Source organism: Trichosurus vulpecula, chromosome 8 (genome assembly GCF_011100635.1).
Source record: "Trichosurus vulpecula isolate mTriVul1 chromosome 8, mTriVul1.pri, whole genome shotgun sequence".
Lineage (NCBI taxonomy): Eukaryota > Metazoa > Chordata > Mammalia > Diprotodontia > Phalangeridae > Trichosurus > Trichosurus vulpecula.
The window spans coordinates 52,566,367-52,710,052 of NC_050580.1; the positions used below are offsets into that span (position 1 = coordinate 52,566,367).

Consider the following 143,686-nt stretch of genomic DNA (forward strand, 5'->3'; position numbering starts at 1 on the left):
ATATTAGGAGGAAACTGCAGAAATTGGCAATGGGACCCCAAACACCTCAGGTCCAATTGCTGGAGACGGCCTTTGGAGTTTTCAACAATAGAGACCTGGTTGCAGCAGAGGAAAGAAAAAGCAGGGAAAGAGCTAGAGACAGAGAACATGCTCTATTCTTGGCTGCTGCCATGGCCAGGAAAAGACCCAAGGAGTGCCCTTCCAGGGGGTGCCCTTGGAGGAAGCCTGGCAGTGTGGACTGTGGGGAAACCTGCTTTTGATGCCACAAGGAGGGTCACCAGTCCAAGGAGTGGCCCTCTAGGGCGGCCTCCTGGAGGAAGCCTCCAGGATCCAGGCCTCCAGGACCATGCCCAGCATGTAACCAGGAGGGACATTGGAGGAAGGATTGTCCCCAAGGTTGGAAAAGTGGTACAGCCTCCTCCCAGTACCCTGTCCTCCAGTCTTCTCAAGACTCGGAAAGAGGGGAAAGTCTGGGGTTTGGCAGTGCTCCCACTTTCTCCACCTCTCTTGCAGAGCCCTGGGCAAAATCGAGGCTGAAGGTAAGATTACCCACTTTATCACGGCCATGTTCTCTTGTTTTAACTAATTGCTCTGGCCCTACAGGCTCCTCAACCCATCGGGTCAAGGGCATCAAGGATCTGTTGTTTGAACACTCCTTCTCTGGCCCTGCCCCCTTGTTGGGAAGGGACCTGATGGTGAAATTGGGAAGCCAATTTTCTCTAGTTAAACCTCACAACTCCGTTTTCCCTCTGTTTACCAGATCTCCCCATGTTTCCACAGAGGTATGGGAGAGGGTTGAGCCAATTGTTTGGGATCAGGGAGTTCTAAGTGATACTGAGGCCAAACAGCATTGCAAAGCCGTACCAGCTTTTTCTTTTTAAGTTCTGCAGAGCAGCTAGATTTTTCCCAATTTCTCAAAAGACAACCTAAAGGTGAACTTGCAGGAATTGAAACAGTTTGACCCATTTCAGGCGTTTGGGCTGGAAATTCCTTCCTCCTTAGTAAAGGAGAAGTTAGGAGTAAGTGTAGAGAGACAAACAAAATAAAACAAGACAAAAAAGCCCACGAGAACATACCTGCTGGAGTTTCCCAATTCCCTAGTGCGAAGAGAATTGAAATAATCTGGCATATGCTTCTGGATGGGGCATCTGTCCATGTCCTCCATGCTTCAGAAACCATGCCTAGGTCCATGGCCTCCAATATAGCCACTGGACCGAGAACCACCTGAGAGCGTCAGGCTGAGTACAACAAGACAGCCTCCTAGCTGTCTGACCTACTGGGACCTGCTCGCTTCAGAAGCCATGCTTAGGTTCATGGCCTCCAATATAACCACTGGACCAAGAACCACCTGAGAGCGTCAGGCTGAACAAGACAGCCTCCTAGCTGTCCGGCCCACTGGGACCTGCTGAGGTCAGGCCCGAGAAGCACCTCCAAAATGCTTGGAGAGCGAGGGGGGTGGGGGTTGGAAGAGGAGGAGGCTTACCTTCAAGTCCTTGGCTGGAAAGGAACTTGAGATTAGCAGTGCTTCCCGGTCAGGGAACCATAATGAAGAGGTTTTGGGGTGAGGGGTGCTCGACACCCCAAAGTACCAACACACCGGGTCATGCCGAAAGAATTTGACTCAAGCTTTCTCAGCCAAGGGAAAAGACAAAGTTTATTAAGAGTTAGCCAAATAGGCCTGCCCCAAGAGATCCCACCCCTTGCGACGCCTGTAAGGAAAGCAGGCCAGATCAATCTGAGCTAGATTGGATCTGACCCCCTTCATGGAGGCAAGATGGAGATTATATACACCAAGATTGTGGGAGGGATTGAGGGGTGGTCTGGGGTGACCAGAGGAGGGGTCTAGGGAGGGACTTGAGGAGGAGTCTAAGGAGGAGCTTGAAGGGACTGGGATGAGGTCAGACTCCAGGGTGGGAAATAGCTGAAGGCTACATGGAAATGACAGACAATAAAGGGCTAGGGTAACAGAGCTAGGGTATAGATATTTTGATCAGGATTAAGGGTGGGAAACAGCTGGACAATAGAGGGCTGGGCAAGGTAGGTATTTGGGCCTGATGGTTATAGCCTCAGGCCAAGGCCAGGTCAAGTGGGAAGATTCAAGGAGAATTCAAGGGTTCAAGGGGTTCCCAGAGACTGTGCCCTCATCAACCCCATTTGGGGTTTTCTTGGTAAAGATACTGGAGTGATTTGCCATTTTCTTCTCCAGTTCATTTTGCAGATGAGGAAGCTGAGGCAAAGTGAAGTGACTTGCCCAGGGTCACAAAGCTAGTAAGTCTCTGAGGCCAGACTTGAACTCACCAAGATGAGTCTTCCAAGCTTCAGGCCCTAGTGCTTGGGGCTGAAGGTACTCTACCAAGTGTACAAGGAATGAAGGAATGATAAAAGGTTATCTGTTTTGATAAAAAGGGATTGCAGAATTCTACGGGGAGTTTCACCTGGCCTTCATGGGGTTTGTACTCCAAGGTGTGGGTGGTACTTGGTTACTCCCAGGGCTCAGGAACAAGAAGGGACTTGCAGGGAGCCAGAGTACCGGAAGGGTAGCTCTTTACCTCCTCCTCACTGCCAGAGTTGAGAAGGTTACCTTATGGCAGTGGAAGAAGTGGGAGGTTATCTCTGGGTGAAGCAAGACCCACTGAAACCTAGTGATTTGTTATGGCACCTTCAGCCCCAAGGACTGGGAATGTAGGTGAAAGCAAGATGGGAGTATAGGACACCTGGAATAGTAAGCCAATTGTGAGAAACACAGTTTTGGGGATCACTGGACTTCCCCAAATTGTACTTTCCCAAATTGTGAGAATACACGGCTTTGGGGATCATTGGACTTCCTAGACAGGGCCAAAGTCCTGAGGAAGAACCCTGTGATAATCCCTAGGGAAGGCTGTACAGATCACAAGACTACCAGAGGAAGACCAAGTGGTAGCTACCCCTTAATCTGTGGGGATCACAGGGCCTCCTAGGGGTCAGACCCTAAGGAAGACCCCAGTGATGGCCCCTTAGGGCAGCAGTAAGATCACAAGGCTCCCAAGACAGGGCCAGAAGTCCCAAGTGATGTCCCCTTAAGAAGGCTGTGTAGACCACAGGGTTCCCCAAGGGAATCCAGAGTGGTAGCCCTCTTAACACCGCAGTGGGGATCACTGGACACCCAAGACAAAATCCAGGACTAAGCCCCCCAAGCTTCCGCTGCCTATTGCTTCCCTTAACTTGACCTTAGGAAAATCCATGTAATTTACCCATTCATAACTAAAGAACTCAGGATCAGAGTGGGCAAAGGAAGGCATTTTATTACAGCCCTCCAGAGAGCTGGTGTAGCGCTCATGGGAACACTCACACTGATACAGCTGCAGGAGCAGGGGTAACCATTTCCTCCACTCCTGCTAGAGTTATGGTTAGTTTACAATCTTTGTTTTTTACATAGTTTTCCTAGGTTATACAGTTTATACAGGTTAGGATAATAAGGATATAGAAGCAAAAGTAAAGTTAATTAGATTTTCCTTGTCTTAGTTTAGGATTAAACTATATTCTTTTACTTCCCCTACTTTCCCTCTTTAACATATGCAAATTATGCAAATCAGTAGGCCTGGATTCTTGACCAAGACCAGACCCTAAATAAGCTTGAACTGGTTCAAGTGGGTTTGGCCTCTCTAATTCCCCAGACTGCCTTCTCAAAAAGCATGCACATGCATATAAGCCTCTGACCTCTCACCTGACGGATCTTGAGGCCTGGTCCCCGCTAAAGCTGGGGTGGGGGAGGGTGGGGAAGTACACCTTTAGTTCTGTGGAAACAAAACTCCTCCTCCCATTTCTTACACCAATTTAGATAAGATCAGAAATGAGATTTCAGGTAGATAAGCAGCTGCCGGTAGCTCTTCCTGAGAGCCAAAAAAGGGACAGCCACAGAGACAATCACCATAAGTTAATGTTCCATAATCTAAAACATCTCTACAAAGGAATCAAATTATTTCCTCTGGCCTCTGTTATTTAAACACAGCTAGATCAACATTTTTTTTATTCGAGGCTCTATTCCAGGTCCTAGGGATACAAAAACCAAAGTGAAAAGTTGGTCCCTGCCCTCAAGGAGTGAGCTTATAGTCAGTCTGAGCACTACAACCTAGATTGGGGTAAATAAATGCAAAGAAATTTCAGGAGGAAGAGTTTGTGTCGGGGGAGTAAGGATGGATGGGGAAACACCCGTGTAAGACGTCTCATGAGCCTTGAAGGAAACTAGGAATTGGGAGAGGTGGAGAGTAGGCACAAGGGACAGCCTAGGCAGAAGCATGAGATGGGAGGAGGGAGGCTAGATTGAAGTTAACAGCAACCAGGCCAGTTTGATTAGAATGTGGAGTTCACTAAGGAGCATGTAACCCACATGGGACCAGACTGTGAAGCCACCCTGAGGAGTTTGCATTTTAACCTTGAGGAAGGAGAGAGCCACTGAAGATTCTTGAGGTGACATGGGCAGACCTGTGTTTTTGATTAGGCAGCAGTGTGGAAGCTGGATTTGAGAGGGGAGAGGTTGGAAGAAGGGAGGCCAAATAGGAGGAAGGATACAGCTATTGTCAGGGTAAGAAGCCATGATGAAATAAGCCACAAGGAGGTCATATGATGGGACAGATGGGAGATGTGGAGATGAAGCCACTAGACTAGGCAACTGATGGGCTGTAGAGGAGAGGTGAGACCTCAGGATGATTCTGGGGTTTCGAATCTGGGTGACTGGAAGGATGATAGTGCTAATAAGGTTTTTAAAAATGTATTTTCTTGGGATCTCCATAACAAAAAACTTTTTTTAAAGTGTACAATATGCAGGCATGATCATAATGTCTTCTAATGTAACATTTTTCCTTTTGAACAATTAGAATAGTTTTCCTTTTTTACTCAAAGCCATGGGGTTTTAGTCTGTTTATAACAAGTTGTAGCAATATCCCTTAATCATAGCTGGAAGGGACCTCAGAGGCCAGTCAGTTGAGAAGCAGTTATCAAGTATTTACTGTCTGCCAGACATTGGAGCCCAGGGTTTAAAAAACAAAACAATAAAACAACACCAAAAATCCAATCCCCACCTCCCCCATTTTCTACTTTCCAGGAATTTGCATTCTGTCAGATGACCTTGGCTAAGTCATTTCCTTTCTCTTCTTTAGTCCAGTGGTTGGACTCGATGGTAATTAAGGCCTCTTCCAGTTCTCAAGTTCAATATTTAACAAGAAAACAAAACTGCATTTTCAGTGTTTCTACCCAAGACTCTTCTAAAGTCTCATCCCTCTAGAATTCCTTTCTTTGGCTTCTCTTTTGGGCTGTCTCTAGTGCCTGGTGGATGGTCTTGAACGTTTCAAAAGCTGTTCTTAAAGTTGGTGCTCATATGTGTAAGGGGTGGGGCATTCTTAGTTTTAGAAACTGAGGCCCAGATCAGGGAAGAGTCTAAATGACAGGGATTACAAAGGAGATGAATGGTGACAATTCTTTTTTTATTTTTTATTTAAAATTTTTTTTGGGGGGTGGCAGTTGGGTTAAGTGACTTGCTTAGGGTCACACAGCTAGGAAACGTCTGAAGGATGTGACAATTCAAAGAGCCATCAGTAATGTCAAGTTAATATAATAATAGCTAACATTATATAGCTCTTTAAGATTTGCAATATCCAAAAGGTATCCAGAGTCACACTGGGTTATTATGGCTGTCAGGAGACTCACTACACAGGGACTTTCTATTTTCGAGGTTCTGCTGGTAAATGTTTAACAACTGGCTCTACGAAAAATGTCAGGACACACTTTCACATCATTAACCTTTTATCCATCGATTCCTTAAGCCTAGACAATCAGCGAACAATAAATCAGGCCATGGTTTGTAGGGTGCTGATTTCCAAGGTACAGATACTCAACTGCTCCTTTCTCTCACTACCTGGCAAAGCTCGTAATTATTTCAACAAAAGGCCCGCAGGTGTGTTTTTAAGAGAGCAGTGGAGCTGGAAGGGACAAGGAAACCCAGCTGAGGTCCTGCGCTCCCCTTCCCCTGCCCCAGGCACTTCTATATATTCTAATTTGTGTTATGGTCTTTAGCCATATCTCCTCTGCTGGGTTATACACCGTCCATCATCCTAGCTCAGAGCCTCATTACGGCCCCTGCGGTGATGTAAAGGATGCACTCTGACAAGCATGGTGGGGGCTATCATTTAGTCACTCCAGCACCGTTATTAAGTATCTCCCGCCTACTCTATGCAGTCGCTACAGTAGAAAGGACCCCGAAGTCAGGGAGCTTGGGTTCGAATCGCATCTGTGATGGTTCACCTGTAAACGAGGGCCCCTGAGGGCCCTTGCAGCCTAGCTCCAGGATCCTCTGATTATCCTCACGCCCAACCAAGAGCCTAGCACATAGCTCGGATTTAATAAATGCTTGTTGGAGTGAGTTCACCTTGAACTTTTCTGTCCCCAGGAGCGCGTCCCAGTAGGTGGAGGGTGCAATTCCCACGCTTGGCCACCAGATGGCGACTTAGCATTTTCTCGGTTCTCGGGGCGGGTGGGGGCGCTCTGTCTCCGGCTTCCCTGCGCGGCCGTCAGCGTCGCCTTCCGAGCATGCGCGGCGCTGGCAGCCCTGGGCCTGAGCGATTAGCTAGTACTCGGCGGGTCCATGGAGCCACTTCCGGGCTGGGAGCGGGCGCGAGCTGCGGCGGCGGCGGGAGGGGGAGGGGGAAGAGGGAGGAGGCGGAGCAGTCTCGGCTCCAATCTCGGGAGCCCCGGCGGTCCGAGTCGGGCCTCGGAAGGAGGCGAGAGGGAGCCCGCTGCAGGGTAAGGAGAGGGGAGAGGGAGGGGGCTGAGGCGAGCTCGCCGGGAGGGGTCATCTGGGGGTACCTCCTGAGGTCGGAGGTCCCAGCTCTCAAGGAGTGGGGGAGTCGCTCTGCGGGGTCGGGGTTCCTCTGATTTGGGGGTCCCTCCGGGAGGTCGGAGGTCCCAGCTCTGAAGGGTCTGGGTCCTTTTGGTTTGGGGATCCCTCCAGGAGGTCGGAGGTCCCAGTTCTCAAGGGGTGGGGGAGTCGCTTTGAGGGATCGGGGTTCCTCTGGTTTAGGGGTTCCTCCGGGAGGTCGGAGGTCCCAGCTCTGAAGGGTCTGGGTCCTTTTGGTTTGGGGGCTCTTCCGGGAGGTCGGAGGTCCCGGTTCTCAAGGGGTGGGGGAGTCGCTCTGAGGGATCGGAGTTCCTCTGGTTTGGGGGTCCCTCCGGGAGGTCGGAGGTCCTACCTCTGAAGGGTCTGGGTCTTTTTGGTTTGGAGGTCCCTCCGGGAGATCGGAGGTCCCAGCTCTCAAGGGGTAGGGGAGTTGCTTTGAGGGATCGGGGTTCTTCTGGTTTAGGGGTCCCTCCGGGAGGTCGGAGGTCCCACCTCTGAAGGGTCTGGGTCCTTTTGGTTCGGGAGTCCTTCCGGGAGGTCGGAGGTCCCAGCTCTCAAGGAGTGGGGGAGTCGCTCTGAGGGATCGGGGTTCCTCTGGTTTGGGAGTCCCTCCAGGATGTCGGAGGTCTCAGCTCTGAAGGGTTCGAGGGTCTCTCTGAGGGATCTGGGTCGTCCTGGTTTTGGGGTCCCTCCGGGAGGTCGTGGGTCCCAACTTTTAGGGTTTGGGGGAGTTCTCTGAAAGGTCAGGGGTCTTTCTGGTTTGGGGATCCATCTAAGATTCTTCAGGTTTGGGGGTTCCTCTGGGGAGTTGGAGGTCCTCCCTGAGGGCTTAAGGGTCCTTGATCGGAAGTCCCACCAAAGGTCGGGATTCTTTGCATAGGGTCCCTTGAGTGGTTACGGCGGAGCGGACTCTGAGGGGGATTGGACGCACCTGGTTCTGAGTGGGCTCAAGGTTCGGAGGGGTGTCCCTCCAAGGACTCCCTGGGGGACCTGGAGGGTCTCTGGGGGACCAATCTCATCCTCGAAGGTTGGGGTGGGTCTCAAATGGGTGAGGTTCCTTTCAGGGCACTGAGTGGAGTGCAGTGGGACCCTCATCCAAGCCTCAGCAGGGACCCCGATCTACGGGGTGTGGGGGTGTTCAGAGATGGATCAGATCCAGGTTTGGATTGGGGCAGAATAAAGGTTGGTGTTTAGTGGGAGAAAGTCGAATTGAGGGTGACAACCCCCCCCCTCCACCCCCGCCGTGTGAAATTGAGTCGTAGTGTAGTGAGAAAACTGATCCCTGAAATTGGCCTGGGGTGTACAGTTTGGGAGGGATCTTGTGGGTGGAGCCTGAGGGAGCCCGCTCCTGATTCGCTCAACGGAGGCGGGGCCCTACGCCGAGTCCCTAGGAGTGAAACCTGAGCTTTCAAAGGAAGAAGCGAAATCTTTTTTGACTGCTCCGGGCTGAGACTGATGGTGTTCATCATTAGCCGTGCAATTAAACCACTTGGTTACTTTTTCTTTTTCTTTTTTTTTTTTTTAAACAGCAAGAAGGCACTGACGGAAGGGCAGGTGGAGGAGGAAGATGTTTGACTGGGACCTCCTAAAGATGGTGAGTCTTTTCCAGATGCAGTTTTTTCGTGACTGAAATGGAAATTTGCAAATTTGCAGCATGAATCAGGACACTTGGGTTTGTAGTTGCCGCCTCTGGTGTCTTTTTCAGGGACAGGAGAGCATTTAGACCTCCTTTCCTTATGGCGTAAGATAAATCTAGAGGATCAAGGGTCATGGGGAGAGAGACAGACAGACAGAGACAGAGAGAGAACCAGAGCAGGAGAACGTTTTGGATTCCTGTTTGTTACTTTCCTTTCTCTTTGTTCCTGGTTTAGGTGTAGGGAGCTTTTAGCCTCTTTGCTGTGCTTTTGTTGAATAGATTTCTTCCTTATTGCCTCTTTATTCTAACCACTGTTTTTGTTTCTGGATTTCTTTTTTACTTCACTGGCTGCATAGAATTGGTTGTCATCATTGGGAAATGGACAGGATCTAGTCCTGAGATTTTCCTTCCGTGAATGATTATTTCCTCCAGTAGCAAAACAAGTCAATAGATGAAGGCAAACTGGTAAACAGATCTGGATTGTAGTTGGGGAATGTGGGTGATTTTAGTAATGCTGTGATTTGTGTTTAGGCTTGGCCTCTTCACAGATCCTGTTTAAGACTTTGGGTACCAATAATGATCGTAGTGAAGTTTTGGGTGTTTTCTGTAGGTCTTATCAGTAGACACATATACATGTACATATGCACACATGTATCATTATACACAGGTAGCTATATATATACACATATGAATACACACAGATATGTAGGTACATATATGTTTTTGCTGTAGGTTTGGGGATGTCTTTGTTTTTTTTTAAAGAGTCTAAGCTGTAGAAACTTTTTTTTTCCTCTTCTGTAGCTAAACTAGAAAAGATCTGATTTAACACTGTCTCCTCCCCACTTGATTTTCATGCCTTCTCTCTACTTCTCCACCCAGTAAATTCTTGTGTGTAAGATACAGCTGAGTGCCATGTACATGAATGGACTTATTACTTCATGGATTCTTAGGTTCTGTTTTGTAATCTAATCAGTATTAATTACTTTCAGAATACTGACTCTTTAGAAGGATTGTCAGCCAGAGTTGGTTTGGAAATGATAGGTGATTATTCTCTGTTTCTCCAGCACTGCATAATGTTGCTTGTGTTTTGGGAGTGGAAATATTTGACCAGTTGTCCTGGTGTGGATTCACATAGGCGTATCTGAAAAATAGCACAATTATTTACATGAGACAGTCTCTGGAAACAATCAGCTGTTCTTTTCTTGTGTTCTTGTGTAAGGTGCAATGATAGAGAATCCATTGCTAGCCCCAAGTGCAGCGTGTTTTCAGATGGCGCAGTTGTCAGAATCCTGTGCTTGGTTCACTTTAAGAGCCTGATTACGTGTGTGTGTGTGTGTGTGTGTGTGTGTGTGTGTGTGTGTGTGTATGTGTGTTTCTCTGCCTTTAGGTGAGCAGCAAAGAAGTACAAGATGTGGTTCTTACCTTCTGGGAGTGTATGGAAGCTGTAAGTTTGTGGGGAAAAATTGTTAGACTAAGTGCTGTAGGTAATCGGGGCGCTTCATAGAGGTGGAAGCCGATCTGGGCCTTGAACACATGGCCTTTGTTCTCAAGTAACTTAGACTCTTAAGTGTTTGAGAAGCAAAGATAAAATACCCTGAGCTTAGGGGAGGAGGTGAAGACTTACTCCTCTCTGGAGGGTGTGGGGGCACCTGAAGGGACCTTAAAGGATAGAGGAGATTTTGAGGGGCAGAGATTGGCTAGTTGTGGTACACCTGTGCTGAGGGCCAGGCCCAGGGATGGGAAAGGATGGGATGGGTTTGGGGGGGGCATATGGCAAGGGTCTAGTTTGACTGCAGCATAACATTAGTCTAGAAAAGTGGTTCAAAGCCCGATTGTGAAGGTCCTTGAATGCTGGGCTAATGATATTCCACTTTCTATGGGAGGTGACAAGGAGCCATATAAAGGCTCCTTGACTAGGATGGTAAGATCTGAGCAGAAAGAGTTACTGGCTGTGGAGTCTGGCTACCTTGTCTCTGACACCATCTGCATGATCTGGGACAGGTCCCTTCCCTTTCTTCACGGCGGCAGCTCCTCATCTATAAAAGCAAGTCTGGCTTGATGACCTCTGAGCTCCCTTACACCTCTTGATCTGTGGTAATCTGTTGAGCGCTGTGTAGATATCATTATGGTTTCATTAAGTGACATCTAGTAAGGTTCAGAGGCAGACTTGAACCCAGGTCTTACTGACTTCACATGCATCCCTCAGGCCAAGCTGCCTCTGAAAAGCGCTGTCCCTTAGGAAGAGGCAGGAGAGCCCTCCCTGGAGGATGATTGGAGTTGGGGGAGAGTCTAGGTGAGGGGAGTAGTTAATAAGGTTGCAGTAGCATGAGATGTATTTTTGGAAGTGGTCCATATGGAAATTTGTTTTGCTTGAATATGTGTGATTGTTGTAAGCTTTTTGTTTATCCTTCCCCCTTGCCCCCCTCCCCCAGCGGTGGGGGGAAATGGAAGGAGAGCAAATAAAATGCTTGTTAATGGAAAAGAAGTGAACTTAAAAAATAAGGTATTGCAATAGTCTATAGCCCTTGTTCATGCCACTTATAATATATGGTTTTATTATTGTAGCTGTTTTTCCCACATGCACTTACGTCTTATCTGTCCCACTAGACCATAAGCTCCTGGAGGGCCAGAAGCATGTCTTAGGTTTCTTTGTAGCTCCTGATGCCCTCAGCACAGGACCAGACACAGGGTGAGGACTCTTGATGGGAAAGATCACAGAAGAGGACAGAAAGGACAGAGATGGAACTAGCTAGCCCTTGGAATCTACGAGGCCTTACAGAATGTTGCTTGGTTGCATTGGCTTTCATTCAGAGGAGGGCAGGTAGTCTGCTTTCTAGCAGCCTGTCCACATGGCAGGCTGGCAACCATCCTCTTTGTTTCCTCATGTGCTAACACTGAGGTCCAGGAGTGTGGCACTGTGTTGGTGGTTGGCAAGCATTTTCGGTTTTAAAGAGAAAGGGGCTTCATTAATACATTCATTCATGGGAATTTCTGTCTTCCCAGCCTGGGTCATTAGCTGAATCAGGATCAACAAATTGGAACTGGAGAGGAAAGGCTGCCCTAAGCTAGGGTGGTGGTTCTCCAAGTGGGGTCTTTGAGGACAAAATTGTTTTAAAATAATGCCAAGAGATTATTTGCCTATTTAAATACTCCTCTGTTTTCCAACTGTATATTTTTGTGAGGCAAATTTTTCTTTAACTAAAACACCATATGATATTAGTGAGAACTTATGTAGCGCTGCTAGGTGGTGCAGTGGATAGAGTTCCAGGCCTGGCACTGAGTTCAAATGTGGCCTCAGACACTTACTAGCTGTGTGACTGTGGGCAAGTCACTGTGTATGTCAGCCTCCTCATCTGTAAAATGAACTGGAGAAGGGAAAGGCAAACCACTCCAGTGTCTCTGCTGAGAAAACCTCAAATGGGGCCTTGACTGAAAAGACTGAACAACAAAATATAGTGCTTCATAAATATTATCTCATTTTATCTTTGCAGCAGTCCTGTGAGGGAGCTGCTATTATTATCTCATTTTTCAGATGAGGAAACTGAGGCAGACAGAAGTTAGTGACTTGCCCAGAGTCACACATGTAGTAAATGTCTGAGATCAGATTTTGAGTTCAGACCTTCCTGACTTCAGATCGAATTCAAAAGCAGATATGAGAATCCAGCTGTCTTTTATTAAACCAGATATTAAAGAGATTTGCAAAAATGCATAAGATGATGCCACTGTTCTTACTAAAAATTTTTTCTTTAGAGAAATATAGCTATTTTTCATAAAAAATTTCTGTTAGTGTGTAATGGATTAAAAATTTATCAGTTAAATTTCTCATACAGAAATATTGATATAATTAGGATTGTGCTGGAGCAAGTTCTAAACTGATTGAAAGCCACAGATCAGGGCTTTATTTGTCTTTTTGTTGATTGGACTTAAGAAGGTGATGATAATAATCGAAATTAGACTAAAGAATGTGTGTGCATACATCCTCTTCTCCCCAGAGAGCCCAGTTGTTAAACCTTTAGTAGCACATCCCTGTATTGCTCTATAAACATGCTTATAAACTATAATCTCAGCTCGTGGAGTGCAGCAGGAGGCTCCGGGAGTGAAGTCATCACCAGCCTGGGGCCCTGGGGACCCTAGGAAGCTAATGATAGTGGTAACAACAATGATGCTCCAAGATCTGCACAGCGCTTTACATCTGCTTTCTCCTTTAAGCCTCACTCCCCCTCATATGCCCCACAGAAGCAAAAGAAGAAGGGTGTAAAGAGGGCCTGAGATGAAAAAGTTGGAGAAGTGCCAGACTTGGACTCAGGATTCCTAACATTTCCTTGGGAAGGTTATTTCTCTGGAGTCTTGGATCAGGAGGCGGGCGTGGTGGTGGCACTTTGATTTGGGGATAGGGAGGAGGCTGACTGTAGGGGCCCTCCAGCAGTGGCCTGGCTCTTTTGTTACTGGAAACAATCTCAGATTTCAGAGAAAGTGCTTCTACCCTTGAATTCTACAGATCAAACCTTGACTTTTGTGATCTGCTGGCTGGGGCCCTCTGCTCTAGACAGAACAATTGTGGGCTGTAAATAGGAAAAACTCAGTTGTTTCTAGAATTGAGATTTACATTGTTAACCTACATAGGAGGTGTAAAAACTTAGGTGACCAGATTTCTGATCATTTTCTGCTGGAACCTCAATTAACAACAGTTTCTGCCATTATTATGCAAATGTAGGGCCAGAAGTGGGGAGGGAGGCTGTGTGGTAGAGCTGAGTCAAAATTGATAATGCAGGACCAAATGTAATAGAGAACATGAGTAGGTATTCTTCAGCTCTGACAATATTCCAAGTAGGAAATAACCAAGTTATTCGTCCCGAATAACACAGAGTAAATATGAGAGCTAAACTTTTACCTGAGATCCTCAGACTCCAAGTCTAGTGCCTGAGCCACACTAGCCTCTTGTGAGAGTTTACTGAGCTCATCAGACCAAAGACAGTTGTTATTTAGAATGATATTGCCTGTAGATTAGTCTTTTTTGACCTGGGCTTGTTATTCAGGAGATAGTGCTTTGTTGGGCTTTCTTCAGAAGAATACTTTCTTGAGAAACTGGTTACTTATCTTGGCCTAGTAACATCATTGGATAGGCTTTTTGATCTTGATTTCTGGGCTCAAAGTCTCGCTTCTAAAGCCTGAGTTTTGTTGACTTTTTTTTCTTTTAAGGAAGTCACTCTTTCCCAGCTCTTCTACAGGGTAGATAAGCCATGGTGGCAAATAGCAGGCCTGGGAATGGTGGCTGACAGGTAGGCAGAGATGTAGACTTAGGTTCTGTGCAAAGCAGAATGGATTGCCTCGTGTCTTCACGTGAAGGCTGGTGAACCACTTGTTGGGTATGTTGTAGTGGGAATTTGTATACAGGCACAGGTTGAGCCCAGTGGCCCCTGAAGCCCGAGTTTCTCTCTGTGAACACTCAGTTTTTGATACTCGGTACCTCGTCAATGTCCTCAGTTGTCTCTCCTGCCTGGAGGACTAGAGGCTACAGCAGTAAACTCCAAGCAAAGCCTTCTTTATGGAGAGCTCTGGACTTTCAGAACTTTCCAGGGAACTCAGTTCTCCATTAGTTGCTCAGCTTGGTTCTGGCTCCATAGAACATCATCCTCCCCCCACCCAACCCCCTCTTCCGTCTGCCTTTTGTGTGTTGTCTTCCCCCATTACATTGTAAGCTCCTTGAGGGCAGAGACTATCTTCTTGTATCCCTCGCTTAGCACAGTGTATGGCACATAGTAGATACTTAATAGATGTTTATTGAATTGAATCTGTAGACACTGAAAAATCAGTTCTGTAATTATTTGGATGAGACTTATTCAAGATGGTGGGAAGGGTCCCCAGAAGGTAGAGCCTCTTACAAGTCTATATTTGAATGTATGTTCTAGGTAGGCAGCTGTGCTTGATGGTATTGTCTCCATCTAATGGGAGCATTGGGAAGAAAATAATGCAGTCATTTTCCGAGAGGTTTTGATAATAGGTGGAAGCAGAAATGTATTCCCAAAACAGAATTATATATAAATAATTTGTACAGCAGTAGTGTATTCTCAAAACAAAATATTTTTGGCTTTGTAATACACTGGGAGTTTTTGCAAAATTTGCCTTCCTAATTGTGTTTTGTCTAGTCTCATGTTATATATGGGTTGTACTCCCTCAGAATATACTAATTGAAAGTGGGCAAGTCAGGCTGGGATTAAACATTTGCCCCAGGGAGTTGATTTTCATGTATATAAGTCCAAATGCCAAAGTATATAAACATATAAATTGGATAAACATATAAATAGCAATATACATGGAACTTCAGGGTAGAGTGGAATAAAATCATAAAATATTATGGCAAGTAAACAAATTAATTGGGAGAGAAGAGAAGGGTGCAGGTGAGGGTAATTTATTGGAATTAGCTTAGCAAATATTTGTTATCCCCCTTTCTATGTCTAAGGTATTGCCCTGAGCTTAGGGAATACATCCTCTGGGAGCTTATCTTGTGGTCAGGGTATAGGACATTTATTTCCAGAGAAGTGACTGGGCTGGGGCCTAGTTAGTTTGGAAAGCCTGTAAGAAGGATGTCATCTTTGAGGACAATACTGAAGGTGAGAGATATGGTTGGAAGAAAGGGAAATGGTTCCTTTTGATAAAAAGATCCTGAGGTCATAGATTTAATGTTGGGAGAGACTTTAGAGCAGAAGTTTCCAAACTTATTACTCAGCACCTCCCTAGAAATCTACTTTTTCTAACCTTTTAATGGTTTTTTAAAAAATTTGTGTCATCTAAAAATTAAAAAAAAAAATCACACTTCTTAAAGTTAATAATTTATTGTAAATTTGTGGGTTTTTTCCTGCATTGAAATTTTGATGAGGCAATATTGCATCATGCAGCCGTATAACACTGTATTGTAAACAAGTTATTACATGCACAAATTTCTACCAATTCGTGCTGGAATTCCCGACAGTGCACCATGTGCTCACCTGCCAACACTTGCTTGTTAAGACCTGTTGGTGGACTTGACCTCCATGGGTTATGACTTACATTTTGTGTGTTTATTTGGAAAATAATGTAACCACTGTGACTTGAACTCTGTTGCACAGCAGATGAAACACGTACGAATGGTTTTTCAAAATTTTCTTATCTTTTTTTCTCTCCTTATGGTTCCACTGCCCCCTTATTTTTATTCAATGCCCCCAAGTGCATCTGAGGCTACTACCACCCTGCTGGATTGTCCAGCTCCCCCCAGAGGGCAATATCATCCACTTTGGGAGTCTGTGCAGAGGCCATCTGCTCCAGCCTTGTTTTATACATGATGAAACTGAGGCTCATACAGGTGAGATAATTTGCCTAGGGTCCTAAGCTGGATTTGAACTTGGGTCTCTTTCGCTCCAAGCCCAGTACTCCATCTATTAGGGTGGGCTGCATTAAGAGAATTCTGTTGAGAATTCTTGCTTCAGGCGTGGAAAGGTTGCTGAGTGTTATTCTCTAGGACTATAGTATCATTGGAAGGGGCCTCAGACTGCCTTCTTTCAACCTCTTATCCATGCAGAAATATCTTGTTGAACATCCTGGGGAGGTCACTTGTAGTCACTCTTTGAGTATTTCCAGTGATGAGAAGTTGCTACACTAATGACCCTGTCCCACTACTGGATGACCCTTAATCGTTAGATTAGATGTTATGTCCTGTTGTGGTTAGGTGAGATTTCTATCCATCACAGTTTTACAGTAGTTTGGCATGAGGGTAGATGACTTAGTGAGATGGCCTTGTATAAAAGAACAACACAGCATTGTGTCTTCTTATTGGTCTCCTCTTCCTCCATCTCTTCCTCATTTGCCTCCTAGTTAAGACTTTTTTCCTTCTGGGAAGGAGAACTTCACTAGGACTGTGTCCAATGCAACCTTTATGAGTTTTTTTTTCTTGCAATTAGAGAAAAACATAAGAATAATTTCATTAAAATTTTTAAAGCTGGATCAACTTTAATTCTGAAGTGAGATTCCAGAAAGATTTGCTTCTAATGTATGGCAGCAGCTTGTGAAGAGTGATACTTGGGCTTGGGCTTTCTAGAACCTGGCTATCAGTGAAGACTTTGAGAAAATTTTGACTTGTATACTACAGTGTCCTTCACTAAAGTCCTGATGCTGTACCATGACATGGAGGTGACCCTGGGTTCTCTGAGCCATGCTGGCGTAGTGCAAGGGCTACCAGGTATACCATCTGACGGCCTGCCTCACAGGTCTGGAGAGGCTGGATACCTCATGAAGACTGGCCCGCTCCTAGGAAAGGCTGGCATATACGCTTTGCCATCAGCATCCTTAAAGCATGGAAGACATGACCTCAGAGCAGATCAGAATGGTTGCCAACTCTAGGTTGGATCCCTTCCCTCTCATGGCTCACAAAGAGACTTCGTCCCCTGGGAAATTCTTGGGCCATATCAGCTTTTGGTCAAGACACTTTTACTCTTCTAAGTTTATCTTAGAGATAGCAACAATTGATAGCACTCAGGTGGGGACAGATTGATGACTCTACTCTTAGAATGTACCCTAGAAGGTGAGTTCAGAGTTCAATTCCTATTTTTCGGCTGTTGATCTTAGGACAAAAATCATCTCTTGAAGGGCCCTGGGAATCTGAGGGTCCAGGCTGCTACAGGTATGCTCAGTCCTGGGAAGAGATGGTTGTTTGGAGAATTTTTTTAAAAAAGCATTTATTTGAGCTTATTTGTTTGCTTTCCTCTTGTCGAAAGTAATTTTGGCAAAGCAACTTAAAAGGAATAGACTTTTTGAGACAGTAATTAATTGTTTAGGTAGCACTAGATCTGTGAGAAGATTTAGGCAAAAGGAAGTATTCACTTTCAATTTGTAAGCACCACTTTCTTGGGCTTGTGCCTTGTCTGGATGTGCCGAGGGCAGGGGAGAAGGGCATCCAGGGGGCTCTTATATCTCATTCCTCTAGATGACTTGAAGGTCTCTGGGGTTTACCTAGTAGAAGTGATTCTGGTGCTGGTCTGTTTTTTTTAATCTGTGGCTCTCATTTATAGGCTGAAACATTCTGGACTTGATTTAGTACTTCTGCTTTTGAAGCAAGTAAGAGGGCACGATACTGGCAACTCTTCTAGAATCACTACAGTTACAGAAAGCCCAGGCGCGTGTTGTCATCTGAGTTATGGCCCTGGGAAGAAGGACAGCATCTGTTTCTCAGTGTTTGGCAGACACTACCTTACTAGTCATTGCTTTGAACTAGGACCTGTCCCCAGGCTTGGTGACATTACCTTCTCTGTGTGTCTCTCTACACCTCCTGTATTTTTTCCCCCTTCATTCTCCATTTCCATAGGGTAGAATATAGGAGCAGTGATATAAGCAGCAGAGAGGCAGGTCTAGGATAATACAAGGATAATTTTGCCAACGTTTTGAGCTATCCCAAAGCTCCCTCTGGAGTTTAGTGGGGAATTAAGTAGAAGGAATGCTTGTTACAGGTTTAGCCAGGTGACCTATGAAGCCCCTTCCTCTTCTGAGATTCTGTGAAACCAATGGAAATCCTTGCTGTGAAGATACTGGTAGAGTTGCACCAGCCTAACTCAGAAGTTTGTGACAGGCGGAGCAGCGTTTTGCACCCATCCATCCATTCTGCGTAGACATTCTGTGTGTTTGCTCCAGAGGCTTGTCAGGGTCAAGCTTCATTGAGCTTCTTTGGTTTCTCCTTAGTATTATTGCAGTTCACTTTAACCAAATCTCTGAACTGTTGGGGAGGAGCTCTTGTTCATGCGTGGGTTAGCCTCGGTGACCTCTGTTTCAGAGGGTCCTTTCACTTCGAGACTGTGATCCTCTTGTTTTTGCAAAGCTCCACTGGGGGAAGGCCCTGCTCCATTCTGAAGGAGACAGAGAGGAGGAGCAATGCAGGCCTTCTTGTTCCAGTTAACTCTCTGGATGACAACCTAGTTATTGGATTGCACTGACTCCGTGGATTTCCATCTATTTGCTGATATTTGAGGGCTGCTTATCCAGTTCTACTGAAACCCGGTCATGGCTTTCTTGTTCTGAGCATACATAGGAGTAGGAGTGAGATTTATTTGCTCACTCATGAAGATAACAGCAAAAATCACTAGCAAGGCAAGCTTATAGATCAGTTTTTAGAAATAGCTTCTTTAATCAATAACTCTTTTTATGGAATACTGAAGTAGATGATTGACCCCGAAGCTCTGGGCCCATTTCTGACCTTTATTTGGAGCAGGGCAGGCAGTCTTTGAGCGTCTGGTGTTTCTCAGAGCTTTTTGCACCTCTGGCTCATTTTACAATCTTTATATGAGAAGCTTTTATCCTTAAAAGGCTTTGGGTCAGCCAGATTTTAGGAGATCAGACTTGAGTGAGGCCTTTGTTCCTGATCTGGGTGGAGCTTTATCTGGAGGATCATAGGCGAGGTAGATCCAGAAGGATTGTATTCTTTGCCTTTATTTTGTAATATAGAAGCTCCATTAACATCCTCTGTCGACCCCCCTCTCTCCTCTTTCCCATAGAAAACCTGGCCTTGTTTTGATAGAGTGGAACTCCTCCTTTGAAGGCTGTGTTACAATAGCACTTTTTTTATCCTGATCGAAAGCCTTGCATCTCCTTAGGGATGGGGTTTGTTTTTTTCATTTAAGAGTGACCTATAGGTGGGCAGACTGCATAGAGTTACATTCTAGAGGACTGAACTTTGGGATTGGAAGGAAAGGCTTGTAACGGTGAAGGTCAGCCAAAGATCTAGGATTGGGAGGAAGTCAAAGTGCCCAATGAAAGTCCACTTTCCTCTGGATTGGACTGTACGCAAACCATGACTTTTCATAGAAAATCACCGGAAATGTGAACTTTATAGCCTTCCTTTTCAGGATGTTTTCAATTCTTGCCATCCCCAGAAACAGTAAAACTTCTGAGGGAAATTTTGTAAAGGGTTTCAGTGTTTGGAAAAGCTAATTCATTTTCAGTCTTAGAAATACCTAGTCATGTCTAAGAGCTGAGAGACTGGGGAAAAGAAGAGTTGGATCATTTCTTCCCCACAAGAGACGTGTTGGGGTTCATTCTATCGTATTTTTTCCCTTTATGTGGGAAAGGCCTGTGAAATGTAGTAATTCAAATAATTGTTTTAGCCCAGATCTTGTAAATGGATCTCAGATAACCCTTGCAGTTTTTACAAAATTCACTTAACCTTGATTGATTTTCTTGGCCATTTAATTAATAAATAGGAGCACTTGGCAACTTTATTAGGTATTAGTTTGCATTGTGCTTACCTTTTTTGCACAGTGGTTTTTAGGTTTGTACCTTTTCATTGAAGTAACAAATATGTTAATTGAGCTTCTATATTACAAAGCCTAGTACTATTTGAGGCTTCTTTCCTGAGGAGTGAATGGGTATCTACTTCCCAACCTTTCATATAGTTAAGGCTCTTCATTTTTATTCCTCTTTGTTAGTCTTTTCAGTATTCTTTTAGTATTCTTTCCTCTTCAGTCCCTTGGCAATATAGGCAGAATATAAAGTATGTATAGTTAATTTGTGACAATGGGAGCTGTAGTGACGACTGCAGTATTTCTGGGTTAAAGGGAAGTGATATCCAGAGAAAATGGGGGAGCATTTGAGAGCCACTGGCCTAGCATTACCCACTGGCAGATGGGGAAATGAATGGCAGGGCAAGGTGTGGGTGCTTAAAAGCAAAGCCTCCTTTCCCCTTCCCACCTGTTACGCAGTTCTGGAGGATCTCATTCCCAGCTCTGTCTTTTCTTTCTGAGAGCAGGGATGGTCCTTTGGGGAAATCCGTTTTTCTGATTGTTTTTTGTTCATCCTTGCCAGGAAGATAGTTAGTTGCAGGTGGGTTTTCATTTTCTTTTGTTTTAAGGGTTTTTCCCCCCATTGGGATTGGTTGGGGTGGGGGAGGGGAAAGAGAGTTAGTTATATAGGGTGGTTTTATCTTGGGTACTTTTCATACTGTTTTGTGAACGTGGACGTGAGTTTCCGTGTTGCCACAATGATTGACTTAGTGAAGAGAGCCTTACTTGATTATCAGAGTTCTCAACACACAGCAGGCACTTAATAAAGGTGCCCTGATCCATGACTGACAATAAATGTCTTCCTATTGTCTGTGATTAGGAGAAAGAGCATAGATTGCCAGCCTTTCCTTCTAAGACTTGGTTCCCTCTGGTCGATGAAGGTCATTCAAGATGGAGGGAAGGGAGGAATTCACTAGTCTTGGTCATTATAAATCTAGTGCCTTTTGAGGTATCCAAAAAAGTGTGTGTTTTTCTTACTAGTTTTATATTTGGATTTTGAAGCTACAGAGTTTTGTGACTTGATGAAAAGCCCTTCCTTTGGCTCTCTATTCTTCTAGGGTCACAGAGGAGAAAGACAAGACTCTTAGCTCTCTGTCTGTTGTCCTGAAAAATCTGTCACTTTGTTATGTAACTTCTCCCTTAACTTGAAATTTATTTCTTATTAAGCCATGTAGTTTTCATTAGCTTGTCTTGATCAGTCTTGCAGACCATTTCTCAGAGCAGTCTGTGAGAAGCTGGGTGGAACACGTTTCTATCTTCCACGGTATCCTAGGCTGCAAAGCCAGAGTTTCCAGCTCTTCTTGAAATGCCCTTGGGACCTGTATTGTGCAATAGGGATAGAGGAGAAGAAAGGGAGAAGCAGAGGAGAGCAAAACCTATTCCCTGATCACACAATTTCAGGGTGCGAAGTTTTGATCTTCGGTAATATCTTGCTAAAGATTAGGTATGAATTGTAAGCTATCAGTGGACTTTTATGCATGTAATGCTGATAAATCAGGATTGGCACTGACTTTGTATTTCTCTATATAAGCTCAGTGAACTTGGTGCCCCACCTGAATGGCAGGCCAACCAGTCCATTGCTAAGATTCAGAGGGTCACAGAAAAACTGGATTAATCATCTACCTTTGAAATAATACCACACTCACTGTTGCTGCTGTCCGTTTCTAACAAGGATATTGGCCTTCGGTTACCTTCTTTCTTCCTCAACTTGCTCCTAATCGTGTTGTTGCAGTCCCAGTTCTGGCATGTGATTTTCCAGCTGAAAAAGATGAAGTCTTCTGGAGAAATTGTATGCTGTGGACTGGTCTTAGAGAAGTTCCTTCTAAGGGTGAAAAACTTTGGCATCTGACTTTGTATTGATTCCAGGAGAGGGACCCATGTCATGTACAGGGAATATGGGAACCTGTTCACTGCTGGTGCTGTCACTCAGGGCTACTGAGATATGGGGGCCCATCACTGGGCCTGGGCCTACTCTATCCAGATCGTGAAAGTGGAAGAAATTCTTGTTAGCAAGTGCCACTGGCCTGAAGTCAAGCAGTTTCATTCCTCCCCTCTGCCCCATGGAGTTTGGCATTGCCATCACAAATCACATTTCACTACCAACATGCCCAGCATGTTCTTCTAAATGCAGAAACAGGGTACATTTTTTATTTGCTTTATTCAAATAAATATCTCATTTGGAAAAAAAAAAGTTATTTTCCCTTCAGATGTATCAAACCTTCCCTGATTCCTATAAAGACCTTCTCTGTTAGACTTTATATTGTGTATTGTTTTACATCTTTCTAATTCACACAATCACACTTAACTAAATCTTTTTAAATGATGAAACAAATGTTTATTAAATGCCTACTGCACAGCAAAGCACTATGTTGGGTGTTGCAAGAGATAAAAATTTTGAGAAAACAGATTCTCTCATTCACAGATGGGATAAGCCACAAACTCAGACAACCATAATATAATTCAACTCAAGCTTTCTCAGCCAAGGGAAAAGACAAAGTTTATTAAGAGTTAGCCAAATAGGCCTGCCCCAAGAGATCCCACCCCTTGTGACACCTGTAAGGAAAGCAGGCCAGATCAATCTGAGCTAGATTGGATCTGACCACCTTCATGGAGGCAAGATGGAGATTATATACACCAAGATTGTGGGAGGGATTGAGGGGTGGTCTGGGGTGACCAGAGGAGGGGTCTAGGGAGGGACTTGAGGAGGAGTCTAAGGAGGAGCTTGAAGGGACTGGGATGAGGTCAGACTCCAGGGTGGGAAATAGCTGAAGGCTACATGGAAATTAAACCCAACATAGTGCTTTGCTGTGCAGTAGGCATTTAATAAACATTTGTTTCATCATTTAAAAAGATTTAGTTAAGTGTGATTTTAATAAATTCAGAGGCTAAAAATTGTTTCTTTTGGGACTCACCTCTAGAGAGGAGAAGTGACTTAACAGGGGTCATAGAAGCTATTCCAGGGGTGGGGAACCTGCCACATGTGGCCCTCTAAGCCCTTGAGTATGGCCCTTTGACTTAATCCAAACTTCACAGAACAAAACCACTTAATTAAAGGATTTATTCTGTAAAACTTGGACTCAGTCAAAAGGTCATGCCCAAAGACTAGAAGGCCACATGTCGCCTCAAGGATACAGGTTCCCCACCTCTGAGTTGCTATTCAGTAATATTTGCAGGATTTGAACCCATGTCTTGTGTATACTGAGGGGATTACCTTATGTGGAAATGGTCCTGTTTCAGGTGGTCTCTGGAAAGAGCTTCAGTAAACTTTCAGTGAAAGAGCCCTCTGCTTTTCTAGTACCACCATTAGCTAAGCATTGAGAGACAAGTCACTGGTATGCTGTCAGCTAGGGGGTGAATTCCTTTACCTTGGTCCTATAGGGCCCCCTCCTGCTCCTTCAGTGACAGTAGCTAAGACTTAACACAGTTTCTAGACTGTATGTAAACATGGTTAGAAGTCGATACTCTGAATGTGAGACCCTGGTAATCGGTAGTGGAGGAGCTGAGTCATGCCAGTGTTGGCGTTCCCATCATAGAAGAACCTAGAAGACTGAGATGGTGCTCAGGTCATTTGGGCGAGAGTAAGTGGATTTGGTTTTATCATGCATCTGAGGGCAACAAGAAACATCATTTCATGGGATGCCTGGTCATCTTGATTTGCAGTGCATGTGATGAGCATTTGCAAAAAGAGACCGTCATGAAGAGCACTTGCAGGGTTGGGAAGGAAGACACATTCTGCCAAGAGGCAGTGGAAGGAGCACTGACCTTTGGAGGCAAAGGCCGGCGGTCAGATTCTAGCTCTGCCGCCCTGGTTTGTAGCTTGTAATTGGCCTCAGGCAAATGATATAACTTGCCTTGGCCTTAGTGTCCCTGTGGTAACAATGAAGGAGTTGGTACTGACCTCACTGGCTTCTTTCCATTCTAAGTCTATGATATATTTGTATGGCTGATCATTTCACAGAAGCCACCTTCAGAGTATCTCTCCTGAGCACCACCTTCTTGGAGCACGTGTTCATACAGATGTACCATTGACATCTCCACATGTGCAAGCCAGAACTTGTTCTCTTCCTTTCTATACTCTCCCTCCACCAGATTTCTTTCTGTTGAGAGCTGCCATCCTTCCAGTCACCCAGCCTGGAAGTGATAGGATGTCAGCGCCTTTAAAACATGCTCTGTTTTGTTTTGTCTTCATATCTCTAGGGCCTAGCACAGTGCACACAGTAAGTGCTTAATAAATGTTTGAGTTGAGGTAAAATGCTCCATTTTCCCCTCTTGTACCAGTGTCCAATGAGTTGCCAAGTTTGAATGATTTTGTCTTTACAGCATTCTTCTCTTGAAGCTTTTCTCCACTCATACAGCCCATCCTAGTGTTTTAGCCTGTCATGCCGCTCACCTGAACTGTTTACAAAGCCTCTGCCCTCTCTGCCTCTGTTTCCCATGTCTCCAGGCCTTCCTCCCCACAGCTGTAATTCCATCAGTGTGAGGAACTCCTGCTTGAAGACTCCCTTCACTCCCACCACCGTTGGCAAGCTAGTCTTAGAGGGCTGAATGGAGCATTGATAGGCTGAGAGACTTTCTAATATATGTTAGAGTCTCAGGCTGACTTTTCTGACTCTACTCCATGGCTGTCCCTCGACTGACCGTGCCATGCTGTCCCTCATCAAGGCCTTGGTATTCCTAAAGGGTCTCTCCATGTCCTCCGCTGCCCACCAGTCTTCTCTTCCCTATTAGGGGCTAGGATCAGCTACAGATTACTGTACGTGGCATTTGAAGCACTTCGTAATCTGGCTCTCGTCTCCCTTTTTCATCTTAATATTTCCTCATTTTATGAGGTCTGCCCTTCTGTCCCTCCATCCCTCTGCCCCTGTCTCGTCACACTGCCCCCAACCTCACATCTGCCCTGCCTGCTGCTTTCTTATAGCTCACCCTTGTGCCTGGAAGGTACCTTTGTGTTCCTCATCCTCCTGGTGGCCTTTTGGAACCCATGGTTTCCTTCAGAGCACAGCTCAGGTACCGCCTCTTTTCCAACTCTTTCTTGGTTTCTCCCAGTTATTCCTGCTTTCTTCATCCTCACTTTGTGGTGGACTTCTTTATCTGTGTTCCTGCAGTGTCTGCCCTCTGCCCTGACCCTGCATACCCCCTGAGGGCAGGCACTAGTTCATTTGTCTTTGTCCCTCTCCCACACAGCACTTTTCCTGTTGTTGGATTGAATTGGATTGTGTATTCTGCCTCTTCTGTTTGTTGGCAAGGGCCAGCCTTGTGTCCCTCATTACACAGAAGGAAAATGAGCTCTAGAGGAGTTGGGGTGACTCCCTGATGTGTCCTAGGACATCACTTGACTGTGGCAGGATAAACTCTGAGTGTTTATACTTAGGCTGAACTAAATGGGAATCACTTCAGGGTAGGGAGTTATAAATGCATGTGTACATGGTAAAGAATGTATTGCTTTAAGCTAGAAGGTATGGGAAAAAAGGTAATTATTAATATGTGATGTTTTCTTGTCTCTTGCCTTCCTTATCTACATTCCTGTCTGTAAGTTATGGCATAACTGTGTCGTTTAAGCTTGTCACACAGAGCATCGTAGAGCCAGTCTTCCTATTTCTTATTATACAAATTGCCCCCACCTGCATAGTTTTTGCTAGTTAAGGTAAAGTCATTCAGGAACTTGAAAACAGAGAAGGTAACTCTTGGGTTGCCTGTGGTTTAAAAGGGGTTAAAAGATTCCTCAAGGCTGGGTTACATCAGGATTCTCCCTGGGAGTTTTGTGTACACCCAGAGCTCTGAAGAACAGCCTCCTCCATCCCTGCAATGAGACTGTGGCCCACAGAGCCCAATAACATGTAACCTGAGCAGCTTCTTCATCCCCCAGGACTAAGGCTGCTTGTTTATGCTAAATTGGCACTGGCAGTGATATTCACTATCAATAAGCCCAAGATTTGGACCTGAGTGTGAGATGGACGTTGTGGTCACTGACTTATTGTGTGACCACAGGCAAGTCACTTTTTTCTGGGCCCAAATTTCCTCTGAAAATTGAGGGATTTAGACTGGTGAATTGTATGGTCCTAATAAGGTTCTGTGGCTAGTAGGAGACATAGGCTCTTGAAACAGCTATTTGCCGAGTTATATTACATTTTGAGTTTTCAGATTGGGGGCTGTTGGCCCATGAGGTTTCTTTTCTGTCTCTTACTTGTGGGCTGTGAAGAATTAGAGGTTGTCTTTGTGATTCAGTTGAAAGAGTATTAGATTTGGAGTCAAGAGTTGGGGGCGTGAGGACCAGCCTTTACCATGTAACTAACCCTGGGCTAATCATTTAATCTCTCTGAATCTTTTCATCGATGTCTTTCTATAACTGTGGAGCATATTTTATTGATAAAACTGAGTTTATCTGGGAAAAAAATGATGAGTTTTGGATTTTGAGTTCCTTGTGTATTTGAATACCCAAGCATTTTGATTTATTTTTCTCCAGCTGAAATGTTTATTATTCCCCGCTATCTGTCCTTATTGTTGGAGAATGATGGTTGGTAACTAGGTAGAAACCACGATCTTCAGGATGAATTCTCTTTGAATGACTTTCCCTCTCTCTCAGTCAAAAATTTGACTTCTTAGACCTAGACTTTCCCACCAGTCTGCTAGGACTTTTTGGATGATAGATCCTATTAAAGCACGGACCTCTGGCACCTGCCGTTGCTTCAGTGGTTTTGTTGGGTGACAGCAATATTGTGGCCCTGAGGAATGGCCCAGGATAGACATCAGTCTCCAGAGGAGCTGCTGTGTTTCTATAGCGTCCTATAGAGAATGCCTGCTAACTATGCCATCCTTTGCTAGAGCCCTCAAACAAAATAAAGCCATTTTTCCCCTTCTGTCTTACAAGTTTGAAAAGCACTTGTTCTGATTCCTTCTTTGAGTGGTGGTGATTCAAAATGCTACAGATCTTATTCTCTCATCCTCAATCTCCCTTTGAGGAATATTGTTGCGGCCATTCAGAAATGCTGCCATTGCCGCTGTGGCAACAGCATTTGTGTGACTTAGCTGTACCTGTTGCCGTGTGTGGTAGTGTGATGCTTGTTGTTTCTGTGTCATGTACAGGAAGGGTTCTCATGGCAGAGAGGGATTTGGCTTGTTCTGCTTGGCCCTGGAGGGCAAGCTGAGGATCGAGGAGAATCTCCTTCTGTGTAATGGGAGAGTGGATGGCAAAGAGTCAGATTGCTATTGTTTTAAAGAAGAGCTTTTAATTCCTAGGATCTGAGGTTTTGGCACTGGAATAGGCTTGGAGATTATCTAGTCTGACACCCCAACAAGCTGTTCCCAAGGGGAATCGCTGTCTCAAAAGGAAGTGACTTTCCTCTCACTGGAAGTAGGTGAGCAGAGACCATTAGTTGAGTATGTTATAGAGAAAGTTCTTGCTCAAGGTTCAGCCGGAGGGCCCTTGAAGTTCTTCCTAACTCTGATATTCGCTGTTGGTCATGGCCTTTCCCCTCTGTCACTTGTAGGCCAGTTAGGCAGCTAAGACACAGTCACATTGTTATACCAAGAGCGAGTGAGACATGCCACAGAGTATAAGTTTTAAATGGAGAATTTATTAGCCGGCGTCCATTCGGGGTTCAACCCAAATCAGAATGACCCTGAGTTGGGGTGAAGATGTAGTATTTATAGAAAATACAGGGTGCAGTGGTTAATTATCTCTTGAAATTTACATGCCAGGTCACAAGGTGGTCCGGGGGTACAAGAACAAGATCAAAGATTCTGACAGGTTATCGTAAAGTGGGATAATCTTATCTATTGACATTCCTTGGAGGAGTCACAGAGCCCCAGGGACATTTGCTAAACCGAAAGGTCTGAGTCCACTCTTTATTATGCAAACTGGGGTTTTAGTTAGGGGCTGGGGGCAGGGTTCTCCTTGATTTCTCCAGTATCACAACACGAAGTAGTCACTGACAGGGAAGAGCTAAGACTAGCAAGCCTCAGTGACTGGATTGTCCTTCTATCTCAGCCTCTTCCTTTAAGATTCCACTCAGGTGCTAAGGGACATTCTTTAAATTCTTAGCCCTTAGTTTACTCTCCCTCCTTCAGTTACCTTGTATTTATTTTTGTGTGTACATGTTTAGTTCTCATTTTGTGGGAAGTGTATTTCCTGAGGAAAAGAATTAGGATAGTAGGCCAGTCTGGCTGGAATCAAAGGTTTTTTTTTTTTTTTTTTTGGAGTGGGGAAGGCAGGGCAATTGGGGTTAAGTGACTTGCCCAAGGTCACACAGCTAGTAAGTGTGTCAAATATCTGAGGCCAGATTTGAACTCAGGTCCTCCTGACTCCAGGGCCGGTGCTCTACTCACTGTGTCACCTAGCTGCCCCAAATTGAGGTTTTTTTTGGAGGCGAAATAATTAGATATTTTGGGGTAAGAGTGTGAAGGTTCTTGATTGTAAAAGAAAATGGTAGTTGGGAAATGAAATAAATCAAGAGTACTTAAAGTACATAGTAAAAGACTGAATTCTCTTTTTCTTTTTCATAACCTTTTTTTCTTGTGTTTTATTTCTAGAAGGCCATTGAGCCGTATCAGGAAATCCTGGAGGTCTACTTGATCAATGCCAAGAACTATGTAAATGGACACTGCACCAAATATGAGCCCTGGCAGCTGATTGCATGGAGTGTGCTGTCGACCTTGCTGATGGTGTGGCTCTATGGGTTTATCTTCCAGTCTGAGAGTAAGTGTGCCCAGTGTCCTCGGGATGAGGAAAGGCATTTTTTGGTGCTCAAATCCAAGGCTCGGAGGACGGGCCTCCCGTTGACCCTAGCCCTTCTGGATCACTGAGCTTTGTGGAATCTAGCACATGTATTGAGGGTTTTAGTGGCCCTTTTAGGGCCTGTCCCTTTTTATTTTCATTCCCTTAACTTCTCAGAAATCAAAGTAAGGGTCATTGTAAACTTGTACAGATTCAAGCCTGAGGAGTAACTTAGGCTGTTAAGAAAGCACTTCCAGACTGGATTCCCTATGCAAACTCAATTCTTTTGGAATGGCTGTTCATGGTTGTTACTTCAGGCAGCTGGGTGGCAAAGCAGGTAGTGTGCTGGCCCCTGGAGTCTGGCCTTGGATGCTTAGTAGCTGAGTGACCCTGGACAAGCCTTCTAACCCCTGTCTGCCTCAGTGTCCTCAACAGTAGAATGGTCATGCTGATAGCACCTACGTCTGGAGTTGTTGTGAGGAGCAAGTGAGATATTTGTAAACCTTAAAGAATTTTTAAAATGCTAGCTATCATCATTACTATCTTTTTCTGTCTGTGAAGGGATAGTGATAAGATTGTGATTTCATTGGTTAACAAGTATATTTCAGCTTCTTCTTTGCAACTTACAATCTGAGAGAGTTCCCTAGTGCAGTGAGAGGTAAAGAGACTTGGCCAGGATCACACAGCCAGAATCTATCAGAGGTAGCACTTGAACTCAGGTCTCATTGGCTTTAAGGGCGGTGCTCTGTCTGCTGTGTCCACCACTGCTCCTCCTGTGAATGTGATGTGAAAATGGAGCCCCTGTGTCTGACAGGAATTTCGGAAAGCATGCAAGAGAAAGTGGGGGCCCAGCCTCTGTCCCCCTGGGAGGTGCCCAAGAAGTACCTGGGGCCCACAGTCCACAGCCCCTAGCCCTCTCCCCAGCAGCTGTCTGTAAAGCCTATAGCACTGAGCACACTCAGGAGCAGTAATCTGTGTCCCAGCTTTGCCTGAACCTGACTTTTTCCTCATTTGTCAAATGAATAGCTTGTATCTCTGGGGTTCCTTTTTGCTCTAAAATGCTGTGCTGTGATTCTAGTCGAAATCCTTCCATCTTTCCATGGCCTGCTTCTCCTTCCCCACCCACCCCTACCTTCTCCCAAAAAAGAGATGCTGAAGCTTTTAAAGCATAACTTTTCCCTCCAAGCTCTCTTTTGGGACTTCATTCTCTCCTGATTCCTCTCCTACCTGTCTGACCAGCCGTCTTCTTTGCTTGCTCAACACTCATATTGTATGACTCTGAGGGTCCCCGCAGGGTTCTGTTGGAGGCTCTCTTCTCTCTATATACCCTTTCTCTTGGTAACCTGATCCACTGCTGTGGGCTTAATCATCATCTCTGTGTAAATGACTCCCAGGTTTAGCTCTCCAGACCTGGTCCTTGCTCCTGAGCTTCTGAAGCATCGCCACTCACTTAGTAGACATTTCAGACAGTGAGAGATGTCTCACACCCAACATGTCCAAATCAGAAATCGTCCTCTTCCCTCTTGCCCCAGTTCTCTCTTCCAGCCTCCTCTGTTTCAGTCAGAGGTACATATCCCAGGCTGATAGCCTTGGCTTATGCTGGACTGTGCTCTCCCTTGCCCAGCATAGTCACTCAGTTGTCAAATACTGCTGTTTCTGCTCCACAGCCTCTCTTGCATCAGACTCTTCCTCTCTTCTCACCCAGCCACCTCAGTAGGCCCTCATGACCTCTTGCTTAGCTTATTGTGGCATGCTTCTAATTGCCCTGCCTGCCTTAAGTCTTTCCTCCCTCTGCTGCCAGAGCAATCTCCTTAAGTGCGGATCTGACTGGGCCGCTTCCCTATTCAGCCAGCTCCAGCGCATAGGACACAGCATGCACAGCTCTGTTTAGCTTACACCTCATCCCTGATTGAGCTTTCCAGCTTGGTTAGACTGTATTCCCATTCCTGCAATTTGAGACCCATCTAGACTGGCCTTCTCTCTGCTCCTGACACACAACAGCCCCTATTCTGAACCACCCTACTACTGGCAGGGGCACCCCATCATCCCAGCCCCCAGGCTCACAGCCTGTCCTCTCGTTCACTCCTCATATCCAGTTTGTTGCCAGGGCCTGTCGATTTTACATCTCTTGGATGTGCCCCATGCCCCCTTCTCTCTTCTGACATGGCCACCAGCCTAGTACAGGCCCTCTTACCCTCTGACCCACTGGTTGGTCTCCCTGACTCAAGTCTCTCCAGTCCTTCCTTCACTCAGCTGCCAAATTAATCTTCCTGATCTTAAGAGCAAATCTGACCATTTTACTCCACTAAAGTTCAGTGGCACCTTGTTACCTCTGGGATCAAATAGAAAATCTTTTGTTTGGCATTCGGAGCCCTTCATACCCTGGTCCCCTTCTAGTCTTCTTACACCTTACCCTCCACATGGTCTGTGATAGTGGCCTCTTTGCTGTTCCTTGAACAAGACGTTCCACCCTTTGGCTCCAGGCATTCTCTGATTGTCCCCAATGCCCGCAACTTTCTTCTTCCTCATCTCCTCCTCTTGGCTTTCATGACTTCCTTCAGGTCTTGGCTAAAAGCCCATTTTCTACCAGAAGCCTTTCATGATCCCCATTAATTTCTTTCCCTTTATTGATTGTCTCCAGTTTATCCTGTGTAAATTCTGTTTGTAAATGTTTTTATATTGTCTCTCCCAGTAGATTGTGAGCTCCTTGAGAACAGGGACTGTCTTTTGCCTTTGTCATCCTAACACTCAACACAGTGTCTGGCAAGTGGTAGGTACTTAATCAATGCTTATGGTGTAGTTGATTCTGATCATTTGAATATAATTTCACCTCTCTGCAGATACTGGGGCCTGGTATGCAGTGCCTTTTATTGTGTCCTGCTACTTCCTCCTTGGAAAGATCTGAACAGACCAACTCGATTGCTTAAGATAAACAGTCACTCAATCTAATGCCAATTCCTCTTTCCTGGTTCTCCTCCTTGATCTGCTTCTCACTCTCCCTTGAAGGGTCATCCTCTCAGTTCCTTTCCCTTTACTGTGCGTCGCTAACTATTGATCACAACTCTGTCTTGGGCCTTCTTTTCTCTCTGTAGCCCTGCTCTCGGCCAGCCTGTTACCTCACATCACGTCAGTTATCTCTGTAGATGAGTCACAGATCTATGTATCCAGTCCCAGTATTGCTCTTGAGCTCTAACGTCCGACTAGACATCTCTACCTACATGTCTGCTAAGCATCCCAAAGTCAGCGTGTCTGAAATGGATCTCAGTTTGGCTTTCCCCCTTAAACCCATCCCTGCCAACTCTTCTGTCTCTGTTGAGGAGACCAGCCAGTTAGTTGCCGTAGCTTGTCAGTTTGATTTCTACCACCTCCTTCTAGTCCATCCTTCTCTGCTCCCACAGATATCCCTTCAGTTCAGGCACTCATGACCTCTTGTCTGGGTTTATTGCAATAGTCTGCTAACTGTTGTTAGTCTCTCCCCTCTCCAGGCCCTCCACCATATGCCTGTCAAAGTAATTTTCTTGAAGCATAGGTCTGACCATGTTTTTTTTACCTTTGCTCAAGCATTTTCCCTAGGATTGTTAGACTAAAATGCAGACTTATTAGTGTGTAGTCCTTCACAAACATCCTCCAGCCCACCCTTCCTTCCCTATCTCCCATAACTCATGCATGCCTCATTTCAGTCACATGGCTGTCCTTGCTTTACCCACATTCTGCATCCCATCTTCTGTAGTCCAGAATCAAATCTCTTCTCCCCCACTCTTTCAAAGCCTTTGCTTCCTCCTGAGTCCAGCCTGGTCTTGGAGCACTGGAATGCTTTTCATGTTGATTTCCTATCCCCAAAGCCTGGCTCAGGGCCTGGTACATAGTAGGTGCATAACAAATAATTGAATTCAATGTCGAATAAGTGAGAAGAATCACTTTCTTATTTCTCCTTTGTCAAGAGTGTCAGAACCCTTTTCAGTGTTAATAGCTCGGATTACTAGGGACCTCCTTATGACTTCCATTGGGGAGGTTCTCCTACTTATGCCCTCCAGGATCAAGTAGAACAAATCTTGTCTCTTGTCCTTGCAAAAGCTCTTCACGGCACTGGAGACAACTCTCATGGCCACACTGAACCTTCTCTTTTCCAAGCTGAACATCTTCAGGTTTTTCATTGAATTGTTACATGGCACAAACTCGCCATCTTGGTTCTCCAGCAGGTCAATGTCCTTCCTAACATGTGACATCCAGAATGGACATAGTTCTCTAAATGTGGTCTGACCTGGCCAGACTATCACGTCCCTAGACCTGAACATTATTCCTTTCTCGTTAAAATTACTAGGTATTTTTGGCAGCTGCATCCCACTTATGGCATTCAACTTGGAGGCCTCTAAAGCCCCCAGATGTTTTCCTGATGAATTGCTGTCCAGCTATTTCTCCCCCAACTTGAAGTGATTTTTTTTAACCCAACTGTAAGACTTTGCATTGGGGATGCAGCACATAGGGACCGAAGAGAGAGTATTGGCTCTGGAGTCAGGGAGCTTGCCTCCAGTACTTGTTCTTGGTGTTATTGTGGGTAAGTAACAACGTGCATCAACCTCAGTTTCCTTATCCATCAAATGAGGGGTTACATTACATCGTCTCTCAGGTTTCTTCCAGCTCTGAATCTACACGTCTGTGATCCTATTTATCCCTATTAAATTTCAGCCTATTAGGATCAGCTTAGTGTTTTAGACCGCCAAAATCTTTTTGAACTTGGGCTCTGTTCCAGTATGTGAGCCATACAGCCATTATACCAGATCATAAGCTTCGTTAGCACAGGATCCGTTTCATGCTTTGTATCCTCCCTGGGCTTAGGTTTATTACTAGGTGTACTGAGCCTAATAATAAACATTTATTAAGCAAATGCTCCTATAGCACCTATGTAAAGTATCTTATAGATTTGATAGAGTTTTTAAATATTCTTTTATGGGGAAATTAAGTTTTAAAAACTTTTGGCATGAGTATGTTTGGGACAGATTTCTGTGGGACTGACATATCAGTCCTGACTTGGTTTAGCTCTAGATCCCTACCTGTGCACCCTCCGGTTTATTCCTGAGAGTCCCAGGATTATTAGCTGCTCATGGACAATGGGAGCATGTCCTACAACCCAAATATTAAGGAGTGGACCTGGAAGGAAGAACTGAGCCACTGAGCTGTTTCTACTCTGCAGATATCCCAATGTCTGATTATAATGATGAACCTCCTGAGCAGCTTGGCTGCCTGTCTGCCAAGGTGTGGGGCCAGTGGCTTTTCTTTTCCACTTTCTGCTTAGAAACTGCAGTCAAGCCTTACTTGGCTGCTGGAGTCCAGTCTCCACATGTGAAGATCACTTCTCTTCTCCCTGTAGCTCAGAAGGCTCCTGCTTTTAGTCTGTGTTTTCTCTCAGGCATTACTCTGGTAATTTCTATAGCAGTTCCAGGTTTACAAAGCTCTTTGCTTACAACCGTGCTGTATTTTCCCCATTTTCTACATCAGAAATCTGAGGCCCAGAGAGTCAGTGTTGGAATAGGGTTTGAATCCAGGGCTCTGACCCTAGTGTTCACTCCACTGTACCATGCTCACTTTCAGAAGAACTGGGAGTGGTAGGGTGGGTAACTGCTTCCATTGACAAGAGCAAAACAATGTGATACCAAACAAACAGTAAGCATTTATCAGTGTGCCTGAGGATGCAGTGACAGAAGTGAAAGAAGCCCTAGCTTCAAGGATCTTATGCATTATCCTGAGGAGACCGTGGGCACACATGTAAATATAGATAGAATGTATGAACACTAGGTGGTTTGGGGAGGGAGTGGGAGGAATCTGGAAAGGCCAGTGTGTGTTATAGAAACCAGAGCTTCTCCCAGGAAGCAGAGGTGTGAAAATAGGGTGTAAGCATTCCCCAAAGTGGAGGGTGGGCAGCCTTATCTCTCTGTGACCCTGGGCTAGGCTCCACTAGTGATGAGCAGCTTCTGTCTTCCAAGGCATTCCATTCTGTTGGCTTTTTGCAATACTCTGATTAGTTAGGAAGTTTTCCCTTTTCATATCAAGCCAAAATTGCTTCTAGTCCTGCTCTCTGAGGTCAGTTAGATAAAGCTGATACTTTCTCCAAATGCTCAAAGCACTCTTCAGGCTAGATTCTCCTAGGGCAAGCTCTATGCTTCTTCCACTGTCCTACCCCCAGGGTCATTGGGAGTTTTAAACAAGTTATATAGTCATTGTTAGTATTGTCATCTTGGTCATCCTCTGCTAGACAAGCTGGACATTGTTAACATCCTTTCTAAAGTTTTGGGCCCAGAATTGATCCGCGTTCTCTGTGTGGTGTGACCAGAGCAGAATTCAGGCAGACTGTTGATCACCTCCCTTTTCCTGGATACCTTGGCTATTCATGTCACTTGACATTATGTTAGTTTTTGGGTTGCCAGGCTTCATTCATTCAGATACCTTTCACACAGACTGTTCATCCTTTCCCCAATCCTATACTTTTATATGGAATTTTTTTAACCTAAATCAAGAATTTTTTAAATTGTGTACGATCAGATATGGTCCATTAAAGTGTTGGATGCTGGCTGTCATTCAGTGTGCTAGTTCCCAGCTTTGTGTCATTGCAGATTTGCTAAGAAAGCATTGGGGGGCTAAAGATGGGGCATATTGTGAATGCTTTAATATTCCAGGATCTGTAATGTCTTACACCATGTATCCAGATAAATTCAGATGGACTCGTAATTTAGACATAAGAGGTGACCTCCTCAGCAAATTAGAGAAGTGAGGAAGAAATTAACTTTTGAGATCTTTGGATAGGGAAAGAATTTATGACAGAAGGGGCAGAGAGGTTCATAGGGAATAAAATGGACAGTTTTGATTATATAAAATTGAAAGTTTTTGCACAAGGAAATCTAATGCAGTTAGAATTAGAAGTGAAATAGATAACTGGGAGAAAAATCTTCATAGTATATTTCTTTGATAAAAGTCTCTAATTCAAGGTATAAAAGGACCTGATTACAATTTATATTGGACTGGATATTTAAGGTACCTTCCAGCTGACATTCTTAAGAGCCATTCCTCTAGTAGATCAGTGGTCAAAGGGTATGAACAGAAGTTCTAAAGGAAAGAAATCCAAGCTATCACCAATAATATGATAAAGTGCTCCAAATTACTATTAATGAAAGAAACACAAATTGAGTCAACTCTAAAGTTCTACCTCTCACACATAAGTTTGACAAAGATGACAAAAGAAGAAAATTATGTTTGAGAGGCTACTGGAAAATGGGCACATTAGTGTCCCATTGGTAGAGCTGGAATTTGTCCAGGCATTCTGGAAAGCCATTTGGAATAGGCTCCCAAAGTGGAATAAAACCTACATCCCCTTTGAGCCAACTGTACTGCTACTAGGCCCATAACCCAAGAGATCAAAGAAAGAGGAATAAGTCCTCTGTGTACAAAAATATATTTTTGTAGTAGCCTAAAGCTGGAAACTCAGGGGATGCCACCTGTTGGGTAAAGACCAAGTAAATGGTGGCATATGAATGTAATGGAATATTATTGTGCCACAAGAAAGGATGAAGTGGGCAGCTTCAGAGGAAAATGGGAGGACCTCTGTGAGCCCACACAGAGTGAAGTGAGCAGAGCTAGGAGAACATTTTATGTAGCAATGGTAATGTTATAAAGATAAACTTGGAAAAACTTTAGAAACTCTGGTTAATACAATGACCAACCACCAATTCAGAGGACTGAAGGTTAATTATACTAGAGAGAGAATGGACTTAAAATGCAGAATGTGATATGGCCCTCATGTGGAGACCTTGTTTTGCTATTTTGGACTATGCGTATTAATGAAGATTTTTTCCTTTTCTTTTTTAAATTGTTTAATGTGGGGGACAGTAGGAGGGAAGGATGATTAAATTCATGTAAAATCAAAAATGCAAAAAAAAAGATATTTCAGGGACTCTGAGGAGGTGGCAACTTGTATCATGATCTAGCCACTCCCTTGTTGGCTGCCTAGGAGCTCAGCTGAAGAGAGACTGGATTATCACGGGGCTGGACAGACACTAGATGTGGAATCAAGAAGCTTGGTCTAAATCCTCCCCAGATGCTGACCAGCCTGGGGACTCACAGATTACTTCACTGCTGTGTGACTCCTTATCCTTAAAACGAGGTAGTTGGACTTGATGGGATTTCCAAAGTCCCTTCTGGGTCTAGTTCTATTGTCTTGTGATCCTCCTCTCCTCTGGGCATGACTTCATCTGTGAAATAGGAGAGGTGGACTACATTGTCCTGCTTTGTTGAGTAGGGAGGGAAAATGGTCTCACGTGTGTGTAGCATAAATGTAATGACTATTAAGTTTTAGTTACAGTTGCTAATTGACCCAGGCCTGTTGTCATGACAGTTATATGGTGATAGTGGGTTCAGTGCTACTTGCCTCCCTCTTCTTATGTGTTAGCTAATTAGGTAAGAATATGTTTTGGTTAAAAAAAAATCTCATGGAGTATAGTTGGGAGCAGACAGGTATCATTTGGGACTGGATATTTAAGGTGCCTTCCAGTTGACATTCTTTGGTTTTCATAATGTAATACATCTTGCTTTTTCTCGCTCTCACCTTTCCTTTCTTTCCTTGTTTTCATCCCTAAACATAGCTCTCATCTTTTTTTCCTATTTCTGCCTCTTTACATCTCTACTTTTGGCAGTACCTAATACAGTCTCCCTAGGTTGTAGACCTCTCCTAATTTATTCTTGAAAGGCAGTTTGCTTATTGGTAGAATCAGAAATCATGGTCTCTTCCAGCTCTAACACTTTACAATGCAAATTAATTCGGCCTTTCCCTATATATTTTTGTTTTTGGTCTTAGTTATAGCTATCAAACTATAACTTGTAATGTAAACTTTAAAGAGGGTGAAGAGTGAAAAAGCAGCTTTTTGCTATTGTAAAAGTTTATGGAAATAGATTACAATGATATCTGCTTTTCATGTTTTGTGCTCCCTAAAGTAAGCCATCAAATATTCTGGAGCACTGATATGTTCTAGGGGTGGTGGTGGGAACTAGTGCTGGTGGTCTAGGCGATCAAGGTCTGGTTGGAGTGATGGGCATATGCTTGTGAAAAGATAACTAATACCAACACCAGGCAGTATATGGTTAGTGCTAGGAACCAACCCCAAGTTCTTTGTGAGTTGAGGGGGCCAGGACGGTTAATAAATATTAGCTGTTGTTAGAATGATTCTCTCCTCAGCATTCAGCAGAAAACTTCACACTTGGATCAGGCCCTTAACTAAAGTGTGATCAGCTAAATGTGTTATCACTCTTGTGGGAGGGGCCCTATCTCTTCTGGCTGGCCAAAGGGCCTCATTAGAGGCTGTCAGTGTAATGGAAAAAATGATGCTTGGTGGGACTAGGGGGTGGTGGCAGAAGCACCTGGCCAGAAATGGTAAGGGGACCTCTCTGTGCTAGCACTAGGTGCAGGACCAGATGCTAGTTGGCAAATCCATTGCCTATACCTACTTCTAGGTCACATTTCAAGGGCAGAGAGGAACATTTTCAGTCAAGAGGGTGCAGGAGTTGTGAGGAGCAGTATTACTTTCAGTCATCAGGGTTCAGAAACCCCTAGGAACAATATCATGACCCCAAAGGAACAGGGGTCCTGAGGAGCAGTATCAGTTGCAATCCCAAGGGATCAGAGGCCCTTCCTGGGTAAGGACCAGAGTACAGACCAGGAGAGCAGTGACCACATCCCTCCCCGGATCATAACACCTTGGAAACACCAAAAACTTCCAAATACCCGGAAATGGTTCTGAAAATAGCACTGCAAAAAAGCCTGAAGCTTGAGACAGTGCCCTGCTCTCCTCCTACACAGGGAATAAATCCCAACTTTAACATGAAGTTCAAAATCAAGAAATGGAAAAATGAACAAACAACAACAAAAAGAACCTGACCATAAAAAGCTACTATGGTGACAAAGAAGATCAAGAAGCAAAAAAATGGCCACAAGTAAATTCTCAAAGGAAAATGTGAATTGGACACAAGCCCAAGATGAATTCCTTGAAAAAACAACAACAACAACAACAACAAAAGATTTAAGATGGGAGCTTCTGGGAGCCAAGATGGTGAAATAAACAGTAAATCCCACATTTGCTTCCATCCATAAAATAGCTCCTGAAAACAAATCCTGGAACAGCAGAACCAGCAAAAAAAAGGGGTGAAACAATCTTTTAGTCCAAGAAACTTGGAAGATTGGCAAGCAAGGTCTGTCTCACTTGGGTAAAAGGGGAGCACATTCCAGGACAGGAAGCATCCCAGCAAGTCCCACCTCTGCAAACCACTGAGTCCCAGGGTGCTGGAGCAGCAAATGCCAGCACCAGGACCCCCCACCTGCCTTAGCACAGTCAAGGGCATCAGCAGACTAGAGCTCCAAGGAACTGAATAAAGTTAAATTATTTACCTTTCTATATGGGAAGATGATTCATATAACTTCTTTGAACTTTATCATTATTAGGGCAGTTAGAAGGATTTTATGTAGAAAGAAGGCACAGACATGAGTCAGTTATGTTGAAATGATATAAAAAAATGGATAGGTGAGAAAGAGGGGTGCCCTGTGAGAAGAGAGAAGGGAGATGAAGAATAGAGAGAATTATCTCACATAAAAGATTAAACAAGGGAGAGCTTTTACAGTGGAGGGGAAGATGATGGGGGTGGAATAGTCAATGCTTGAATCTCACATGTAAATTGGTTCAAAGAAGGGAAAAAATATACACACTCAATTGGTAGTGATGAGGGTTTGGGGTGAGAGGTGCTTGACACCCCAAAGTACCGACACACCGGGTCCTGCCGAAAGAATTCGACTCAAGCTTTCTCAGCCAAGGGAAAAGATAAAGTTTATTAAGAGTTAGCCAAATAGGCCTGCCCCAAGACATCCCACCCCTTGCGATGCCTGTAAGGAAAGTGGGCCAGACCAATCTGAGCTAGATTGGATCTGATCGCCTTCATGGAGGCAAGATGGAGATTATATACACAAAGGTTGTGGGAGGGATTGATGGTCTGGGGTGACCAGAGGAGGGGTCTAGGGAGGGACTTAAGGAGGAGTCTAAGGAGGAGCTTGAAGGGACTGGGATGAGGTCAGACTCCAGGGTGGGGGAAATAGCTGAAGGCTATATGGAAATGACAGACCATAAAGGGCTGGGGTAACTGAGCTAGGGTATAGATATTTTGATCAGGATTAAGGATGGGAAACAGGATTAAGGGTGGGAAACAGCTGGACAATAGAGGACTGGGCAAGGTAGGCATTTGGGCTTAATGGCTATAGCCTCAGGCCAACGCCAGGTCGAGTGGGAAGATTCAAGGAGAGTTTAAGGGTTCAAGGGGTTCCCAGAGACTGTGCCCTCATCAGTAGCAGAAATCTATCTTACCCAAGAGGGAAGTGGCAAGAAACACACTTGAAACAGAACCACACAGAGTTAAAATAAAGATCTGGAGCAGAATCTATTATGTTTCAGCTGAAGTGAAAAAGGCAGGGGTAGCAATCACAGAGAAAGCAAAAACAAAAATAAGACCTAATTAAAAGGGATAAGCAAGAAAACTACATCTTGCTAAAAGGCACCATGGACAGTGAAATGATATCAGTACTAAATGTAAACTCACCAAATGTCATAGCATCCAAATTCTTTTTTGAATTCAGAATTTTATTTTTCCCCAATTACATATAAAAACAATTTTTTAACATTTGTTTTAAAAAATTTTTGAGCTCCAAATTCTCTTCCTCCCCCCTCCCCTTCCCCGGCCCCCATTGAGAAGGCAAGCAATTTGATATGTGCAGTCATACAAAACCTATTTCTCTGTTAGTCATGCTGTGAAAGAAAATAGACAAAAAACCAAGAAAAATAAAGTAAACAAAAAGTATGCTTTGATCTCCATTCAGACTCTTATCCGTTCTTTCTCTGGAGATGGCTAGCATTTTTCATCATAAGTCCTTCAGAATTGTCTTGCATCATTATATTGCTGAGAATAGCTAAGTGTCAAGGTTGGTTGTTGCACAACGTTGCTGTTACTATGTACAGTGTTCTCCTGGTTCTGCTCGTTTCACTTTAGATCAGTTCATGTAAGTTTTTCCAGGTTTTTCTGAGAGTATCCTGCTCATTATTTATTATATCACAACAATATTCCATCACAATCATATACAACATCTTTTTTAGCCGATCCCTAATTGAGCATCCAAATTATTTTTTATTTATATTTTACTTTGTCCCCAATTATATGTAAAAATGGTTTTTAACATTAAAAAAATTGTTGAGTTCTAAGTTCTCTCCCTCTTCAGCCCCCCTCCCCCAGAAGGTAAGCAATTTGATATAGGTTATACATGTGCAGTCATGCAAAACATGTTTCCATGTTAGTCATGTTGTGAAAGAAAACACAGACAAAAAAGCCCCAAGAAAAATAAAGGAAAAGTATGCTTTGATCTTCATTCAGACTCCATCAATTCTTTTTTTTGAGATGTATAGCACTTTTCTTAAGTCTTTTAGAATTTTCTTAGATCATTGTTTTGCTAGGAATAGCCAAATTATTCACAGTTGATCAAATAACATTTCTGTTACTATATACAGTGTTCTGGTTCTGCTAATTTCACTTTGCATCAGTTCATGTAAATCTTTCGGGTTTTTCTGAGAGCATCTTGCTTGTCATTTCTTAAGCACAATGGGTATTCCACCACAATCATATGCAACTTGTTTAGCCATTTCCCATTTGATGGAGTTCTCCTCAGTTTCCAATTCTTTGCTGCCACTAAAAGAGCTGCTATAAATACTTTTTGTACATATAGGCCCTTTTCCATTTTGTTTTTTATCTCTTTGGGATACACACCCAGTAGTGGTATTGCTTGGTCAAAGGGTTTTGATAGCTCTTTGGGCATAGTTCCAAATTGCTCTGCATCTAGAATGGAGCTGGACATACATGAATTTTTAAAAGACTTTCAGTAGCAAAGGTTGAAATGAAAAAATTTTCTTTCAGACCTCTAGTTAACCAGAAAACATTTCCTCGAATCTGTTGAGCACAATTTTACAGTCCCTATTTTAACAGAGTAGTTAATTTTTTGTAACCAGACTGAATTCAGTTATTCTAACTGGAGTCAGTTCAATCTGTACATATTAAGAATAAAGTTTGAGAGTAAGCATTATCTCTCTAAAATGAACATTTTAGCTACTTTCTAAGCTCAATTCCAAGGTGCTTTCCAAAATAGTTGGACTAATTTATAGCTCCACTAACAATGCATTGGTGTGGCTGGTTTTCTACAGCCCCTTGAACATTAACTCATTAACTGTTACCATCTTTTGCCATCTTTGCAAGTTTGCTAGGTGTGGGGTGAAGCCCATTTTCACTTCCCTTGTTATCAGTTATTTAGAGCATTCTTCTATGTGGTTAAGAGTTTACAATCCTTTGGGACACTAGTCATATCCTTTGATCATTTATCTTTTGGGGATTGACTTTTATATACTATATATTTACATACTATAAGCTCAGTTCTTTGACTAAAATCCTTATACAACTTGGCTATTAGATCTCTGTCAGATTTATATTTTGTAACAAAAGACTCTGGTATTATCAGTCTTTTGCTCCAAAATCTAGAGTGGTTCTCCTGTGCCTTGAGTAAAGTTCAAATTCCCGGCATGTAAAGCCATACAATCTGAAACCAAGCTACCATTATCTCATAATAACTCTCCTTCACATACTGTATGATCTAGCCAAACTAGATAGTTCTCATCCCCCAAACACCCAGTATACTCTGATACCTCCATGCCCTTTGTTCATGTAATTCCCTGTACTGATAATATCTGCTCTTTAGTCATTTCTAACCACTTTTCAATGAATGATAGTTATCTTATGTAGATAGCTCATCCTTCTACTTGTCTAGAAGTTCCTTGAGAGCAGGGACTGTTTGCTAGGTAGACTTTGTGTCTTCTCTAATGTCTACATAGAGCAGTTTAACACAGTAGATGATTAATATTTATTTTGATAATTAAAAATTGAACTAATAAATAAAACTAGGAGCTGGTTCTATGAAAAAAACCAAATAAAACGATTAAAACATTAGTTAATTTGATTTAAAAAATAAAGAAGAAAAACCAAATTACCAGTATCAAAAATAAGACGGTCAGTGCATTGTCAATGAAAATGAAATTTTAGCAATTATGAGATATTTGTTTTCAATGCCTAAACTGGGGAGAGCAAAAATGGAGAAAGAAAACTATAGACCAATTTTCTTAGTGAATATCAGTGCAAACGTTTCAAATAAATTACTACCAAGAACATTACAACAGCATATCACAAAGATCATACACTGTGACCAGATGGGGTTTATACCAGCAATGCAGGGCTGTTTCAATAGTAGGAAAACTGTCACCATAACTGACCTTGTCAATAACAAAAAATGATACAATTATCTGAATAGATGCAGAAAAAGCCATTGACAAAATACAACACTCATTCCTATTGAAAACACTAGAAAGCATAGGAATAAATGGAGCCTAAAAAAAGATAGTATCTATTTGGATAGCTGAGCGGTGCAGTGGATGGAATACCATGCCTGGAATCAGGAAGACTTGAATTCAAATCCAGACTCAGACACTTATTAGCAGTATGATCCTAGGCAAGTCACTTAGCCCTGTTTGCCTGTTTCCTTATCTGTAAAATGACTGGAGAGGGAAATGGCAAACCACTCCAGTATCTTTGGCAAGAAAACTCCAAATGAGGTCATGAAGAGTTGGACACCTGACTATAACGACTGGACAACAACAAATCTATCTAAAGACAAGATCAAGCCTTGTCTGTAACTGGGATGGACTTGAGGTCTTTCCAGTGGGATCAGGGGTGAAGCAAGGATGTCCATCATCACTACAATTATTTAGTGCAGAAATGCTAGCTATAGTAATAAGGCAAGAAAAAGCAATTGAAAGAATAGAAATGGGCATTTGTTATACTTAACCTAGAGAATCAACTAAAAAACTAGTTGTAACAATTAACTTAAGCAAAGTTGCAGGATATAAAATAAATCAGCAGCTTTTCTATAAACTACCAGCAAAACCCAGCAGGAAGAGATAGAAAGAGAAATTTCATTTAAAGTAACTGCAGACAATATAAAATTCTTGGTAGTCTACCTGCCAGGACAAACCTAGAGACTATATGAACACAATCACAAAACACTTTTCACACAGATCTAAACAGTTGGAGAAATATTAATTGCTAATGGACAGACTGAGCCAATATAATAAAAATAACCATTCTACCTAAGTTAATTTACCTTTTCAGTGCCATACTAATCAGACTACCAAGTAACTATTTTATAGAGCTGTAAAAAATAGTAACACAATTCTTCTGGAAGAACAGGAGATCAGGAATATCAGAGGAACTGATGAAAAAATGTGAAGGAGGGCAGCCTGGCAGTACCAGATTTCAAACTATATTACAAAATAGCAATCAAAACATTCTGGGACTAGCTAAGAAATAGAATAGTTGATCAACGGGGTAGATTAGGTACACAGTACATGTAGTAATTGACCATAGAAATGACTCCAAATCTCTAAGCTTTTGGGGTTAGAACTTAACCATTTGACAGAAATTGCTGGGAAAACTGGAAAGCTATTTGACAAAAAGTAGGCATAGCCCAGTATCTCACATCATATACCAGATAAGGTCAAAATGGGTATAAGGTTTAGAGATAAAGGGTGATATCATAGGTAAATTAGGGCAGTGTGGGAAAATATACCTTTTAGATCTATGGATAAGGGAAGAGTTCATGACCAAACAGGAAACAGCAAGGATCATGGAAATAAAATGGATAATTTCAGTTGCATGAAATTAGAGAACTTCTACACAGACAAAACTAATACAGCCAAAATTTGAAGGAAAATAGGAAACTGGAGAAAATTTTTTACAGTAAGTTTCTCTGATAAAGACTTCATTTCTCAAATATATAGGGAACTGAACCAAATTTATAAAAATAAGAGCCATTCCCAGTTAATTAATGGTCAAAGGATATGAACAGGCATTTTTCAGAAATGGAAATTAAGGCTATCCATGGTCACATGAAAAAATGTTTTAAATTGCTCCTGATTGGAAAAATGCAAATTGGAACAACTCTGAAGTACCACCTCATGCCAATCAAATTGGCTAACATGAAAGAAAAGGAAGATGACAAATGCTGGAGGAGATGTGGAAAAATTGAGACACTAATGGATAGTTCGTCGAGTTGTCAACTAGTCCAAACATTTTGGAGAGCAATTTGGAACTACTGCCCACAGGGCTATAGAGCTACTGTACATGCCCTTTGACTCAGCACTGCCACTGCCAGGTCTGTATCCCAAAGATATCAAAGAAAAGGGGGAAGGGACTATTTGTACTATTTGGTGGCAAAGAATTGGAAATTGAGAGGATATCCATCAGTTGGAGAATGGCTGAACAAGTTGTGATACATGGTTGTGATGGAATACTGTTGTGCTATAAGAAATGGTGAGCATGATGGTTTTAGAAAAACCTGGGAAGATTTATATGAACTGTTGCAAAATGAAGTGGGCAGAATAAGGAGAATAGTGTACATAACAGCAATATTGTATGATAATCCGCTGTAAATTATTTAGCTACTCTGGTCAATACATTGATCCAAGACAACTCCAAAGGACTGATGACGAAAAATGTTATACACCTCCAGAGAAAAAACTGGCAAACTCCGAGTACAGATGGAAGCACACTTTTAAAACGTTCTCTATTTTTCGTTTTGTCTATGTTTCGTTTTGCAATGTGGCTAATAAGGAAATGTTTTGCATGATGTTACTTGTGTAGTTGATATCAAATTGCTTGCCTTCTCAGGGAAGGGGGAAGGATGGGAGGGATGGAGAGAATTTAGAAGTCAAAATGTTGAAAAATGAATGTTAATTTTTTTATATGTAATTGGGAAATATTTAGCAAAATAAAAAACATGTATACATTTTTAAAAAGAGTGCTGTTGTTGGAGTCAGGAGAGCTGGTTTCCAATACTGCCTCTGATAGTTATGGTCATATTATTTGTGACCCTTTTGTCATGGGTGTGGAATAAATGAGGTGTGTGAAGTGCTTTGTGAGTGGAAGTAAAGTGGCTAGATAAGGGGTAAACTCTGTTATTAAGAGCTCTGATAATGTGACATATTCAGGTGTCTGTTGTGTGCAGAGCACTACTCCAGGCATTGGGGGAGAATGATACTTGTGCTTTTAGGTTACAGTGTGGGAAAAGGAGATGATCCAGGCCCTTATTCTGTATTCTGTCACAGAGACAGCATAGGAGAGTGAAAATCAATTGAGAAGCATTTATCAGGTACCTGCTGTGTTCCTGGCACTTCGGTAGGTGTGCAGGTACAAAGAGGGAAACAATCCTTAATTTCAAGAAGCTTCTATTCTAAGGGAGGAGACAAGATGTCTTAAGTACAAAGAAAAATGGGAATAAATATTACACAAAGTGGTTAAGTATGAGGTGGTTTGAGACTAAGGATGCTGTCATTTGGTGGGGGCGGGGGTGGGGTGGAGGGGGGAGGATCAGGAAGAACATTGTAGAACATGGCGGTTGGATTTTGAAGGAGAAGGACTGTGTAGGGTGGAGGTGAGGAGGGGGTACATTTCCGACAGGAGGGACAGCGGAGCAATGGACTTAGAGACGGTGATGGAGTCTTATAGGTGAGGAGCAGAGGCAAGGCCAGTGCCAGAGAAGTAATGCCCATTGACACTGGAGCGGTTGGTTGAACCCGGGGTGTGAAGAGTTTTAAAAGCTAAACAGAGGAGTTTGTGTTTTTATTGTTTTTCTAGTGGCAGTAGTGGGCCGCTGGAGTTTATTGAGCAGGGTGACATCTGTGCTTGAGGAAAATCCCTTGCAGCAGAATATGGGGTAGATGTGAGTGGGGAGAGACTGGAGGCAGGGAGGCCAACAGGAGGCTGCTGCAGTGGTCTGGGAGAGAGGTGACGAGGGCCTGGACCAAGGTGGTCGTATGACTGGAGGAAAAACATGGCAGGAGTAGGGCATGAGGAATTGTAGGTAATGCTGGGGTTATGTTGGTGCCTTTGACAAAAGCAGGGAATTTTGAAAGGGGCGGGGTAGGCTTGGGGGAAGAGTCGAGTCTATTGAGGACATACTGAGTTTGAGACGTCTCTGGAACATCCAATCTAAAATGGTAACTGGTGATTAGGAGAGAGGCTGCGGCTGGATATATAGATCTGTGATTCATCTGCATAGAGGCGACAGCTAAACCCATGAGGGCTGACAAGTTCACCAATATAGAGCATCTGGGGAGAAGAAAAGAGGGGAAGTCTCACTGAGCTTTGGGGAGCACCTAGGTAGGGTCATGTTGTGGATGGTGAGCCATTAAAGGAGTCTGAGAGGGAGCAGTCAGGGAGCTAGGAGGAGAATCTGGACGGAGGGTATTATAGATGTAGGAGTCAGTCAACTAGCATTAAAGTGCCTACTATGTGTTGGGCACTATGCAAAATGCTAGAATAATAATAATAATAGTGATAGCTAACATTCATAGCACACTTAGTATGCGCCGTACTGTGCTGAGTGCTTTAAAATCACCTCATTCGATCCTTACAACAACCCTGGGAAGTAAGTACTATTGTTATCCCCGTTTTACATGTGAGGAAACTGATACGAGCAGAGGTGAACTGACTTGCCCAGGGTCACACAGCTAGGCGGTGTCTGAGGCCCCGTGCTCTGTGCTGTGGCACCCCTAGCTGCCTGTAGTCTTAACTGCCAGAAGAGGAGGGTGTCCAGCAAGGTCAGAGCCTCAGAGAGGCTGGAAACAGGACTGCAAAGAGAGCATGTGATTTGGCCATAAGGAGGTTTGCTAAGAGAATTCTAGGTGACCTCTGATTCTGGGTTTGGGGCTCTGAGCCCATCTGAGCAGTTTCTTTATCAGTAAGTACGTGAATCAGAGCTTTTATTGAGCTGTTGTGTGCCAGGCACTGCGCTGAGTGCAGAGGCCACCCCTGCCCTCAAGGAGCTCATATTCTGATTGGGAAAAGTATAACTAAGCACATACAAGATACATGTATACACAGAGGGGAAGCTCCGAGGTATACGAGAAAGGGCCCTCTCCAGAAGGAAGAGCTAGAACTGAGTCTGGGAGGAAGCCAGGGAAGTCGGAAGGTAGAGGTGACAGAGCGGACAATTCCAGGCATGAGGCTCAGCCAGTGCAAAGGTCTAGTGTCAGGAGATGGAGGGTCATGTATAAGGAACAGCAAGGAGGCCAGTGTGGCTGAGGACTCAGAGGGGAGTAAAGTATCAGAAGACCAGAAAGGTAGGAAGGGCCCCGGTTGTGAGGGGCTTCAAATGCCACACCAGAGGACTTTATATATTTGATCCCAGAGGCCACTAGAGGTGCTTAAGCAGGGGAACCAGTGAAAACGCTGTTGTCATAGAGTAGGCAAGAGGTGATAAGGACCTATCCCTAGGGCAGTGGTTTTGTGATGGAGAGAAGGGGGTGTTTGAAAGAGATGTTTGAATGTAGAATTGACAGGCTCGGACAGCAGCTTGGAAAGGTGAGGTGAGTGGAATGAGGAGTGGAGGATGACCCTGGGGTTACAAGTCTGGGTGACTGGGGGATGGTGCTGCCCCTAATAGTTATGAGAGAGTTGGGAGGAGGGGAAAGGTTTGAAGGGTAAGATGATGAGTTCTGTTTCAGGCATGTTAATTTTGAGGTGTGTAGGTCTGAGAATTGTCTCTATAGAGATCATAATTGAACCCGTTGATGAGCTCCCCAGATGAGATACTATCTGGGAGAAAAGGACCCAGGCCAGAGTCTTGGCAGCACCCATAGTGGGTGAAGGTGACTGAGAAAAAGCAATCACACAGGAGAGCTGAGTGAGAACAGAAACCCAGAGAGGAGAGAAAGTCATGGAGGAGGTGGGGACCAGCTGTGTCAGAGTTTGCAGAGATGTCAAGGAGAAGGAGTATTAACAAAAAGCTGTCTGGGAGCAGCTAGGTGGCACAATGGCTAGAGAACCAGCCCTGGAGTCAGGAGGACCTGAGTTCAAATCCAGTCTCAGAAACTTACTAGCTGTGTGATCCTGGGCAAGTCATCTTACCCCGATTGCTTTCTTCCCTCCAAAATAAATAAGAACCTTAAAAAACCAACACAGAAGGCTATCCAATCTGGCAGTTAAGAAATGGTTGGTGACTTTGGAGAGGGTAGTTTTGACTAGATGATGAGGTCAGAAATCAGATTGCACAGGGTTTAGGAGCAGGGAGAGGGAGGAGAGATACTGAACAATATTAGCAGAGATGGGACCCTGGGGAAGTCACATGTCTTCTTTGTGCCTCATTTTCCTTATCTGTAAAGTGAAGGAGTTGAACTGGCTGGTTTCTAAGGCCTCTTTCACTACTAAATCTGTGATCTGTGGATTATATTTTAGAAGCTTGAGATACCTGTGTGCCTGCCCACAGGTTATAGGTGATGTGAGATTGGATGTCAGGAGAAAGATGAGGGTTAGTTATGTAGATTCTGGAGAGATATGCATAGAGATTCAATCCAGGGGAGCTGATTAGATCACCAAAGGAAAAAGTGTAAAAAAAGTGAGAGGAGGAGGTGTGCATATACATTCTGCAAAGGTGGTTGGACGAGCATGAGCAGTAGAAGTAGGTAGTTAGGGAACAGGAAGGGTTTTGGGAGAAAGGTAAATTCTGTTTGGATGTTGTTGAGTACGAGATATCTATAAGCTATTTGGGCCAAGCAGTTGATGATTTAGGGAACAGAACTGGCAACTGATTAGATATGAGAAATGAGGAGTTCAGTTCAACAAACATTTATTAAGTGCCTGTTATGTGTAGGACATGGTGCTACTCTTGGCATGAGTGGGGAACAACCCCCACCCCCCCCAAAATCAGTCCCTGTTCTCAAGATGCATCTATTTTTCTGGAGAGATTTATTTTATTCTGCTGGAGAGATTTAACATATGAACAGTTGAATAAAAACCCTTGAGGAGAGAGAGAAAACTAGCTAGTGATGAGAAGATCCAGAAGAAGTATCTGAGCTGATTCTTGAAGGAATCTCCAAGTTGTAAGAGGTAGAGGTGAGGAGGGCCCTACATTCTAGGCAATGGATAACCTGTGCACGAGTGTGAGATGGAATGGTGAATTTGTGGCATGAAGGGGAGAAAGGTAAAAGTAATTTTGGAAATGTGGGCTGGAGTTTGGTTGTGAATGCTTGAAATGCCAGGCTAAAAAATTGGAATCCTATAATTTCAATTATATTAAATTGAAATGTTTTTGCACAAACAAAGCCAATGCAACCAAGATTAGGAGGGAAGCAGAAAACAGAAAGAATTTTTACAACCAGTGTGTCTGATAAAGGCCTCATTTCTAAAATACATAGAGAAATGAGTCAGAATTATAAGAATATAAGTCATTCTCCAATTGATAAATGGTCAGAGGATATGAACAGTTTTTAGAGGAAAAAATTAAAGCTATCTATTGTCCTATGAAAAAATACTCTAAATCACTATTGTTTAGAGAAATGCAAATCAAAACAACTCTTAGTTACCACATCACACCTGTCAGATTGGCTAACATGACAAAACAGGAAAATTATAAATGCAGGAGAAGAAGTGGGAAAATTGGAACACTAATGCATTGTTGGTGGAGTTGTGAACTGATCCAGCCATTTTGGAGAGCAATTTGGAACTATGCCCAAGGGGCCACAAAAATGTGCATACTCTTTGACCCAGCAATACCACTTCTAGGGCTGTATTCCAAAGAGATTGTACAAAAATATTTATAGCAGTTCTTTTTGTGGTGGCCAAGAATTGGAAATTGAAGGGATGCTCATCAATTGGGGAATGGCTGAACAAGTTGTGGTATATGAATGTAATGAAATACTATTGTGCTATAAGAAATGGTGAGCAGGCAGACTTCAGAAAAACCTGGAAAGACTTATATGTACTGATGCTGAGTGAGGGGAGCAGAACCAGGAGAACATTGTGCACAGTTACGGCTACATTGTATGATGACTGACTTTGATAGACTTGACTCTTCTCAGCAATGCAAGGTTCTAAGACAATTCCAAAAGGCTCATGGTGGAAAATACTATCCATATCCAGAGAAAGAACTATGGAGTCTGAATGCAGATCAAAGCATACTGTTTCCTCTCTCTTTTTTGTTTTGTTTTGTTTCTTATTTCTCATGGTTCATTCCATTGGTTATAATTCTTTACATGACTATTGTGAAAATATGTTTAATGTGAATGTATATGTAGAGCCTCTATCATATTGCATGCCATCTTGGAGAGGGAGAAGGGGAGGGAGGCAGAGAAAATTTTTTTTTAAATTTATTTTTATTTTTAGTTTACAACAGACGGTTCTACATAATTTTGAGTTCCAGATTTTCTCCCCTCCCTCTCCAAGAAGGCATGGAATCTCATATAACTACCATGAATGACTTCGCATTGAATTAATTTATACACTAGTCAAGTTGCGGAGAAGAAGTACGACCAATGGAATGAATAATCAGAAAGAAGAAACTGAACCAAAAAAAAAAAAACAACCCAAAAACAAAAGAGAAGAGAAAAAGGCGAGCATGAAGTGTGCCTCAATCTGCATTCAAACTTCATAGTTCTTTCTCTGCATGTAGGTAGCATTCTCCATCGTGAGTCCTTTGGAGTTGTGCCTTCACCTTGTGTTACTGAGAGGAGTGAAGTCTGTCAGGGTGGGTCCTCACGGAATCCATATATCTGTGGTTGTGTACAGTGTTCTCCTGGCTCTGAGGCAGAGAAAATTTAACACTCAAAAGCTTGTAGAACTGAATGTTGTAAACTAAAAATAAATAAATAAACTAAAAAAAAAATTTAAATTAAGGATTGGTATCCTAAAGGCAAGGGAAGATTCTTGAGCTGGGGACTAACATGGTCAGATCTGTGTTTCCGGAAGATTATTTTGGCAGATGTATGGAGGAGGGTTGGGAGGGGGCACTAATTAGGAGGAACAAAAAGAGGCGAGTCAAAGATAACATCAAGGTTTCAGAAGTAGTGAGGTCCAAAGAGTTCTGGGAGCATCAAGGTAAATGTGTGTAGGCAATTTGTGGTGATAGTTGGAGCTATAGGAATGAAGGAGTGAGTTTATTAAGGATGAGCATGGAGGGAAGAAGGAGAGCATTTGCCTTAAAGAATTAGGAAGGGGATGAAGAGGCAGCAAAGGAAAGAAAGAAGTGGTTAGAGGTAGGGAGAGAGAAATAGGAGAGCAGAGTGGTACTGACTCTCAGGGAGAAGGACAGATAGAGTGAGGGAGTTCGGTCAGCAGTGTCTGCTGCTGCAGAGAGAATGTCCGGAAGGATGACCGGGGGAAAAACAAACCAAAACAAAGCCATTGTACTTGATTTGGAAGATACTGACCTATGAGAAAGCAGGGAGACACTGTGGCCCCAGTCCTTCCTGTACTGTCCTCCGTGAGATTTGGTGGGCCTCCATAATTATTAAGGAGTGCCCAGGGCCAGAAATCACTGTCAAACTGTTGTTGAAGAAGAACAGGAAGGTAGATTCTGTCCAAAGACGTCATGAATTAGAAGTTTCTTGTTGGGGTAAGTGTAGAATGGGTGGATGTTTGGAGATGCTGGAATAAAACTGGCAGTAGGGCCTGAGGGCAAGGGAAACCACCATGGGCGTCAAACTGTGGGCTACTCGTGGACTTAGAAAACCACAAATTCACATTATCTATGTTGTATTTTTAAAATTTTGTTAAACATTTTCCAACTCTGTTTTCACCTGGTTCTGTCTATCTCAGGGAATTTTGTGCTGCTGTGAGTTTGATGCCTGAGTTGGGGAGGTTCGGAAGCTGCTGACTAATGGGCTGCCTTTGTGCTTCTTTCAGGCTTGTTTTCAAGAGCCAAAAAGAAGTTTTTTAGAATCATCAGAAGAGTCCCTATCATTGGTACTAAGGTAAGTATAATCTTTCTATGTCCTTTAAAAAAAAATAAGTTTTTATTGTTGTCTTTTCAAAAAAAAATCATCATAATTTTCCCTAGGGAACTTTCCCATCTAAAGACAAAAAAAAAAGTAAAAATTCAGCATAACTGAGCAGTGCATTGAAGGCAGTCAAAAAATATGTGCCTTGTGCCATGCTTGTGAGCCTCTCACCTCTACAAAGGGGTGGGGGTGGATGTCTTATATCTCTCCCTTCCAGCCATGCTTATTTTTTTTTTTTAGTTTGAAACACTGACTTTTGACTTTTTCTGGTTAATTTTTTGTTTACATTATGCACAGCTAGTTTTAATGAATGGGAGTTTGAATAATGCAAAACTCGATTTAGTGCAAATTATAAAATGATACGTTCCATGTAAAGCGGTCCAAAATGCAGTTAATGCTGCGCACGTAAACTCGTTGAGGGTTTTGATACCTCCCTATGTTATTGATCTGCACTTGCCTGTGCCAAATGGGAAGGGATATGATGTGCTGCTGCCTACTCTATTACCTACAGTTGTGTTAACTTTTAAAAAATGGACCAAAGGGAGACTACTTTGGACGGAAACACTGCCAGTGTAACAAAAGAAGAGGCTTGTTATTACATTTGGATGAAAATGTGATGGGATTGAATGGCACGAATGTGGTTGTAGGGTCTGTGGTATGGAATGTCATCAAGCACATGAGCAAAATGAGAGAAAAGGGCGGAGTGGAATCAGGTTTGGGAACAGTTACAAGAACGAGATGTGTAACAGTGATAGAAATGGAATGCCTTTTAGCTGTATGGATTAAAGATTGCAACAAAAAATGCATTTCTCTTAGCAGAGCAACCATGTAGACAAAAGTGTAGACAGTGAAAGAAATGGAAATGAAGTGGATAGTGATTGCTTTGAAAATCAAGGTCACTTGCATGATGTCACGCTGGAGAGGTGGAGAGGTTCCGATGAGGACACAGGATCTAAATATCCTGAAGCTCTGAGGAAAATAACCAAAGAAGGTTCATACACTGATTGACAAATTTTTAACGTGGATGAAGCAGTCTTAGTCTGAAAAAGAATGCTGTGGGTTTGATACCTTTGTCATACACTTGAGCAAGGGCAGTTTGAGAGCTGCTGAGTGATGGGCTGCTTATGTTTCTAAGAAAGAGAAAACTCATCCTGGATTTGTAGTGTAAGGATCTTCTAACACATTTACTGCAAGGAGGTGATGTAGTAGGGGATTTAAAAAGAAAACCGAAAAAAAAAAAACCGAAAAAAAAATAAAAAGAAAACCGATGTTCATTTGTCTCAAAATCCTTATGTTCTGAGAGGCTACGACCATCCTTTGCTTCCAGTTTTTTAGTGATCAAATAAGAAAGCACATGTGACCAAAAGCTATTTTTGAGGACTGATTTTCAAGTTATTTTAGCCCAGTTGTTGAAAAATAATGCAAGGATAGTAATGTTGCAGTTAAAGCATTACTGATTTCCAGAAATGTTCCAGATAATCCGATTGCACTTGGTGTTTTGTGTGAGAATGCAAGCACGCGTGCAGATTTGATGAGATGTGGATAAAACTCTCTGTTCCTCTCACCATCTAAAGGCAGATTTGGGTGAAGAGAAGACAGTGTAGCCTACGCTGCTAAAATATTTTCTGTGACGATGATAATAATAATGATAATGTTTTTGTCATATCATCGGTGTAGGCTTCGCTTTAGATATGATTATTCAGTGAGCTTATAATTTTTAAACTTTTGCTTGCTAAAACTACTCCATTGCTGCATAATAAACATGAATTAGAAATACATTTTCTTATCCATTCCTGTTCTATTACGTTAATAATTAGATTTAAGAACTTTACTTTAAAAAATTTCATCCTATATTTCTATTGGGCTGGAACAAATTACCATATTTTACATGTGATCCTAACTTCGAATAGTCAGATGACCACTTTACTGGATTCATTACGTACACTAATCAGGATCTAGCTTACATTGTTTTCTTGGCTCCGCCTACTTTGGTCTGAATCAGTTCATGGACATTTTTCTTTGCTTCTCTGTGTTCATCACATTTATCATTTTTTATAGCACAGAACTCTTTTGTCACATTCATGGAATTAAAAAGCTTCTTAAGGAATCTGTTTTAGGTTCCTCCTTTGGAATAGTTTCTATGTTATTGCCTTGTATATCTTAACTCCTGACTGTCTCCCTCTGTTGTGCTTCACTCTTAGCTCCTGTAGATGATAGAGAAGCTATTGCCCTCTGGTAAGAATGTTCCTGTGTCTGACTCTGCACTTCGTTATTAACCTTTGCACTCTACTCAGTCATCTTCCTCCCCCCTGCCCCGCACCCCCAGCCATGAATTTCCTCCCCTCTGGGTGTCACCCCCAGGTACTGTGATCCCCTTCTCCTGAGACCAGAGTGGTCTCTCAGAATGCCAAGTCTTTGTAGATTACATCTGTTGTCTGGTCCCATTCTGGCTTCTCTCTTGTCTCAGCCCCCCCTTAAACCTCCTCCCCAGTTGTCCTGGAGTATCGGAGTATTGCACCTTCCTGAGAGACCAGGAATTATTTCCTTCTCGTTGTCAAACCTTGACACAATGAGGGTATATCATCTCTTGTCCTCTATCTCCCCTCCTCTCCCCCTCTAGGTGCCCCCTTCTTCTATGATGTGGTGCCACAAAAGCATTGATTCGCCCTTAGGCAACCCCAAGGCAATTTAGGCAAGATGTGGGCTGTGGTCTAGGATGTTTCAGGCTTATTTCTCCACCATAACCTCTATTTGTTTTTCATCTTTTACCCTGGAGTACTTTTTAAAACTTCTATTTTTTTAATAATATTTATTTTTTCCTTAATTACATGTAAAAAGAATTTTTAACATTTGTCCTTTTTTTCCCTTAAGTTTTGAGTTCCAAATTCTATGCTTCCCTTCCTCTCCTCCTCCATCCCTGGAAAGGGTAAGAAATCTGATACAGGTTATACATGTGCATTCAGGTAAAATATTTCCATATTAGTCATTTCATGGAAGAAACTCCTTGAGTACTTTTAGAAAGAAATCTCTTAATGGTTTCTCTGTTGTTGAGTTTGTGGCAGTTGCCTTTTGTGGCTGTTTGTTTATCCTTCTTATATTTTTGTGTCTGGGGTGCCTGGCATACGTGAGAAGCAAATCACTGGTTCAAGTCTGCTTTTATTTCTAGAAGTGCTTCGACCCTTTAAAAAAAACCGTTTTTACTGATGTCATCATAGTTTCTCATCCCAAAGCCTTGCTTTAGAAGACTCAGAACTGTCTTGGGGCAGTGAGGTGGCTCAGTGAATAGAGTGCCTAGTCTGAAGTCAGGGAGATTCATCTTCCTGAGTTCAAATGTGACCTCAGACACTAGCTGTGTGACCCTGAGCAAGTCACTTAACCCTGTCTGCCTCAGTTTCCTCATCTGTGAAATGAGCTGGAGAAGGAAATGGCAAACCACTCCAGTATCTTAGCCAAGAAAAGGCCAAATGGGGTCAAGAAGAGTTGGACACAACTGAACAACAAAAACCTTCTCTCCTGCCCCTTTCCCTCTGTTTCTGGCTCTCCTGCAGAGGTTTCCTCCCTGCCTCCCTGACTTCTCAGCTTGGAGCTGAGATTTCCACTGGAAAGAGGGAGGGGAGACTTGGGATGGAGTTGGGTATTGTCCAGAGTTCCTGTGGATCAGCTAGTCTGGTAGGTGGAACAGGGAAGTCAGTTCACAGATTTGTTCTTTTTTTTTAATAAACCTCTTTTTTTGAGGTCCTAGATTATGGAGACAACTGAGGTTTCTTTATCTTTCACAAATAATTTCTATTTTGGAAAGGTTTGAGAGGGTGAGTGGATCAGAGAAAATGTCTAGCCCTCATTCTTATTGCTCACATGACCAGGAGTCAGTCGCTTATTTTTTATTGAATGTTCATATTTAAAGCTATTTAAAGGTTGGGCTCAGGTTTGTGGAGTCTATTACCTTAGGTTGCCTCTTGAGCTCCTTTGTTCGTTGGGACTGATTATTCTTATCTCTGCTTTGGTTTTTGGTAGGTGAAGTGTTTGAATTTCCTTTCTTGAAGGTCTTTATCATGATAACTTGTAGAATTTATTATTTGTCATTGGAATTTTTTTGAGGGTCACAAATTGGCATTTATTATTTAAGTTGAAGAACAAGTTTTGAAGGGGGTGGAGGGAGCTCTAGGGGAGAAGACAGAAGGGAGGAGACAGGGAGATGAGAGCCTCTCATCTGTGTCTGCTCTAGATGGGGCTGATCCCGATTCCTGAGCCTTGGTCTGGGGCACTGTAACAACAATCCAGGTAGCAGCTGCTGTGAGGGTGTAAAGCCAACAAAAACCAGCTCACAGAACACTGCAAGCCCAGGTCCTTTTCATCTGCTTTGTTAAGGAAAGCAACATTAAGGGGTTAACAATCTTACTTTAATCCAGCATACAAATAACATCCACCTAGTTCAGGGGAAAAAACCAGCACCCTGAATTACAGACCAAATACAATTCGTAGGTATCAACATCTGGGTATACAGCCGGGGAGCTCATTAGAACGCCTGGCCCAGAGTCACAAGCCGCTCCTGCTGTGGCTCAGAGCTCTGAGAGAGAACCTAACCTCTGCACTTATATGTCCTGAGGGCCCTGACCTCACCCAGGCTGGGCATGGAGAAGTTCCCCACCCCCATTATCATATCAGATACAAATCAATGGCTCCCAATTGTCTCAGTGCTGAGAAATACAAAAACCATCCCATTTTATCTGCCCCATTCAAATAAAGGCCAGAATCATTAAAGGTCAACAGCAAAAAGTCCCACCTTAATTACTATTACAGGCATACAAGGAAGCACTCCATAAGATGAGGTTCCAGGGGGTACAGGTTTAGGAAAACGTTAAGGGATGGCCAAAGTTACACATTGAACCATGGGAGGGGTGGGGGCGGAGCTGGGCTTCTCTTTGGATCAGCAGCACTGCTTCCCTTTATGGAACTGAATCCTAGTTATAGTTCCATCCTGTGCATTTCAGTTGTTATGAAACATTCTTGTAGTTAAAGTGTTTGTGCTGAAGAATTCTTTCATCGTCTCTCTAGCTTCTTGTACTTTGCTTCTAGTTTCTTTGACTATGTACCCAGTTTGTAGGCTGCCTGCTCCAGAGCTGCTGCTTGCCCCTCAGCTAAAGTGAAGTGATCCAGATAAGACCCAAGTGCTACATATTTCTGGTTTAAGTCCTCTAGGTTTCTACTTATGTTTACTGCAATATTTTTCATTTCTAGATACTTCAAGCTAGTCAGTTTGTTCATTTTTTCAAGAAGTATAGTCTTCACTGGTGACTGTCAGCTCACCTGTCAGGTATGTATCATTTTGGAGAACATGTCCTGGCACGACCTTGTGATGTCCTCCTCAGCAGACTGTGTGGTCTTCTTGGCTGTCTCCACCACTTCATCATCTAGGTTGGGCAAGGGAGGAAGGAAAAAGAATGGAGGGAGGGATAGGAATGGGCAAAGAGAAGGGAGAGGAGGGGAAAGGAGAAAGGAGGAAAAGGGCTGGAATTGTTCGATTTAACTACTATATGTCTTGAAGTTTGTAGCATAGGTTCCCCCCTTGCCCCACCTCTCAGCTGATCTGTGGATTCTTTTGATTGGCATTTTGTTTTCTGTGTTAAGAAATTCTGGGCACTTTTCTTGTATTATTTCTTAGGTTATAATGTTCAGATTTTTTTGTCTTTCATGTTCTTCTGGAAGCCCTATAATTTAAAATTTTTTCTTTGCATCTTGTCTTTACGATTTTCTTGGATAGATATGTTTTCTTTTAACATCTATCTATCTCTCGTCTTCCAGATTATCCTTCACTTCTTTGTCTCTGCGTTCTCAATCAATTATTCTCTTTTTGACTTGCCACTGTGAATTCAAATTTCAGAAGTTTTGTCAGTTATTTCTGCTGTTCAGGCCCCAAATTCTTCTTTCACAATTCTTCTCTTTTTAATGATTCATGAGCATAATGCTGTTGTTCCATGCTCTCTTGGGAATCCACAGATTCCTTTGTCTTATCTGGCATTGATTCATTTTCCTTATTCTTGTAACATTTATTCATAAACGCCTGGACTTTTGGCTGATTTGGAGGCCATATTCCCTTTCGATGTTAGTATCTTTTCTGTTGGCTTATCTGCTTTCATGCAGGTCTTTAATGGGTTTTCTTTCTCTTGAGACTTTTGGTCATCTTAATCTTTTTTCCTTATTTTTCCCTGTTGCCTTCGGCCTGGAGAGTTTTTCATATTCCACAATTCTGAACCGATCAGGCATGTTCATAGTCATCCTCGAGGTCATGAATCTCGCCTCACTGATACAGACCTTTGATTTCGACTATTTAAAGAAAGAATGGGGATAATAACTGTACTGCTTCACAGGGTTGTTATGGAGATCCAGTGAGATGATACTTGGATACTTGGAAAGTGCTTAGCACAGTTCTTGGCATTAGAATAAGTTCCTTCTCTCCCTTCCTCCTGCCTGCCCCCAAGCTCCTTGGGTTTCATGGGTTCAGAGTAAGTCAGGTGTTTAATGGGTGGGGTGTAGGCAAGGTTCTGGTCAGAAGGTTCTAAATGGTTTCTCACCCCTGGGGTTCTAGCAGAGAGGTTCAAGTTGACTGGGAATTGGCAGTTTTTCGCTTGGGGGGAGGTTCCAAGGAAAGATGTTTCTGGATATGTTGGGTTCTAAAGAAGGGGTATGACCAGTGCACAGAGAGTTTCTCGCATCCAGAGTCTAGACCTGATAGTGTTTTTCTGAACCACAACAGGCTGTTTGCTTGGCTTAGATAGTCAAGAAGATAAAGAACTCCACTCTTTGCACTCTGGTCCATGGCCAGTAATATGTGTGGACATCGACCTTTGTATCTTTTGTGTGGTGTTTCTTTTTTTACAGGTAAAGATAAACAAAATCCATCCTCGGAAAAAAAATGGAACCAGAGAAGTTTGTATTCTCTTGTTTGCAGCCTTCCCTTTCTTTTGTCTTCGGGGGTATCACTTCTCTCCTTTCTGATAACCAGTGCTCTCTTACTTTCTAACCTTATTTTCTCCAGTTATGAAAATGAGACTAGATTGATCAATTCTGTGGTTACTTTTAGCTCTAACCTTCTACGATACTAATTAGAGAATTCTCCGGTTACACTTGGGAAGACCCAGTGGACCTGAAGAGTTCATAGGATGGAGGCCCAGAGAGGAGCATTATCTGCCTGAGATCACACAGCAGTGATACAATGGAACTCGTGGATTCTGGGGCAGAGGAGAGTCTACAGCAAGTTCTCCTTAACCCTGCCCTTTCCAGCACAATAAGTGGGCCTCAGGCAAGCCAAGTGTGCCATGTGTACCTGCCTTACACTCCGACAGAGATGATTTAGACTAGGAGGAGCCATTTGGATGTTGTGAAGATTTGAGTGGACTGCCTTGGCAAGGTGTTGTCAGGCTGGAGTTAGACCAGACGTTGGCTCTGAGCCTAACCCTAACCCTGCCTCCTTGTAATGTTGATTGTAGACCTCTCTCATCTTCATTGCTTTCAGATGGCCACCACCCTACTTCAGACCCTCATTGCCTCTTGCTCAGACTGCCTTGTTTTAGCTCCTTAATGGTGTCCCTGCTTAGGTCTTTCCTCTCTCCATTCCATTCACCACCCAGCTGTCAAAATGCCACTCCCCTGCTTACAAAACCTCCCTTGGCTCCCTAGTGCTTTCAGGATCAAACTCTTCTTTTTGGCATTTCAGTTCTTCTGCCACTTGGCTCCAGCCTGTCTTTCCAGACTTAAACCTTGCTTCCCTTCCTGTCCCCTTTGATCATGCCTGGAGGCCTTTGTGCAGCCTGCCCCCCTCGCCAGAAATGTACTCCTTCCTCATCTTTGTCTCTTAGAAGTCCAGGCAGCTCAAATGCAACTTCTTGTAAGAAACCTTTTCTGATTTTCCTCAGCTGCTGCTGCCCTCCCCCCAGCAAGATGCTTTTTATTTTGGGTGTACTTGTGCATATACCTTTTGTTTCCTCTGATGGAGTGAAAGCTTGTTGGGCGCATTTGTCTTTGTATTCTTAGTGCCTGGTGCAGAGACACTTGATAACTCTTGCTGATTGATTGGCCCTCAGTTTCCATGTCTGTAAAATGAGGGAATTAGATGAAATGATATCTAAGGACCCTTTAGCTCCAGATGCTCTTATCCCATTGCACAGGTGCAGTAAAGGGTAGGGAAGAAGGTACAAGCAAAATGGATTTTTCACGCTTAGTATCTAGGGAAAAGTTATTGTTGAAGGAAGAGGGAGAGAGGGAAGAGAAAGGAATCTGGTTCCTAAGTTTATTAACCTGAGAACAAGGCTTGCAGAGGGCATGACATTAAAAGGGAATGGGTGATATGGGCATGAGAGGCTGGGTAGAGGCAGCAGACCAAAGGGACTCTCTTAGGCAGCTGGTGGTTCTGAATCAAGGATTAGGAAAAGGGTTGTGAGAGTTTGTTAGTCATATGATAGGAAATTACATTCTGCCTGGGATTCCCCCTCAACGTGATCTTGGGCTGAGGCAGGGAGGTATTGATGTGTTTTCTTGCAAATGCCAGAGAAGCAGAAGCGGTGTGGTGATAATGAAAAGGGCATTGGATTGGGGCCTGGGTTCAGATTCTGGCTTTGCTACTTACTTACCTGGGTGACCTTAAACACACTTAGCATCTTTGATCATCCGGGTGCGTGATCTATAAAACAAGGGGTTTGGAGTAGATGACCTTGAAGTCCCTGTTGAGTTGTAAATCTGATCAGAAGGGTGCCAAAGAAAGGAAATCAGTCCTGCTTTCTGGACTAGTGAATGTCTGGGGATCGGGGCTCTTGGGACCTGGCAGAATTCACATTGGGCACCAATTCCTTTATCTTTTCCCAAGGTGGCAGAGGATGATACATAATCAGATACATTGTGTCTTCATCATATACTGGGCTTCTGATTGGAATCACAGCCCCAGTTCTGGAAAGCAAAGGACTTAGTATCCAGGTGCTCTTTATTTCGGCAAGAATTTGTTCTTATTGTTTGAAGTGTGGACTGAGCAGTGCCTCCTGACATGGAGATAGATACAGGCCCACATCCAGGGTTTGCAAAGGATGCTTGGTGGAGATAGATGGTGTAGCATGGTTATAGTGACTTGGGTCAGATCAGCCCTAGACTTCAGGGCAGAAGGTTTCCGTTGTGGGGAAGGAACCTCCAAACCTAGCCCCTGAATGGAGCTGAAGCATTCACTCTCACTGGTCAAGCTTCATTCCTTTCCAGGTGCCACTCCCCCGCAAACAAAGCTGAAATTCCCCAACTGCTCTGATGGTCTTACTGCTGTCATAGAAGGAAAATTGTTGCCTAAGTTGGGACCTTCTCATCATAGTTTAAACCCATTTCCTGGATGATCTTCATAATTCTGTCATTGACTCTTTTTCAAGCTCTCAATGTTCACAAGTCTGTTGAAATTGTCACCCTTCAAGGGGTGCTGACCTCCTCAAAACTCACCTGTGGCAACGTATAAGGGTACCTGTGTCCTTAAATTTCTTTAATTCTAGTAGGTTACTTTTTCAGACTTCTGAAAGGTTGTTGTACAGTCCAGGAAGCAAAGTCTGACAGCTTGGTCACTTCCCTTTCTTTTGGGAAAATCCGGGCCTTGCCCCAGGGTAAGTGTTTTTATCCTGACACTAAACACAATCTTTTTTCCATTCTGGTTGTCGATTGTATGTCCTTTTGTTTTTGGCAGATCAGAGAAAGATTTAGCAAGGCCAGGGAAGACATTATCAAGAATCTGTCCTTCCTGAAAGTGGACATGGAGTATGTGAAAAAACTGCCTGCTGAGGGTTTAAGCTCATCTGACATTCTGGAGAGGCTCAAGGACTACAACTCCCTTGGTACGAGTCTGTGTGTGTGCGTAATGAACCCTTCCTCTAAATGATAATGGCCTGTGTCCACAAGTCAAAGAGATCCACAAAGCTGGAAGCTGTGCTATCAGGACTCATTTGTTTATATTTGAGTTTCCTTTTTCTCAAAGGATGGATCAAATATTTCCAAGTTGCATTTCCCCCATCTAAATTGCACTTAAATTTAGACTCCAGCCCCAGACAATTAGGACTTAAAATCTTATGGACCATTTAAATTCATGTGGGAATGTGTAAAGTAGAATTTTAAAAAATTAATATAAAAATTAAAAATTCATTATCAGTATATTTTGAGAGTACTTGGTAGTATATATTACAAAGTACAAAATTGGGTATAGGCCATCCTCCAAGTGCTCCAAATTTGATGACCTAAGAAATAAGAATGATTTTTAGTGGCATGGCGCATGCTCCCCTTTTTGTGCTTTCTCAAGTTACTTCTTGGTGCTGTATCACCCCTTAAGAGTGCCAACACATTCATACTCCCTGCTTCCTGGCTCCCTATCCCACATACCTGAGCCACCTCACTAAAAATCTTACTGAGCCCTGGCACAGCACAAAAGCAGTCTGCTGTGGGGCAGGGCTTCTTAAACCTTCTCCACTAGTGACTCCTTCAGTGCTTCTTAAACCATGGGGTCACAACCCACAGTTTAAGAGGTGCTGCCTAGGGGAGAGAGAGCTAGCAGACTAGTATTTGGCACATTTATTAAGAGAAGAAGAAAAGGTCCTTCCGTCTGTCTGCCAGGGTAGTCTCAACAAAGAGCATTGGCTACAAATGGGCCTTGTTTATTTGGGTGGCAGATCCTGTAAGTGTGTGAATAAGTACATTTTTCTGTTACCTTTAAAAATTGTCATTGTTATATCTCTTGTTTTTACATCCTTGTCATTTCCAGATAAATCTGTCCTTCCTCCCCTAGCCAAGGAGTATCCCATATTAAAAATAACAACAGACAAAAATGGGGGAGGGGGACTGCAGTTCAACCAGACCAGTCAGCTGAGTACACCCTGTTCTGCAGTGCAGCCCTCCACCTCTACCAGGAGGGAGGGATATTCTTCTGGCTTTTTAGGGCCCAGCTGGGTCAGAACGATGCAGCATTCCATGCTTCTTTTTGGCCTTTCTTTGTATTGTTTTAGTCATTCTGTCTACCATTGTCTTGGTCCTACTGACTTCACTTTGTACAGTCCAGGGCATGCTTCCTAAAAGTCTTCCTATTCATGCTTTCTTACAATGCAGTAATGTTCCATTACATGTTTTAACAGAATTGCATATTGCTTTCCAAATGATCATAACAGTGTATCCATGTGGCTGTCTTTTCACAGCTCCTCCAGGACTGACTACTACCATCTTTTTTTTGTGTTTGCCAGTTTTCTGGATGTGAGGTGAAATGGTTAATGATTGGGACTGGCCCAGATACGTAGCCTCTGCACTTGTAGCCTGGTCAGGGAGATCCAATCTTAAACAAACAAACAGACAACCAACCCTGCTCTCTCCAAAGCTTCTGGCGATTTCCTCATCACCAAATCGAATGGCCTCATCTCAGCCTTTCCCCTTCCTTGGCCTTTCTATTGCATTTGAAGCTGCTGACTAACTTCTCCTGGACACTTGCTCTTCTAGTTCTTCCAGAAACCTTGTTCTCTTGGCCCATTTTTTTGCCATGTCCATTAATTCTGGGGATACTCCAGGCTCTGTTCTGGCCCTGTTTACTCTCGGTGACCTCATCAACTCCCATGGGTTCAGCTCTTCTGTCTAACTGCCTGTTGGACATTTCAAACTTGATGTCCTATTTCAAACTCAGAATGTCCAAAATAGAACCCATTGTCGTTCCACCAAACCTGGTCCTCTTCCTAAGTTTCCTGTTACTGTTGAGGGTACCACCATTCTCCCATTCACCCACGTCACTCTCCTGTGTCCAATCAGGTGCCACATCTTGTCATCTGTTTGCACAGCATCATCAGTATACATCATTCACACAGCCACCATCCTGGTGAAGGCCATCCTCACTGATCATTCCAAGGTCCCTGCCCACAACTATCGAAGGGGTTTTCCTGAAGCCCAAGTGTGATTGTGTCACCTTCCCCAATAAATTCCAATGGCTCCCTCTTGCCTTGAGAATCAAAATTAGACAGTTGTGTTGGATAATCAGAGCTCTTCCCAGCCTGACCCCTCCCCATGTTTGTGCCCTTCCCCCTCAGGGATCCAATCCTCCCTCTCTGCTTGCTGTTTCACAGACATGACGTTCTGTCACCCATCTCAGTGCCTTTGCCCTAGCTGCCCCCAGTGCCTGAAATATAGCCCCACCTTACAGCCACCTCTGGACTCCCTCATTCCACATAAGGCTCAGCTCAGTCTCCACTTGGCATCTCCCTCAGCTCAAACTGCACCATCTCCATTTGGTGTATATTTGGTATCCACTTTTGTGTGTGCACACGTTGTCTCCTTTAGGGTGCAAGTGCCTTGAGGCAAGGACTGTGTCACTTTTGCTTTATCTCTGTGGTGCTTAGGGCGCCGCCTGCCACATAGTAAGCACTTAGTGAACACTGATTGAGTGATGAATAATTTGATATAGATCTGCCATTCAGTTCCCAGTTATTCTTTCCTTTTTCTAGGCTAGATTTCTTCCTGGATAGTTTTTTTTTTTTTTTGGCTTTTATTGGAAACAAACCTTCCCTTACATATCGTGTCAGTGCTGAATGAGGCACCCGATAATATTAACTTGTGGCTGGGGGCTTGTTTTTTCCAGGAAATTCACGTTGGGAAGACGGGAAGGTTTCTGGGGCAGTGTACAGTGGTGATGAGAAACTCACTGAACTTCTTGTGAAGGTAAATGATGTCTACTTTAGGGGAAATGTCAGTACCCCAAATGTTGTGTGCTACGTATCTCATTTCAAAGAGAATGTTCAACACTGAATTTCCAAATCCTGGGAGTTGTTCATCAGAGTTGGCAGTGATCCGGTTAGAGATTAGTGGCTTAGAAAGGAAGGGAGGATTAGTTGTGTGATGGCACAGGAGGATATTGGGGAGTAGGATGGCATATTTGGTATTAATGGTAAGCTTGAAAGGGAATGATTTAAAGAAGATTGAAAAGATATAAAACCTAATTACAGTTTCCTCAGATTTTGTTTTGTACAAGTTACAAAACAAATTTTTCAGGATGAATTTCCCACCTCCTTTGCATGTACCTTTGGGGCTGCATTGAGTAATCAGATGGATGGTTGGGTCTGCTTAGCGATCTCTTGGCATGGTTCCATGTCCTTCCTGAAATGGTTCCCTTTTGCCTTATGCACCGAGTTGCATTTCTTTGCAGGTTTATGGAGATTTTGCATGGAGCAATCCATTACACCCAGAGGTCTTTCCAGGGGTTCGGAAGATGGAGGCAGAGGTTGTGAGGATGGTTTGCACCCTCTTTAATGGTGGACCAGAGTCTTGTGGCTGCGTAAGTAACTGCCCCTCTTGACTTGTCTTCCATTGCTTATCCTGGAATTTCCTTTTGGGATTTGCTCAGAGAAGTTACTTAGGCTGTCAGGTCAGTGGAGGGGAGGCTGTCCTTCACCTCTAGAGGGGCACCAGTGGTTGCTTGGTTGTGCTGTCTCTGTGGGGAGAAAGTAGCATGATATCATGGAGACTGTCCTGCTCTTGAGATCAGGAAATGGGGGATGGATTTCTGGCTTGGTCACTAACTATGTGGATTTGAACATGTCCTTTAGTCCTTTAAGATGTGGGGAATAATGTTTCCCTACCTCCCTTATAAGCAGTGGTTAGGAGGGCCCTTTGGAAGCCTTAAAGCACCAGATAAGTGTTAGCTCTTCTCACTCCATTCCTTACCAGCGGATGCTGGCATTTGGCAGCAGGAAATTTATCTTGACTCCTCAAGAATTTTCTTGCATGTAGGAATCACTTAAAGACTTTAAAGCATAGCCTAGAGGCATAATGAAGGAATGATCTTGTTCAGCCAGAGAAACTGAGACAAGTATGGTAGGTTGCTTTAAATCTTTAAGAGTTTTGAATAAAGTCTGGGAGTCATTGGGTAGAAAGGTGTCACTTGAAGCATCTACTGTGGAACTGAGTTGTGTGAGAAAGCTTTGGTTGTCCACACGCCAGTGGTACAGATTACAGTCCATCCTCACCTTAACTCTTCCATGTCATGGGAGGTCGCAGGCCACATGCCATATTAGGGATGTTCTCCAGCTTTCTCACAGCAGCCTCATCCTCCATCGCTCTGTGGGTGACCCACCATTTTAGCTCTTTGGAGATGGTAGTACACTAAGATTGGCAGCTGTATAACAATGCTGGAAGAATGCTGGTGTTCAAAATCTGAGTCTTTGTTTCAGACAGAAGCTTGAACTCTTAAAAGCATTCCACAATTTCCCACGTGATGGATCCCTCTTTGGGTTGTCCATTTGACTTAAGTGTATCATGGTCTGAACTATGGGAATTCTTTATCTTTTTCTTTTTTCCTGAGTGGATAGTTAGGCCGACACTTTTGAGTGATTTTGAATCTCCTTTAAGGGCCTCCTTGCCATGTTCATGCAGTTAGCACAATGTTATCCACAAACAAGAATGTTTTATTTTTAGTGTCTTTACATTTAGAGGGAGTTCTTGTTGCATTTGGAAGCTGTGATGGTGGTAAATACCGTGAGTGACCATGTCTCTGTTACATGCCCTGCTTAATGTTAATAATCAGGGCTGTTAATCAGAGTTCTGTCATTATGTCTTTTATTTCATTTTGTCTTGCCATCTTGTGACTTTCTGGACCAAAGTGCCCTTTCTTGGCCTCCAGGCCCCATTTCTGTGTTTTCTTCCTCATGAGAATGGAAGCTCACTGAGGGCAGGGATGATCTTGGCATCCACGGTGCTTGGTACAGAGTAAGCACTTAATACATGCTTTTTCGTTCATTCAGCTTTCAAGTAATCTTAGGTAACTTTATCATATCCATAGGGATAAGCTCGGAGGAGAGCAGCCTAGAAGGCATGTTGCTCTCTCAAATCCAACCAGTTTATATAATTAAGCAGAGTGAAATCCTGTCTTATTTGGACCTTTCAGTGAACTGTACCATATGGAGGTGAGGTTGGCTGTAGAATAGTGTTTGTGAGAGCCTGCCTGCTTCTTTCTTCTACTTTTATCAGGAATTGCCCTCAGACATGTAAAGGTGATTTTCATAAGGATTTTGTAGAGCTGAGTAAGTAGGTTGGTAGTTCTTGATTTTTTTCAGTAGTATTAAAGTCCATGATCTTTCTCAAGAGTTTGATCGTCTTTCCCGTTTCATGTATCTTGAGAATTGATCCTTCAGTGCTCTCATAACTTCTGCCTCAGTCACGTGAACATTTGGGCACATTTGGTCTGGTCCTACTCTCCTTCCTCCCCTGAGTGCAGTTTCTACTTCCTCTTACAATAATACAGTACAAATACTGTGCCTCCACTGTCATTGCTGGAGAAAATGCTTTTTTACAGGAATTTTAGAGATACTTTTCATTTGTCCTTTGTTTCCTGTCCTCCTTATTTCGTCCTTAAATACTTTCAAGATCATTGGGTTTCTTGCCATGCTTTCTTGAATTTTCCCCTCTCCTGTTTCTCGCTGTTCCATGAGCTGTTAGTATAGGTCATTTCTTATTCTCTTCCTCCTTCAGATGATTTTATATTCTAAATTGGTGCTGCCCTTGGTTGCCTTGGTTGTCTCTGCTGGGCCAGGCAATAGTATTCACTGGATGACGGGTTTCTAGACTCTTGGCTTCCTGGTTGTGGTTAAATTGGTTTAATTTTCTAAAGACATCTCAGGTCTCTTCTGGATCCAAATCTCTACTTCTCTGATTTTAGGAAATGGTTGCTGGTGACTTGGATATATTTTCTTTCATTTCTGATTTATCATAAATGCTGCTACTTATTTTTTGAACCTCTTTTGTGTTACAATGGCAAGAAATGAACTAGCACTTCAGGTAGTGTTGTGTCTGGGGCCAGTAATCGTTTCTGGTACTTCAGTGTGAAGAAATTGTAAATTTCTCTGATTGGAGTACAGGGCCTGTCACCTGACCAAGTGAGCTTGTAGGGACTTGTTGATGTGCATAGGAGTCTCCCTTGTAAAGTTGGAGTGGCCTAATACTCCCTTCTCCCAGCTGGCAGCTGTGCCATTTCTGTCTGATGAGCTTAAGAACTAGTTGTTCCTGGTTGCAGGAATTTCTGAAAATACTTGTTGTTTTAAATTCCCTTGCCAGTATTAGGGGCCTGCCAGCCGTGGACAAACCATGCTGTTAGGAATCAGTCAAGAAGAAAAGATGTTTCAGATTATGTAGCAAAACAAGACAGACTCTTCAGACTCGTGCAGCTATGTGATCCAGAGGACAGATGACACATGCAGATTTTATATTTGAGACTATTGGTTCCAGTGTTTTTTCTTATAACCAGAAGAAAATAGCATTGGCAGTACCGTGTAGATGTGCCAGGCAGTTTTTATAGGTGGGGCTCTTTTCCCTAATAATACTTCAAAATGGAATGAATAGATGTTAGCTGGGATTGTGCATTCGTTTCTACATTTTGTGCTGGTTTGTGGCTGTGGAGGGTAGGTAGGCATGGGAGGGTTGGTTTTGAATGAGCATATGAGGCCATCTTTACTCCAACAGCACACCCAACTGCACAGTGTCTCATAAAGCCAGGCTGGCGAAGGCTTCTGTGTGTAGATTCTGGAATGCATGAATAGTTAGTGCATTTCTTCTTCCAGCCCTTCCCATCTTCCACACCAGCTTTCCTCCATAAGTTGGGCCTTCTTGGGAATGCCGTTATCAGCAACTTGAAGGAAAGTCGGTCAGGTGGTCTGGACTGACTCTGTGTTGGCTAGCTATTTGGCATGCTGGAGACACTTGGGAAGTTAGAATCCTTGATTCAGAGTACTCAGGGTCAGAATGTTCACGTGAAACCAAATAGTCATAACCAGCACAAAGGAAGGGGGTGAGGATTGGGAGGTGGCTGTGACAGAATCTGAGAGAAAAGGAGACTCTGAGAACTGCTCTGTTTGATGGGAATAGCAGATGATAAAGTCTGGGAGAAGAATGAGCAAAGGGATTCATGTTCTCTATTCTCAGCTGGGCCCTCACTCTTTACACAGAATTCCTTTTATTTTATTATTATTATTTATTATTTTTACAGATCATATTAAGTTATTTAAATTTTAATTATTAATATGATATATTAATTAAACAATAGTATAATTATTAATATTAAATAAAATATTTAAATAATTAAAATTATTTTAATTATCATTTTATTCATCACTAATTGATTTAGTCTTGAGCTCTCTGCATTGGTGCTTCCAAACTTTTGCTTTTATTGAGTCCCCACAGTCACTCCTACTTTTTTCTCTCTCAGCAGATGGTCTGGCTTCTCACCTCACTGAAAAATTAAAAATATCCGTTATCAGCTCCCTCTTTTCCCCCTCTCTGTATCTCAGAATACCACTACATCTCATCTTTATTTTCTTTGTTTTTACATGATATTCCCAAGTGTATTCCCCCGGCTACTCAGTGAGTCTTTCTTCGCCCTCTTCTCTCCTCTCCTCCTTTGCTCTGTTCTGTAAGGAAGATGTGGCCCTTCTCACCACAGCTAACTTCTCTACCTGTCACTGTCACTCTGCCTCTCCCTTTTTAATCTAGGAGATTGTTTTATCGCTCACTCCTTTCTCATCTGCTCTCTCTCCAGGTCTTTTGCCTCCTTTTGGGTTTCCTGCAGATGGGATTAGATCTCACTTGTCTTTCCTTTGGACTTTTTGTTTTTCTGCTTCTGACTTCTCTGGCCTCACTCCTAGAAAGGGCTGTGCTTCCTGCCTTCGCCTTCTCACCTCCCTCTTGCTCCTCATCTCCCTGTATACTCTGGCTCTGACCCCACCATTCAACTGAAAGTGCTCTCTCGAAGGTTAGGAGTTATTTCTTAACTGTTTAATATTTTTATATTATTAAACCCAAACTTGAGTTTGCTTGGGTTTTCTGACTCCCATTTCTCGTGTGATAGTTTCTTCCCCACTGCCTATGAACATGTCCAAGTCTCCTTCATCCTTAAAAAACCCTCCACAAGACCTGCCGTCCTAGCTGCCCGACGCCTGGAAAAAGCTGCCTGCTTTCATTGCTTACGCAGGCCGTAGCTCTCTCTTTGTTCTCTTCCTATCTCCCTTTCCCCTTCTTTTGAATCTCCTTTGTTGCTCCTTCCCCACATCCCTTCCCTGAACCAGGAGGCTCTGTCCTGGGCCTCTCTGCATTATTGACTTTCCTGCATTCCAGGAGGTGGCTAGATGAGCTGTCTTCCTTTACTATCTCCCATCTCTGTACTTTTCCACTGGCTGTTCCTACTGCCAGGAGTACACTCTTTCACTTTTGCCTCATGGAGGCCCTTCAGGATTCATTTCAAGTCCTGTTTGCTACATGAAACCTTTCTTGATCCCCCAACTTCTGTTGTTCTCCCTCCCTCAACCACCTTGTATTTATTCTATGTGGATTTATGTACATAACCCCACCTGATAGGATGTGAGTTCTTTGAGAGCTGGACCTGTTTCATTTTTGTCTTTGTGTTCAAGGATGCAACACAGTGCCTAGAACAGAGTACAGGGTGTCCCTAAAGTCTGGACACATAGGCAAAAATGCATATTTTCAGGAAATGAAATGAATGAAATTTTTTTAACATTTTATTTAATTGGAATATTAACAAATAACATCTTCAATATGATTTCCATCATTTGTGATGCAAAGGTTGATGTGCTTTGCAAGATTCACATGAACTCGATGCAAAATATTGCCATCAATTTTAGCACATTCACTCTTTATGTGTTCAATCAAGTGTGTTGCATCTGTGATTTTCATTGAGTACACCTTCTCTTTTAGCATACCCTAGAAAAAGAAGTCACTGAACAACACAGAGTCTTGGGTGAAACGGTTAATGAGATGTTAATGAGATTTCCTATGTGTTCAACTTTAGGGATACCCTGTAGTAGTTGCTTTCTAAATACTTTTTGACTGATTAATTCTCAGTGTCCTTTGCTGGCTCATCACCTTAGGATGGCACCTACCTCCTAAGACTGAGCGTCTTCAGAGCTCTGTCCTGGGCCTCTCTTGGTAATTCCATCTGAACTGATGGACTGCCTGAATTTCTCAGTTGTACACTGGCTCATGTTTAGAACTTCCATCTAGACATCTCAGCACACAGAAGTCTCACATTCAGCATTTCTAAAAATGATGTTTTCATCACTACCATTCTTCCTGAAACCCTGGTTTGTAAACTAGAATCATCCTTGACTCTTCCTTTTCTACCACTTTACCTCAAGACCTTTTGATTCAGCCTTCATAGCGTCTCATAGTCCTTCCTTTCTTCAATTTACAAGGCCACGACCTGAGTTCAGGACTTAATTTTGTCTCCTGGACTATTATAATGGCCACCCAATCTCCTCACATCTGGTATCTTCCCTTTCCCATCTCTTTTCCACACAGCCCCCAAAATAATGCTCCTAAGACATAGATAGGGATGACTGTGTCATTCCCTTGCTCAGAAACCTTAAAGGTCTCTCTTACCTTGAGGAAGCCAAACTCTTTATCCTGGCATCCAAGGCCCTCAACATTCTGGTTTCAGATAGGAATGAAAACCCTCTTTCAACATTAAACATATCACCACATATTAGTAATTGTCCTATTCATAACCGGGTTTGTTTTGGTAAATTCATGATGACAATCTAATAAGAGTTCAGTAATTTGCATTTAGAAACCATAATGGTATCGAAATACATTTGAAATTTAGTTTCATATATATAAGCACATATATACATATATGTATGCATGAGACTTTTATTATAAAAGGTATGTTTCATGCTGCCTCTGGTTGGTGCTAAGAAAAGATCGGCTTTCTACTATGTTGCCACAGGAGTAGGAAGGTTCTCAAAGGGCTATGCATTCCATGGTTCTCTGCCCCAGCTATCTAGGTGACCAGGAGATTGAGGTTATTCTAGGTCTGACTGATACGATTTGGGGTTGCTGGGAACCTTGAAATGTCAGGGTACAGGGTGAGTCTGCCTGGAAAGAATTCAAGCACTCAAGCCTTCTTTCAGTCAGAGTAGCGAGGTTTATAAGGCCAATAGTGAAATTGATACTTGTATGCAAGTATACAAGAATTACAGAATTACAGTGATAAGATCTGAATGGGATTAAGGAGTGGTAAATAGCCTGGGGTGGGCCAGGTGCAGACTGTGAAAAGGGGTTAAGTGGTCTAGGGTTGACTGAGAACCACTGTGAAAGGATTGTTGAGTAGCTCAGACTAGGGCTCAGCCAGGTGCCAGTGACCTGGACTGCTGAAATGTGTGGGGAAAATTCAGGGCCCAGGTCCCATCATCCCTTCATGACCCTCCCCTCTATCCTTCTACCCCTCTACATGAATATAACTCTTTTGCCTTAGGTGACCTCATTTACCCGGTGGCATTAGATGAGCTGAAATCCCCAATAGGGAGGGAGAAATGGAAAGGTTTGTACAAGTGCGTGCAAGTGTTCTAAGTGGCATCTAAGAGAGATTTCTAAGGAGGCAAGCATCACTTGTTTATGAAATGTGTCTCATCTATTGCAACAAACATGGTTGTTGGTAGCTCCTTCACCTGCTGCACTAACCCTAGAACTTTTTCTAAACTATTAGTAATTATCCGCAGGCATATATATGCCTCTAGTCCTTGGAGCTCTTGTTTATTGTCCTATCTAGGCCTATGTAGCTGTTACTTTGTAACACATTAGTGCTACATTAGGGGTTTATCTCTCTGCACAGATGCTGATTTGATATACTAGCATCAGTTTTCTTTTTATAGGACTGGTTGGGCATGTGATTCTGGTGACTGGTGATTTGGGGAAGTGGTTTTGCTTAGCTCATGGCCCAGACCTTTGTACAGAGATTGAATCAGTGGAGGCAGAGACATTGCTGGAGCTTCACTCATCCTATTGTTTATTTCAGAACCTGTCTGACTCCTAAAATGACCTTCTGAGATTTCACTAGATCACCAGCTACACCCTGGGGAATTGCCTCAAGGAATTGGGGCTTTAACTCTGACCCTGTGTACAAAACTTTGTTTTCCTTTTGGATTAGGCATTTAGTGACTCATCATTTACAAAACAAGGGAACTGCCTAGTAAAGCAGTTAATGGTGTGAGAATCACGTGTTTCATAAAGACTTCCTAAGTCCCAGTTACTAACTTTGCTCAAAAGATCTTCAGACTAGCTCCTTACCACAGCAGCTTTAGGGCTTAGTGGTCTTTTCTTGGTAGGGTTACCTTCTCCAGAAGCCAGCCAGAACCACCATCTACCCCAGTCTCACCGAAGCAGAGGGGATGGAGTTCTCCATCAGTGTATAAAGTTGATTGTTTCCATTAACGTATATTGTGTGTATATGATATGTAACATGCGTATATGATCTGAAGGGAAAGTGTCCTCAGAAATGGTACATCCAAAAACCATCTGTTACCATTGGGTTTCCACTTTGGGGCATTGTCAAAAGAGGGCCACATACTTGTGAACTTGTTGGTGCTGCTCTCCTGATGATTGACACATCTTCATACCTTTAGAGTGGATAGTCATTTCTTTGGAATGGTTGGATGACAATGTTGTCTGAAACCCAGGGAATTCTTGAAATGACCTCTGAATCAAGGTCTTTCCAATATATATATGGTAGAATTACAGAGAAATATTTCAGGTCCTTCATGACCGAGATTCATGTGGTTCCTATTTTAGGTAAACAGGATACATAATCTCCTTCCTGACCAAGTGGGCACTATTTCTGCTGTCCTTTCTCTTGTTTAAGCTCCAGCCAGGCATTCTGAGTCATCTTCGAACCTCTAAAGGGCCATTCTTCTCATAATATTCGTCAGAAATTACTAATAGTTTTCTATTTGTTAGTGGACTTCTTAGGTCAAATGACTTTTTTTTGCATTTAAGTAGACCTTCTTATTTGTTAATATTAGTAACATAGGTTGCTTTCCATTGCAGCATGCATACTTGGCACTCTCCATATATATATAAATGCATGCATACATACACACATATACGTAGTCAGTACAGGTGTGTATTTATGATAATGATCCACCTTTGGTAGCCAGTTAGCAGTCATAAAACATTTTTGTAGCATCCTGTGAAATACGTAATGCAAGTATGATCCTTATGTTATAGATGAGGAAACGGAGACTCAGAGAGGGACCAATCAAAGCGACTGACCCTGGGCACAGAGCTGGTACTCATATGAGCCAGAATTCTAACCCAAGTCTCCTGATCCCTTGAGTCCAATATTCTTTCTACTCTGTAGGGGGAGGTGGAGAAATGACAGGTTTTGGATTTGGTTTATTGGCCACATCCAGCCTCCATGTAGGAAGAAAGAGAAACTTCTTCAGGCAGGTATAAACTATTGAAAAACAAAGGCAAGAATCAGTATCTCAGTGGCCTTTGCCTCTTGAAGGAAGATTAGCTTTGGCTGATGAGCCAAAACCCAATGGTTCGGTGGCTCAGAACATCCTGCATTCTGGAGGCTCCTTGCAGCTGCCTCCCTGGCTAATGTCTCCTCTTCCTTTTAGGTGACTTCAGGGGGGACAGAGAGCATCCTGATGGTCTGCAAAGCCTATCGAGACCTAGCTTATGAAAAGGGCATCAAATATCCAGAAATGTATGTATTTGCTTCCCAGCCTTGATATATTTTCCCTGCTAGAGTTCCAGGTAGCAAGAACCCTAAAGTAAGCCTGATGATCTCTTCTGGTACCTGGGATCCTTCTTGTCCTCAAGCCTTTGTTCTAAGCAGGGACTCAACCTGACAAGGTTTAATACTCTTTGGAATTTAAGAGCTCCCTGCCATCTTGTGTCCCAGGCTCTGACAGGCCCTGGGTCTCACCAGTGAAATGACCAACATGTGTTTTTTAGGATGTATTTGACTTCTTCCGGTTGCATTATAAGCTTTCATTCGATTGAGGAAAGCCTTTTTTCCTTCTTGTTTTGCCTTAAGACAGACCATCCCAGCCACGAGCCCCTAGTTTACCCGGGAACAATTCATCCTTGTCTCTGTCCTTTTCTTGGAGCCTTGACGTGCTGCCACCCAGTGGACTGACTTTTTTTAGCATTTGTTTTTCCCCACCTGCTGGTATCTGAAACTGGACCAGTGACCAAGAGCTAATGCTACACATGACCCCCCCTCCCCAGTGGTGCTTGAGGGTCAGCTGGTATTATCCCTTCCCTTCACTGGGTACATGTGCACCTTATAGCCTTTGGATGCTTAAGAGTCACAGTTTGGTGGCTTGTATTGAGGGAAACTCATTGTTGTTTCTAAGGTAGGTTGTGCTGAGAGTTAATTCAGGTAAGTCTGAAAAAGAAGACCTGAGCTTGGCCAGTTTCCTCTATTAATACTGTTTGAAACTTTGATCCCATTTGGTTGAGAGAATTTTTTCTTAAAACAAAAAGGAGACTTTAATTTCTCATTTTACTTCTTTATTAGACTTGTGCTCATGGATCACCCGTGATGGGTTTACTTTCTGATGCTTTTAACAGTGTCACCAGGGTGGTATTTCCAGAATAATGAGGAAGGGGATTAAAAAATAGGTTGATTTCTAAATGTTCAAGTTGGTTGTTAGTTCTGTTTGTCAGTTCACTCTTTCTTTTGCCTTGCATTGACCTCCTTTTTCTTCCTTTCTCCTTTGATGTGATGGGTAGAGTTCTGGACTTGGAGTCAAGAAAACCTGGATTTTTAATCCTGCCTCAGACATGTATTAGTCGTGTGACTCTGGGCAAATCATCGACCCTTCCTGGGCCTCAGTTGCTTCCTCTGTAAATGAGGGATTTGACCTTGAATGTATGCTTCTGTCTCCTAGAGTGGCCCCCGTTAGCGTCCACGCCGCCTTCGAGAAGGCGGCCCATTACTTTGGGATGAAGCTGAAAAGTGTCCCACTGAACAAAAACATGGAGGTGAATGTCAAGGTGAGTTTCCTTTTCAGAGCTCTTCTCTACCCTCTTGCCTTGTAGGATCCATGTGGTTCGTTTTATCCATCGTCACATTCAAATGAGAAGTGGTGGGTTATGGGGGACCTGGGTTCGAGTCTTGCCTCTGATACATGCTTTGAGACTCTGGGCAAGTGAGTTCACCCTCCCAGTGTTCTAGGCAACTCTCTAAGACCATAAGCTTCAGAAGAAGGCAGCTCATTGGATAGAACCCTGGGCCTGGAGGCAGGAAGACCTGAGTTCAAATCCAACCTCACAGACGTACTAGCAGTGTGACCATGGGCAAGGCAAGCCACCTAACCTCTCTCTTAGGTCCAGTCCTTCTCCCTCTCTATTTAATAATATTATTTTTTGGTGATAATAGCTAGAATATTGAAAACTCTGGCCACCACATGTGCTCAGATTATAGTCTCTTCACAGAATAAATTCTTAGTGAGGAGTACAGAGCTGTGGGTCTTCTTCTTTCTCAGGTGACTTCCAGTGAGCCCCCACTTCCTGTGGGCTTCTGAAGGCGGCATGGGAAGGGTTTGCCTTTCTTCCCTTCACTGGCAGGATGCTTCCTGGCCCTCAGTCGTCCTGTCCTGCTTGTGCTCTGCCAGGATTCACAAGCGCTCTCTCCCCAGGCGGGGGAGCTGTAGTAAGAGCAGGGAAGCTGGGACAGCCATGTGGTGGCTCTGGACCCTTATCATCCTCCTTCCTTCTCTTTAATCTCCAGGCCATGAGAAGAGCCATTTCTGGAAACACTGCAATGCTTGTCTGTTCAGCGCCTCAGTACCCCCATGGGGTGATAGATCCTATCCCTGAAGTGGCCAAGGTACTGGGGGAGCAGTGGGCTGTCATGAGTGATATGGAGGGGGACTTCACTGGGACTAAAGTCAGTTTTGTTTGGTTGGACATGACGGATAAAAGCAGTCACTATTTGGGATTCAGCCATACCAAGACCAGAGAGAGATGGCCTCTGAGGAGTTAGCTGGGTGATTTCAAGGCTTTACATTTTCTGCTTGTATTCTAAGGAAGTCCCTAGACATATGCTTCAAGTGGGTGGTGGGAAGGGGACATCAGCAGCATTTTGGGAAAGGTGGGTGGGTGTAGGATTCTGTCATCGTATTAAAACCTGAAACCAGTTCATGAAACATCCCCTTGTCCCTGCTCTCTAAGGCAGCATGACCTTTGTTTCCAGTCCGAACCAGAGCTGCTCTTTTCCTCTGACATAATGTTTCAGTGACACACATATATTATGTTTATTTAATTAATTAAACAGCTTGTATATCAGAAATTGGTTATTGGTGGGTGGAGTATCAGGAAGAGAGAGAGCCTAGCTCCCTCCCCAAACCTTCCCACAAAGATAAGGAAAGCACACCAAACCAAATTCTGATCTGGAAAGCCACGAAAAAGTCATAGGGAGTCATTTTTCTAGCCCAGGGTATCATAGGAAGATAGAGAAGTCTGCTGACTCTGGGGACAAGGTCTGGCCAGGAATGTGTGGTGAGAGGAGTATTCTGGTGTCCAGGGATTTAAAGAGACAGGGCCCCTGGGCAGAAAATAATCTCATTCAGACCAAAGAGGGGCCTGCAGTTCAGTCTCTCAGGACCTGCAGAGCCGCCAGTGGACTAAAGGCTGATTCTAGCAGCAGTTTATGGAAACTCCTGACTAGGAACACGCTGACAGATCCAACCCTGGGTTAGGCACTAGAGGAGCATAGAGCAGGAGAGCAGTGAGCAGATTTTACTCTGCCTCCCATCACTTTGGGGGCCTTGAAAGCTTGCAGGCCCTCAGTCTGAGCAGTGAAAACAGAAGAAGAGGGCAGAAGCTCAGGTCAGACATTTCCCCCAGAAGCGCACAGAGACCAGCCCTGAAATAAAGCCCAAAGTAGAAAAGCAGGCTGGAATAAGAAGGAAACAGAAAAAGGATTACACCAGGAAGAGCTATTATGGTGACAGGAAATCTAAAGACACAAACCCAGAAAAATGACTCCAAAACAATTAAAACCTCAAAGAAAAATGCAAATTGGACATAAATCCAGCCAGAATTCCTGGAAGAGTTAAAGCAGGAGTTTTTAAAAAAAGAACTAAAAATAATTTTAAAAACCAAATGAGAGTGATGGAGGCAAAAATGGGAAAAGAAATGAGAGCTATGGAAGAAAAGTATAAAAAGGGTAGTAACAGCTTGGAAAAAAGAGGCACAAAACCATACCCAAGAAAGTAAATCCTTAAAAATGAGATTTTACCAAATAGAAGCTAATGACTACATCATACATCCAGAGATATTAAAGTTAAATGAAAAAAAAAATAGAAAATGTTAGGTTTTTCATAGCAAAAACAAGTGACCTGGAAAACAGATCCTAATTTACGAATTATCAGACTATCTGAAACAGAGGGCAAAGGAGAAATCGAAAGGATATACCAGTCACTTAAACCCCAAATTAAAACTTCCAGGAATGTTAAACCCCAAATCCAGAGCTCTCAGGACAAGGAAAGAAAAATACTGTAAGTAGACAGAAAATATTCAAGTAATGAAGAGCCATAGTTAGGATCACACAAGATTTAGCAGCTGCCATTATGAAGGAATGGAGAGATTAGAATATAATATTTCAGAAGGCAAAAGAACTAGCCTTACAACCATTAATTCTTTAACTTAAAAAACTAAATATAATTCTATAGGCAGAAAAAATGGATTATTAATGAAATCGAGGCTTTTCAAGTATTCTCAATAAAAAGACCACAGTAGAATAGGAAATTTAACATATAAATCTCAAGAGAAGCATAAAATGATAAGCATGAATGAACAATCATAAGGAACTAAGCAAGGTTGAACTGTTTATTATTCTCATATGGGGGTAAGATACATATGGCCCCTGAGAACTCTATCATCATCACAGAGAGAGTTATAGTGCCTGGGAGTGATTCTGTTAAGGTTTATTTGTATTAAAAGAAGAATGGAAAGCATGTGGAAGAAGAAGACATTGGGATAAGCGGGGTAGGGAGAGGAAGAATGGGGAAAATCAGATCACAAAAATAATGTGTGCAAGCAGAGGTCTGTACAGCAAGGAAGGAGGAGTTGAGAAGGAGTGGGGAACACTTGAACTGGTTAAAAGACAGAAGAATACACATAAACACATTGTTGGATACAGAAATGCGTTTTATCCAACAGGGAAATGGGAGCAAGAGGGAGTAAGGGGAAGAGGGGCACCAAGAGAGAAGGTAGATTATGGGAGAGCAGGTGAGAAACAAGGAGACAGAAAAGAGAAGAGGATGGAGGGAAAAGCATAATTATTGATCCTAACTGTGAACGTAGTGAACTCATCCATAAAACAGAAAAGGAGAGCAGAGTAGATTAGAAACCCAGACCCACAATGTGTGGTTTACAAGAAACATACTCGAACAAGAAAAGATACACAAAGAGTGAAAATAAGGGCTTGGAGCAGAATCTTATGCTTCAGCAGAAATTAAAAGAAAAAGGGGGGTAAACATGATCTCCGATAAAGCAACAGCAAAAATAGACCTAATTAAAAGAGATCCAGAGACAACATGAATGAATATCAATATTAAACATAATACACCAAAAGATATAGTATCTAAATTCTTAAAGGAAAAGTTACATGGAGAAAGAGACAATTTACTTCTCTCAGACCTAAATAAATCTAACCAAAAAATAACAAAAATGAAGGACCTGAATACAATTTTAGAAAAGTTAGTTATAATAGACCTTTGGAAGATGTTGAATGACAGTTGAACAGAGGAGACTTATTTATTAGTTATGCATGACACCTTCACAAAAATGACTATGGATTAAGGCATAAAAATCTAACAGATGCAGAAATATTAAATGTTTCTTTTACTAACCATAATGTATTAAAATTACATTCAATAAAGGAAAGATTAAAAATTAATTGGAATGAAATAGCAGTCAGAGAACAAATCATAGAAACATTTAATGATTTCATTAAAAATAATGGCAACCACAACAAAATATTTGGGATGCAACCAAAGCTCATAGGAGAAAATTTATTTCTCTGAACAGTTTTTGTCAGCAAAAGAGAGAAAGAATAGACCAATTAATTTGGGTATGCAACTAGAAAAATTAGAAAACCAGCAGATTAAAAACAACCACTTGAACAGAAATCCTGAAAACCAAAGGACAGATTAGCAAAATTGAAAGCAAAAACACCCCACTGATTTAGTCAAAAAAAACTAGGAGCTGTATTTCTTTTGTTGGAGGGGGCATTGTGTGTGTGTGTGTGTAATAAGTCATTAGCTAATTTGATTTAAAAAAGAGAAAAAACCTATTACCAGTATCAAAAGTGAAAAAGATGAAAAAGGTAAATTCACAACCAGAGTTAGTAAACTATTTTGCCCACCTACATGCCGATGAAACTGACAATCTAAAGGAAATGGATGAATATTTACAAAAATGTTAACTGCCCAGATTAACAAAAAAGGAGATGGAGTACTTCGGTAATACTATTTAATTTTTTTTAATTGCTTAATTTATTTTTAGTTTACAACATTCATTTCCACAAGCTTTTGAGTTCCAAATTTTCTCCCTCTCCTTCTCTTCCCCTCTCGGAGTAACACTATTTTAGAAAAAGAAACTGAATATGCTATACATGAAATCCGAAAGAAAAAACTTGCAGGACCAATTGGATTTATAAGTGAATCCTGCAAAACATTTAAAGCATAATTAATTCCAGTATTATATAAACTGCTTGAAAAAATATGAAAAGGAGTCATGTCAAATTCCTTCTGTGATACAAATATGATCTTGATACCTAAACCAGAGAAAATCAAAACAGAGAAAGAAAACTATGTAGACCAATATCCCTAATGAATATTAGTGCAAAAATTTTAAATAAAATATTAGGATACTATTGCAGTGTATTATAAAGAACTATATACTGTGATTAAGCTGGATTTATGCCAGGAATGTAGAGCTGGTTCAATATTAGGAAAACTATAAGCCTAAGTGACCATATTAATAGCAAAATATCACAAATCACATGATCATATCAAAAGATGCAAAAAAAGCTTTTGATAAGATAAAGCACTCATTACTGCTTTAAAAAAATTGAAAAACTCCCACAAAACCCTAGAAAGCATAGGAATAAAATAGAGCTTTCCTTAAAATGAAAAGTACTCTGTATGCAGAACCAAGAGCCAGCATTATCTGTAATGGGGATAAATTGGAGGCCTATTGGATAAGGCTGTTCATTATCATTATTATGAAATTCCATATAATGTGAGAAATGCTGGCTGTAGCAATAAGATAGGAATGAGAAATCGAAGGAATGAGCATTGACAAAGAAGAAACAGTTATTACTTTTTGCAGATGACATATTTTACTTGGAGAAGCCTAGAGAGCTTAAAAACTAATTGAAAAAATTAATAGCTTCAGCAAAGTTTGATGATATAAAATAAGCCCACACAAATCATCAGCATTTCTGTATTTTACCAACAAAATCCAAGGGGAAGAGATAGAGAAATTCCATTTAAAATAAGGACAGAAAACATTAACTTCTTGGATTCTACCTATCAAGAAATACAGAAGAACTGTATCAACACAATAAAGACAGCTCAAAATGATTGGTTGAAATAGTAATTATTCATGGGCAGGCGAAGCCAATAGAATGCTACCTAAACTGATTTACTTATTCAGTGCCATACCAATCAAACTACCAAAAGATTACTTTGTAGAGCTAGAAAAATAACAACAAAATTCATCTGGAGGAACAAAAGGTCAAGAGAGGAAGGGACCTCGTAGAACCAGATCTTAGACTTTATTACATAATCTTTAATCATCAGAACAGTTTGGTAATGAGTAAGGAATAGAGAGGTTGGTCAGTTGAGCAGATTAGGTACCCAGCAATACCTCTGTGGTAGCTAGGTGGTGCTATATGTAGCGCACAGAATACTGGGCCTGGAGTCAGGAAGACCTGAGTTCAAATGTGGCCTCAGACACTTGCCGGCTGTGGGATCCTGGGCGAGTCACTTAACCTCTGTTTGCCTCAGTTTCCTCATCTGAAATGGGGGTAGTAACGGCATCTATGTCCCAGGATCGTTTGAAAGTGCTTCGCGCGGCGCCTGGCGCCTCGTAGATGCCACATAAACGTTGGCCGTGGTTACTGTGATTTTACAGCAGTCTAGTGTTCAAAAGACACAGAGATCCCCGCTGTTGGGCAGGAATTCACGATCTGACAAAAGCTGTTGGGAAAACTAGAAGCAATTGGGCAGAATAGGCGTAGGCCAGCATCGTGCGCTGTACGCCGAGCCAAGTTCTAAATGGGTACATGATTTACACATGAAGGCTGACGTTATAAAATAGAGGAGCGCGGAAGAAGTTACCTGTCAGATCTCTGGATAGGGGAAGAATCCACGACCAAATGAGGCAGAGGCGTTCGCAGTGGACAGCTTTGATTACATAAAATTTAGAAGTTTTTGCACAAATAAAACCAATGTACCTAAAATTAGAAGAGAAGAAGAAAAATGGGGAATATTTTTGGAAATTTCTCTGATAAAGGTGTCATTTTTCAAATATATAGGGAACTGAATCAAATTTATAAGAAATAGAACCATTCCCTAACTGATAGTCAAAGGATATGAATAGGCACTTTTCAGAGGAAGAAAGATACGGTATAAAGAGGCATATGAAAAATGCTCTAAATCACTAATTATTAGAGAAATGCAAATTAAAACAACTGAGGTTCTACCTCATACCTATTAGATTGGCAAAGTTGACAACAAAGGAAAATGACAAATCCTGGAGAAGCTGTGGGGAAATAGATACGGTAATGTACATAAGGGTCAGTGGATCTGTGAACTGGCCAGCCATTCTGGAAAGCTATTTGGAACTGTGCCAAAAAAGTTATTCGTCCGTGAGAAGATCCCCTGATCCATCAATATTACTAGTAGGTTCTATTTATAGCAGTTTTTTCTGTATTGGCAAAGGATTGGAAGCCAAGGGGATGCCCGTTAATTGGGGAATGCTTGAACAAGTTTGTATATGAAGGTGAGGAAATACTGTTGTGCTGTAAGAAATGATGAAGGGCAGCTTCAAAGAAACTTGGGAAAACTTGTATGAACTGATACAAAGTGAAGTGAGTAGAATCAGGAGCACAATTTATACAGTAACAACAGTACTGAAAAGACAATTGAAGACTTAGTATCTTGGATCAATAAAATGGCAGCCACAATTCCAGATGACTCATGATGAAACATGTTCTCCACCCCGAGATGGAGAGCTCATGGGCTCAGAGAACAGATACATGCGTGTACACACGTGTACTTATATACATATTTATATTTTGGATGTGGCTAATGTGAAGATTTGTTTTCTTTGCTATACACATTTGTAAGGGGTTTTGTTTTTCTTGCTTTCTCAATGGGTGGGGGAGGAGTGTGAGAGGGAGAAAATTTGAAACTGAAGATGAAATAAGATTGAATTTTAAAAAATAGTAAAAAGAAGCTAGCTCCTGAAGATATTATTTTGCGGTTGAATAGAGTTAAAGTATGAATGAGGTATAATAAGAAGGAAGATTTTGCTTTCTAAAATAACATGCCTTTGTGTGAAACCCTGGAGAGAACTTGGGGCATCTCCAGTTTTTGTTTCTTTTTGCATAAGACAAATACAGAATCACTTTGTGTTGAGTCCTCCTTTCCTGCTGTGCTCTATCATTGGGTTTGTCGTAGTATCCTTAATGATTTCTTCTGTTCTGTGTTCTCTTCGTGTAGCTGGCTGTCAAGTATAAAATTCCTTTCCACATAGATGCCTGTTTGGGGGGCTTCCTCATTGCCTTCATGCAGCAAGCAGGGTACCCGCTGGATCAACCCTTTGATTTCCGGGTAAAAGGCGTGACTAGCATTTCCGCAGATACGCATAAGGTAAGACAAGATGGAGAGAGGAAATGACAGCTAAGATAGCCGCCCGACTCTTAGTTGGCATTTGCTGTGACCGGAAGTGAATGTGCCATACTGTACTTCTGGCCAGTCTACTGTTCTGGGAATCTGACTCTTGATTCATAGCTTCCCATCAAGACAATAGAGTCAGACAGGAGGAGTCCCTTGAATGGTTAGATGAAATGGCTGGAAGGAGCTGATTAGAATTCATTACTCTGCTGATCTTTGTTTATCTCTTTGTGACTGTAGGAATCTTGATCAACTATCTGTAATCTGAGAGTTCTATCATCTCCATGCTTTTTGTAGGAAAAAGTCATTTCTTATTTCCTTGAAATCTTGAGATTATGGGGGTAGGAGTGTATAAAGAAGTAGGTGTAGCCGGAACTTGGAAGCCATTACCCCCTCCCCCCATTTGGAATATACCTCGAAATAGACTGAACAGATTTCATGATAACCACTTGGGGACCCTTGGGCAAACAAGGTTAAGTGGGGCACTATTTGCCTTGCTGGTATCTGAGTAGCTTTGGTTGCATTTTCAGAATGTCGGTTAAATAGCTAAGTTGTGTTTTTTGATGTGCGAATGCTCACCAGTGAATTTTTGATCCCAGCCTGCTGCCTTCTCACCACTTAGAAGGCTTCTATAGACATTCCGCACCACCCAGCCGGGGTCTGCTCAGAGGATGGATCAGACTAGGGAAGCAAATTTGCTGTAAGGAAGTCGTATGGGTTCTCAGCCGAACATAAGTGATGATTGGATTTTTTGCTCCGTGGTTTACCTTTCTCCAGAGATTGAGATCAAGACCATTCCTTCACAGATGAAATATGAACAAAAAATCAGCTTCATGGCAGGAAGGGATGGTGTATGTGGAACAAGTTGTAAGCTTTTGCTCCCAGCATTTGGACTCCACACTTTCCTGCTTCCTCATGGGAATTTATTGCGATTTTTAGAGTTAGGATGCACCTTAGAAAGAGTTTAGTCCGACCTTTCATGTCACACACACACCTGTAAGAGGCTTAGGTTTCTGACTCCAAGTCCTTTGCTCTTTCCATTTCGACCTTATTGCCTATTATTTTGACTACCTGTTGGTGACATTTAAAAAAAAAAACAAAACAAAAATTACCTTTGTAGTCCGACTCCATTCTGCTTGAATGTGAGTTGCAGTTATGCCAACATGAAATGCCTGGAGTCATTATTAAAGAGGACATTTGATTGGGGATGCTAAATGGAAATGGGTTAGTCCAGTGAAGAAGTGGTGCCAACCAGAGTGGATGGGAGATGTACACTGCTTCGGCATTGACTCAGCAGGGAAGTGGGGCCTCGTGGAGTTGTTGTCTTTGTTCTCTACCTATTCATGCTGTTACCTTTCTGCTTTCTCTCCCCCTAGTATGGGTACGCTCCCAAAGGCTCATCTGTGCTGCTGTACAAAAGCAATGAATACAGGCGTTACCAGTTCTTCGTAGCCCCTGACTGGCAGGGTGGGATCTACGCTTCTCCCAGCATGGCAGGATCGAGGCCTGGCGGCATCATCGCAGCCTGCTGGGCCACCTTGATGCACATGGGGGAAAATGGCTATATTGAGGCCACCAAAAGCATCATCAGAACCGCCCGCTTCCTCAAGTCAGAGTATGTCTGTCCTGGATGCCTGGTTGTCCAGCTTTCTGTTCTTCTCCTTCCATGCCTCAAGAACCAAGGCCTCTAACCAGGAAGGGCTGGCCTTTAACCCCAGGCCTCTTCATGTAGGATGGAGCCATCAGCTTGCTGATGCTGGGCTGCTGACCTGGATACCACAGATAATGGCAGTAACTCCTACATCCAGCCCTTGTGGGTGGTGGCCCCTCAGAACACTATCCTTATTGGGCTGAGGCGTTAGCTTTTATCTCATTATCCTGGGGGTCTGATACAGACCGAGGCTTTTGAATTTTCAAGGTTCAGCATAAATATCTATTCATAGCTTCGGCTTAAACCTGATAGAAGAGCAGAGGAGAAGGCACAGAGTATCTTTGGTTTGATGAGCGGCTCTCCTATTGCATGTATCCTTGAAGGCTTTCGTTCCATGTAGGTCATAGGGCTCAGACCTTAGAAGCCTTAAGTTTTTATTGAGTGCTGTCAACATGCAGGATATTGTTTAAAGTGGATGATAATAAAAGGACAGCCTGTGACCAAATATCTTTTTTTTCTTTTTTTAAAGGCTAGAAAAAATCAAAGGCATCTTTGTTTTTGGGAACCCCCTGTTGTCAGTCATTGCCTTAGGCTCTCACGACTTTGACATTTTTCGACTCTCTAATCTCATGACTGCCAAGGGTTGGAACTTGAATATTTTGCAATTCCCATCAAGGTAAGTCACTGCTGGTTAGGGGTCCTCTCCAAGGTGACCCAACGTGGAGCATCTGTGGCCAGGGAAATCATGGGAGTTTGGCTGTGGGCCAAGAGAGCCAAAACCTGGGGTATTTCTAGGGTTCCTAGTGTATGTATTGGCTGGAGGGGAGAATGTAAAGGTCAACTCAGTCTCCAAGGCCCAAGAGTCCTGGGAGATCATAGAGTCCATTCCCTTCTTTTTACAGATAAGGAACTGAGATTTTGGGAGATTATAATTTACTCATGGGACAGCTCATAGTTGTCCGAGTTCAAGTTTGCGATTGAGTTTCCAGGTCGCATGCTCATGGCCAGACCACCTTCCAAGGTCTGGATCTCCACAGCTTCCAGAAGCTTGGGCTCTTTTAAAGCGAGTTGTGGGCACAAATGTGTAGCCATGCTTGAAAGTTCTTGACTTATTCCTGCCTCTTTGTGATGTCTCTCAGGTGCTTCACAGATAAATGTGATTGGCTCCTGGCGGTTCTAGATGTACAGATCCCACACTAATCTAGATTAAAGGGAACAGAGCATTTTGGGGGTGACAGTCTTTCCTTCTTATCCTAGATGCTTCTTGACCCTGCCTGGGAGTCACAGTGCTGGCATGTGCACTAATGCTTAGGAGACCAGTGACTGGAGTAACTTGGCTGACCCCATGAACTTGACTTCAGGAAAAAATGCCAGGAAGAGACAGGTGGATTTATGATTCTCTTCTGTTATTTTTTCCCCCTCAGCATCCACATCTGCATCACCCTGGTTCACACTCGTCCCAAGGTTTCCATGATGTTTCTGAAGGATGTCCGGGAATCTGTCACACAGATCATGAAGAATCCTAAAGCCAGGACAACAGGCATGGTAGGGAAGTTAGTCGGGCAGTGGGTTTTGGAGCTGAGAGAATCCTTAAATATTATCTAGAACAGCTTCCTTCATGAAAGAGGAAACTTAGCTAAAAAAAAAAATGACTTTGGTCCCACTCACATGGGCAGTAAGTTCTGAGCTAGAATATGGACCCAGGTCTTTTAAATATTTGTTTGACAGGAGAACATCGCACACAGTAAGAGCAACAATATGCGATGACTAACTTTGGTAGGCTTAGCTCTTCTCAGCAATGCAAGGATCTAAGACAACTCCCTCCAAAGGACTCACTGGAAAATGCTGTCCCCATCCAGAGAAAGAACTAGGGAGTCTGAATACAGATTGAAGCAAACTACTTGCTCTCTCTTTTTTTGTTGTTTCTTCTTTCTCATGGTTCTTCTCATTGGTTCTAATTCTTCACAACATGACTAATGTGAAAACATGTTTAATATGAATGTATATGTAGAGCCTATATCAGATAGGGGAGGGAGGGGGAGAAAATTTAGGACTCAAAATCTTGTGGAAGTGAATGTTGAAAACTAAAAATAAGTAAATTAATTTAAAAAGAAAGTAAAAAAAAATGTTTGTTTGAAGCAGGGGAGGGAACAGCTGAAATGTTCTTTCTGTTTTGGTCTAGGGGATTGTAACCTTGGGTGGGAGGGCTTGAAGTAAGAGTGGAACACTCCCAGGGCTGGTGGGAAGAGGGCAATGGGGAGCTGGGATTGAATTCAGAACTGCTGACTGCAGCTTTTTCCTTTCCTTTGTAGCAACAGTAATGTCAAATCTTGTTTGGATTTGCAGGGTGCCGTTTATGGGATGTCCCAGACAGTCCCTGACAGGAAGATGATATCAGAATTGACAGAGGCCTTTTTGGAAAGTCTTTTTTCCACAGACACGTATCAGGGCAGTCAAAAGAATGGTCCTCCCAAATCTCACTGATCCTGTGCCTGGGGATGCCTTCCAACCATGGTCCTGGGCTGACCTGTGGAGGAAGCAAGCCACTCTGAACTGAGGCGCTTGTTCACATTCCACTTCCACAGCAACTTGAAGACATGTGGATTTGAGGGGCTTTTAATTTGGAGATAACTGAATGATTTCCTCATGTAATGCTCTTGTCCCTGTTTTCATCCCTTCCCAGACATTGTATTAGCTGTTTCCCCCCTAATCATGGTGTGGCTCTTCTGACCTCTCCTGGTTCCTTAGGGAAGTGAGGGTATGGCTCTGGGGCAGGGCATGGCAGCCTCCCTTTGTGTCCTCAGTGGAGGTTTTCTATGTCTGTCTTAAGTGAGAACCCTCCCCCTCCTTCCTCCGAACTGATTTGGGCTTCTGTTTCCAACAAGCACCAGGAATAGGCAACTGGACCCACTTGTGATGATCATGGCTGATTGCCTTTTATTTATCAGGAGGCCGGCTGGCCTGAACCATTGCTCTGGTGGGATGAGGTTGGATTGGTCCATTTCTTCCCACAGAAAGTGGCTCAGCTCAGTCCTGTCATCCACCCAAAGGGAATACTGGACTGAACTTATCCACTTCTTCATCAGAAATCCCCTTTTGGTTCTGGGACTGCTACTCATGGTCCTTTTCCTCTGATAGGTTCGGAGTCCTCCATAGGTTGGGTGAAGAAAATGCTCAACAAGGTACTCTGGCGTCTCTGTCCCTGGAGTTTGTTCCCTTAATTGGAGATGGTCTATTACCCCCTCCCCCCACCCCCAAGATCTTGCTGCAGTCAGAAGCTAGACTCCACTGTATTGGAGTGGGATGGGGACCCAGGCTGGGGGTTGGGGGAAGCACTGAAATTTGTTCTCTATCCCTCCCTTTTCTTTTTCCTTCAGGCCATCCTGTAGCATAAAACTGGTAAATGAATTGTGATCCTGGCTACTTGAAGGCACATTTGAAAGGGCATTCACCAATCTGCCTTGACTTCTTCTGGCTGTTTTTGAGGAGGATGTAGGATCCCCATTACAGGCCCAGTTAATGCCCCAAACCTTGCTCAAGTCCCCATGGTACTTATAGCATCTGGGCCTCAGGCTTTCTCTGTCATCCCTAGCTAAAAGGGAGCAGGCTCAGGGCAACCTCTTTATTAGAAAAAAGGGGCTTTGTGGGGATTGCAGTCTGTGCTGGCCCCTGCAGTTCCTTGGTAGACTGGTATCTCAGGTGGCGTGGGGTGAGCGCACAGAACCTACGTCCACTCCTCGCTCTCACCCTCTCTAGTGCCCTGCTCTGCCAGAGCTGTCCCGCCTTCTGATTTCTTAGTAGCGTGCCTTTCTCTGCCATAGCAAACAGCCACTCCAGACCCCAGGTGTTGGCACAACGTATCTACTGACTTCTTTTAATGCCAACCCTGGGCATGGGGATTTTTATGACAAAGCAATATGATGTTTTCCTGTGGGCCATTCCCTTCAGGGATCCTGGGAATGTCCAACTTGTCCACTGGCACAAGCTTGGCAGATCCTGTGACCTCCCAATGCTGTGAATTTGTACTTCCACAGGCCAATGGGGAAGGAGAGTTACATTTTTTGTCTTGCTTATTTAAAGTACCAGAATAATGGAATTGCCAGCTGTTATTAATTATGTGATAGTGCAGTATGTCTGACTCCTGTTATTTGTTTTGCCCTGTTTCCTGTACATTTTGCCCCAAGGGATTTGGAGGAAGGGGAGAAGTCCCTTGGAGCTGAAAATCACATGCTTCATTTTCTTCATCAACCATCCATCTGACCCATTTAATTACTCTGTGTAAGGCGCCGCTTTGTGATGGTGCCAGTAGTCTAGAAATCGCAGGAACTGCGCTTGGGTCTCAAGTGTTCTAGGGGATCCAGAGCCCTGGAGCCAGCCAGCAGGCCTCTCTGCTCTGCCGTCGGCTGCCAGGATGGAGACGCAGTCCTCACCCTTCATTGCATTCTGGAGCTGTGGAGGCTCTTCTTCCCTCTACTCTTTTGCAAGGAGCTGAGCCCTGCTACTTGTCAGTCCTGATGCAGCCTCAATTCCAGATTTCATTCTTTTTTCAAGTCTCTTCGCCTCTCTCTTCCAACTTGTACAAACTGTACTGTGATGGTGTGTGTGAGCTGGTCAGCGGCCCAGGGCAAGTCAAGTGGCTCTGTCCTTGGTTTACTCTTGTTTCTTCTTTCTCTTACTGGTGGAGAAGTCGCTGTGTGAGACATGTACTATCAAATCAGTCTTAATACTGTTTTCAGCCTCATAATTGGAGAATTGACGGTACTTTCCCTCTCCCTTCTCCCCTGTGACCTCTCTGCCAAGCTGCGGTAGTAACCTTGAAAAACAATTAAACTTCTAAAACCTTCATCACTGTGGAAGATTGGAGTCATTTGTAACCCCAACACGGGTGTCAGGAGATTCCAGGATGGGAGGTGACAATTCTAGATGGGACTGCAGCTGGGTGATCTTCTCTCAGGAGGTAGTGTCATTGACTGCCAACGCTGGACCTTGGTCAAAAACCCTGGTGTTGGCCATTGATGGGGTGGAAGGCCAGTGATGAGTAGGAACCTGCCGGTCCACGCAGCACTTTATTTGCAGGCACTTTGACCAGTGTTTTGGCACTCATTTTCACGCCCTATGAAAGAAGGGCAGAGACATTGGAGATGCCTCTTTTAGCGAGGATGAGAACCCTACTCCTGGTTCCCAGGCAGGTCCCTGTCACTTACATTGTCGGAGTCTGGAATGCCCGTGGCATAATGAAGCGGTCTTCATTTGGCTCTCTGGCTGGCTCCATGATGGGACTTTGGTCTAGGAAAAGGTCAGGAAGGTTTCAGTCCCAGCATCCCTTGCCAGGCAGTGGTAGGTGGTGGTGATGGTAGAGCTTTGAGCATGGTGTCACCTAATGTTCCAGATAGGAATCAGGAATGAAGAGTATTCTAAAAACTGGGCATGCAGGAACTGAGCTGATTCAAGCAAAGCATCTTTTTTTTTTTTAAGTTGGGTTTCAGCTTTTCTGGACTCCCCTTGGCTTGACTTCAGAATAGCCTTGGCCATGCTAATGGAGGCTAAGGCCGCTTCAGGGATAGCGCCCCACAGGAAGAGGATCCAGGAGATCCACAGCTTTGAGGCTCAGTACACTTGGGCTCATTCAAGGATCGGCATGGTGCCATATGGTGGTGGTAGCTTCTCTTTCTGTTAAAAGATGAATTCTTTGCTCTTTGTCATGATTGTCCAAAGCTGACAGGAACTATCCTCCCCTGGTGGTAACAAGCTGATGTGTAAGGCCTTATCTAACAAAACCGTAAAATTAGTCCATAAACATTTATTAAGCGCTTATTATGCACCAGAAACTGGGAAGACAAAGGCAAAAGACAGTGTGCCTTCTCAAGAAGCTCACAGTCCCCTGGGGGAGACAACATGCTAATAGCTCTGTATAAACAAGAGATACAGGATAAATGGGAGAGGGAAGGCACTGGCATTAAAAGGGGGAATCAAGAAAGGTTCCCTGTAGAAGACGGGGCTTGTTGGAAGAAAGGGAATTCCAAACCTGGGGGACAGCCAGGAACATGTGTGCTGTTGGGAGAAGGAGTAGTCTTGTGAAGGAACAGCCAGGAAGTCATCGTCACTGTATTCTGTGAGGTGTAAGAGCACTGAAGAGGTCAGGGCTGGGGGAGAGAGGGCAGGCTGGGAAGGGATAGGAAGGCACTGAAGCTTATTGAGAGAGATGATAGAGAGAGTGTGTATGTGTGTGTGTGTGTGTGTGTGTGTGTGTGTGTGTGTGTGTGTGTGTGTGAGAGAGAGAGAGAGAGAGAGAGAAACAAAGACATGGCCAGACCTGTGCTTTAGGAAGAGGACTCGGACAGCTGAGGAGAGAGAGACTTAAGGCAGGTGATTGTTCATCCTCTGTTTTCAAAGAGGACCGATGACATCCCTGACTTGTTAGTGAATTGGATTGGAGGCAAAGCTATACAGTTGTCAGCCTTACTCCCTCTTCCAGAGTCATCCAAGTCCGGCATCAGGACGACTGTTGATGGCTCGGGAGGCATTGGATGACCTTGGTGTCTTTGATGTCTGACAGAGCTCCAAGCCCTCCACAGGACCTGCTTCAGCGGCCTTCATGGCCTTGGAACATTGTTCTCATCCACCCATTCCCCCAGGGCAAGTCTTGACATGCTTGGGTAGACACCCCCCTAACTCACGCACATTTTGAGACCGACCGGTCGCTTGCTTACCTTCAACCTGGTTTAGCCCGTTGCTGAGACAGTTTGCAGGGTGTGGCCATTTAGCATGCTACAGCAATTTGGAGCCACAGGTGAGAGTTGAGTGATAGGTGACACCAGTGTGGATGAGCAGCCCCAAGAAGGGCTCAGCAGCCTTCATACCAGAGGGGCCAGTCCTCCTGAATGCCTCATACATCCCATGCCCAGGGAGTGAGGGTGGTAAGGCTGGTAGATCACCAGCAGGCTATTAAACGAGTCCAGGCATGAGGTGAGGAGGGCCTGTGCTAGAGTGGGAGCGGTGTCGAGGGAGAAGAAGCAGGTAGAAGAGATGTTATGAGGGTAAAATTGATGGCAACAGATTGGTTATGGGGGGTTGAGAGACCTTGAGAGTAATAGGATATTGAGAAGTTTGTGGAGGGGTTAGGTTTGGTTGGAAGAGAAGACAATAAGTTCAGTTTTGGGCATGTTGAGTTTAAGGCGTCTACTGGACATCCACTTGGAGATGTCTGAAAGGCAGTTGTTGATACAAGACTGGAGGTTGGCAGAGAGGTTAGGGCTGGATAAATAGATTTGAGAATTCTCAGTGTAGACATGGCGGATGAACCTATGGGAGCTGATGGGATCTCCTAGGGGAATAAGATAGAGGGAGAGAAGAGGAGGGATGGAGCCTTGGGGGACCCCATTTGGCTTCCTTATCAGCCAGCCCTAGCCTCTGTAAGCAATTCATAGGTTTCTATGCCCTCACCTCACCTTCACTGCCTCCTCTGTCCCTTCCCCCACCAAGTCTCCTCTGCAGGCCTGTCATTCCTCTTGTTTGGATTAATTGTAGAATAAGCTTTATTATTAAGTCCCGTTGTCTTTTAGCAGTTACCTTTCCAGAAATAGAAGTGTTCTCCAGAGAAAGGGCGCTGGCCAGCAGAAACAGACCTAACTGGCCGCTCAGGTGGAAAAAATCATCCCACCCCTGCCCCAGGTTTATTGCTGTTTGTTCCCTGGCCCTAGTGCCCTTTCCCACTACATCATCTCTGGGTAAACTGAGCCACCTGAGCTCCAGTTCTTTAGAGGAGCTGTGTGCTGGGCACAGAAAGTCTGGGCTGAAAGGGACCTCAAGCCTCAGCCAGTGTGGCCACCTCATTTCACAGATGGGCAGTCAAGCTCATCCGCATGAAGTGAGTTGTCTCAGATCACCCAGTTAGTGGAGAGGAGAGCTCTAACCCAGGGCTGTTAGTCCTGCCAGCCTGGCTGAACCCCATCTCCCTGTCTGCTCGGCAGAGGGCAAGTCAGAGTGAACTGATTGGGACTGAGGATTGGGCGCCTTTATGCCTGGGGAAGGAGCCTGAGAAAGACCCCAAGATCCCCCAGGGAGAACAGCAGCTGGTAGCGGCTGGTCTTGATAGAAGGGATTCATCAAGCCTCTTCTCAAAGACCCTGCTTCCAGACTGATGACTTTCCTAGCTCACTGTTTCTGCTTCTGCTAATGAGAATGATGGGCTGAACGTTGAATCCTCCACCTGGAAGAGACCCTCTGAGGGGTCCATCTAAAACTAAGCATTGACCCTCTTTGGGCTCCACCTACACAAAGGCAGACGAAAGAGCTCGAGACCGAGTACATCACAGGTAGTTTTATTGGAGGTATGAGGTAACATATGGCCATTACAACTGGGTTTAAGGGTCCCATCTCAAAGTGACAGTGGACAGGACATTGTTAGCAGACTCCCAGTTATATTTCTGTAGCTTATGGAGAAATGTTAAACAGGCCAGCAGGAGGAAATCATCACTTCACTGTTGCACTCACGGGATACAAGAAGGGAAGAAAACTTGGCTGCCCCTGGACCCATCTATCTAGCTGCCTTATATTGGACTTGGCACAATTTCTGCACACAGCACAGGGTGAGGCTAGGGAGTGGGCAGTGCTGAGAACAAAGGAACATTTCACTGCACATATTGCTTCTATGTCCATTCCCCACCTAGCCCTCTACAACCCCGAGTCTGATCCATTCATCGTCTAGGGTTTCCTGTGTCCCCAACACCCTCACCCTCCTAGAGCAGCAAGTGGAAGGGATGGGGGAGGGAGGGAGAGTGAGAAGGTCTAGGCCAGAGACACAGCCACCTGCTCAATGAAACTGGCCAGGTTAATGTCCCTCTCCGACAGGCCTGCACACTCGTGGGTACTCAGGGTGATGTGGACCTGAAAAAGAAAACCAGAGACTAAGTCAGAGTTACTGCATGTACAACCTGTCTGAACCCAGGAGATGTATGTGTGCCCAGTATTCCTTGAGCCTCAGCTAAACTCATTGTGAAAGGTGGTAGCCCACCAACCCACCCCTGGGACTCAGGAGCGCCAGCTACTTTTGCACTGGCTTGCTTTAGTCAGCTCTTCTCAAGCCTGTAAAAAATAAAAAGAACTAACAAATCCTTTGCTGTATCTTCTCTCTGATTTTTAATGAACACTGTGTTGACTGTTTGAACCATTCCCAGTATGATGAACACAGCCAAGGGCTCCTTAGGTGTTGGGCACTTGCTCTGTGCCACCATAGCATCAACCCCATGGGCAATTGCCAGACAGAGATCTAGACCTTTTCCCTAATGTGGCTGTCAGTTGTCTACAGGAAGATAACATCTAAACAAGGAATGGGTGCGAACTGGTTATGTTGAAGAACTTGAGAGGGTGGAGGAGAGAAAGGAGATCAGAAATGAAAAGTATCTGATGACTCTGATGACATTTGCACTATATGTACTTCATTGAAGAAGGAGACCTATGATTGGGCTGAATTCCATTCCTATGGCTTACTCACTAGGGTGACTTTGGGTCTCATTTTGTCACCCAGCCAGTATTGAGGGAAACGCAACCTGGGATGCTAGCTTTGGGGTCAAGGTCTGGCTTCAAGTCAATAAGTAGTAAGTACTCACTTTGCGCCAGGTTCTGTGCTGGATACTGGGACTACAAGAACGATATATATGAGCTATACGACTGATCATAGGCCAGTCAACCACCTCCCTAAGCCCCGGGCAGCTCTGAGATAATACATAGCAGATAAGTTGCTGATCTGCATTAGTGGAAGGCATTTCCACACCTGGAATATCCTATACTATGAAATCAGGCCCAGATTAAAGACAAACAAACAAACCTTGAGGACTTACTATGTGCCCACCACTGGAACATCTAGAATCAGTTTTTAAAGGTAACTGAGTATACAGCTCTGCTTTCACAGAGTTCAATCTAGTTAGGAAGAAAACCCCCAGGAAGCAATACAAAGACAGTGTTTAAATTCAGAGTGCAATCCCACATGGGCTGAGGTGGTCAAAGGTTGTCCAGGCTTTGGTTGGGGGATGGGGGGGGGAGCATGGCTCACCTTGTTGTACACATTGAACCATTCAGGGTGGTGGTCCAGTTTTTCAGCCTGTAGGGCCACTCTTGTCATGAACCCAAAGGCCTAGGGGAAAGAGGAACAAGATCTCAGCTAGCCTGGTAACTGTGGCATGGGAATAAACGGACAGCTGGTCAGATAAGGGTTACCTCCCCAGAGGCAGGGAGATGGACTGGATAACCCCGCTGTAAAACTCAGGTTTAATATACTAGCTTTCCTCTTATCTACTCAAGAGGAAACATGGCCAACCCTGTTCACCTGAGGTGGGAACCCCAGGAATTCTAGGAGAGTGATGGGGAAAAATCCCAGCCTACACCATCCCATTCCCCCCTGTGATGGGCAGCCAGGTGGTGCAGTGGAGAGTGTTGGGCTTGGAATCAGGCCTTAGACATTTACTAGCTGTGTGATTGTTGCTGAGTCACAACCTTTGCCTGCCTCAGTTTCCTGATCTGTTAAATGGTGATAATGATAGAACCTACTTCACAAGGTTGTTTCACAAACCTTTTTAAAAGGCTATCTAAATTTAAGCTGCTCTTATTAGATACCGGATCACCCAGTCTCCCTTGAGTCACCTGTATGGGCAAGGCCCACCGACCCTGTTTTCCCCGTCAGCCTTCCTCAACAAAGAGGGCTGGCAAAGGCCTCCGGTAGAGCTCCCCCAAAGAAAGCATTCCCGGCACGGGGAGGCTCCTTGGCTTCCAATGAATGCTCCTCAAAATGAATTCTGGTGTCCCCGGAGAGGGCTTTCTCCCACCACGCCCCTGGACCCATACCCGGTTGAAATCCTTAAAGTGAAACTGCTTGAAGATGGCGTCTCGGCCCTCCAGCTCATTCCAGCCCACGGCGCGCAGGTTCGGCAGCAGCTGGTCTCTCTCCTCGGCACTCAGTCTATGCGCTTTTCCTGCCTGAGAGAGAAAACGGGCACCATAATGCGGATGTATAGATGTCTGTGTCGTGCGGCCGGGTAGAGAGCCTGAATTAAAGATCCCTTGCCCTCGGGGAGCTAAAATTCTAATGGGGAAGACAGCACTGAACCGGGAGCTGAGGAGTGGGGGGGTGGGGGCGTTATGGGAAGGAGGTGTGACCAGCCTGGGCCTGTCCTCCAAATGGAGGCCCCTCAGAAGGAGCTGGCACCGAGGAGAGATGCTCCAGGATGAGAAGGCAGCTGCATCTTAGCGATGAGGTCCAGAAAATCAGAAGCACTGCTCGCGGCTGGGAGGTGGAGAATGCGGCATAGCACCCCTGCTCCCATCCCCAAATGGAGCAGACGGTCTGTGGGACCCCGAGGCAAGATTCAACCGCTTTGCGGCTTTGCGGCCTTTGCAACTCTCTGCGACTCAGGCTACAAAAAAGGTGCCGACCTACACGCGTGGAGGGGGCTTCCTCACGTGGGAGTACCATTAAATTCCAGAGCCAGATCCTATCTCACTGAAGGAATTTACAAAACTGGAAAGGACAGGGCGTGGGGCTGGGGGCTAGAGGGCCTGGGGGCTTCTCCTGGACCTTCTGCTGACTGGCTTTGTGGTCTTTACACGCCTTCTAATGCCTGCGAGCCCAATCCTGCACAGAAATCCCCCCCCCCCCCCCCCCCCCCCGACAATACTGCCTCCCATCGAGAGGCTATCCTGGCATTTCAGGAAGTGCCGGGGAGCTCATTATCTCACACTCTGTAGACTTAATGACAGTTCTACTCTTTTTATCTTACACTGAGCTGAAATTTGGCTTCCCACAATTTCCACCTGTTGCTTCCCATTCTGCCTTCTGGGGTCTACCTGGAAGCCCTCCACATAGTTAGGAGTCAGCCGTCATGTCGCCTTCCACCGGGTTCTCTTGTGTTGGGACTTGAGGTCTCTTCACCATCTGGGTCCCCTTAGTGGGGTCACTTTCTACCTCGTGGGCCTGCCTCTGTTTCCCTCTCAGGAGAGCAGCAAAAACTCTAGCGAAATCAGGACTGCCCCCTTCACTCCCACCCCCAAACGAAAGGGTTCTTCTTCTGAGAAGCCAGGGGAACGGCACAAATGCTCATTCATTCCCTCATTTCCTAGATTTCCTAGAATCACAGGCTGATCAGGATCTTGGGGCTCATTTAATTTACCCCACTCATTACAGATGAGGAAACTGAGGCCCAGAGAAATTAAGTGAGAAGAGTGACTGATTCAGGATCACTCCCAATGATCAGATGGGCGGAACAAATCAGTAGGTGGTTCTTATAGGATCAACTTCTCCCTTACACGCCGTCCATTTTAGAGATGAGGAAACTGAAGCTGGCAGAGGTTAAGGGACAAGGTAAGCTAGAGGCAGCCAAGTGGCTGCCCAGGGGATAGAGCCCTGGGCCTGGAGTCGGGGAGATTTGAGTTCAAATCTAGCCTTAGGTTGTATGACCCTAGGTAAGTCACTTCCTCTCTGCCTCAGTTTTGCTCAACTGTAAAATGGGGTTTATAATAACACCTACCCTGGGCAAGTCACTTCACCCTGTGTGCTGTTTGCTTATCTGTAAAATGAGCTGGAGAAGGAATTAGCAAACCAGTCCAGTATCTTTGCCAAGAAAAACCCAAATGGGGTCTGAAGAGTCTGACATGACTGAAACTGAATGACTAAGTAAGTATCAGAGCCAGGCACTCTGACTCCAAGTCTGGTGTTCTTTCCAGGCACTGTGTGTACTCCCACCATGCAGGTGGCAAAGAAAGTATAGAAGAGACTGTCCCAATCCTCAAGTAGCTTATGACGTTATTGGACACAGGAAACAGAAGATCAATGAAGAATAGTGTTAAACGGGGTAAAATAATGCATCTAGATATATCCTATAGACAGTGGGGGGGTGGGGTGGGGCGTTGTTCAGGGAGAGGAGGGATCAGTGACAGCTGGAATTATCAAGGAAGGCTTCCTCAGGGACACAGGGCTAGAGATGGACCTTGTAGGATCAAACAGACAGAAGTCGTAGCATCTCCACTAGACTGTAAACATCACAACAGGCATTGTGTCTTGCTAGTCTCTATCCCCCACAGTGCCTTGCACATAGCTGGTGATCAGTAAATGTTTATTGAATTATCCTCTCCTCCCCTCCCCTCCTCCTTTTCCTATTGGCTAGCTGCTGAGACAGTGGAACACCATGGTGGGAGGAAAGATTCAGAGTAAACACAGATCTAGAAACCATCACCCCTGCCCTTTCAGACTGGCTGATAAGCTCCATCCAAGTATCTTGGCAACCAGACTGAGCCTTAATATCTGCTGTCTGGTCTGGTGTGGTGAGGGGGGGGAGTGAGCAGTGGGGGAGGGGGGGAGGGGCAGGGCTCAGGGATGGCTCTCTTCAGAAACTGTCACTCCACCTCTTCTGTCTCACTCCCACCAGAAGCCCAGATTCTGTAGCCTCCCAACATGAATATCTTTCTGACCTTCAGGACAAAGATTGAGAAGTGACGACATTTGCAAAGAGAATCAGAGGGTGATACGCCTTGTCCAGCATCCTGGGCTGTGAAGGGCTGGAGGAAAAATGACCACCCTCCCTCCACCCTCCCACCTGTCAGATCCTTCTTCCCCCTCCCCCACTCTCCCAATTAGACACAGACTCTTACTCAGTAGGGACAAGCCTCTCTCTCCATCTACCCCCATCCCTTCTCCCCTCCCATTTCAAGGTTCATTTCAGTTCTAAAGTTCCCATTAAACCTTTCGGCTCAAACTGAGCAAGCAAATGCCAGTTTGCAAGGCTGGCCCCTTGTGAAGGTGTGGACCTCTCTCTGGCATCCTAAGTCCATTCTTGTCTCTCCCCCTCCTCCACCCATTTTGAACTAGAAGATGGTATGGGTGAGGGTGAGACCGATCCCAGTGTGGAAACACCATCCCATACCACTGAAGCTGGCTCATCGCAAAGCCCTTCAGGAAGATATCTCACAACTGCCTCTTCCTGCACCAACAGTTGCGCATTTTCACCAGATTTATAAAGACTGACCCTCCTTCCCTCCCTCTGAAACTCCTGCCTTTGGGAGGCCAATGTCTGCTGCTTTCCTCCGCCTCCCCAAATGTATCCTTTGGGATCGAAGATTTAGAGGTGAAAGGGACCTCATTTTAGTCCGATCCCTCTCATTTTAGATGAGGAAACTGAGACCCAGAGAGAAGTTGGGGTACTTAAGGCCATACAAGTAATAAGTAGCAGAGCTCAGATCTCTGCCCCTTATGGTCCTTTAACAAATCCCTATCGATCTGTCTGTCACACAGGGCAATTCAGTGTGATCAAGGAACATGGATTCAGAGCGGGAAAGTCTTGGAGGTCATCTTGTTGGCATGCTTTGCCATCACTCCCCTTGGACCTCGGTTTTCTCTACCTCCTAGCTGGCCTGTTGAGGGTCTCTGGCCCCTCCTGATGGACGGTGGTTCTCTGCCTGGCTCCAGGAGAAGAGACCTTCCTTTTACGAACCCTGTTTGTCCAACTTCTCCCCCTCCCCCTCCCCTTCCAGGGAGCTGTCTGCAGGAAGGAAGCAAGCTGTTGATTAACTGAGGGACTGGGCTGTTCTGCCTAGAGGAGGCAGCCCTCAATGTCTCTGCCCTGGACACACACGAATCTGGTGTCTCAGTCAATCTTGTGGCTTGGGCAGCGGCTTCCCCAATGTCCCTCGCACCCTCCACCTCCCTAGCATGGGGTGCTTACCATGTCAGGAGTGGGTGCACAAGAGAATCCCCTGGAGGACCACAGCTGAGACAGAAGAGAGTTAGAGAGGTAGTCTCAACCAGTTTGAGGCCAAAGCTCCCTGGCTGCTTTGATAGCAGGGGGCGTGGCAAAGGGCTTACATCCACTCCCCACCAACAGCTGTCTGGCTCCTCTCCAGTCCCAGCCAGCCAGGGCCAGCTCTCAGGGGAGGGGAGGGACACTGGGGGTGGGGAAAAGGCCTGGCCAGGGAAGGGGGCAAGGCTCTTCAGGGCTTCCAGCTTTAAACCTCTTTTCAATCGAAAAGTCTAGGGTCTATCATTCTCCTACCCCTCCTTGAGGGACCAGCCCTGGTTTCTAAGCAGGAAAATGATATTTGAGTTTCCTTCACTCTGACCCTCCCCTTAGCCCCTTATTTCCTGATCAAAGCTTCCAGAAAAGCCCCTTCTCTACCTAAGTCAAAGGGAAGGAAAAAGGAGCCCAGGCCTGGAAATCAGAGCAGGTCTATTGCTCTCTTTCGGGTTAATGTTTAACAGAGGAGGGTTCTTTCCTAGTGGAGGCTCAGTCAGCATTTATAGCCACTTCTCTTTCCCAGAGACAGTGAATCACAGAGCATTAGAGATAGGAGGGGCCTCAAATAGTGTCAACCAATTCTGTCCTTTTACAGAAGAGAAAACAGGATTCAAGAGAGGGAAGGGAGATTGTCCAGAGTCACACAGCAAAAACTAGCTTGATTCTTTACCACTGAAAACCCAGATCCTCTGACTTCCTGACTTCGCTTTCTAGGACACCATGTGAGGGACACTGCATTTCTCCCTGGATATAAATCTCAAGCCAGATCTTTCACACTTGTATGACTCTGGGTAAGTTACTCAACCCCTGTGAACTACGTTTCCTCATCTGTAAAACAGGATAATCCTACTTGCTCCTCTTCCTTGTGGGATGTTGTGAGAAAAGTGCCCTGGCTATGTGAAACATGACTGTTACATTTTCTTCTTACCCTTGTAGGATTGTGAGGACCAAATGAGCCAGGAAGACTAGAACACGTTCTGTCAACTGTGACATGCTTTGCAAATATCAGTTATTTTAAATTTCTCCTTCATTGATCCATGACTGGAGCTAAGCCTTTTGGGAGTGTGGGCGTGTGCTATGAATCTCCCCAGGCCCGACTGAATGGGAATCGGAACCCTGAACCACAGAATCTTGGAGCCACGAGGATCCCCAGAGGCCACTTTGTGCAACCCATACCCCAAAGGAAGGCCCACTGTAACCTATCTGACAGGTGGTCTTTTAGCTTCTGGTTGAAAACCTTCATTGCCTGTCATGGCAGCACCTTCCACCATGGACAGCTCTCATTGTTTTCCTGGTCAGCACTTACTTGGCCTCTTTTCTTTTTCTGCTTCTTGTTCCTGGACCCAAGACTTCTTTTCCACAGGACAACCCTGCAAATACTTGAAGGCTGTCATGCTCCACCCTCTCTCCAATTGCTTTCCAGAAGAAAAAGCTCCATTGTCTTTGGTGGATGCTCACATGTAATGGTCTTGAGGTCCTCTCTCCTTACAGCAATAATGAGAGTAACACTCATGGCTGCCATTTATATGGTATTTTAGGGTTTTCAAAGTGCTTTACAAATAGTATCTCATTTGATTCTCATGACTACCCTGGGAGGTAGGTGTTATTTTTATCCCCATTTACAGTTAAGAAAGCTAATGACTTGCCCAGGGTCATACAGCTGGTAAGTAAATGAGGCTGGATTTGAGCTCAGGTCTTTCTGACTCCAGGCCCAGCTTTCTATCCACAGTGACACTTAGCTGCCAGTATTAGCACTTCCTCATTTCCCTCATGTGTAAGAACCTCAGCCCTAGGAACTGGCCTTCTACCTCTAAGGACAATCTTGTAACCAGGAAGACTCATCCATAGCTCTGGGGCACCACAGGGTAGGCAAGGTAGGCAGCCACCTAGGGCACAGTATTGGGATGGGGTTGGGAAGGAATACAGTGAAGAACCTATTCTCATATGACTTTAAAAAATTGTGCATATTTTGATCACCATGGACTCCTACCCTGTCTTCACTCCTCAGGTCTTTATTGATGGGATATTGATGACATGTGTTCCAGGGAAGGTTTAAAAGCTCATAGGGCCAATAACACTGTTTTAAAACTCTGTATGGGAGGGGTTGTGTGTCCCATCTCAACTTTTTGGGTGGGCATTCATCTCCCTGAGGTCAGCTAGCCCAGATCTTGGAACCTGGTGCTGTGAATATTTTCATCAAGGTAATATAGTCTATAAGTTTTAGAGCTGAAGGGGACCATATAGGTCAACTAGTCCAATCCCCCCCCCCATTTTAAAGATGAGTAAACCAAGGCCTAGAGAAATAAAGTTACATGTTTAGGGTCACACAGATGGTAAATGGCAAAACTGAGATTCAGTACCAGATCTTCTGGTTTATACTCGATGCTCCTTCTGCTGCCCCACATTGCCTCTCCTCCCACTTTGGGGTCTCTGTGGTTTGTCCTTTGTTAATCCAGCTTCTACCAACTAACAGAATGAAACCCTCCCAAATAAGGACTGAGTTAAGATCACCTCCCAAGGCTCTTGATTTTTCCAGTTGGCCTTTTCCCCTGAATGGGAGCAGGCTGTTAAAACTCTTGTCCTGGGGCCATTCTGGGCCTCTGCCCTTCTTCAAAGCTTCCATCAGCACATCCAAGCAGACTGACCTTGCTTGTCCAGGCTCACTCCTTTTGCTGCTTTCCCCTCTGGACTTGATTTCTCTTCTTTTATCCTGTTTAGCAGGTCCTTGAGCTCAAATCCAGCCTGGGACACTTACTAGTTATGTAGCCTGGAGCAATAACTCTGAGCCTCATCTGTCAAATGGAGATGATATATATTAATATAGGTACACGTATACATATACATACATACATGTATACATATATACACACAGAGAAACACATACATATATGTATGTATATGTTTGTACATGTGTATATGTGTGTATATCTATCTATCTATCTATCTATCTATCTATCTATCTATTCTCTTTTTCTTTCTGAGGCAGACAGAGGTTAAGTGACTTGCCCAGGGTTGCACAGCCAGTAAATGTGTGAGATGGGATTTGAACTCAGGTCTTTCTGATTTCAGGACCAGCTCTCTGTAGACTGTGGTGCCACCTAGCGGGGCTCATAGATAATGCAAGTTTACATGGAGTGGAAGAGGGAGTGGACTCAAGCACAATAGAATTTTGAAATGAAAAGAAACTTCCAAGGTGAACTAGTTCCACCTCCCACCCAGTACTAGAATCTTTTCCAGTATGATGTGGGCTGCATTGATTCTTAGGGTGCATTCACCGAAGCCTGGTGTCCGGAGCTAGGCTGGTCAGAAGGCTACTATCCTAGGCTTTGATCAGACCCCATTCTGGGGGCAGAATTTTGGGAAGGACACGGAATAAGCTGGAGCCTGCCTACAGGAGCACAACCTCCTGAGAGAGCAGAGGAGCTTAAATACATTTCAGTTCAAGATTGGCTGAAGGGCCCTAGGCTCTCCTCACTATTGGAGAAAAGAAGACTCAGGGAAGACATGAAAACCTATTCAAATATTCCAAGATTTTGACTCAATGACTGGAAAGCCCTGGAGAAGAGTACAGTGAAAAGGGAACAAGATGTTGGAGGTAAGCATCACACTCCCTCTTGAATAGCTCTATGGTTAAAATCCCAGTTTGACTCCTCTTTGCATGTGTGACCCTGGGCAAATTACTGGCTCCTGGTTTCCTTATCGGTAAAAGAAAGGGGTTGGACGTCTAAAGTCACTTTCACATTTTAGAAAAGGTATATAATGCCCAAAATGGCCCATAAGTTCCCTTCCAGTTCTAAATTCTGTGAACAATGTAATTTACTGCCATGACAGGTAGTAAGCTCTCTGTTCTTGGAAGTGCTCAAAAATGGCTAAATGTCTATGATATAGTAGAGATGGTTCTTGCACCGGATGGGAAGTTGGACTAGTTGACCATAGGGGTCCCTTTTAACTTCAAAATTCCAATTTTCTTGAGTATTTCCCACTCCTCTCTCCCCTCCATATAACCCTGCATCATCTCCCCCATGTAGATAGCCCTAGGGACAGAGTGCTGGAAATCAGAGTCAGGAAAACTTGAGTTTAAATCCTGCCTCATACCCGTATGCTTTCTGTGACACTGGCCAAGTCACTTAACTACCGTCTGCCTTAGTTTTTTTTTTTTAACTGAAAAATGGGTAGAATGAGTACATACCTTCCAGGATTGCCGTGAGGATAAAGGAGGTAATATTTATAAAGGGCTTAATGTAGTGCGTCGCACACAGTAGGTGCTCAATGAATGCTTGTGTCCTTGCTTCCAATTGACAGCTTCTCATGTGCCTAGCCCAGTGGTCTAAAATAGGGGTTACTGAATCAATGCTGCCGACTAACGGAACACCTGGGGATGAAATTGGTCTTTCTTTGCAAAGCACCCAAAGATTTATTATGCTCACTGTCTTGCGACTCTCCTCTTTCACCACAAGGGGGCAGGGCTGGCCAAGGAAACTTAACAGGGATCCCCCAGGAAGACCAGATCTTGTCTTGCTCACCAAGGGCCAGAGAAAGACAATCCGCATCTGGAGAAACCTCCACTTTCTTCTCTGTAACCCAGTCCGGTCTTAGTCACTGAAGGCTCATGGGTCTGTGAAGGCTCATCGCTCCGTAGGATATAGAGCTGGAAGGGCTTGAAAGGTCTTGTAACCTAAGCCTCTGATTTTAGAGGTGGGGAAACTGAGGCATGACTCAAGTGCTTTGCCGAGAGTAACACTGGTGGCTCTAGGAGCTAGGATTCAGGCTTGGTTTCTCCGATGACAGACCCGGTGGTTTTTCCCCTCCTTGTCTCCCCTAACCTTTCCCTCCTGTCTAAGCGGTCTGTCCCGGATCTGGAGAATGTGGCTTTTGAATCTTGGGCAAGACACCTCTAAGCCTCATTTCTACCATTTGTTAAAAAAAAAAGAGGAGAGAGTTGGGCCATTTCTAGCCTTGTTCCAATAGAGTCAGGAAGACCGCTGAGTTCTAATCTGGATTTAGACACTCGCTTTGTGACTGTGGGCAAGTCACTTAACCTCTGCCTGCCTCAGTTTCCTCATCTGTAAAATGGAAGTAACATAGCACCTACCTCCTAGGGTTGTTGTGAGGGTCCAATGAGATGATAATAATTATAAAGCACCCAGCACAGTGCCTGGCACAGAGTTAAGTGCTACATAAATGTTAACTATTATTATTATATTATATTCACCTTATCTCTTAGGGAAATCATAGATTTAGACTTGGAAGACGTCTTCATTTTTCAGATGAGGCGAGCAAAGCTTATAGGGGTTAAATGACTTGCCAGGGGTCACACAGCTAGTAAATGTCTGAGGCAGGATTTGAACTCAGGTCTTCCTGACTCCAACTCCATTACCTTATCTAATGTGTTTGTTCCTCCAGCTGGCCTTCTCTTCTTCCACCTCACAGTTCTCCATTGCTTCAGGGCAAAGCTGGAAGGGTCACTCTTGGATCTCCCCACGTTGCAAATAGAACTTGCTTAGGCTCTTTCCATGGAAGTACATTTCAAGTATAATTTGACCCCATTTCATCTGCTTATCCTGCAGAAATGTATCAAACACCTATTTTGTAAGCCCCCAGGGCTGTGCTCAGTGACATAAGAAGAGAGGTCTAACAACATGCTGGAGGAGTCCAATGCAAGGTTTGCTACTCCTACTTGGGGGGTAGGGAAGATTGGGAGGGCTTCATGGAAGAGGGGGCACCTGGGCTGGACCTTAAAGACTAGGTAGGCTTTCACTGAGTGGAGAGTGGGGAGGATAATCGTGGTGGTTGTAGAGGGAAGTGTATTGAATGCATTTCAGGGGAAGGGGAGAGTGTGAGCCAAGATACGAATGCCAGAAAGTGCTGCATGGCATGGAGACCAGTCTGGGTGGAGTGCTACAGTGTATGAAGGCAAGTCTGAAAGAGGTCGGGGGTCAGAGGATGGAGGGCCTTGAATGCCAGATTAAGGAATCTGGGTGTAATTCCATAGGTACTGATGACTTTGGAGAGATGTATATGACATGACCTTATCAGTGATATGATCTTAAGATTATGAATCTTGAGATTTTGCGGTAACAGTGTATGGATTTACATCCCTCTTCTGGAGGTCAGGAATGCTCTCACTTTGTATTTGTATTCCTAGCAGCTGGCACATAGGAGACATTTAATAAATGTTTTATTTTATTTTATTTTTTGGTTGGTGATGGGCAATAGTGTGCTGGATAGATCTGAGAGACGGAAAGGCTAGAGGCAGGGAGGCCAGTTGGGAAGCTTTTCTGATAGTGGAGGTGAGAGTGATGGGGGCTGGACTAGGGTGGAGGGAGTGATGCAGGCCTGGGAATTAAAGGAGATGAGAGGCTTGAAGAGATATTGCAAAGGTAGAGGGATGATCTGGTGAGTGATTGATGTGGTGGGTGAAGAAGAAGGAGGAGTTGCAGATAAAAGCAGTGGTGGTGCTAACAGAGGCAGGGGAGTTGAGAGGAGGAACAGGTTTTGGGAAGAAATGACTAGGTCATTTTGGGATAGCCTGAAATGGAAAGATGTAGGAGGCAGTTGGAGATGGATACTCAGGGGAAAAGTTGGGGCTGGAGATACACATCTGGGAGTCATCCAAGTGGAGGCAGAAGCTGTGGGAGAAAAGAAAATCAGAAGAGAGGATTCAAGAATTTGAGTTGGAAGAGACCTCAAGGACTGCTTAGTCCAACTAGTACCTGAGAAAGAACTTGACTGCCTGCCTGACAAATGGGTGGCCAGTCCTTTTGTGAAGAGCTCTTGTAAAGGGGAACCTGCCATCTCTGAAGACAGCCATTCCCACCACCTCTCAAGGCAGTCTGTTCCCACCACCTCTCAAGGCAGCCCATTTCCACCACTTATTAAAACAACCTGTTCCCAACACCTCTCAAAGCAGCCAGTTCCCACCACCTCTCAAGGTAGCCTGTTCCCACCACTTCTTAAGGCAGCCTGGTCTACTTTTCTGATAGCTCTAATCATGAGGCAATTTTTCCTTGCTTCAAGCCTAAACCTGCTTCTTGCAACTTCTACCCATTATTCCTAATTTTGGGCTGTGGAGCAGAGCAGAACAAGCCCATTCTTTGTTTGGTGTGATACCCTTTGAAGTGCTTATCCCCAACTAAGGCTCTTTTCTAGGCTAAACACTCTAAGTGTTGCCTAGTCTTGCCATGGTAAGCTCTCAAGGCCTCTTAACATGGGGGTGGAGTCAAGACTATTTGTGTTCTAACCTTCCTTTTGTTACTTACCAGCTTTGTGGCCTTGGTCAAGTCATTTTACTTTGTGATCTTGGTTTTGGACTTTTGCTCAGTCATTTGTAATCGAGTATGATTCTTCATGATCCCATTTGGGGTTTTCTTGGCAAAGTTACTGAGGTGGTTTGCCACGTCCTTCTCCAGCTCATTTTACAGATGAGGAAACTGAGTTAAGTGATTTCCTCGGAGTCATGCAATAGTAAATATCTGAGGCCAGACTTGAACTTATTAAATGATGGCTGAGGTCCCTTCTCTAAAACCATATTTCTATGCTTCCAGTCACTGTCTGGCTTATTGATGTTCTTTCTTAAATGTGATGCCTGGAATTAAACACACTTTTCCAAGGCAGAACAGAGCGGGGCTATCACCAAGCTAGTCTGAGACTCAGTGCCTCTCAGTGCAGCCCAAGATTGAATTAGCCTCCTCGGGGGCCACACAACACGGCTGACTCATCTTGACCTTGTTGTCCATTAAAACCCCCAAATCTTTCCAGCAATCTGTCATCTAGCTATTCTTCCCAGATCTTGGGTCTATGACTTTGCTTTTTTGATCCCAAGTATAGTACTTTACATTAATTCCTATCAAAATTCATCTTAGGTTGGGTCCAGTTTTCTACCTCATTAAGATAATAATGAAGACAGTAACAACAAAGAGAGCTAAGATTTGTATAGTGCTTTCTGTGTGCAGGCACTGTGCTAAGCACTTTACAATTATGATTACATCAGACCCTTACAACATCCTTGGGAGGGGGTGTGTGTGCTGTTATCCCCATTTTACAGGTGAGGAAACTGAGGCAAACAGCGTTGAAGTGATTTTCTCAGCTAATGTCTGAGTTTGGATTTAAACTCAGGCCTTCCTGACTTCAGGCCCTTCATTTTATCCACCCTCTGGCAGCCTCATCAAAAGATGCTTTTGCATTCTGACTCTGTCACACAATGTGTTAGCTATGCCTCTCAGTCTCATGTCATTTGCAAATTTGATGAGTATGTTGTCTCTGCCTTTATCCAAGTCACTAATGAAATGTGTTGAACAGCACAGGACCAAGGACAGATACCTGAGGCTGGCAGGCACCCTCTTCTGGCTCTGCCCATTCATTGTTCTTGGATTTGCCTGATTGTACTGTTGCTTGGCTCAAACCAAACAACCAACCAACCAACCAATCAACAAATATTTATTAAGTGCTTACTCTGTGCCAGGCTCTATATTAAATGCCAGGGATACAAAGACAAAAGCAAAAGAGGACCCAGCTTCGAGAAGCGCACATTCTTCTTCTATAGCTCTGTAGTCTTTTATATCAAGATTTCAAGACTTAATAAATACCAAATCAAATGAGAACCCCCATATATAAAGTAGCACAAAAGAAGACTGTATATGAAATGAAATATTTCTGTTACACAAAGCTTGCTTTTCCTTTTAAGTATATAATAAAACGACTTGTAGCTTTCATAGACGTTCTATATGTATTTCCTTCTGTATTGTGCATTTAAAAGTGCTTCATAATGCTCTTTTTTGCGGCTTTGTCCATAGCTTCCTCTCTCCATCCAATCTTTCTCCCTCCCATGTTAGAAAAAGAAAAACAAAACCCTTGCAGCAAATATGTTTATTCAAACAAAATACATTTTTTTTTATATTGGCCACGTCCAAAAAATATATGTCTCATTCTGCATCTTGAATCCATCATCCCAGGATCCATTCATCTTTGGTCCTCTGGAATCAATCATTGAATTGTTCATATTTCTTAAGTCTTTCAAAATATTTTTTTGTCTTTCCAACATTGCTGTTATTGTATAAATCATTCTCTTGGCTCTGCTCACTTCACTTTGTATCAGAAGTCTCCCCGTTTTCTCTGAAACCATTCCTTTCATAATTTCTTATGGCACAATGACCTTTCATTACATTTATATATTACAGTTTGCTCAACCATTCATTCTCCAGCAGAAGGGACCTTCTCCCCCCCACTCCACTTAGTTTCTAGATTTTTCCACTACAAAAAGAATTGCTACAAATACTTTGGTATATAGGCATCCTCTCTCTCTCTCTCTCTCTCTCTCTCTCTCTCTCTCTCTCTCTCTCTCTCTCTCTGTCTCTTTGTGTCTCTGTCTCTGTCATCCTCTCTGTCTGTATCTATCTCTGTCTCTCTGTCTCTCTGTCTCTCTTGTTCTCTTTGGGGTATAGACTTAGTACTCCTATCACTAGGTCAAAGGGAATGAACAGTTTAGTGACTTTTGGGGCAAAGTAAATAGTTTATGTTCTAATAAGGGGAATGAACACATATATAGCTATTTGTAAGACACATATGAAATACATCTGTCCGTCTTGTCCATAAGAATAGCATTAAAGACTTTGTCAAATGTTTGGTTAAAATCTAGGTAGGCTTTATCTGTACCATTCCTCTGCTCTACCAGGCTACTAACCCTGTCAAAAAAGACAATGTGGTTAAACTGGCACTACTGTTCCTTGATGAAGCCAAGCCATCTCTTTGGATCACTGCTTTCTTTTTCCAGATATTTTATTTGATATATATCTTATCTAGATTTTCTAGATATTCCAGATATTTCTAGATTGATTCCTTTAACTATAAACATCTTGTATTTTGCCGGGAGTTGAAGTGTTGCTCGTGCATGAGCCTGTATTTGTAGATTCCACTCTCTTCCCTTTTTTGAAAGTCAGGACATCATTTGCCCTCCTCTAGGTGGATAGCACCCACCAGCCACTTCTCTACACGTGCCAATTGATTGGCAATAACATCTACCTATTGCAGTATCAGAGGATAGAGTTCATCTGAGTCTGGTGACTTGGAAGTCGTCAAGGGGCAGCTCAGGGCTCTCTTAATTTCTCCTCGCTTCTTTTGGGAATCAGCTCCTTATTAGCCATGCTCATTCTGTCCTTTCTAGTTCCAAAGATCATTTTCCTTACAAGAGAAACATAACACCAACTCAGAGTTGAGAAGTTCAGCCTTTTCTCCCTGGCCTCCTTCAAGACTCAGCTTCAAGCCTATCTTCTGTAGGAGGACTTTCTGGTTTCCCCATCCGCTTCCCATCACCTTCTGTCTCCTTTCTCTCTATTTTGTATATTCCTAGTAATTTATATGTTGTCTCCCCCATTAATATGTGAGCCCCATGAGGGCAGGGACTTTTTTTTAACCTCTGCATCTTCAGTGCTTAGCATGATGCTTGGCACATAGTAAGTACTGAATTTTAAATGCTTGTTGACTGATCAACTGACTTTCATGTGGTATCATCACCCCAATCACCCCAAATAGTAGTCCTTTCCCTTTATCTTCCTTCCCCCCTCAATCACTCAATCAGGATCTATTAAGAAGCTACCATGTTCTAGGCGTTGAGAATACAGAACTAAAAATGCAACAGTGTCTACCCTTAAGAAGCTTACATTCCATGAGTCACCTACACATCTATAAGGACATGCAAAATCAATGTATGACAATTTTAATGAGCTGTAGCTATTTCACTGAGCTGGGTCTGCCCCAGAGTGATGAGAAAGGTGAGGCATCAGTGAAGGGACCCTGGGGTCATGAATGTGTTTCCCCTTTCGATGCAGTTCAGGTACCCCCTAGAGAGGGGATAGTACCAGGGATTGCTGGGGCTCTCAAGGAGAGCCAAAAGTTGGGAGGAGCTGTGGGGCCAAGCAGGCAAGAGTCCCAGTGGTCTCACCCTTTTCAAGCCAACCCATGCCATTAACTTCCTCCTCTTCCTAATTAATCACCACTTCTCTTGATGGCTCCTGACTATTAAACAATTTTCATTAGAGCCCAGGATCCCTGGGCTCTCCAGGTCCAGGCTGAGTCCATCCATCTTCATTAGTAGACGCTGGCACTGGGCAGAGCTGGCAGAGGGGGCGGCCTGCTTCCCTCTAACCTGGGCCCTGTCCTGAGCTGGGTGGGGAGCCCATCCCCACAGGCTTTTCCTACATCCCCCAGGTCCTTGACGGGACCTTGGAAACAAGTGCCTTTTTGAAGCAGATGCCTAATGGCCCTCATGTAAGGCCCAGCAGGAGAGCCCAGGAGATCAATATTTATTGATGTCAGAAGCCAGTTCCTACAAACTGCAAACAATCTTGGAGCAAGGAGGAGCCCTCCTCTGCAAGCCACTCATGACCACATGATTTCTGAGCTGAAACATTAGGACATGCTGAGTCCAAGCTCCTCATCTGACATATGGAGAAACTGAGTCCCAGAGAGGAGAAGGGATGCATTTCTGGCTCCCAGGCCGGTGCTTCGTCCACCTCACCACACTGACCAAGTGTATGAGGGCCAATGCTGGTCTCAGGGAAAGGGAGCTGGACTTCTGGTTTTAATCCCTAACAGGGTCTGTCTTTGTATCCCCAGGGCTCAGCACAGTACCTGGGACATAGCAGGAGCTTAATAAATGCTTGTCGATGACACTGGTACTGATACTTACTCCTAAGTGTGGGCGGAGTTGGTCTGGGTCTGGGAGGTAAATAGCTTGGTGTGGTGGAAAGGAATTTGGAGTCGAAGGAACTGGAATCCAGGCTCTGCTCTTTCCTGCTAGGCTGTTAGATGGTGTGGTGGATAGAGCACTGAACCTGGAGTCAGGAAGGCCTGAGTTCAAATCCTGCCTCAGACTTGTGTGACCCTGAACAAATCACTTGTCTACCTCAGTTTCCCCATCTTGGCTTTTCAGCTTCCATTTATGTATCCCCTCTCCCCCACATTAGAATAGAAGGTCCATGAAGTCAGGGATGGGCTTTCTTTCTGCTTTCCAGGCATATAAGCATGATGTCTGGCATATAGTAAGTACTTAACAGATGCTTGTTGACCTTTGACTGTGAAATAGGTCTAATGATAGCACCTCCCTCCCAGATCAAATGGGATAAAACGGCTTTAATCTTCAAGCTGTGGGAGGTGGGGGTGGGGGAGGGAAGAGGTCTGGTGAATTGGGTGTGAATTTAGATTGGACCCTGATTGTGTGACTTTGGGCAAGTCATTTCCCCGGAGGGAGTTGGATTCAATCCCTAAAACCGCTTTCGGGAAGCATGAAAAGGAAGAAAAATGAGGCAGTGTGTCGGCTGTGACTTCTAATCCCTGTTCTGTGGCTCCTTGGCTCTCTGACTGCCCAAATGATTTGAGCTCTCTGTGCTTCATTTCCTGTTTTTACGTCACCTTCTCTCCCTAGTAAATCCCTTCCCACCCATTCCAGGCCTCCCAGGGAATCTCCAGCAGAGAAGTACTTCATGGTCCCTGGAATCAAGGCTCTGTAAAAGCATTATGAACAGCATCCAATATTAATAATAATCCCCACTCCTAACAAAAATAATAACATCCCCAGCCCAGGCACTGAAACCAGCCCCGTCAGCAGGGCTGCTGTTTCTATAGTTGGTCACACTCCCAGGCTCCTGCTGCTCATGACGCTAAACGTTTATAGGGGACTTTGCCTTGGCAGAGATGCTCCTAATTAGTGCATTAGAGGAGTGGAAGAAACCTGGGCTCATTTGGGGTGCTTTGCAGAGGCCCAGAGAAGGGCCAAAGCCCATCGAGGCCACACAGCAGATTCAGGGTGGAGCTCATCTGGGAACACAGTGTTCTCCTGGTTCTCAGCTCAGTGCTGGCTGTGGTTTGGATAATCTCCAGCTGTCAATCTCCTGAATGGGCCTGTGGCAGGGGTGGCTCGCCCAGGATGCCACCCAATGAGGCCAAGGGGGTGAGAGTTCAGGGCTCTTGGGAGCGATGCAGTATGCTGGAAAAGAGTGTGGATTTGGAACCCGAGATCTGGTGTTCTGATCTTGGCTTTGTATTATTGCTTGTGTCAGTGTTTGTTGCACTGAAATGAACTGAATCCTGGGCAAGTTTCTTGCTGTGTAAAATTAAGGGGTTGGGGAAAGGGAATAAAAATTTATAAAGTGCCTACTACATGCTAAACACTTTACAGATATGGTCTCATTTAATCCTCTCAATAACCCTAGGAGTTAAGGTATTAGGCCTCCCATTTTGCAGCTCGTGAAATGGAGGCAGACTGAGGTTGTGACTTTGCCCTGGGGCACACAGCTGCCTGAGGTCAAATTTGAACTCAAGTCCTCCGGACTCCAGGTCCAGGGTTCTATCTGTTGTGCCACACATCTGGGTAATATGTTTCCTTTTATTGTAAATCCTTCTAGTACTAATGTGTTTTTGTAAGAGAGCTGACATAATATTTACTTTTGAACTCATTACCCAGAAAGGTATGCTCACTGTTGCCCGTGGATGTAGTTAAAAAGATAAACCTGCCTTGGACCCTTGGATGGGCCCAATTATATCAGGTTACCCCACCTAGATTTGTAGATTATGTGTGTCCTCATCTTTTCTGGTCACTCTGGATTAGAGGCTTTCTGAAGATGGCAGCTAGGTGTCATAGTGGATAGAGGGCTGGGTCTGGAGCCAGGAGGATCTGAGTTGAAATATGACCCTGGGTAAGTCACTTAACCTTGTTTGCCTCAGTTTCTTCATCTGAAAAATGAGCTGGACAAGGAAATGGCAAACCACTCCAATACCTTTGCCAAGAAAACCCCAAATGGGGTCACAAAGAGTTGGACACTATTGAAAAATGACTGAACCACAACAAAGGTAGTGAATGTGCCTCATATACCTTTCCAATTCCCCTCAACACTTAGGACAGGACCACACTTTCAGGAGGTGCTCAGAAAAGACTCTCAGAACCTATAAAAGGAGATGATCCCCCAGGATGGAGAGCTGAGGTTTTCCAATGACTGGTGCTCTTCTGTGGCCATGTTTGCCTAGGTTGGGCTGGGTACTGCTGCCTAGAGTGAATCAAGGAGCCCAAGATTAGGAGCCAAGAGCATTGAGGTGAGTCCTGGGCTTTGCCACTGACTTGACCTGAGACCTTGACCGAATCTCTTTCCCTATGATAAGTTCTTATACACACACACACACACACACACACACACACATAAAAGTTCTTAAGTTCTCATGGGCTTATAGGATAAAGGGCTGGAAGGCACTTCAGAGATCTCCAGCCCAACACCCTCATCTCAGAAGGGAGGCGCCTGAGGCTTAGAAGTAGGGGAGCAGTTGGCCAAAGATCACTCGGTAGAGTGTAGGAGACCTTAGGTGTGCGGACTCCAAATCCAGGACTCTTACTGCTACACTGCGTTGTCTCAACAGTTTTTTCGTCTGTCAAGTGGGGAAAATAATACTCCATCTTTTTGAGGCAGAGGACTGCACAAGAATGTCTCCTAGCATGGAACTTCTCCAACTAGTCTTGATTTCAGCTGTAGAGGCCTCTGTTACCATTATCCCAGACCTATAGATCATTAGGAGGTCAGAGTTGGGAGGGGCCTTTGAGTACATTTGATACAACCTCTTCCATGGCTTGCAGTGGGGAGGTGACTTGTCAAAGGTGACTTAGTGATTCAGCTGCGACTTAAACCCAGACCCCTTGACTCCAGGTCCCAAAGTTTCTAGAGTGAGCTATCCTTTTGGATGTGGATGTGGGCTCTGGGCTGTGAACACTTGTGTTAGGAGGCTGGTTTTGAAGCTGATCTGGTGCTAAGATAAGTGGAATCAGATCTATGCACAGCCCCCGAGGCCCCTCAACTCCCTATTCCTCAGGAATAGGCCTGTGCATGGATCTTCCCTGATGGTCCTTTTCTGGTGGGGAAGGAACAGTCATGATCTGAACCACAGCGGGCCTGTTGGTGTCCCAGGGCAGGCCCAGCTGGCTCTAGGGAGGCCAGGCCCAGTGTCTGCCAGACATGATTACTGATGAACCAGGTGGATTAACTTTCCTAGCCCACGTTGAGCCACCTGAAGACACATATGGGGCAGCCTAAATTCTCTTGTCATTTTTTATCCTTTGTAACTATTCTATAACTCCTTGCTCTGTCTCCATCCCCATTCCTTTGTCTCTTAAGACAACTGCTCTCATTCTGTCTTCTCCACCAATCTATTTTTAACTCTCAGCTGTGGGGTGGTTGGGTGGTTATTTTCTTTCTCCACCATTTTCATTGTCTTACTTTCTTTTCCCAGGTCATCTGAACATTCCTGTTTCTCCCCTCCTTTCCCATCACACCCTTCCCTCTCCTCCCTCCCTCTCCTCTTTTCTCTTCTCCCCTCCTCTCCCTTCCCTACTTTCCCCCTGCTTCTTCCTCCCTGCGCCTCCCTTTCCCACTTTGCTGGTTTTGCTCTTCTCTCCTTCCCTTCTCTCCCATTTCCTACTTTCTCCTCCTCTCTCACCATGTTTCCATGGCCCTTTTCTACACTTTCTTCCCTCCTCTCCTCCTCTACTTTCCCCTCCCCTCCCCCAGGCAGCTCTTTAAGGAAATGTTGATGAGTGAAGCTTCTCTTTTCCATTATTGAGAGATCCCCAGCAAATCACCCTCAGGGGTTTAGTGGGATGGGCAGGCCTTTTTCCATTATAGAAATGCTCCTCATTTGCAGTAAATTATCAACAGAGTGAAGGGGCTGACTGGGGCTCACTCTTGGGCTTCTGGCCAACTCAGCACAACAAGGGGGAAGGAGGGAGTGAGGAGGAGGAAGATGAGGAGGAAGAAGAGAATGGGAGAACAGAGAAAAAAGAGAAAGGGAAGATGAAGAGGGAAAAGGGGGAAGGAAAAAAGAAATAAAGAAAGAGAGGAGAGAATGAGAGGAGGGGAGAAGGAAGGAGAGGAGAAGGAAGAGGAAGAGACAGTAGGAGAAAGGAGGAGGGGAAGAGGAAGACAAAGAGGAGGGGGATGAAGGAGAATGGAGAAGAAAGCAAGAGGAGAAGAGGAAGAGACAGTAGGAGAAAGGAGGAAGGAGAAGAAAGAGGAGGGGAAGAGGAAGGTGAAGAGGAGGGGGATGAAGGAGAATGGAGAAGAAAGGCAGAGGAGAAGAGGAAGAGACAGTAGGAGGAAGAAAGAGGAAGGGGACAGAAAAGAAAAAGAGGGGAGAGATGAGGAGGAGAGGGAAAATGGGGGAGAGAGAAGGAGGAGAGGAGGGGAGGAAGAAAATGAGGAGAGGGAGAGAGAGGAGGGAAGAAGAAGAAAGAGAGGAAAGGAGGAGGGAGATGAGGAGGAAGAAGAGAAGGCAAGGATGGGAAAGAAGAGTTGAGAAAGGAGGAGGAGGAAAGGTGAGACACTGCCTCTCTGTCGTCTCTTTTCCTCACCTCCCTCCCTACTTTGTGTCTACTAGAAATTTGGCCAGCCAGCACTGTTCCACTTGCACTTTCCTCCCCCTCCCGAGTCTCTCAGTAAATTTTGGTTTGAACCAAGTAACTGAGCTTCTATCTTGGCCCCATGGACAGCATGCTTGGATGAGGGCACAGGTCTAAGGAGGATGTCCCTGGAAACTCTTAAGTTCACCAAACAAACTTTTTTTTTTCACATGGAGCACCTTTCACATGAAGGGCTTAAGTACCTTTTGGAGGTGCCCCCCCACTTTTCTTATTTCTTAACTCCACCCTAAAGCCTAGGAGCTACTCTGCATCCCCCAGGATATTATTCACCAAATCCCCTCGCAAACACAAGGTTCACCAAGCTCCAAGAAAAAACAAGTTTTCCTTACTCTCTTTTCAAAGTTTAAGAAAAACAATATAAATCTTGGATGGAAAATGCTGGCACCCTCCAATAAGCAGACCCTTTTTAGAGACTTGGAGCCTCGGCCACTTACAGTCCTGTACTAAGTTGGGCACCTGGCAGGCATGCCTTCTTGGGGCTCCTCAGCTTAGGGTGCCTACTGCAGTTGTTGGCAGCTCCAAGCAGGTGACATCCACCATCCCCTCCACATCAGGCAGCTGCTGATGCATCTCCTATCGCTTCCCCGGCTCTCTATAGCTACCAGTAGGTGGCGTCTTCTTCAATCCTGCAGCTTCCAGCCAGCAGTGACCAATGGTGTCCTTCCTCAGATGAAGAAGTTTTTCTTGTGGCCTCAGGGAATATTCCAGGCCTCTCTTGCCTTGGCTAGAAATACCTGACCTGCCCACAGTCATCTCAAGCCCCTGATGAGCAGGGGAGCTCTCCCTTGCTGACCCTGGGCCTCAGAGAAGCTTGGTAAGCTATTAGGCACCCTCTGCCCAATTACTGTCTAGCCTCAGAATCTGAAGGGATTTCAGAGGCCATTTAGTTGAATTTGACCTTGAACAAGAATGACCCTTACAGAAATGGTGTCAAACTTTCTTAGAAACAAGAGTCATTAATCCACTGAGAAGGATCCCTGCAGGCTACATATCGACAGTTTTAAAATGTAACATTACCGATGTTTTATCTTACTTTTTTTCAGGTTGTATGTGGGAGTGCTGCTGAATGCAGCCCATGGCCAGTGTGTTTGACCCCTCTGCCCTACCAGATGCCCAACAAGTGGTCATCTGGCTTTATGGCTCCCCTCAGAGAAGAGGGGAGCCCTCTTCCTGCCCAAGCACCCCATGCCATGTTTGGAAAGTTTGAATTATTTGGAAGATTTTTCTGGATACTCAGTCCAAATTGATCTCTGTAACTTCCACCCATTGTGCTTTGTACGGTGCTAAGACCAGACCTGGTTTCCCTTTAGATGATTCCCAAGCCAGAGGCCTCTCAACTTCTAAATAACTCTCCCTACTAATAATCCCTTTGCTCCTTGTTCCCTAGGGAAGAACCAAGGGTTCAAGATCCCTTGAGAATCAGACCAGAACTTCAAAATACCTCAGAGGAACAAGATCTGTCAACTGACATAGTGCATTTGCACACAGTAGAGACAGAACAATGAAAATTTCTACTTCAAAATAAAATTAGAGTTATTGTTTAGTTGTTTTTAAGGCATGTCTGACTCTTCGTGACCCCATTTGAGATTTTCTTGGTCAAGATAATGGAGTGATTTGCCATTTCTTTCTCCAGTTCATTTTACACATGAGGAAACTCAGGTAAATAGGGTTAAGTGATTTGCCCAGGGTCACACAGCTAGTAAGTGTAGGAGGCCAGATTTGAACTCAGGTTCTGCTGACTCCAGACCTAGCACTCTAACCACTGAGCCACCTAGCTGCCCTAAAATTATGTCTTCTTGTAATAATTTTTATTCGAAGTACATTTACACAGTTAGGAGAAGTTATGGTAAATCACAGCAAAATCGCTAAAAGCAATTCTTGTGTCAATAATTGACCTACCCAGTCCTTTTAGCATTTAGCCTACTGTTTGAGAGCCCCTAAGTCCTCCTGCCCCCTTTTTGGCTTGCTTTTGTGTTTTGTGCTCTCCCATTAGATTATAAGCTCCTCAAGGGCAAGGACTGTCTTTTTCATATTTGTAATCCCAGTGCTTAGCACCCACACAGTAGGTGCTTAATAAAGGTTTATTGACTGACTAGCTGACTGACTAAGGTTAATCACTCCAGTCCAAGGACTGTGTCATGGACTCCTTTGGCCTTCTGGTGAAACCTACAAATCAATTCTTAGAAAAGTGTTTTGTTTTCTATGTTCCTAATTGAAGAAAAAGCTAAATTTCAGTTATAGAGTATTGAAGATAGAGATGCATTTTTTTTCCTGTCCAAGTTCATGGATCCCTTGAAATCTGTCTATAGACCCCAGAGGGGAATTCATGAATCTGAGGTTAACAACCTCTGTTCTGGTCTCTTGTTTACCCAAAGCCTATAAGCCCCTAACACTGTTCTACAAGGGTTCTCTGTGAAAATCTGCATTTGAACCTCTACACACACACACACACACACACACACACACACACACACACACACGCACTTATATAAAATCTACCTTAAGTGACTGCATGTGTGGTGCCTCGTACAGAGTGGGCATGTCATAAATACTTGTTGATTGGTTGATTACATACTTCTCCTCCACTGGATCATGGTGGCACAGAGGTGACCTTTGGTCTTACCAAGTTGGAAAGTCTTTGAGTAGTGTCCAAGCAATGACCAGCCTGCCTAAGTTCAAAGAGGCTTCAAAGTAAGGCCGAAAGTTGGCCATCAGGTGTTGAATTTTAAAGTTATAACTCACATTGACATGGAGTTTAAAGGCTCGCAAAGTCCTTTCCTTATATTGTCCCTGTCTTAGAAGTATAACAGGGGTCATAAAAAGGACCAGACATCTAGAGACAGAGGGCATCTTTGACATAACCTAGTCTGATCCTTTCCTTTTATCTTTGTTTATAGATAAAGAAACCGAGGTCCAGAGAAGTACCCAAGGCCATTCAGCTGGCCAATAGTTGGGCCAGGACTCAAATCCAGGTGTTCTTATACCTGGGAATCCAACGTTCTTCCTATTGTAGCACTCTGCCTCCCTTCTCAGGTTCTTGGGAATTGGTCTACTCAGGCTTGGACTGACTGACATGGAGAGACTGTCCATGTGGATGAAATCATGGAGCTTTGAAATATTGAATCAGATATACATGTATTAACTAATGTATACATATGCACATCCTATATGTAGGAATGAATGAATATGCATGTATTTGTGTATATTGTCACTTCATACAGATTACCTGAGGCAGCCTCCCATCCACAGAGATAATGTATGGATAGAAGATGAAAGGCTTGTTCAGCCTCCTTTTATTTTGCTTTTCTTCCCTCCCCTCTCCCTAGTCCCACCAAGCTTTTCCTTTGTGTGGCCCTCACTTATTTATTAGTTACTATCACACCTTAGGGGGTGGGCCCTGATCTACTTTGAAGACAATGTGTGATCCAGGGCCATTGGTCACCACTGTTATTGCTACCGTCATCATCATCAAAGCATTGCTATTGTCTGGTTGTGTCTGATTCTTCATGACCCCATTTGGGGTTTTCTCAGCAAAGACACTGGAGTGCTTTGCAGTTTTCTTCTCTGGTTCATTTTACAGATGAGCAAAGTGAGGAAAACAAGGTTAAATGACTTGCCCAGGGTCAACAGCTAGTAAGTGTCTGAGGCTGGATTTGAACTCAGGTATTTCACTCTATCCACTGAATTACCTAGCTGTCTTGGATACATGAGGTAAATCAAGGTAATTTTGTGAATTTGGATTCAGCCAATCAGAGAAGGCCTCCTGTAGGAGATGGCTCTTGAATTGAGCTTCAAAGGGAATGAGTCATTCTGAGAGGTGGGGGTGAGGAGGGAGGGATGTATTTTAGGCTTAGAGGATAGTCACATGAGCAACAGCAAGAAGGCCAGTAATAACAAGGCTGGAAATTAGCCCCATTTCACACACTGAAGAAACTGTGTTCCAGAATGTGGTACATCAGAAGGGGTGCTAGATTTGGGGACCTAGGTTAAGATCCTTGTCCTTTGTCACATAATATCAACATATAAAATTGTAACCCAATTATTTGTGTTACTTTGGGCAAATCACTTAAACTTTCTAGTTCTTTCTGTGTCTGTGAAATGAAGAGGTTAGACTAGACGGTCTCTAAGATTCCTTCTAGCTCTAACTTGGGGTGCTGAGTGATAGGAAGGGGGATTCCCAAAGAGACAGTGTTATCCCATGTGGAGATTACAGATGTAAGCCACAGACAGACCAGTGCACATGTGGAAAAGCCATAACGACAACAAGAGGCAGATTTGGGTCATTTCAAAATGGTGCCCAAAGAATGGGGCATTCATGGATGGGTCTTTGTAGGGTTAATAGAGACTGGCTTCCTAAAGGAGGTGAGTTCTAAACCCATTTTTGAAGCAAAGGCTTGGAAGAGAGAAGGGGAAGGGGAGTATTTTAGCTGAAAAACATTTGGAATGTTTCATAGATTTGCCTGTCATCTTCTTGGAGGGCCCCACAGTGGGTAGCAAAGGGCAACCCTGATGGATCTTGTGATGAAGTGGTCCTTCTCTTCATGTTTGTGGGAGTTCAGATCCAGCCTTAGATACTCACTAGCAGTGTGCCACTGGACAAATCACTTAACCTCTGTTTGCCTTGGTTTCTTCAGCTGTAAAGTGGGGATAATACTGTCACCTACCTCCCAAGGTTGTTGTGAGGATCAACTGAGATAATGTTTGTAAAGCATTTAGCACAGTGCCTGGCACATAGTAGGCACTATGTTATTCCCCTAGCATCCATGCATATACATATCTATATAATTGTGGCATGTATATATATTTATGATTGTGCATATGTGTATATACCAATTTTTTTTTTGTATTTTGGCAACTCTGTACTCTGTGATGTGTTTTGCTTTTGTTCTAATTATCTTAATTTTGAGTTAAGAAAGCCCTTTTGCCAAAGCCACTCTCTGTCTCTGAGGGCCCAAGGGAAGGAAGAAGGAAGTACTCATGATGATGAGTTAGGGCAAAGACGAGTGGCAGTGGTGGAGATATACAGAGAAGGCCATTTCCCCAGTGATTTTAGGGGACTGGAAAGTAAAAACAAAATTGGGAGAGACTAAGGCAGAGAGAGGGTGGCAGAAGGAAAGGATAGGATCTGCCGGAGCTGTGCCATCTTGGATCTGCCTGGGTCCCATCCACTCCTAAAGCATCTTGCCTGGGATATGCCTGAGGGAGAGGAAAAGGTAGAGGGTCACTCTGGATCCCAGCCTCTGTTTGCCTCCATCAGCAGAAGGCGTACACTGGGCCCATAAAGCAAGAGGCTGTCTCTTTGTTGGCTGCACTTAATTCTGCCTATTTCCATTCCCTTATTTTATAACGATGAAGCACAATCCCTTCTCCCGATGTGCACCCACTATTTCCAGGGCTTCTCGGCCAGTGCCGGGACGGTACTATCATAAATCACCAAGTGGAACCAGGCTTTCCTGGGATGTTTTATGTGTCCCATACATCAATATTGCAACATGCAACACAGACATCAACATTTCATTTTAATTACGCTGCAAATTTCCCTGTCAAAGAAAGAAAGTGACGCCCTTCTTCAGTAGTACCCCTCTCACCTTCTTTGAGCTCAGACCTGGCCCCCTCTCCGGTTGCCTGAGCGGCTAGGACCCTGGACAGGGGCTGAGTGGCAGAGCATACATTTGCAGGTTGGAGCCTTCCAGGCCATTTAATCCAGAGAAGTTAATTGACTTGCCCAAGGTCACACAGAAAAGTAACAAAGCTGGAATTTGAACTCAGGTCTTTTGACTCCAAAGCCAAAATGAGATGAATAAATGTAAAGTCTCTGCTATTCCTGACCCTGAATCTTTATTCCTGTCATTTCTAAAGCCTAGAATGTCTTCTCCTCCCATCTCTGCCTACATAATGCGGCATCCAGCTAATGGGTCACCGCTTCCAGGAAGTCCCCTGAACCAACCCCAGGATTTCCCATATTCTTTTTCAGCAACAAACTATAGGTGGTCTCAAGTTTTCTCTTCTCCACTTGTGTATTTCTTATCTCCCCAGACTGATGGGAAGATTAGGAAAGAGGGCACACATTTCTCCACTGTGGTGTTAGTTGCTAATCACCTAAGGTTTATCATTCCAGATCCAACTTAATGGCCCTTTAGTGGTGGAATTGACATGCCAGTGATAGGTTGGGGGAGTGGAGGGGCTGGAGAGGCAGTGTGGAGGAAGATGTACAGCTATCAGTTGAGTCTGAATTCAGAGATTCCTTTTACCTCTGTAATTCCTATGTAATCTTGGGCAAGTCATTTCAAAAGAAGGGGTTAGAACAGATGACCCCTATATAAAGTTTATATGTATTTAATATTATTTTTCCTCTTGCACATTTATTTAGAAATTAAATGATCGGGGCAAATGAGATATTTCTGTTACATCAGGGTATAGAAATAACTAGCAATAGTCTAATAATTTGATCTTCAAATACACATATAACCATGTGAATACCTAATACGTAGGTTTTGTTGGAAGACATGCAGACCTAGATATTAAGTTTTTATGTCATCTGAATACATGTGGTTTTGTAAGACTGCTTATGTATTTTAAGTATCTGTATATTTTGTCCCTGAGAGAACATAAGCGCCTTCAGGGCAGGGACTATTTCATTTTTGTTTCCATATCTCCGGTGTCCAACACAGTGACACACAGTAGGTGCTTAATACATGCTGGTGGATTGATTGGATGGTTGATATATAAAGTATCTTCCAACTCTGAGATTCTTTGAGCCTATGTCTGTTAAACCTTTTTTATTGATAACTTTGAAAAAGGGGTAGATAGAATGCTCATCAGATTTGTTAGGGTAAGTGAAGATAATGAGCTTCTATATGGCACATAATGTGTGCCAAGCACAGTGCTAAGTGCTTTGCAAATAGTACCTCAGTTGATTCCCACAACAGCCCTCGGAGGTTGGTGCTGTAATTATCCCCATTTCACAGTTGAGGCAACTGAGCAGACAGAGGTTAAGCCCAGGTTCACACAGCTAGTGTCAGACACTGGATTTGAAATGAGGTCTTTCTGACTACAGGATCCATTGTGCCACCTGCCTGCCTCTAAGGAACCTCCTGGGATGGCAAACCTGGAATCCCCAAAGATCTTCATTGGCTGGAACAAGGAGCTGAAGCTATTGAAAGAGTGATAAATGTAAAATGTGCTTGGGTTAAAAAAATCAACCACATAAGTACAGGAGGAAAGATGAGGCTGGACAGCAGTCCACATGAGCAGATCTGGGGGTTTCAGTGGCCTAGAAGGTCAGTGTGAATCAATGATAAGACAAGGCAATCCAAAGAGCTTTTGAGCTTTAGTGACAGAAGGATACATAGAATCCCAAATGAGGGAGGGTGCTAGGACCTCTGGCATCCTGACCTGGCCAAATCACAGCTGGATTAGTATATTTATTTCTGAGCACCATATTTTAAGAACATTGACAAGCTGGGACATTAGTCCTGTTCTGCTTGGCCCCAGAAGCCAGAACCAGGAGCATTGGACAGAGGTTTCAGAGAGGCAGATCTCAGCTTGATATGAGGCAAAACTTCCGGATAGTTAGAGCTGCTTCAAATTGGAATGGGCTGCCTTGAGGAGGAGGATGACCTTCCATCCCTGGAGGTTATCAAGTAGAAACAGGAAGCTCTTAGAGCTGCCATGTCACACTGTTGGGGATGTCACCATTTGCTAGGGATTCCTGTTCATGTCTGGGTTGGACTCACTGACCTTGTGTCTCTTCCATCATAGCTTCTTTGACTCCATGTGATCCACAGCACCTAGAAAGGTGTTGGATGCACAGAGATGGCCAATGAAATCATATGTGCCAAAATGCAGTCAACTGAACTGGGCTTTGGGACATGGGGGCAGGGAAGACTCTTATTAGGCAGATATCTCTTTGGATTGGGCTATACCTTCTGGTGAACTATCATGTGGACCTGGGCTTGGGGGGTGATTCCCAGACTTGTCTGATGTCACCAGGATTACCATGGTTGACTACCCTCTCCTCCCCTTTTCTTAATAACACCTTGTGGTTAATAATGCCCTTTCATCTAGAGATTTCTTTATGTTCTGGGCAAGCATTCACTAGTTTTCTTTACTCCTTCAGCATCCCAGATCCTGTCATTATCCCCAGTTTACAGATGAGAAAATTAGTGCAAGCCTAGGTTGTTAAGGCTACCCTCTATTGCCCACACATCCAGCTGGTGGTCTAGCTGAGACCTCAGGGGTTTGGACCTTTGATTCCAAGGAGGCAGTTGAGAAGGTCAGGGTTCGTATCATCCCCAGCTGCAGAGAAGGCTAGAACATGCTTACTATTTATTAAATAATAATAACGATAGTAATAATAGCTCACATTTCTATGGTGATTTCAAAGAATGAGTGCCTCTTCCTCAAAGGCTTGAAATCCATTCCTGTCTTTGTCATGAAGTAGAACTTGACCTCCCAATTAGTGCCCAGGTGAGGAGATGCAACATGATGGAGTTGGGATCAGAGGTCCTTGGGTAAAATCCCTGTTCTTCTACTTACTACCTGCATATAATCTTGGCAAGTGACTTAACCTCTCTGGGCCTCAGTTTCCCTTTCTGTAAGAATGAGAAGATTGGATTAGATCATCTCTAAGGTCCCCTTCAGTTCTAAATCTGTGACCATGGAACCCTTCCATCTGACCTGAAGCTGAAACCTTCCATATATGTGGTTTTCTGCATTAGAATGTAAGCTCCTGGAGGGCAGGGACTGTGTTTCCCAGTTGTGACCCCAGGGTTTAGTGCAGTGCTTAAGTTATATCAAACTCCCTGTGACCCCATTTGGGGTTTTCTCAGCAAAGATACTGGAGTGATTTGCCATTACCTTTTCCAGCCCATTTTACAGATGAGGAAACTGATGCAAGCAAGGTTAAGTGACTTGCCCAGGGTCACCCAGCTAGTCTGAGGCTGAATTTGAACTCAGGAAGATGAGTCTTCCTGACTCTAGGCTTGGCACTCTATCCACCGCACCACATAGCTTCCCGTCTTTGCTTTGTACATAGTAAATATTTAAGAAATGCTTCATTAGTAAATGAATAAATCAGTTCATCTTAAATCCTAAAACCTCTGATCAGTATTGCATTTCTGAGCATCAGTCCCCATGCTGGGCCTTTTTCTCTCTCTGTTCCCCCATCTCCATGTTCAGTCCTTAGCTCCCCAGTCAATAGTTCCAGTGAAGTCTCACAGCCAGAGAACAGGGATACACAGCCTATGTCAGTGACCAATCCCTTCAAAAGAGCAAGTGAAACAATATTGGGGGAGGGGGAGGGAGTAGATTCCATTGGACCAGAGCTGAAGTGGGTTGGGGTGGGAACTTAGAACTAGCTGGGAGGGGTGATGCTGGGGCCCTCTGCAGGCCAGGGATTCAATGCCCTTGGGTAGGGAGCAGAGGCTGATCTGATCTGGCCTTGGGACTGGGTTCTGGAACAAACGGTGAGGTCTGGTGACAACGCCTGAAAGGAATTATCATAATGTTTAGGAAATAACTTTGGTTGAGGGCCACATTGGGTGGGACGCGCCATTTGCAATAGTAAGTCATAACCTTGACCTGATGCTGTTGACCAAACCACTTTACACACATTAGCTCACTTGATCCTTCTAGCTTCCCTGGGAGATAAGCCACAGGGCTGATGATATAATCATAAGGTAGTCTACCACTCACACATCTCCCACTTTACAAAGCATTTTCTTACCTCGGCTCAGATAAGTACTGTGGTATAAGTAGGGAGATTGAGGTATAGACAGGCAGATGAATGGATAGACCAATAGACAGCTGGAGAGATAATAATGATAGCTAATATTTCCGAAGTACTTACAACATGCCAGCTACTGCATCAGGCACTTTACAGTTACTATGTCCTTCAGTCTTCTCAACAACCCTCTGAAGCAGGTGCTATTATTATCCCCTTTTTACAGATAAGAAAACTTGTTCCTATTTTGCAGATCAGCACAATAAAACTCAAAGATATGAGGTCGCTTGCCCAAGAACTGAGTCAGTAGAGGCTAGGGTCTACTGAATCCAAGCCTAGCTTTCTCTCTACCACAACACACTTCCTCAGAGGCTGCCCAAATAGCATTCCCACCTGCCTGGTAGGGAGATGGGAATGATGGAAGAGGGTCTGCCTTTGGATGTCCTGCAGGGGTAAGCCAAACCTTCCAGTAGTGCATCCCACAAAGGGGATCTGGTGATTTTTATCTGGGGAGGTGGGATATCTAGGAGAGGGGAGGGGGAGGCTAGGCCTCTAACAAACCTCACCAGCTCCTCCATTTTGCTTGAGGCTTTTTTGGTCAGGTCAGGATGGGTAGGCCAGGGCCTGGGGTAGAGAGTAGAGGGGATCCCAGATGTGTTAGAGCTGGAGGGGACCTCAAAATCACCAATGGTGCCAAACTAAAAGAGACTCAGGGACTACTAACCCACACATAAGGTTCCCATGGCTATATATTGACTTAGTTTTAAATGTAATATTATCTGTTTTGTGGAATTTTTATTTATTTTGTTGTCCATTTCCCAGTTGCATTTTAATCTGCTTCAGTGACACTTGAGAGGGTTGTGAGCAGAATGTGGCCAGTTGGCTGCAGTGTAATACCTCTGATCAAGTCCAATCTTTTCCTTTCATACTTGGGGAGAATGAGGCCTAGAGGGGAAGTGATCTGCCCTGGGAGGCAGGCCAGGAGGCCATGATGCACACCTGGGGCAGCTGGAATGAATTTCACCCACAGGTGGATTGACTTGAAACCTACCTGTGGGTCCTTTTGGCAGGTGTATAACAGGGCTGCTTTAAGTCTTGGGCAGTAGGCTTTGAAGACCCCATGGGACCTCTTTGTGAGCTACTGTATCAGTAAGGCAAGATTCACGATATTGATGGTGACCATGAATATGCCTGTATAGTTCTGAATCGCAGAATATAAGAGACTGTCAGCAAAAAAGTGTGGGCCTGCCTACAAGCAAGCCTCCCCTAATCAAGCTTCCCTTAACTAGCTCCCCCTGAGACCTATCAAGTGGGCTGGGAAGATCTTTAATCACATTAATGCCACAGCTATTTACCTGGGGATCACTGACTATGTTTTGGAGGAAGATGAAGAATTCAAAGTAAGGCCCCCTGACTTCAGACCCAGCATTCATTCTACTGCAGCAGGCTGCTTAGGGAGATTTGGTCATAGATAGACAGATGAATGGATAGACAGATAGAATGATACATAGATAATCATAATAATAGATAACATTTCTTTAAATTTATTATGTGCCAGGCACTGTGCTAAGCACTTTACAAATTATTATGTCTGTTGGTACTCACAGCAACCCTCTGGGGTAGGTGCTATAATTATCCCATTTTACAGATAAGGCAAAGAGAGGTCAAATGACTTTCCCAGGGTTACAGAACTAGTATGTGTAGCTGGATTTGAATTCAGGTCTTCTTGAATCCAGGCCCAGGCTCTATCTACTGTGCCAACCTAGATAAATAGATGGATAAATGATTGAATGGATAAATAGTTGGATGGATGGTAAGATAAATGAATGGATAGATGGAGAAAGTATTTATTGAATACCCACTATTTGCTTGACACTATGCTAAGTGCTGGGAATGCAAATAAGCAAGCAAGATAGCTCCCTAGAGGCAGCTGGCAGCAGAGGAGCTAGAGTGTCGGGTCTGGAGTGAGGAAGACCTGAATTCAAATCCAGCTCAGACACTCGCTAGCTATATGACTCTGGGCAAGTCACTTCACTTTTGTTTGCCTCAGTTTCCTAGTCCAAATAGTACCTACCTTTTTTTAAGCTATGCTTCTTTTTTATAGTTTTGAAACAATCACTTTCAGTTTGTTGATGGTTGTTCTATCCATTCCCATGGTTGTAGTCGTTGCTGTTAACTACTTTTCATTAAGATGCACAACCAGGAAGCAGCCAGATGAACTTGGAGCTTCTCATCAGGACCATTAAGGAATATTTAAAAATGTGCATCTTTTTTTTATTAAGAAGTTGTTTTTTGGAAATTGTCTAACGTTGCCATATTAACTAATGATCTAATTGTACTCTTTGGCTGATGCTCTTTCTTTTTCTTGTTTTGTTTTCTATTTTCTCGGCTTGGGATATTTCACTTTGCATCAGTTCATGGAGATTCACCCAAGCTTCTCTGCTTTGTCACAGTCATCATTTCTTACCACACAGGACCATTTGATTCCATTCATCTACCATAGTTTGTTCAGCCGTTTCCCAATCAACAGATCTTTCTCTTATTTCCAGTTCTTTGCTATCACAAAAATTGCTGCTGTAAATATTTTGGTGAATATGGGGATGCTCTTCCTCTTGATCCCCTCTTTGGGGTATAAACCTGGTAATGGAATCTCTGGAGGGGCTGGCGACCTAAGGTGGGGAGACTCCACATAAGAGGGAGCTGGATGGGGGAAGGAGAGGTACCTGGGTGGGGGCAATCCTGGAAAGAGAGGAGGAGGAAGAGTCCAGGTATGAGTGAGCTGAAGCATGACTGAGGTCCTTCCCAAAGTGATGGTCCCAGGGAGGAGAGGAGGCCTCAGGGTTATTCAGGGTAATGATGTTTTAGGTGAGAAGGAACCCAGAGAGAATCCAGGCATAGGACTTAGCCAAGGTCACAGAGCTGATAAGTGTCCAAGTCCAGCTCTCTGGCCACTATGCCTTTCTGGCCTTTCTTGAATTTTACTGTGTTTCTCTTTGGGACTCATTTTGAGCAGCACAATTTGGGAAGTGGGAGAGGCTGGGGCTGAGTGAGAGGAGGTGCCAAATTGGGCCTCTGGAGCATGTCTAACTTGGGGAACATCTGTTTCTAATTAGAATCACAGACTCTCAGAGTCTGAAGGAACTTCCCTGGCCCTCTAGTCCAACCCTATGCAGGAATGTCTTCTATGATATCCCCATCAAGTGTCCAGACCTTCATTAGAAAACCTCCAGGAATGGGGAACTCACTACCTCCTGAGGCAGCCCATTCAACCTGGGGAGTTCTAATTGCTGGGAAGTTTTGCCTTATGGCCATACAAAAGTGGCCTCCCTGTTAGAGGGCCCAAAGCAAGTGTAGTGTAGTTTGGTGAAATGAACCCTAGATTGGGAGTTTGGGGTCTAGCCTGGGCTCTCTATCACTAATACACTGAGTGACCTCCGGTAAGGCACTCCCTTCACCTCATTTTTATCATGAATGAAAAGATGAGATTAGCCTAAAAGGCAGTGAGGATCCTTCCAGCGTCAACATTCTTTGAGGCTCGGGCTCTTAACTCCTTGAGTTTTTGACTCAATTCAATTCCATCAGACAAGTGATTGTTATATGATAATGTCCCTGTCTTCAGACTAGTTCCTTTTCCTTGTGAGGAAAACACTGGAAATTCATGGACCCAGAGATGGTGGGACATGGTTAGCTCCATAGGAATCCCTTAGGTAGACTTCTTGTAGCTCCCAAAAGAGGGAGAATTAATCTGACGTTCTTGGTTGAGGTCAAGGTGGATTCTGAGAGTTTTTCTGGTTTTCAACATGTGGGATATTAACAAAGTATCGCCAGCCCAACAGCCATGTGAACAGCGTGGATGTGTTTGCTCAGGGTCTGTCTCTGGGTGGTCTCCTAAATGATGGTCCTCTTTGCTGTTGCCTTTCTTGAACTATAATCTTCTCAAAACCAAGGCTGTTTATCTATCTATCCATCTATCCATCCATCTATTCATCCATCTTTCCTTCCATCCATCCATCCATCCATCCATCCATCCATCCACTTATCATTCATTATTCAATAAGCATTTATTAAATACCCACTATTACAATACTAGAAGCTGGGGATACAAAGATGGGGGGAAAATGGCTGCCCTCAGGGAGCTTAAACTTTTTTATCCTGTATAGAGCTTGCTTTGTATATATTTATTTGCATGTTGTCTCCCCATTTAGATTGTAGGCACCTTGAAGGCAGGGGCTGCCTTTTGCTTTTTTTTTTTTTAATCCCCAGTGCATAGCCCAGTGCCTGGCACATAGTAGGTGCTTAGCAAATGTTTATTGACTGATTTTTATGAGGGCTCGGTGCAAACTGTAGTCTGGTCTTGAGAGCTAAATCACAGACTCATAGACTCCCAAGATTTCAGAGTTGGATGGGATCTCAAAGAGTATTCCAATGAATTCCCTGAGCATTTATTAAATGTCTCCTATGTGCCAGGTGGGCAGGTAGGTGGTGCAATGAATAGAATGCAAGGCCTGGAGTCAGGAAGACTTATCTTCTTGAGTTCAAATAGGGCCTCAGACACTTACTAGCGGTGTGACTCTGGGCAAGTCACTTTATCCTGCCTGCCTCAGTTTCCTTATCTGTAAAATGATCTGGAGAAGGAAATGGCAAACCACTCCAGTATCATTGCCAAGAAAACCCCAAAGTGGGTCACAAAGAGTCAGATAAGATTGAAATCACTGAACAACAATATGTGCCAGAAACTGGGGGTTACAAAGAAAAAAAAACAGCCCCTGACTTCAAGGAACTTTAATCTAATATATACTTGAATAGGAATGTCCCCTATGTCATCTTTGGCAAGAGGTAACCAACCTTCACTTGAACACCTCCACTGATGGGGGACTCACTACTTATTAAAGCAGTCTTTTCCACTTGTGGGCAGCTATCATTGCTTGGAATTCTTACATTGGGACAAAATTTGCCTTTTTGAAATTTTTACATACTGTTCCTGGTTCTGCCCTCTGGGGATGTACAGGAGGGAAATCCTTTTTCTATAAGACAGCCTATCAGAGACTTGGAGGCAGCTGTCATGTCTCTCCTAAGTCTTTTCTTGTCAGGCTGATCATTCCCAGTACTCCTGTCCCCCCATCAACCTGGTCATCCTTCTCTGGACATTACCCAGCTTTTTGATGTCCTTCCTAAAATATGGTGCCCCCAACTGAACAGAATATCCCAGATGTGGTCTTGCTAGGACAGTGGAGTGGGACCATTCTCTTGTTTGAGAAAAGATGCTCTGCTTAATCTTAAGGCTGCATTACTTTTTTTGTCCACCATGTCTCCCAAAGAGACTTCCAAGGAGAGATACTAAGTATTACCTTTGGGCCGATGATGAGAATGACTGGCATTGCCTGGTCCTATTTCATCCATGTTGTAGCAGGAGGAAGAAAGGCAGAATGTGTGACTTGTCTTTGGCATGCTTCCATTCTCCTCCCTCTCTGCCTGCTTCCCCCAGGTGTCCTCCAATCCCTAGGCTGCCCAATGCACTATCCAACTGGGCCATCTTCCCCTAGAAGAACTCCACAGATGCTACTTTGCCTCCCCTTACAGTGAACTCATAGAGAACCTCACCCGGGCCCTGATGCCACTCAATAATTCTTTTCCTCCATGTTATCAATTTATTATCTCAATCTCTAAAAGGAATGCCCAAATGTTTTTTCTTCTCTTTCACAGTCCACTGCATTGCCATCCTTTAAAAAATGTTGCATTAATTTTTTTCAGGGGAGGGTTATTACACCTCGGTTACTTCCCGATACAACCCCATGCCCCATAATAGTACCATCAAAAGAAAAAAAGAAAAATAAATAAGCAAGGCTAATGGACACAGTGGCAGCATCTGCACCCATAGCCTCCTACTTCTCTATTGAGGGGAGAGGAGTGTGTACCCTGTTGATTCTCTAAAATCAAATTTGGTAATTGCATTTATTCTGAGATCAGCTGATTTTCAGTCTTATTTTCACTTACATTATAGGAGATGGGTATATTGTTCTCTTGGCCCTGTTTTATTTGCTCTGAAAGCTACCTTGTGATTCTCTAAATTCTTTTTCTTACCTTATAAAGCCTCAAACCTGTTGGTGAATTAGGGGGCAGTGTCTGCCCCAAGCATGTGAAGATTCCCCTGGCAGAATAGTCAGATGAGAACAACTTGTTCCAATGCCCAAGATGGTGTCTGAAGCCGGAGCTGTGGAGCACTTAGAGCTTGGTCAGACATTGAAGACTCCAAGGTCACCCACTGCATCCTGTGCTATTGCCAGTTGTCTTGACTTTTGTCTTGCCATTGGACTTCAATCCCTCCAGAAGAGAGAGTGAGATTGACAACTTTGCACAACTCTGCCTCACTAAGTCCAATTTGTGCATGAGTCAAGACATGGCTCCATCCTGGGTCCTCTTCAAAAATGAGGGATGAACAACAGTAAAGGTTGCTAAGATTCGGTTAGAGTCACATTCCAAAATTTGTCCTATCAATAGGCCCCCATTCTATCTCCCCAGGTTTTTAGCAGCTATAAAACTAAAATATGAGTATTTTGTTCCATAGGGGACCTTTCCATTATGTGATTGACCTCCCTGGCATATATGTTCAGCAGCAGCATGGATAGATCAAAAGTTATGATCAAATGTTTAGTCACTTTTCTCATGTAATTCTGAATTGTTTCCCAGAACAATGGTTGATCCACTTCACATCTTGACTAGGGGTGTATTTGAGTGCCTGATTTCTCACAGCCCCTCCTACACTGACTATTTCCATCTTTGCCAATTTAATGGGTGGGAGTTATTTTAATCTGTATTTCTCTGATTAATGATCTGGAACATTTTAAAAATGTGGTTGTGGGTAGTTCGTGTTTCTTGTTTCAGAAGTTATTTGTTCCTCTCCTTTGACTCCTTTTTTTTTGCTGAATGACTTGGTCTTATATATTTGCATCTTCTATATGTCCTTGTATATCTTTCCCACATTCCATATTTAAAACAGATGCCTCAGCCTTCCATTTCACTGAGAATATTGAGGCAATCTTATGTGAATTCATAGGACCTTAGAGATCATAGTCCAACCTTCACATTTTTTAGACGAGGAGAGTTAAGGGCCAGGGAGAACGACTTGCCCAAGGTCACACAAGTGCCAAGTGGTAGAGGCCAGATTTAAACCAGATCCACTGACTCTAGAGGCAACCCATTTCCTGACCCTTCTCATCATTGCTAACCTCTTTCTTCTTCTCTTCCACCAGAGGTGAAGAATATCCCAACTTTTCTCCCCTGTTAGAATGTAAGCTCATCATGAATAGGGATTGTTTCATTTTTCATAGTAGGTATTTAATAAATATTTGTGTCTATCCATCCATCCATCCATCCAAACACCCATCCATCCATCCATCCATCCATCTATCCATCCATCCATCCACTCATCTATCTTCAATCCATTTAGCTGTCATCTCTCTGTCTATCTACCTACTTGTCCATCTGTCTGTGACATTGGCCAAATTATTTCATCTCTCTGGCCTCAGTTTCCTCAACTGTAACAAAGACCTCTTCCAGCTCTAAATCTTAGGTCACATGGGATTTACAACTGCTCACAGGCTATTCTCATCAGGCTGCCTGAGCAGGACCTCACGTTCAACAGGTCCAAAGCCAAATCCATTTTCTTTCTTGAAATCTGCTCCTTCTGGCTTTGCCATTTTGGTCTGTGACATCATCAGCCAACCACTCCTGTCTCCCATGTTTGTAAACTTGGACTTGGTCTGGATTCTTTTCTTTCCTTCATCTCACAAAGGCTGTGTGGGCTCAGTTCAGCAACACCACTCACACCCCTCCACTTCTCTTCTCACTGCCCCCATCCTAGCTCTTCATGGCTGCCTGACTGGACCTTTGCAATAACCTCCTAACAGGACCACCTCTTTTTCTCTGCTCCAGTTCATTCTTCACACTGCTGGCTAATCTTTGCTTAAAAAACCTTCAGTGACTTCCTATTGCTTACTTAATCCTTTGCCTGTTATTCTTCAGTCCCACTATTATTCCAGACTTATCTTATATCCTTCCAGGAATTCTATGCTCTGACCAAACTCTAGTGGAAACCAGGAGTATGTTTCTGCTTGCTTCTCTTTCCAGGGCTGAGTGGAAACCTCTCTCTTGCCCCCAGAGCCCAAAAGCAGAGTGGTGTTTGATGGAAAGTCCCCAATCCTTTCCCTAAATTCCTTTCCTTCCTTGGAGATGACATCTTAAATCCTTTTGGGAGAGGGAGCATTGCGACTGAAATTTATACTGAAGTGTAAGTGACTGATGCCAGGCCTATTTCTGAGAGCAGATTTGAATGCAGTCCTGATGTGGCGTGGGAATGCAGAAGAGGGTGGAAACTGATGCCATGCTGGCGGCTGGGGAGAAAGGGGAAAAGTGCAGAAACCTCCTTTCCTTCATTGAAGAGGCAGGAGAGGGTGGAGAACATTTTATATAATGTTGAATTTTGTTCATATATTGTTTGGTTTTGCTGAATTGGGCCCCTCTTACCCTCCATATTCTTCTTTATTATAAGGGATAGATCACTGAAAGGGGAAGAAATATTTTGGGAAATATAGGTAATATAAAAATGAAAGATATTGAAAGAAATGCAATTTTTAAAAGAGAAAGGTGAAGAAGGAAGAATCTGGGGAATTTGTCGTGCAGTTGTTTCAGTTGTGTCTGACTCTTTGTGACCCGATTTGGGATTTTCTTGGCAGCAATACTGGACTGGTTTGTCATTTCCATCTCCAGCTCATTTTACAAATGAGGAAACTGAGGCAGACAATTAAGTGACTTGCCCAGGGTCACACAGCTAGTACGTGTCTGAGGCCAGATTTGAACTCAGGAAGATGAATCTTTCTGATTGCAGGCCAGGCATTCTATCCACTGTGCCACCTGGGGAATGTGAAGACCAATTTTGCAGCCTGTCATGGCCTATATAAATCAGAGAATGTTAGAGCTAGAAGGGAGTAATCTAATCCAACTGCCCATTTATTTTGCAGAGGAAAAAGTGAGACCCAGAGAGGGGAAGTCACTTAATCAAGGACACACAGCTAGTTAACGTCAGAGCCAAGACTGGCATCCAGGCCCCTGCTGGCTTCCTTGGTCCTGCTGCCTTCCGCCTTGCTTCCCCCTCAGCCTTCCCTCCCCTCTGCTCCCACCCCAGCCCTCCTCAGACAGCTGTTAATGCAAAGCATCCACATTCACATCAGTAAAAACCTGGCCCTCAGCCAGATGTTCACTTGTACTTTATTGATTTAATTAAGCAGGGGCCTACAAACACTCCCACCTAAAGTGGAGAAGGCAGGGGTCTATGGAGGGCCATTGGTAGAGCCAGCTGCTGGGTCACTGGGACCCCAAGAGAGCGTACTTTGGGATGCTGTGACTTAAGTGACCTTGTTTCCTCCCCTCCATCCTAGTGGAGAGGAACTCCGCTGTAGCAGATAGTGGTTTAATACAGACTGGAAGGGAGAGGGGGCTATTTTAAGAGTTGGCAGCATCTAGGGAAGGGTGGGGGAGGGGGAGAATGGAGGATGGAAGTGGAGGAGGACGAGAAGGATGGAGGAAGAAGAGGAGGAGGAGGAGGAAAGAGACCCTGGAAGTGCCTGCTCAGCTCACCCCCCCAGCTCAGATCCTGTCTTCAGGAGGATGACTCCCCTCCCATTCACTTAATACCAGCCCTGAGGCTCCCTAAAGACTAAGAGGCTTTTTTCCTCCTTCTGTTTTAAAACGTAATCGTGGCTGCGATTCCAGGGGCTGGCCAAGTGCTCTCCTGTGTCCACTCTTGCCTGGCACTTCCAGATGCCATGAACGGAGTGGGCATTTACTGCGCCGACAGAAGGGGCAGCTGTGACTTTAAGGTGACCTGTGAAGCCCCAGTCCCAGGCCTCCATCTGCCCAGCAGGTGGAGGGGGGAGGGAGTGGCCGTCCAAGGAATCCATGATGGCAAATCAGGAGATTCAATTCTAATAAACATCAACATGAAATCTCATGTTTCTATGGCCCTTTACAAGCCCTTCTCCACACGAGCTCCTGAGGGAGGCACAAGTATTAGCAGAGATGCCAATGGGCAGAGAAGAGAAGGCTGGACTTTCAGGCAGAGGACCTGGGATGCATTCACACCCGGACCATGTACCTGTATGACCTTGGGGGAGTCATGTCACTTCTCAGGGCCTCTGCGCTCATCTGTAAAAAGACTTCGGAAGTCTCTTCCAAGCTCCAGAGCTAGGAACCTATTCTTCTCATCTCCCAGATGAGGAAACTGAGACATCCAGGGGAGATGATTGGCCAAAGGTCACAAACCCAAAGGGGCCAAATTCTGACTCAAGCCTGAGTTTTCTGAATCCAAAGTCTGTGCTGTCTCCAAGGCCCCATGTCCGGTCTTGGCTTTCGCATGTGGCTTCCTACCTAATGTTGGGCCAATCACTTCTCTACACCTCAGCGTTCTCTTCTTTAAAATGGGGATGATGATTCCTGCTCCATCTACTTTACAAGATTGTTCTGAAAATGAAAAAGTAGGGGAAACTCACCTCCTGCCAAAGAGGTGACTGATTAGATCCACAGTATGAGACATGCACTGTTGACCATGGCCAAGGGGGGCATTTGTTTTGTTGGCCCATGTGTATTTGTTCTGATGGTTTTTTTTCTTTTTCTTGCTCTTTTGGGGAGAGGGAAAGTGGGAGGGAGAGATAATAAATGAATGTAAAATAAATAAATTAATTAAAGATAATTGCTGGGGGAAAAAGTATGGGGGAAAGCTTTGTAAACTCTAGGGAAAGTCACTGGTATAAAGTATGGCCCTGGTTTTCTAGGGGCACGTCTTCTCTCCTTCTGTCTTTCTATGGTGCTCCTTCTCATCTGGCCTCACTCTACCCATCAGAAGTTAGACGTTATGAGTTCCTTCAGTTGACCTTCGGGTGACATGGAGTTGAGGCCTCTCACCACCTCTCAGTATCATGCAGTAGGAAGAATTTTGGGGCCTGCATGTGAATCCTGACTTTGCTCTTATTTATGGCACCTTGGGCGAGGCATCCAATGGCTCTGGGTCTCAGTTTCCTCAAATGAAGGGGTTGGACTAGATGATTTTTCTCTAATATCCCTTCCACGTCTAAACTCTATGAGCCCGTCCTGGTCAGCCTCTGAGGATCCCATTTATCAATGTCCTACCTAAAAAGTGGCACTTGGAACCAACCACAATGCCCTGGATGTGGCCTGCCTGGGCATTTGCACAGTAAAACTAGACTGTAAGCTGCGGGAGGGCAGGGACTGGTCCATTTTTACCTTTGCATCCCCAGGGCCTAGCGCCATACCTGGTGCTTGTATATGCTTAGAAAACATTTGGTTTTTTTCCCCTGCCCCTTAGGCAATAAGGGTTAAGCGACTTGCCCAGGGCCACATAGCTAGTAAGTGTCTGAGGCAGCATTTGAACTCAGGTCCTCCTGACTCCAGGGCTGCTGCTCTATCCACCCCTGAAAACACTTGTTGATTGATTGACTCTCTCCTCCCTAGACTAGATACCACCTCTATCAATGCAGTCTCTTATCACCTTAATTTTTTTTTGCCTGTTCTGTGATGTTGTTGATTCCAGTTGAGCTTGCTATCCACTAGAACCCCCCATCTCTTTTTCATACAAACCATCATCTAACCACACCTCTTCTATTTGGTGTCTACTCGGCCATTTGATTTTCTGGACCCAAGTGTAGGACTTGGCTGTGTAAGCAGGATGCAGGCTTGGGCAGGTCTGAACAAGGAGGAGAAGCTTCATCTACTGGCCTGTAATAGACAGTCAGCTGTCAAAGGACGCCTAGCTAGGCTGGAGAGGCTCATTATAAAGTCAGTCATGGGGTGATGAACTTGAGAGATGGGGAAACTCTTGAATCCTGCCTAATTGTAGAAGGGGTGTGATCTGCCCAGGCTGACAGCATCACAGATCCTGGAACAGAGTGCAGAGTGGAAAGAACGCTGACTGGAATCAGAGGATCTGGGAGACCTTGGGCAAGTCACTTAACTGCCCTGGGGCTTAGCTTTTCTCATCTCTAAAACTAGGAGGTGGTGGTCAGTGACCTCTGAGACTCCTTTCAGCTCCGAGTCTATGATCAATGAACTGCAGAAATGCCATTTTTGTACCAATTCCTACTCAATCTCACCTTAGATTTAGCCCACTGTTCCAACCTGTTGAGATATTTTTAGATTCAAATTCTGTTGTCTGTTGTGTAAGCTTCCCCTCCCTGTTTCACATCATCCACAGATTTGATAAGAAGCCCTCAAACATCTCTGCCTTCATCTGACTCATCGGGGGGCATGGGGCCTGAGTTCTTTCATCAGGGAACTCAAGGAACCTTGGCTGCTTTGGAAGGTCATCAAATGGTTGAGTTGGAAGATACCATTTTATGGGGAGCATCTCATCCTGGTCCCTCATTTTACAAAGGAGGAAACTGAAACCCATAGAGGAGTGGGGAGTTGCCCACATGGACATATCCAGTTAGTGGCAGAGCCAGGGGTACGATCCAGACCAGGCATGGGCTGCCTGGTGGGGCCCAGCATCTCTTCCTGATATTGCTCCACTGGCTAACTCATCCCCTTCCTTCTTCCTCCCTCCCCCATCTGCTGGGAGCCAGGAACCATTCTGGGGTGAGCCAGGAACCATTCTGGGGAGGCCTGAGGCTTCCAATAATGTGGGGAGAAGTCAAACCTGCTGATCCTCTCTGGGGGGCTGCCCTCCACCGAGACGCATTCAACTTGTCTGTCAAGGCAGCGGAACAGGGCCGCTGCCACTGCCAGGGAACTGTCAGCCCACTGCTGTAGTGTTTGTGTTCGTCAGCATCTCGTGAGTAACACCCCCCACACAGCTGTTGGCAAACATCTGCTCTGTCTCCCACTTTGCCCTCCTCCCTCTTCTCTGGCTGTCTCAGTCTTTCTTTATCCCTATCCCTTCCCCAGCACTCCCCCCACCCCACCCAAACCCTACCTCACCAAGCTAGGCAGAGAGTAGCTTTAGACTGTCAGGGCTATTCCCCATCCTTCGCTGAGGGGCTCTTCTGGCTCTGATGACCCTAGCTGGGTCCCCTCCCTCTGCCCATTTGAATGTCTCCAAGGTCAGATAAGCACCTATAGAGATGTTCTCTTCTTTGTCAGAGAGATTGATTTCTATCCCCATTCCTTGTTTCTTTCCCTGTCATTTTCTCTGTCTACATTTCAACATCTTCTACAATTGAGGGAAAATTCCTTAGAGAAGAGAGCTTTGCTGCTGCTGCTGCTGTGTGTGTGTATGTGTGTGTGTGTGTGTGTGTGTGTGTGTGTGTGTGTGTGTGAGTGAGTGACAGAGGCCAGGGGTGAAGGAGCGCTGAACAAGCCTCCCTGGCTTTCAGTGGCTCTAAGTCTATTCCCCAACTTTTTTGGGGGAGCAGTCACATCTGAAGGTCAGAGCCAGACATGGTGCTTCTTACAGAAGATCTGGGCTCTGCTCCCAGCTCCTCTGCCAGTGGCCAGCTGGGGGACAAGGGCCAAGTTATGTCCTCTCTCTAGGCCTTGGTTTCCTCCTATGTGAAATGAAATGGTGAGATTGTATGCTCCCCGAAGTTTCTTCCAGCTCCGATGTGCTGTGGAGCAGTCCTCCTCAAGTCCAAGGTGACCCTGTAGCCAGAGGGGGGAGGTGGGGGCAAGGGCCAGCTTGGCCTCCGGAGAGACGTTCCATGTACCTGATCCCCAAAGCCCCAGTCTCCATTTCGGTATTGTTCAGGCCTGGGAGAACCCCCAAAGGGAAACCTGAATTCGCTTTGCCTTGCTCAAATCCAGCCTCCTGTTCGGTCAGTTCTGGATTCCTCCACTTGGTTCCCATTGGAACATAAGCTCCCAGTGGGTAGGACTTGTTTGCTTGCATTTGTATCCCTAGCATGTGTCATGGTGCCTGGCACATAGTAGGAGCTAAACAAAAGTTCTTTGTCTCTCTCTCTCTCTTTGAGTCTCTCTCTTTTTGACTGTCTCAGACTCTGTCTCTGTCTCTTGTGCTCCCTCCTCCCCAAAATGAATTTGCATTTTGTTTATGCTTAAGCTCCTCGGGGGCAGATCTATTTCATTGCTGTCTTTGTGACACCAGCACCTGGCACATTGTAGGGCACCTCCTTTTTAAGATGAACATCTATTGAACTGAGCTGAGCCTGGGCAGGGCAGCCTCCTCCAGCAGCCAGGGAGGCAGGGAGGACAAGATATCCGAAGGTAGATTTCCAGGTGGGATCACTTCCAGATCTTTCCTAGCCTCCTGCCACCCTCCTCCTGTGTCTCTAGGGGCTGGAGTGGAACTCTCTTATTTGCTTCTAGACTTTCATAGACTCCTGGGATCTTAAGGAGAGGCAGCCCTTAGAGGATGGCTGGGCCGACCCTTTATTATACAGAGATTGAAATTGTAGCCCACATCATACATAGCACGCTGCTGGACCAATGAATGGGCTCAGAATCACACTGAAAGGGGCAAAGGGACTTTGGACAGAATGTAGGATCATAGGATCAATGATTTAGAGCTGGAAGGGAACTTAGAGGCCCTTCAGTTTACAGATGAGGAAACTGAGGCACAGAATAATTAAAGTGACTTGCCCAGAGTCACACAGCTGCTAAGTGTCTGAGGCAGGATTTGAACTCAGGGCTTTCTGACTCCAAGCCCAGCACCCCATCTGCTACACTATGTCATTTAGTTTATTTTGCTGAGGCCAAGGAAGGAGAAGGGACTGAAGGAATTCATCATATTTAGCCTAGAGAAGAAATGACTCTGGATAGCCATGATAGTTTTGTTCGAATATTTGAGGACTGGCATGGAGAAGAGGGATCAGATGCGTTCTGCTTGGCTCAGGAGCAGAACAATCTGGGGAAATTTCATTTAGGTGATATTTAGGGCTGTCAAGATCAACCTGTTAAGAATTCAAGCTGCCCCAAAGTGGAAGGGACGGAGCCAGGAGGCGGTGAGCTTCCCTTCTCTGGAGGTGTGCAAGCTGAGTTGGGATGACTTCACCTGATATATTCTATGAGTGTTCCTTTTGGGTAGGAGTTGGCTTAAATGGTTGCTGAGGCCTCTTCCCACTCTCAGATTCTGTGATTCAATGACTCCCAGGCCAATGTTGGAACAAAGACCATTTCTGGAGAGACAGAAAATCTCCTGGGCTGGGTTGGGCCCAGTGACCTGGCATGGGGCTAAGGAGATGGAATTGGGGACCAAGAGGCTAGGGCCATTGAAGTGAACATCAAGATGGACCTAGAAATACCGGGAAAATGAGAAAGGCTATATATGTGAGTCTGAGAGGCCAGGGAGCTTGGGAAGATGAGAGGCCAGGGAGCTTGGGAAGATGAATGGGCAATCCAAAGAATCATGAGACTTTAGGGCTACAAGAAATAGAAGGAACTTACTTTACAAATAAAAAAAACTGAGGACCAGAAAGAAGTGACTTGTCCAAGGACACTCAGCTAACATCAGAGCTGGGATTAGAACTCGGGTTTCTTAGCCTAGTACTTTTTCTATTCCCTAATAGAGATTTTAGAGAACCGGATTCTAATCTTGGCCCTGCCACTGATCCATTGTGTGCCCTTGGCAGAGACATCACCTAGATTTCTACGATTCTAATTTTAGTTGTCACAAGGGCAGATGATAAATAAAGGCTATACACCATAGGGGCAAAAGAGATGAGATTAGGGAGCAGTCAGTGTGCGCTTGGTGGGGTGGGGCAGTCAGGGAAGGCTTCATGGAGGAGATGCATATGTGATTTTGTGTCTTGAGTCTGTCGCTTCCTTGCCAAGAGGTTGGTAGAATCATTAATTCATCAGTAGTTTGCCATGAGTTCTGGGAATCATGATTGGTCACTGCTGAGCAAAATTCTGAAGTCTTTCACAGTTGTTTATCTTTATAATGTGATTGTTACTGCATAAATCATTCTCTTAGTTCTGCTTACTTCCTTCTGCATCAGTTCATACAAGTCTTTGCAGATTTTTCTGACGCTGTCTCTGCCATCTTTTCTTATGGTATAATAGTGGTATTCCAGTCCATTCATATAACATACCTTGCTCAGCCATTCCCTGATTGACGAACCACCTCTTAGTCTCCAGTCTATCTCTGGCACTTGTTAACTGGGTGACTTGCCTGGGTCTCAGTTTCCTCATCTATAAATGAGGGGATCTAGTTGCCCCTAACTCTAGAATCAGCCCCAGTACCAGGAGGTCCGAGCTTTAGGTCCAGTCTCCTACACAGACTGGCTTTGCGACTCAGGGCAAGTCGCTTAACCGGGTCATTGCCTCAGGCAATTATCTAAACCCGAAAATTGCTTAGGAGGTTCTGATCAGCATGGGTGGAAGGAGTTTCTTCACTGGGAGTTCCCTTTTAACCAATGAAATCACACATCCTACTTAAAAAAAAAAAACAAACCCCAACCCTATTAATGTCAGGATTCTACTCTTTTCTCTCACTGAACGTTAGTGATTCACTTGGGTCTCCTGGTTCTCAGGAAACCAATATGGTTCCTAGCTGTTCTTAGAAGGTGGTTGCCGTCCTTCTCTCCCTGCCCCTTCCCTCCCCTCCCCCATCCCCAGCTAACTTCTTCCTTTCTTCACTCTGCTGCCAGTACCACTCCTCCCCACCCCCCAGCTGACATTCTTAGTGCAAATTGATCTGCTAACTCACCAGTTTATTTTCCCCCTGGCTTGATTCTGCTGAGATGCCTTCTCATGGGTGAATTGTGCGCCTTTTTTTAGTATTCATTTTCCCCCCTTCTTCATCTATTTGTCAAAACCTGGCTTTTTTATGTTCTCTCACTCACAGCAGTGTACCATGGAGCTGTCAGGAAACAGGCAAAGGAGGCAGGAACTCAGCAACAAACCTCCTTGGGCAGCGC

At 44.3% G+C, this 143,686-nt stretch overlaps 2 protein-coding genes across 3 annotated transcripts; one reads left to right on the forward strand and one right to left on the reverse strand.

The window, feature by feature from the left end:
- Positions 1-6,647: 6,647 nt before the first annotated feature.
- On the forward strand, positions 6,648-90,698 carry SGPL1 (sphingosine-1-phosphate lyase 1). 2 transcript variants are annotated; one of them, XM_036735192.1, is made up of 15 exons: positions 6,648-6,774; positions 8,398-8,462; positions 28,331-28,496; positions 52,362-52,429; positions 62,163-62,310; positions 65,076-65,155; positions 65,640-65,768; positions 74,896-74,984; positions 76,177-76,282; positions 77,019-77,117; positions 84,028-84,177; positions 85,578-85,816; positions 86,382-86,528; positions 87,277-87,397; positions 88,199-90,698. In XM_036735192.1, the coding sequence occupies exons 2-15, from the start codon at positions 8,436-8,438 to the stop codon at positions 88,334-88,336; spliced, it is 1,707 nt and encodes a 568-aa protein (XP_036591087.1). In that variant the 5' UTR covers positions 6,648-6,774; positions 8,398-8,435; the 3' UTR covers positions 88,337-90,698. The 2 variants fall into 2 exon arrangements, with proteins under 2 accessions (XP_036591087.1, XP_036591088.1); XM_036735193.1 differs by having other exon boundaries at positions 6,689-6,774; positions 28,334-28,496.
- Positions 90,699-94,152: 3,454 nt separating this feature from the next.
- PCBD1 (pterin-4 alpha-carbinolamine dehydratase 1) lies at positions 94,153-100,678 on the reverse strand. The gene is made up of 4 exons (XM_036736985.1): positions 100,561-100,678; positions 96,692-96,823; positions 95,904-95,984; positions 94,153-94,738 (listed from the first exon to the last, which is right to left on the reverse strand). Exons 1-4 carry the CDS (start codon positions 100,561-100,563, stop codon positions 94,640-94,642), a joined length of 315 nt encoding a protein of 104 aa, XP_036592880.1. The 5' UTR covers positions 100,564-100,678; the 3' UTR covers positions 94,153-94,639.
- Between the last annotated feature and the right edge of the window lie 43,008 nt (positions 100,679-143,686).

Bases quoted from the DNA above. Each gene is read 5' to 3' on its own strand.
- SGPL1 (XM_036735192.1), top strand. From the start codon at position 8,436: ATGTTTGACTGGGACCTCCTAAAGATG. The intron at 62,311-65,075 runs GTACGAGTCTGT...TGTTTTTTCCAG, and splicing joins CAAGGACTACAACTCCCTTG to GAAATTCACGTTGGGAAGAC. The intron at 77,118-84,027 runs GTACTGGGGGAG...CTCTTCGTGTAG, and splicing joins CTATCCCTGAAGTGGCCAAG to CTGGCTGTCAAGTATAAAAT.
- PCBD1 (XM_036736985.1), bottom strand. The intron at 95,985-96,691 runs GTATGGGTCCAG...TCTTTCCCCTAG, and splicing joins ACTTTAAGGATTTCAACCGG to GCCTTTGGGTTCATGACAAG. The intron at 94,739-95,903 runs GTGAGCCATGCT...TTTCTTTTTCAG, and splicing joins GGTTCAATGTGTACAACAAG to GTCCACATCACCCTGAGTAC.